Genomic DNA, 126,708 nt, shown 5'->3' with positions numbered 1-126,708 from the left:
CTGTTAATATATGTATTTGATATAGGGTATTTGTGGAAAAAGTACTCATAAGTATACTCAAGTGCAAATATTTACTTGATACAAGTGATAGTCCTGCATTTACAATTATCAGTATGGGTATATTATAATATATAATATAGCATTTATTCACAAAGTGGAGGCTGGGAACCCCCAGGTGTCCTTGTTTGGGTACCAGGGGTCCCCGGCAAAAAGGGGAATAATTTATTTTCACTGTAATTCCATAAATAACACAATAAGAGAATGTATTACTATTTTTGTCATGGATTTCATATACTTTCTGTAATAACACATCTAGAAGCAAAAGTCTCTTCAAGACAGGGGAAGCTAGGATAAAATCTTATCAAATGGGGGTCTGTGGTCTAATTTGTCATTTTAGGGGTCCTTGATGTGAAAAAGTTTGAGAACCACTACTTAAAAGTATCAAATCAAAAATTATGCAAAATGGCCCCTTTCAGAGTGTTGGATATATTATGTTGTTTGAATAATATTGATGATTTTAATTTTGGGTGAATGTGAATGGTTGTCTGTCTCTATGCTCACCCTGTGATTGACTGGTGATGGGTGTATCCTGCCCCTCACCCAGTGTCAGCCCAGATTGGCTTTAGCACCCCCGTAACTCTCTAAGCAATAGAGAAAATGGATAGATGGATATTTTAACTACTTAGCTGAATCAGTAACAATGCACCAAATTGTACCATTTGATCATGATTTGGATGTAAAATCTTAATATGAGAGGTAATTTGTAATTACAGCTGTTAGATACATGTAATGAAGTAACTCTGAAATATTGTGGAGTATAAAGTGAAAATAGGAAGAAGAAAAACTTAATTGTATAATTGTATTTAAAGGTACTTTCCACCACAGATAAGATGAATATTTGATTTGCTTTGATTCTGTAATAAAACAACATATGCATAATGTACTTGTCCAAATACTGACATGAAAAATTAAAACCAGATACAGTCCCCTTTAAGACATGGCCATGCAAAGACGAAAAAATAAAAATGGAAGAAAAAATGTAAGCATGAAACAGGATTAAAACATTAAAACTTTAAAAGCAGCATAGGTCATTTTCATCTCACAGTGGCAATAAAAGGTGCATTAAATGTTATTAAATGTTATAAATGTCACCATATAAACCATCTGTTAGCAATTTATTTCCTTATATGAATCATTCCAGCATTATTAATTATTCCAGTAAAAGCATACCATGCATTGATTCCTGGATTTTGAGGGATTACAGTATTATTGACTGCCATCTGGTGGCATACTTGCTGTAAAAGCCAGAGTGATTTATAATCTGCAGAGGTGCAAGACATCTCTGTGCATTCTGGAAGGAAGTGGGTTTCTGAGCTCACCTGGGAAATCAAAAGGTTTAGACACTGTAGATGAGCTAATATAACATTCAGGCATCTTAAAACTCTAAAAGCACTTTTAACTGTCAGAAGAGGAATAAAGCAATTTGAGGTATTATGGTAACATAATCTGAGTTTTATGTGATTTCCGAAACCAACTTCCCACAACTCCTGTATCTTATTAGTGGCACTCAGAAACGAAAACAGACTGGATGTCTAATTCTACCAGGGGAGGATACAGCTGTGTTGTTGTTTTTGTTGTTGTCTTTGTCAGCTGTTAGGCACAGAGCTCCAGATGCCACATGACAAAAATCAGATGAGGTATTTGCTCTACTGTAGACATGACAAAATGTAAGGCTGTCTCATGTGCAAGCTGGAGCCTTCCTGTAATACATAATAGCTGCCAGTAGAGTGCAATGTTCACACAATTCAAGTCAAAGTTAAACCAGTTTTTATCATTCAGTTTACAGGGATAGTACAGAAAATATTGGCTTTTCATGAAATAAACTTGATAACCATAACAGGCAATCCAGCACTTTTACTATAACTGGTTGTAATGTTGGCCATGAAAGTTACATTTCTGATTCACTCATGATCTGTCACTTCAAATTTGATCATCTGACAAAAACTTTGAGTGTGATTGAAAATTTAACAATGCAATCCTGCTGCTGGAAGAGAGCAAATATAAGTGCACTTTGGTCGCAGACAGCAATTTAGCTTGAAGTTACAAGACCTTGTGTCAGCACTAAATTGGCACAACGGAGCTTCCTATCTATGACTATGCAGCATCTTTGTGCTATTTGATTTCAGTGTCCCTTTTCTTCCACTCTGCTATCTTGAGGGTATACAAAGAGCAAAGTCAGATAATTGTCGCTCCTGATAGGCTGCTGGTGCAGGGAGCCTCTTCAGCCCTAATAGAGAGTCTCTATTTCAGGCTCTTCAATTAAGCTGCTCTGTTCAGCCTGCTGACTGACTGCTGTGGAAATCAGTGTCCTCAGTGTCTTTGTCCTGTGTCCTCATCTCCCTTTTCCAAACAATTTACCGTGCAAAGGTTTTCTATTTAGCTTGGTTTAGTCCTGAAAAAATGGGCACAGAGGTCAGTGGCTTAAAATTGGATGGTCCAGAAAGACTGGGCCTGCAAAACAAATTTGTAGTAGATGGGGGAATACAGAATTGGCAAAAACGTATCTGTTTTCTTTGAAAAATAAAGAATATCATACATTTCAGAGTTCAATTTTTTTTTGGCTATTGTTTCGTATGTTTCTCTTTCTTTCTTTCTAAACAACTTCCATTGTTAAATCATATTTATACCCCAAAGTCCTACATATCCTGTTGTAAAGAAAGATCTACAAATCAAAACTTCTTTGTGTCAGAGCGACTTTCTTGTTATCTCTGGTACTTTTTCTCTCCAACCTACACAACACCACTTTCTTTCTTACCTCAACTTACAAGATCACTGAGTGGTGTGGGGATTTTTTGTCCATCATTCAGTTTTTTAAGACACTCTGGCTTTCTGTGAGCCCCTGTATTTAAGTCTAAACAGAACATTGACATTTAGATCAGTACAGAAAGAACATCTTGAAAAAAAAGTTCAGTTTCAGAAGAGCTGTTTGAATGATAAAGAATATTTCCCGTAAAGGTTATAGTATGCTCAGATGGGGTCTGTGCAGCTGTAAAAGTGAAAGCTGTTCCATCAAAAGTAAAAATGCTTCAAAGGGTTTTTTTATAACTGGATGAAGCCATATTCAATCCCAACATCTGGGGCCCCAATCATGTTTGAGTGAATATACTGCAAAACTTCAGTCTCTCTTACTCCTGTTGTATCATTCCCTACTTAGGGGAAAGTGTTCTGGTATTCAAAATGATTATTTCATCTCTATTTCACACCTGCCGCTCCATTGTAGATGCCAGACATAATGTGGAGATGACACACCATAGTGGCACACATGATCAGAGGAGAGATAGAGAGAGGGAGGAGTAAATATAGCATCAGAGTCTTGGCGGGAGCTGACGACAATCTAGGACCTAATCTGAGGCAGTTATCAGCATCTGTTGCCTGGCACCCGGTTCTGTGGGGGTTTTAGTTATTCATCTATTGCTCCATATCTGTCACTTTTTTGCATCTGATTCCCCATATAGAGGATCCATCCCAGAGTGTGGGGGGATGTAACCTCTCAATACCCCCCAGTGAGTCAGTCTGTCAGTAATATACATGTGTCTTCTTTGCTCACCTCACCTGATTGCATATGGAGCTGTGAAAGAGACTGAGGTTGAAGAATTGATTTGTTTTGCCAATGGCCATGTTAAATGTAAATTGTCCGAGTACCTGACCTTGAAACAGTCCTGATTAATCATTTGCATATCTCCAGAGTGGTTATGTGTCTTGAAGCAATAGACTGTGTCACTGCCAATGTATTTGTTTTCTAATCATGTGGCAGCAGTTCACCATTGCTTTGTTATGCATTTATTCACTATAGGGGCAAGTTGCTTCTTTACAAAGTCTTGATGGAAAGGCATTGATTGTACCCTAAAAAGTGTGTGAAACTAAACAATAGTTGCTATCACCTATTGTGTTGAGTTCAACCACTAAAAGATCTCTGTAAGGATTCACTGAAAAATACATAATCAGTCTAATTTATGATTGAGACAACAAGAAGTTTCAAAGCTCAGACGAACTAGGGCCCACTTGGGTATGAGCTGACAAAAATGGTGCCTGCCACAAATCATGGGCTTACAAGAGACCACAGACAAATGGTGGTTTGGGATGTTAAATGTGATTTATCAGCACCCTGGGTGAGCAACTGTTTGGCAAAAGTCTCTTCTTCCAACTAAACAGACCAACCCCATCAATTTGGATGTCCACTACAGTCTTTGTTTTCAAGGCTTGTGAGTCATCCACCAAGAGCATGTTGATCAGCATGGGGCTTGGGGAGTTTTGTGACCCTGTCTGAGTTGAATACACTTCAGCTCATTTTTCTGAAGGTAAAGGTGTAAAATACGCAGGCAGAAATACATCAGTAGTGGTTGACAGCTATGAGGCACTGTAGGGCTGACAGAGTTTGATTTAATATGTCATTACAATATTAAATGATTGTCATCTTAAACCCAAATAGTCCTCAACTTAAGCAGCCCTGAAACCTTGATATGTGACTTACTGAGTCCTTAAAGCTGTATACAAAGAAATGAAAAGGGTCATTGCTCTTCCTTATCAAAACAGCTGAGCTGAACCAAGTTTGCTGAACTCAATACTACACTTCAATCCTTGACTCCATCTCTCTGACTCTAAGAAAAAGGTCAGTGGCATGACAAGAAAAATAGCTTCCCCATTGCAGCCAGCAAAAAAAAGGCAATAAAGGCAATAGGGCAATGTGACAGTCTGAACATATCATGTCTCCTTCCTGCTGATACTCAAAGTACTGTCAAAAAAACCTGCAATTTGAATAAATAATGGCAATGGCAATACAGAACACACATATCTCAGTTGGAAGAGGCGGCCTGTTTATGCAGGCAACCATCCAGGCTAAAAGCACCAGATAGCAAAATTATGAATCGTAATTTAATCACATAATGGCTCCTACACTCTCCAAAAGCTAATTCCTTGTGTCTGCTCCTCTGTAACAAGTATGCAGTGTGAATTTTAATGATGGGTATTGGGGACAATTGTTTTATTCCATCTTAGACAACTCTGTTCATGACTGATGGAAAATGATCTTCAGCAGATTCACTATAATTACTCAAAGGAGAGCGCATGGATGATATGAACACTGTCATAAAACTAAATTAGTTGATCTACTTCATAGGAAATATCTGAGCCATAAGAAAGGTTCTTTATCACTTCTTCTCCTGCTTTATAGTGCACATTTAAGCTATAGAGTATCCAAAGAGATGGATAAGTGTTATTGAGTGACTTTTTATATTAGGGGAGTCCATGCAGTATTTGTTATCGATAATAATAGGCTATAATTCAGTTGCTGTCTACACAGAAAAACCAAATGAACCCTTATATTCAATCCAATTGCCACACAAGAATGTTGATATAAATGCAGTTGTTCAATGATAAAGAGGCAGATAAACCAGTAACAATTCTTGGTAATTATTGGGACAAGAGGTCCTTGGTCAAAATCATGCCATATCAGCTGAAACTAATATTACTTGCATATTTTCTCAGCGGTAGCGAGCTAGCCAACTAACAGCCTGAGCTCCATGAGTTAGAGTTTTAAATATGCTGCGGTAAAAGACACAAAAGGTCAGGTCAGAATCCTCATTAGTTAATGATCCATGTAGAAGACAAAAATAAAGAAACAATATTGTTCTTGAAATGCAGGAAGTGTGTTAGTCCTAGTAGTGTTATGATGTATGATGTTATAAGTATGATGACGACAAAAAGCTATGACTAACTGGTCTAACTGGTACATGCAGAACAGAGCAGCTAACAGTATCCTAAAGTCAGACAGCATCTCTGGCTTCCAAACAGTGGGGAAATATAAGTATAATATAGAGTATTTGTGCTTGTCATGAAGACTACTGTTTTTATTGTAACCTGTAACTGCACTTTAAACTATTGTAAATTATATGCTAGGAAGTAGTCTTGGAAGTAATGAATGGTTACTACTGTAGGTTGATAGCTAGTTAGCCAGACAATATAGTAACAACTGCAGCCTATGTTAGCGCTTCTATTCTTGTATTTTTGGCCTCTGAAAAGCTTTAAAACAGACACGACCTTCCAAACCCTTTACACAGTGTATTGCTTGCAACCACATACACATTGCTTCAGCATACTGAGAAATTACTTATTTAGTTAATTAAAACTGCAAGCCAGCTGTGCCCATGGTTGCTAAGGTTTGAATGGACAATTACTGTTCAGAGGAGCGAATGGCCAATTCCTTTATTGGCACTGGACGTACATTGCAAGGCACAGAATGGTCTGATATGAAGGTAATTTTCTAGAGGATACTGAGCTGTTCCCATTATGGCACCATTAAGTCAGTAATATAATATAGTAATTACCTTTATCAGAATTTGGTTTAGCTGTTTCATGCAAGACAAACTGAAACGAAAAGAGGCTTGAATCAACAAACAATGCCAGTTTATATTTAGTATAAGTTCTTTCTAAATAGGATGTTCTCTTTAATGTGTATGTTTATCACTGTGGTGAACATAAAATACATTTAGTGTTCCCTCACTTCCCCCCTTAAAGATTTTGGCCGTAACTAATCAATAGTCAAAGGATAGATTGCTTTTTGAGCAGATGGAAGTGTCCCAGAGGACAAAGCATGGCAGGGTGTCATTCAGCAGGCGCAGTTCTCAGAGCCAGGCACTCTACTTTTATGTTGAAATGGTGGCACTATCGATTCAGAGACACAATCGGTGAGGGCTTTCAAAGTATCTCTCTACCCCCCTCTGTATCAAAGATCTGTGTGAGGGTATTTGTGGGTGTATGTCTGTAAGAGAACCAAAATCTGAGCAAATACTCCAAGAAATCAATGAAAAACCCAAAACATTTTTTCCAGTAATGGTTTAGAGGTAGATGAGCAGCAGGTAGGAAACACTGTCTGAATAGAGGAGTGGTATTTGAGGCAAAACAATATCAGCGGGTCCAAATGAATTGCATTTGTTAGTTTTGTGCCAGCCTCTTTCAGTGTCTTTACAAGACGTTCTGAACTCACTAAAGTCTGTTAGCCAAAGTAAATCAAGCTGATCTGTTGCTGGATTCAAGTAAACACCATTTGACTTTGTAGGTGAGTGAAGTAATTCTCTCTCAGATGTGGAATCACAGGCTGTGACTGCTCATATAGTGCAGTGTTTACCTCCAGCTTTGTCATTATTACTCACCAGACAGATTGATTCGAAGGCCCATCAGACCAGTTGAAGTAGATTGTTTTTTTTCATGTCTCTCTATGGATCAGATTTGTGCAATGCCCTCTTTCAGTCTTAGAAATAAGCCACAATTTCTCACCATAGCCAAGATCCTTAGAATAAGCACCATGTTCTCTTTTCATCAGTAAAAGAACATTGGAATCTCTTAGATGAATGAGAAATCGTAGAGTGCAGCATTTGTAACAGCTACTATGAGAAACTTGAAGAAAATGGGAAAAAGTTTTATAACAGATTTCAAGTTAAAATGGATTTAAGCAGAGGAGGGATAGACAAAGCTATTTTTAAAAAATCAAATATGAAACAGAAATCCAAAAATGGGTGGAGGTATTTAAGGAAAAGGTATTTCCCATATCACACATACCACACCAGAGAGGAAATTTGACAGCCAAAAATGTCTGAATCCTGCTGCCCAAAAATTTGACATAGTCCGTCATACTTCACTCTAATCTAATTGAGTTGGAAATTAAAGCCCCAGAATAAGGTTAGTGACAGAGCTTTTATAAATGAGGTATAATAATAGCCTAAGAAAATTGGATGTAATGATATCATCAAGTCAATTTTAGGATTGCCAAGTTCTATGTAAGGGTAAAATACCCTAGATGGAGTAATGTAAGTGTAAATAGTATTTTTTTGTCAGAGATGACAGATCAGTGTGAGAATATAATGATATATTATTTGTTTGCCTTATCTGCATACATTCACACTTAAATGTCAAAATAATATATTGTCTTTAAAAAAGAATTATGCATTATCATTAATGCCAGAACAGTCTTTTTTGTACCATTAATGTTATGAGTCTCTGACGTAATGGGGTCCATTGAAAAGAATGACTCCATTATTGGCTGGAAGGCAACCATTCATACTATACGTTGAATGAAGAAATATGTCAGAAACCCACACATCCTTCATCAAAGTACCTGATTTAAATTGACTTTTAAAGTCCATCAGGTTCAGAGCTGGCACATAGCTTTCAAGCTAAATTTAACTTTGTCCATGGAAATATCATCTAAATGTCATCACAACATCATACAGTGCCTTACATCTCTTTGTGTGTTTGTGGCTGCTGACCTGTGGCTGATTGGCCACAGTGTTTCACACACTGGTGCCTATACTGTTGCTTTGATTTTCATGTTCTTTGATTTTTGTGTCTCTCCATCTCCCTCACACACCTAAACACACTTTATATTTTGAATCTTCAGCATTCTTGACCATCCAAAGTGAAGATTTTCTATGAAAACATACTTTAAAAAAAAGTTAGTTTTTGTTTGTTTGGTACAAATTGCTCTCATTATATCTAAAATGGTTCTCCTGTTATTCTGCTCAGTTTCTGAATATAATATATTTTCATTGCATAAAGAAAATGTTTTCATTTAGAAACCGAGCATTCTTTTTCTTGTCATGGAGGCAGCAATACACTGGAATATGCACTAGCTCTACTTAATCACAAAATATAATATAACGGTTGCAACTAACAATTATACATATTACATTAATCAATATTACAATATTGATTAATCTGTTAATTATTTGTTCAATTAAAATATTAATTGTTTAGTGTATAACATGTCCGAAAAATTTGAATGCATCCCCTTGAATTTCTCAAAGCACCTGGTAACATATTCCATATTTCTAGTTTGTCACTACAAAACTCAAATACTTCCTAAATGTAAAACATGAAGAAAACCAACAATTTATCACATTGAAGAAGCTGAAATCATATAATTTTTTGACTCAAAATGTTAAACAATGGTCAAAATTGTTGCTGATAAGTTTTTCTGTTAATTGAGTTATTGTGTCAGTACTATATAATATTATTGTATATTTTTCTAAACTTGTTGTTTAGCTTGCCTCCCTACAAAAAAAATCTAGTGGCTGTCTTGCTTCTGCATAATGCTTTGATGTCTTTGAATAACTGTGTTGCAGTTAATGATGCAAACCATCATACAGTAACTAGGTCAAGACAGGAGAGACCAAGTTGGACTTTTACCTTCTCCTGTTGTTGTATCAGCACAGCATTACATGCATGTGTGTGGGGTTTGTAGTTTGTTTGCAGGAGCATAAATGCAAGTGTGTACAAAAACAAACAGAAAACACTGCTGGCTTCCACATAAGATCCAATCTAAGCTCTTAGAGGAACTTTGTCTAGTTTGAACCCACTGTGGCTCATGATTTTGTCAGCCAGGCCTTCTATAATTGAAAATATTCATTACTATATGTAATTTATTACTTTGTCACAAATCAGCCTTGGAGTCCTTGGACCATTCATGGCGCTCATTAGAGTTTTAATTAAAATACTGACCTATGCTAACGTTGCTATTTTCTGAAGGGCAATGAAATATAATGGGAAAAGTTCTATTATATTTTTTGTGTGTTGTACAGTACACAGTGTCAACACAATTTACAATGAAGTACAATCAGCACTTAAGGGCCACTCCACTATGTTTGAATATGCTTTTATGTACATCTTTACACATTTACCTCTTCATTTTCCAAATCGCAAATTTTGACTTGAAATCATTTAAAGCCCCATGTAATATTGCAGGTCAATTACATTCATTCATATTCTGAGGAGCTTTTTTTGTAAGGTTAGTAATTTGTGTATGCTACAGTAAGTACTAAGTACTTTAAAAGCACATGTTTACCTATTCAATTTTAAAAGCAAAGTGTAACTGTGCACTAAATGCAAAACACTTTCTGAGAATATCATTTATATCAACATTACAGTGTAGGAAAAGCACAATTTAATGTATAATTGGTTGAATGCCCCATAACTTTAATACACCTGTGTTTTCTGGATCAATTTGCTGTAGAAAAATGAATGTTGAAATGCTGCCTCACTAAAGTCTCACTAAAATGATGAATGGAAAGCATTACGGCAAAGTATATATATATGCTAATTCATCCTTCTTTCCCTGCATTTTGTGTGCTTTTGGCTGTTATGAAGTACACACAGAATTTTTGTGTGGTGTTTATTTGCTGTGCTGCTCAAAGCTTAAGAGGTGCCCAGAGTCAAAATCATTTCTCTCTAAGTGGTGTGCTACCATGAGCAGCTGCTTTACACAAAAACACAGCCATTGACCATGATGTTGGCCAACACTGCAATCCATTAAAATTTTCTCTCTGCATCTCTGCAGTGGATCAACAGGATTCACATGACTGTCACTTTGTAGCATGCTTTGTGTTTTGGATAATGAAGGATGGGCTTGGATCTCTTATAAGTGAGTCACATAATAAGTGCTCAAACACAATCAATGCTGCCGGCTTTTATCTGAACTAATTTATCCACACCCACACTTTCTCCTTGGGTTTATAGTCTGTCAGACGGAGGGTCTGGCTTGCTTTTCCCTTTTTAAGGTACACTCTTATGATGTTTCATTTTACATACAAAGATTCAGGCTCCATCATCTTTCTATTAGTTCTTTCCTTTGTTATTTTCTTGAAGCCAGCTCATGCCCACTTCTCTTGCTGTTGATGCTCTCTAATTGTCCAGAGGACACCTGTGGCCCATGTACTTCTCTTCCTTTACAGTCATGTCTCTTTCTTTTCTTTTTCTCTCTCTCTCTTTTCTATCTTGCCATCTAATTCTCCATCTATTCTTCTGTTTATTAAAATGTTAAAATGAGATACATTATATTCTGATTTAACAATAGAGTGGCATCTGCCTTCATTATCAACTGAATCTCCACCATATCTATCTGATGACTTTCAGTGTTATATCATGTTTTATTGATAAATGGATAGTGGCTGTAGGCTTGGACAAAGATGATATGAAAACCTCTATATTTACAGCACTCTTGCTCATTATAAATATTCATTGGCAGAAATATTTCAGGATACTAAATCATTTGCAATTGTCATGGGTCACAGAATGAGGGATGTTTTATATGTATGCTATGAAATGTGAGATGTTCTCTGAGTAAATTATGAAAGATGTTTTTTGATTTTCATCTTGGCATGGAGGAGGTTATGTGTTATTAAAAGCTACTTGCACATACATCTAGGGGTGAAGTTCTAAGCCTTCAAATAACAAGACATTACTCATTTTAGAAGCTGCATTGTTGTCATTATTGTTTTAAATGGACAAATGGATGAGTGAATGTTTGTCCAGTAAATAACAACACGGTTGCTCTGAGGTAGATGGACGCAAGTATTTGCAGTGTTTGAATAACTACGATTTATCTAGACATCAACCAACATTCATTTATCTATATACTTGAAATGTCAAACCTGTGCCATATGAGACCAACACAAAAAGGTGTACACACAGCATATAACCATAAAGTTCATATAAAAAACATATTAACAAACAGTTGCTTATTTCCCTCAGACATGTCAAATCTGACAAATCCACTATTCACTGTTCCTTTTAAGCTCTGTTTTTCCACCAACCTCTGAGGGAAATACTGTATCTGTCTTTTTAGTTGCTAAATGCTCTTCTGTATTCACAAGCTTTTGTCTTACAGTACTTTTCTATTTGGTGTTTGGTAGAAACTATACTGTACTGTACCTGCTGGGGCTGAAAACAGGGCTTATGACCAAAGTGAACCAAAATGTTCTTTTTTTTTGGTGGTCAGTTACTTGAATTTCAAAAGAAGGACATACAAAAAGAAACATGTATACAAAGACAAAATGACATTACTGTGAGTGGTGAGGCCAACATAATGATCTGAAAGACCATAAAATGCTTTGTAGAGCTGAGGAAAACTGAGAAAAAGGGTGATTATTCTCTCACCAAAAGGTGAGTCCACTTCACATTTCCTCACTAACCTCTGCTAGCAGCATCAACACTGTGCATAAGTAAAAAACAGCCTTTATTCTGTTACTTATGTCATTAGTGATGAAGTCTGGGATTGTGCTGCTAACAACACTTGGCAGTACCATCACTGTTGTTAATTTGCACCTAAACCATCACTTTGTGCTTTTAAGACTTGGCAGACATTGTGTTTTCCCTGTGGACTGAGTGCCACAACTGACTCACACAAGAAAATGTTTGCTTACAAGTCCATGAAAACCATAAAGGATGGGGGGCTGAACAGAGAAATAACCCCTACATAACAGTTACTATAATTCATCAAATCTGGCTTTCATCCAATCAATCCAATCAGCAAGTAGCAGCCTCAGGTGCAGGGCAGCCAAATGAAAAACACCTTAAAGTCTCAGCTCAACTCTCAGGTTAACTACTCTATAAGACTTAAATATAGTACAGAATAATGAGCAGTGATTGCAGATGCATTTCTAAATGTCAAAGCACTGCAGAGATTAATTTAAGCTCATCGGTACATATCTAGATGATGTATGTCAAAACCTAAACCTTTATTTATCCATGTATGCTTTTTATATCACAACAATTGAAGTTATTCAAAAAGTATCCAAACAAGAATTCATTGTAGATGAGCACCAACTAATGTCTTGTTTTTCTTCACACTTAAAGAAATATGGTCAAATAAAGGTACTGTGAAAAAAACCCCTGATGGATAAGCAAGATTTAAGAAAATACGCTATAATAAACAAAACTGCATTGTAAAAGACATTGTATTCATATAATGGCTGACATTTATTTGGTTGCTGTGTTATTTGCATATCAGTTTCCTTCCTTGGGAAAGACTTTAATTCTCTCTCTCTTTTTTTGTGCATTTATTCTCCAAAATATTCTCCTTTTTCTGAAAGCCTCTACTGTCACTGTCTCATGCAAAGCGCTGTGAAAAATCACACGTAAGTGTTCTTCTCTAAAGTTCAACTGCCACCCCAGAGGTTTAAGCATGTCACAAAAAGGAGTAAGAGTGGGAAAAATGATCCCCAGCACAGGATTATAGTGGCATTTGGCAGATTGAGGTGATACGTTAAAAAATGAATAAATAAATCTATAAAATGAATCTGCCAGAGACGACGGTGATGTCAAAAATTTAAACTTTATCACTTCATCTCACCCTTTTTTAGCCGCATGTGCTAATATTTCTCTCAAATGGGAAAGGCAGGAAAAGGAGCAATGTAAGGAAAGCTGTCGGTATAGTGTGAATTTGTGATTTCTTCATTATATGATATCAGAGTTGGTATGGCATCACTGAAAAAGAGGTGCACTTTACAGAAAAGACAGGGGAAAAAGACAGGAAAACATACCGAAAATATTTTCATTCATACTCTGTCGCTCTATAGGACCACAGATAAAACAAAGGCAAGTCTCTTTGTGTCAAAAACGCTGAAACTTAAAAAATGTTCAAAGACTCAATTCATGAATTTTTTACATGATGTGCCAGAACTTCATTTGAACATCTGAATGCACTGGAGTCCATCAATAGCCTATCTGTCTTAACACCCAGGCCACACAGTGTCTCTTTCCTTTTGCCTCGCTCCTCTAACGGTCACACACAAGGCCATCCATTCAAAGGCCCTCCTCATCCAGCCGCAGCGGTCCCCTGAGGTGCCTATATGTACAGACCATGGTGCCTGGGATTGAAGTGAGAGATGGAAGGCAAAGCCAGTGGGACTTGTTCTATCTTCCTCTCTGATGACGAGGCTCTATAGGGTTTCCTTTGACACCCACTCTCGGCTTCGCTAAGTGTTTGATGATAAAGGCTTGTTTAAGGAAAATATGGCAAATGAAGTTTTTAGTTGTCATTTAACGCTAATTCTTAGCAGTAGTATGAGAGACAGTGTGGCCAGTTGTTCATACCAAGAAGTTTTATAAAGTAGTTCTTTTCACAATCACAATAAGACCATATACCTCACATTCTTTTTTCCAGATTGGCTGTAAAAGATGTTATGTCACATTATGTGTAAGGAAAGTATGGTTAAACAAGAAAGTGAAAAAAGTAAATTAGTTTTTCTAATAAAGTGCCTCCCATAGCCAGTCAATACTCAACACATATTATATCATGTTCTAATTTGATTGAAAATTTGTTGAAGAATATGCACCAATAAATATGATAAATGATTCAAGATGGGTAAGACTGTAATTACTAATTTTGTACTTCCAGATTGCATATTAATAATAATAATAATATAAGATAAAGGTTTTTTCTGGATAGTTTGTTTTATGAGAAAGTGGGGGTTGGGTTTGAGGCATATCAGAGGCAAAGCAACCAGCTGTTTTTCACAACAACAGAATGGAGTAAATTCTTGTCCCTGTTTTACAAAATGGGCCTTTTACATTACATATTGCATGTGTTGTGTTGTTTGTAGCCTTAAAATTGCTATTTTCAAGAGAATATCAGTCGAAAGCATGTAATGGAAGTATTTCATCTTTCACTGTTAGGAGAGAAAAGCCTAGGCTTCAAGGGTGCAGATTTTCTTATCCTTGGACTAATAATATCTCAGGGACATTTTCCCAACATGGAGTAATAAAAGGATTTTTTTTGTCCCAAATATTTTCCAAAAAGAGGTGTTAGAAAAAGGCTGGTTGCTTTATTGGGTCGTTTTATAATTGGGCCACATTGTGTTGTGATGGCGTGTCATCACAACACATCTATGTGTTCACACTCTCTCCTTTACCTGAGGAAGACCATTAGTCATTGCAATGTTATCATATCCATTTAGAATTAAAGGATAAGGCTTGTGATTTTTTAATATTTGTCTTATTGTCAACAAATCTCACATGCAGATCCAAACCAACAAAGAATGTATCTACTTAAAAGTAGCCTGTTCTTATTCCTCTCTGCTGTAAACCTCCATTGTGACATGTTCCTTCCTCCCCAAAGAGTGTGAATTTGGTAGTTGATTTAGAAATGGCTTCAAAGGTTAATAATGGTGGTCACATTTTCACTCTCAGCAGATTATTTCTTTGAGAAGCAGATGCCTTTGTGCAAACGTGGGTGACATGACTCCATTTATGATGCTTCGCTAGCTTTATGTGCTATTGTTATGGTGCAGGCCCGTGCCCTCTAGAGAGTAACAACCACTGATGACTAGACTCACTGGCCCTTGGCTAGCAGGTTGAACCTTTGGCTGAGGGGTTAGTTGTCTGTGCTTGACTGGGCTCAGAGACCCAGTGTAGGCATACTCCTTCGCTAAAGCTACATGTTTACAAATGCTTGACTTTGTGTCAAAACAAACCTGCATTCCCATGTATATGCAGTGGTGTCTGCCTCACAAGCACAAGGTTTTGGACAATAACAGATCTATGGCACAGATGAATATGATATATTACACTTATAAAACACACTCAAGTCATGCAGCACCTGAAAAAATGTATGTGTGTGCATGTGCCGCCTGATGATTGCCCAACACAGTATCTGCCATTAAAAAATACAAATAAAATACACTGCAATTGAGAGGAATGGGGCACAGTAGCTCACTTTTACCCTAAATCCTCCTAGAGGTTTAATCCAGCCATGTTAAAATTCCTCACGAAAAATAAGAATGGGCTAATATATTTTGTGAGGGAGGATATGTTCACTTGGTACTTAACTCAATATTCTTGTGATATCCTTGTGCTCCATAGAGAGTTTACTGCACTGCAGTGAATATTGTTTTTTAAATCTCCTGTACCACTATCATATCCTTACCATTACCAGACTATGCTGTGTTCTGCTCTACTAAGCAGTGCAGTAATTGAAATTAGTATAAGTGACAGGGTGAGTCTGTCACATATGATGGTGAAGTGAGGCAGAGGGAAGGAGGGATGATGACAGAGCTGGCACAGTGAGGAGAGAGACGCACATTTTACTTTGAGCTGGAGGAAAGGAAGCGCGCACTGCTCCTCACCATCACGTCTTACTTTCCAAACACTAACGGGAAAACAAAGAAATCAGGATGTAGGATCCGTCCCCGAGACAGCTCCATCTGAGTCTTGAAGTCACTGGTCCCAGAGAGGCTGATATATTCTGCTCCATCAGCCGCGTTTTGGCGGTCTGTTCGGTACAGGAGTCTGTCGACCGACGGAGGAGGTGCTGCGCGCTGCTTCATCTCGCTGGATGGATCCGGGCTCTTCCTCTAGCACTTGTAACTGAGGATTCGGTCTTCACAGAAATACTGAACATTTGGGATTTTGTTCCCGCTTCACTTTTATCGGTGAGTTTGTTTGTGTTTTGCCAACAAAGGCACGCCTGTGTTGGAACATGTCAAAACCCGTTTTAAAATGCTGTTTCGAACAGAAAAACTTAGATTTTGTCAACTAATGTACGTGAATAGAAAAAGTATTTTCAGACAGCCACCTTTTGCCACAAGTGAAATATTTTGCAAGGATATGAGTGTAGGACATAAGCTATTTACTGTTCTTATCACAAACGAACTAACCAGGTGATAATTTCTAGGTCACTGATTTAATTTACAATCTTTCAATAAAACAACTGAACTACTTGGATAAAACCGGAGCAGTTACCTCTATATTCCGATTCAACAGGTTTCACTTAATGACAGATCACCGCTACTCACTGTCGATCAGTCTAATGATGCGCTTCAGGAGAGATTGATGTTAAAGTTTAACTGATTTACTCGGTTTATTGTATTTATACTTGTAGAAATGTGAGCTTTGATCCCAGGTAGAAGTAAATTGGTTCACACATTGAACTACACACTGGTACGAGTCACTGTGTGAAAGCAGGCTTTAGAATAAATTATAAACTATGATGAGATATCGTAAAATAAATGAAATACACTGAATAAAACTGAACAATTGAAAACGGCACCATAGGTCATAAATGCAGTCATCAAAAATGACCTATAGTTACATTTGAGTGACAAACGCCATCTATCTGCTATTGTAATAATGACAAAAGGCAGATGACGTCAATATAATGTGACTTCCTAGTGACTAGGAGGTGGGTTGGGTTGATGGCCAGGTTAGTTGGCTAGTAAAAGCTGCTGGAGACCACTGTTGTCTTTCCTTTTCCACTTGCTAGTTGGGACATTTAAAATTAAAAAAACGTAACATAGTGTTTAGTGTTTCCATTCAGTTGCCACTTTAACCAAATCTTTTCCTAACCCTAACGACATGTTTCGTGGTTGTTGTTTTTTGGGGCTTTTTTTTGCTTAAACCTAACCAGACCTTAATCAAAGCGTTGTCCGCCATAAAACATTATTTTTTAAACAGTGATTTGTAATGGTTTTGTAAAGTGGCATATTATGCTCCAATGGGTTGTCCAATGGGTTGTTGAGTGCAGGTACAAGTGACCTATGTAGTTGTTTAATTTGGAGGACTTGTTACATTTTGAGTAAATTCTGTTGGATTTGGATTGAAAGCCTCAGAGAGTGACTGGAAATTTAAAAGAGTGAAAAACATTTTAAACTCCAAATTTCACAAGCTGCATGCTTCGTTTACAGTGATGACAATTTGATTGATCTTTTAGCGTGCTGCTGTTAATTGTCAGCTTTGTTTCCTCTCTCTTCTTGCCATATGTTCTTCAGATGTCAGTTGATTTTGAAGAAAGGCGAGTCTGAAGGTGAGGAGGACTTCTTCTAAGACTCTTCTTCACAATGGCGACAGGAGTAGCAGCATGGCTCCCTTTTGCAAGGGCAGCAGCGATTGGTTGGATGCCCGTTGCCAACTGCCCCATGCCTGTTGCACCAAGAGACAACAGTAAGAAACAAGATGAGCTGATCATCCTCAATGTCAGCGGCCGTCGTTTTCAAACCTGGAGAACCACTCTGGACCGCTACCCAGACACCCTGCTGGGCAGCACTGAAAAGGACTTCTTTTACAATGAGGAAACCAAGGAGTACTTCTTTGACCGGGACCCTGATGCCTTCAGAAGCATCCTCAACTTCTACCGGACAGGGAAGCTCCACTATCCTCGTCATGAGTGCATCTCGGCCTACGATGAGGAGCTGACCTTCTTCGGCATCATCCCTGAGATCATTGGTGATTGCTGCTATGAAGAGTACAAGGACAGAAAGAGAGAGAATTTAGAAAGACTCCAAGATGATCAGGAGGAAAACAAGGACATGAAGCTACCCAATATGAACTTCAGGGAGACTATGTGGCGGGCTTTTGAGAACCCCCACACCTCCACCATGGCCCTGGTCTTCTACTATGTCACTGGTTTCTTCATTGCCATCTCAGTCATCACTAATGTGGTGGAGACGGTGCCCTGTGGAACCACCGCCAACCAGAAAGACATGCCATGTGGTGAACGCTACACAGTGGCTTTCTTCTGCATGGACACCGCCTGCGTTATGATATTCACAGTGGAGTACCTGATGCGTTTGTTCGCAGCACCTAGCCGTTACCGTTTCATGCGCTCAGTGATGAGCATCATTGATGTAGTGGCCATCTTGCCATATTACATTGGCCTAGTTATGACAAACAACGAGGACGTGAGTGGCGCCTTTGTAACACTACGTGTGTTTAGAGTGTTTCGCATCTTCAAGTTCTCCCGTCACTCACAGGGCCTGCGCATCCTGGGTTATACACTCAAGAGTTGTGCTTCAGAGCTGGGCTTCCTCCTCTTCTCACTCACCATGGCCATCATCATCTTCGCCACGGTCATGTTCTACGCAGAGAAGGGCTCAAGCTCTAGCAAGTTCACCAGCATCCCAGCTTCCTTCTGGTACACAATTGTCACCATGACTACACTTGGGTGAGTAATATACATGCAACCCCCCCGCCCCCTACCTGTTTATGATGTTAATAGATAATCTTGATGTAATTTCTTTGTGGATTTTTAGATAAATTGAATAATTTATGAAAACCGCTTTGAATTTCAAATGAGTATTTCAACAGCCTGCCCCCATACTTCAGTACAGCTACAGCTTATTTGAGACTGTCAGTGTGAGTAATGGTGGGCACTGTAGCATTTATCTCCCAGCACAAACATTCATGGCATTTTGTTTGCCTCACTTAGTGCTTGCCAAATAAGAGATAGAAGTTGAAAATACAATACAATGAAAAGATGTCCAGATGCTCCAAAGGTTTGCGTGTCCACTAAAGACTTGATTGATGTTGAACTTAATTTTCTTTTCTTTTTAACTTTGTTTCCAATGTTTTCATTACATTTCCAGCCTTTTGAGAAACAGATGCACAACTGATATTCTGACATAAGACATAACAGTGTGGCTCAACCAGTACAGCTAAAATCATATTGATACTGATGATGAAAACAAAAAATTATAGCAGCATAATCAGCCAATTATCAATTACTAAATTAACTAACAAATGTTTTTAATGTTTTCACTGTTGCATCCATGATACCTCAATACACTTGGATGAACAGTGGTTCTGTTTGATCATTTTGCAAAGAAAAAAGCAGAATTTACTGTCTTAATTTAACACATCCTCCCTCACAAAATACATTATCCCATTCATATTTTCAATAAGTGAATTTAACATGGCCAGATTAAACCTCTAAGCGGACCTGGGGTAAAAATGAGCTGCTGGGCCCCTAATAACACCCCATTCTTCTTGATTTCAGTGTAACGTGAATTGTAAGTTACATTTTTCTTATTTATTTCTGACTTATTTCTCTTCCACTAATTGGTGCCCCACCAGAAGCACCATATTAATGACCTAGGCCCTCAATGTAAAAATGCCTTTTGAAGAATTTAACTGCATTATAAAGTCAGATCTCTCTGAGCCTGGAGGCAAGGTCTCCCATGAGAGATCCTCTGTCACCTTTATTCAGATTCTACTCTACTCTTAAACTTTCTCATAAGCTCTTTGAGATTCAGTGGTATGAACGGCAGCGTCAACTAAAAAGTGTTCCTCGAGTGTGACAAAGTCAAATACTGTATTATGAAGGCACAGTGGATGAATAATTATGAGTTCCTGAAATTTTTTCCTGACTCTCTTTGTACATAATTTTAAATATGTGAATGCAAAATTGCTTTTTCGGAATAAAATGGCAACAAAACAATAATTCACTAAAAATTAGTCTTAAAACAAAACTCACATGCCCATATCTACAATAATGGAGATGATTACATTGTCAATGTAAATATGTAGTAGACACAAATTCACCTATAGGGCTGCACAAATTTATGCAAATATGTAGTAGTTGAAAATATGTACAGTGGTCATACATGTGCATTTTTTTTCTTTTTTACAGACTTACCATTCTTAATAGAGATATACAGTATATTTTTATACATATTGTGTTAAAAGTGCTGCATATTTGCAGTGAACATTACTGAGAGTGATCTGGTGGAAGACTGGATAGGAGAATGTGTGGGCCATCATGCTGCACCTCCTTTGACCCTTAACAAGATAGCTGATGATGTACACTTGTGGCAAAGTATGTTTGGGTTCCCCGTTGAGGAGTGAAATGTCTGGCCAGCAGGCTTGAACCTTTCTGTCCTTTCTAAAGTGGCATTAAAGTGGTAACATGACCTGTGGAAAAGTAGTAGAGTAGGTAAGTAATAGTAGTAGAAAAGTCTGTTCTTTATTCTTCTGGTGCCAGATGCCTAAAACTATGTGTAGATTCATGCCTAAAACTGTACGCATGGTTCTGTTTTATAAATCTCAGTCATCAAGGAACTGGATGTACATACATAAGCCTTATTTCCACTTTGACTTTAAATAAAAATAAAATGTTGACTCCTATGCAAATTAAAAGAATGATAGAGTTAATCACACAAAAATATCCATCTAATCTAACTAATGTTTATAAAAATGTGCCTTTAACTAATTACAAATATTTGTGTAAATGCAGAAAATCATACAGTATAAGCTGGTTATTAACCAAAACAACGAAAAGATTCTGTCTCTTCCCTTATTATCTTTGCCTCATCACATCACCCTCAGATGGCAATGTGTACACATGGTCTAAAAAGTGTGAGGTGTGCATGTTCTGACTACACATTGTGTCTTTATAAATACCAGTTCATGTGCGAGAAATGGCATATGCATGGCTTTTGTGCATATGCATCATTTATGCATCTGAACTCTGGGCCTTTCACAAATAAAGAAATGGAAACCAAATGCAAAGTCAAACAAGGATATTCAGACCATGATAGCACTAATAGTATCTCCACTGCGTAGGGGCTGAAAAGGCTGCCTGACCTTACCTGTGCCACAATATTTGTGTGTGCGTATATGAGTGTGTTTATTGTAAGTGTTACGAGAGAGTCTTTTGTATGGCACATACAAAAGGATAGAAATGCCAAGGTGAAAGCATTATGTAAATTGTGAACCCTGAACAACTGGTGCGGAGCTATTATGTCCAACACACAATAAGCAGCACCACTGAGAGTCTATCAACAGCTCTAACAATAGTGATCCTCATCGCTAACCAAGGACAGGCATTTGCAATCAGGAAAACTAACAACTGATGAACGTTCAAGGATCAGTTTGTGACAACAACATATTTTCTCTTTAAAGCCACACAGAATATTTTTGTAACAAACATGCAATTTCTAAATTATAACAGTGAATGACAATACTTTTGGGGCTTTTCTGGGTTCAAAATGTGTTTATTTTCCACGCTTCTCCAAACTGATCTGACCACATTTATTTGAGTTGAGTGTAAATACTGATAAACAAGAGGAAAGTTTAATTTATTTTATTTTGTTGGATTTAAAACATTAAAAAAATCAATAACTTTGCATCTGCACTGCCAACACACATTTCTCAGTATTTAGCTGTTTGGAGCACAATGATCCATAACTCATTTGATCAAAACAACAAAATATGGGATTCTTTTCCCCACAAACTTACAAAAGCAGATACAGTACAATGTTTGTTTTTTGTAGAACTCCCCATACTAATAAAACAAAATGTAGTGTTTATTTCTTAATTTGATTTTACTTTGATTTTATTTTCTCAGATTGTGTATTGATGTAAACAACCATACACTGTAGTTGTTTCAGTTTTCATTTTCATTTTAAACTCTAGCTCATACATGACTAAGCTTAAAACTTACCCTAACTTTAGCCAAAAATATACTTACGGGTTATTCCAGAGATATGGCATTACTGTTTGATGAAGTTTGGAGGCTTGTGAGAGGTAGATAAAGTGATGCAACGGAAGCTGATATATCCAGATTAGATCCCAAACCCCAGGCTGACTCAAGCTTCAAAAACCCTGTATCCTCTTCCCATAATAGAACTCAATAGCATATTTTGTTAGACCCTAAATACCCCACATCTTCCAAACTCCACATCCCCAGTTTGTACAACATGCTCTCCATGAATAATTTCAAGTCAAAGCCCAATAATAACTGGAGACATCATAATGGGGTTATTTTCTAAGACATTGCCTCCAGAGAGCCAAGAAGTTCAACAGGTTGTGTTCCCATGATGAGTACACTGATCATCAGTGTTTTTTTAAAGCGCTGTGACAATTTAATTGTTGTGAACCAAATTCCAGTAAAATTAAATTCCAGTGTTGTCCCCGGTTATAAAATATATGAAACCCTCCCCATTAAACCAGTGTGAAGTCAAACATTTGTGTCTAAATGTGGCCTGTGGCTGAAACACTCTCATACACAAACTAGCAAACAGACACACTGATAACTCTGGGTTAATAGGTTATAAACATAAATAGGGGGAATTATACCAGATTAGCCACAAAAAATATAAATACATTTGAACCTGTAGAGTGCTTGATCAGGTGCATTTTGGGTTATAATCGCAAAGAGCACACACATACACACATTAATATGCTGATTCACATACTTATTGCCTTTGATCTTGTCTCGTCTTTATGACCTGCCTCCCTGTGTCCTCTCCGTGTCTGCATGAGCTCAGACAGAGCAGCAGTTCTGGGTAATGGGTTTGAGCTGAAGGAGACAAGGGGGAAGAGAGAAACTGACTGGCTGTATAATCAGTCGCTTTCACTGTCCAGGAACAGGGGTGTTAAATCAACCTCAGGTGGCTGATAAAAGGATCTGGATTGAATCTCAGCAAGGTCCGCTCCCCACGGCTGCCTGCCGGCACTGCCACTGTCGGAGCTGGCTGGATATCCAGTCATTGGCATCAGTGGGACAGAATCTAAAAGATTGATGAGGAAGGAGAAAGCCCTCTCTCCCCCGCTCTCTCTCCCTAACTCTCTTGCTCTCCCCCCTTCCTCCCTCGTCCCCCATGAGTCTCCCAGGGGAACAGCTATTTTGAGAACACAGGCTGTGCATGTGAAAGGGAGTTATCTGTTTCAACTATAATCTGATACACGATACAGGCACAATGGATGAGAGCAGTCGTTTTTACCTGCATGACAGGTGCACTGAAAGCAAAGGTTCACTGGCACGCCAGCGGCTCTTCCAAGTCTCCCACGCCTCTAAAAACATTATTAACCCAATAATGAGAGAAATATTAATGAGGTGTGCATTGAAATCTGACTCTGGTGTTATAATTAGAGTGATTCTCCCAGTTGTGGAGTCCTGGTCCTGGACGGAGGCTTGTTCTGTAGCAGAAAGTGAGAGAAAATGTTGTTATGCATGTAGGTCATGTTCCCATCTCTGCCTTAATCAGTAGCTATATATAATCTGCTTCTTTCTTCGGAAAGACTTTTTGCTCACCCCCCTCTGTGTTCTCTGCTCAACATCTCTATTAGACAAAGTGGACTGGGCCTAGGGGCCAAAGGCAGGAAGAGAGATGTCAGATGAGTCGTGCTTTGGGTTCACAAGAACTCAACTGTAGAGTTGATTGAAACCAGAAAGAAGTAGTTGAGAAAGTCCAAATAAAACTTACTTGCAGTCTTAGACTGTTGCTTCAGTTTTGTTACAGTGTCCATATGCGTAAACCATATTGTGCTTATGCACATACCAGAACTAATGATAATTTTCATTATCAATTAATCTTGCAGTTCATTTTCCTGTGAATCCATGACGCTCAAATTATACTTTCTATGTCTGCGTAGCATCCGCATGATGTGAATTCTGTCCTGTGCACATCTGCAAAGGTTTGCATCGACTGTATGAGCCAACACATTTGTGCTAACACGTCTGTGTATGCAAACACCCAGTGTAGTATAAACAGAAGACGCTCTCCATCCATCTACAGTACAGCATCAGTCATTTCAGCTATTTTCCAAAAATGGCATGTTCATGTTCAACTGACAAAGCCGTCTAGCAGCCATAGAAATTGTGAGTCTTGCCCATCTGGAGCAAAAGAGGAAGCAGTATGACGTTATTATACTGTCATAAAGTCAGCAGAGGGAGGAGGTCGGTTGGATGTTTGGGTTTAATAAAAAGAGAAAATGCTTTAAATTTTGACTGATTTGTAACTGACAAATGTCAGTATGGGGCGTCTTTCTGAAACGCAATAAACTATGTATTTCTCATTTAATTCAAAGGGCTTGTCTGCATTCATGTATATCTGGCACTTCAATCATTGATCAATTGTGTCAAAAACAGTAAAACAAAGGTCCATCACAAGTCCCCAGGACTTAAGGTGACTGAATAAATAACTTGTTTTATCCAAGCAACTGTCCAAGACCCAAAAGCTATTCAGTGATTACAGCAATATGAAACAGAGACTTCTCAAAAACTATACTTTTGAAGACTTTTCACCTTTTAACTTGCATCTCATCTATCAACCATGTTCGGTATTTTAGAAAGTGGCGTGTTTGAACAACTAATGGGAATGTGTTGTTCTGTTCTTTGTCTATCCCCCTGCATAATTTACAACATGTAAATGAGGTTAATTGTCCAACTTGACCAATGATCCCTGTGGCTGTGAAACTACAATAAGCAAGTCTGGAGTCGTGAGTTTGGTGACAATAAAGAAAGCAATAATCTCAGGCCTGGTTTTGATGAAAGGTATTCTTAACTGCATTCTCAGCTCGGCACCAGCCTCTGTGTAAAGGGATTAATTAACACTGGGTTGAACAAAGCCTCTCATGTTGGATGAATTAATAGTCTGCTCAAGTATTTCAGGTTTTAAAGCATACTTGTAATATCTAAATTAAGTTCCATATGTTTGTCCTTTTACCTCTTTTGAGCAGCCTCTGGTATCTTGTGTTTGTTTAGTTTGTGTCATATAAATAAAATAATATTTGTGTACTGCATGTATTCATTTATGTGTTGATAATGGATCATTTGTAACAGAATTGTGGAGTTTGGATGGCGTTCGAAGAAGTTAAAATGCCAATTAATTCTGGAATGACATACATTGTTTTGTTAATAATTCACGATCTCTGCGCCAAGCAGTGAAACAGAACTGGGACGTAGTACTGCATGGTTTGTAAGCAGGCATGTTCTTCCACATAATCATCAGAGGCTTCATATTGTGGTGGTTTTCAATGGCAGCCTGCTTTCAAATACAATTAATGGGCTATTTTGTTGCCTTGCTGAACCCCTGGGGTCAAAACGAGTGCAGCTTGTAGGAAATTAGAAATATTCCTGCCTTTATCGGGCCAAGATGCTCTTGGAGCCAATTTCCCAGCACAAGGCTCTTTAATAGAAATCTTTCTAATGATAGCTGTGGAATTTAATTTAGCTCCAACATGGTTTCATTTAACACCTAAACTCATTTAAAAAGAATTAAACTTGCAAAGGATAGTGGTGTCTGGAAAGCTTAATGACTTCTGCTCTATGCTCTCTCTCTCTCTCTCTCTCTCTCTCTCTCTCTCTCTCTCTCTCTCTCTCTACTTCTTTTCTTGAATAAAAATGCCATTTTAGTTCTTAGGCTGACACGTTCATCATTAGATTAGCGTTACTGTCCTGAGCTATGTAGGGGAGGAACTGAGATGACCAAGTAGCCTATGTACAACTTTTATTAAAGGAAAATAAAATGATGTTCCATCATAAAATCTAAACTTACTTTTTTTTGTTCAACCAGTGTCCTAACAATAGCTTTAAACTTTTTTTTCTGTTTTTCAAAAGTAGACAATAAACTGTTGTCAGAAGATAAGAGGAACTTATTGATTCAACACAGGGAAAATTAAGTTTTACAGAAACCAAAAGGAAGTTTAAGAACAAATGCATAGTAAAAAACTAGAGAAATACACTAGCATCTACTATATTTTTTCCTTGAACCTACTAGCATGTTATAGATGTAAATGGTATTAAATAAAGAATATAAATGCATGTGCTTTTTCTTGCAGCTCAAATTTAAAATAAATTGGCTTTCCTCTGAATCTTCCCTGAAAGATCCAATGTTTTTAACGGTTCCTTGAATGTTCATTGACATTGTGCACTACTTCTGATTTTTTTTTCTTCCTTAATTTAGTTTATTCTCTTGCTCCTGTTCATCTGAAAACAATCAGTTTTGGCATCATTCAACAGCCATTCATTCATCTTCAAGGCGTTCCATCTTTAAAAGGCTGAACTGTTCATTCTCATTTTCTGCCGTCACTGGACTCAATTTTTTTTCTTTCATCTTCTTGACTTTCATCTCTTTTCTAGGAGCCTACTTTTGCCAGCAAGCTATAATGATTATTTTTCATTTTTTTATTTGTGATAACAGAAAACTGAACACACTTGAGACTGCAGAGTAAACACCAGCAGCTTTAACTGGTGGGCGAAAAACGTTCTCTCCACATTGTCTGAATACGGCTGTGAACCTGGCAGCTTTCAGACAGTGGGACCAGTTGTGGTGTTTTTTTTCCTTTTTTTGCTCTAAATCACTTTATTGTGATAACCTTTTTATTAAAAAAAAAATACAGAGGCAACAAAACTCAGGAACACTTGAGGGATTTTGTTATTTGGCAGCTTACCTCAACAGATAGTCTTCCTGCTATAATCAGGGGCAGTTAATGACTGACTTTTATTGCTCTGCACTTCAAACACACAGAGCTGGATGTTGCTGTGTGTATTTGTCAGGGGATGAGAACTGTCCTGTCACAGAACAATGGGTAATTTCATTCTGGAGATCATGATGTATACTATCTTACTTTCATTGGTAAATGTTTGGTTACCTGCTTTTCAAATTTTTGAAATTGACAATGACATGTTCCCTGAACCCCCTGCACACAGAACATCTGGTTAATGAAGGAGGATTGTTGTGCTGGGCAGAATGGCCTTGGAGTGCTGGCACGGTGATTCAGATGAATGTATGTGTGTGTGTGTGTGTGTGTGTGTGTGTGTGTGTGTGTGTGTGTGTGTGTGTGTGTGAGTGTGATTGAATTTGGCTAAGGTCAAAAAAGAAAGGATCTGAGGCTGCAACAAATGATTATTTTCATTATCAATTCATCTGTCAGTTATTTTTCATTTATCAATTATTCATTTGGTCTACAAAATGTTAGAAAATGTTATAATTGCCCAGAGTCAACCTGGGCAACCCTAACCCTGAAATCAGATGTCAGAACCCAAATATATTAAATGTACTATCTATACTGTATATAGACAAAGAAAAGCATTACATCATTACATAAAAAGAAGTGATAAAACTATTATTTCTATTACTCGTTATTGATCTTCTGTCAAACGATTAATTGATTAATCGACAAATTGTTGCAGCTCTAAAATGACAGGAACACCAGGTATCAAGTATGTGATAGTTAGGGGAAAAAAGGGTGGAAATGGATGAGAGAAAGTAGGAGAGTATTGAGAGCAGCAAGGAAGAGAGAGGACATGATGATATCTAGTACAGGTCCCAACATGCTATCTCAAGTTGTTTGTATCAGGGCACAAAGAAGAACCTTGAATGAAATGGCATGCTCGCTACCTGGAATGAGTGGGTTATTTTTAGATGCTTGGCCCTTATCTCACTACACAGCTGTGAAGGGTTTGGCTCAGACAAAGGTAAAGAAAATGTACTAATAACCTTCAATGTGCTAAAGGATGATACTGAAGGAAACAGTTGTGAGAAGACAGTCGAGATTGATTAAGCATACAGTAGAAATAAAATGTAAATATGTAAAACAAAGAAAGAGACATAGAAACTTTTGATTGTCCTTTTCTGGAAATCATATATGTCATTGTCTGTGTGTGTGTGTGTGTGCTGTCTACCTTAGCCTGGGGTGCATATCCTTGACATTATAAATAACACAAGCATGTTTATTTATGTTCTCCAATACAGTCCCTAATGCGGCTCTAATATACAGTCTAGTGCTTCCCTTGCCACCTCACCTTTAAATATCAATTTATATTCAGTTATATTCAGTTCAATAGATGTAACAAAAATATGCAAAGAATAGATTTTCTTACATTCATTGGATTTTTTTTTTTCTCCAAAAGCTGAATTGAAAGTGATGATGTGGTTACGTTCCAATCAAACAATCATAAAGCAAGGTATGACATCCATTAACCAAAATGAGCTTTCTGACTGGGCTGCAAAAACAATCCACATTTGAGTTTATTTTGATATTGTACATTCATATTCAAGAAAGAAGGCACATTTATATTGTCGTCCTCAGTGGACACTGTGATTGTTTAACCGACTTGAACAGCAAATATAGTGATAATGATTATTTGTATTAATTTTGTAATACAGTGAACCCTCGCTATAACACGGTTCACCTTTCGCGGCTTCGCTGTTTCACGGATTTTTTTAGTGCAGTTTTTTAATGCTTTTTTTTTTACAGTGCATTGTGTTCTGCATCCTGATTGGCTAAGGGACTGTAGACCAATGTCATTAGTCTCCGTGCCTCGTCTCTGTACAGCTTGCCAAATTTACGTTTGCAAATTTTTGACAAAACCCACAATGTCGACGAGGGTGGCATGTCTGTTTATAAGTGTCTTCTTGCCAAGAAGAAAAAAGAGCGCCAACAACTACCCATAACTAAAAAAGACACCTGCACCACAGCCTTCAGTAGAAAAAGACGCTACAGCGGAGCGGAGTCAGGACGAAGAGGCACAGTCAGAGGAACTGTGAAATACGCGTCAGTCACAATGTGTCCAACCTCGTATTGATTATTAAAATGATTATTTTACAGTATTTCTAAAAACTATCATAGTTATTTGTAAGAAAACTTTTATATTTTTATTTCTTAAACAAATGCTTGGACCTGAAAACAGGTTTTGATCTTCGGTTTCATTCTATAGTACAGTATTGTATTGTATAACAATTGTAAAAAATAAAGCTGACTACTTCACGGATTTCGCCAATCGCGGGTTCTTTTTGGAACGTAACCCCCGCGATAAACGAGGGTTCACTGTATACTAGCATCACAAAACCGAAAATATTTTGTATTAATAATATTTTTTAAATTATAGCCATCTAATTTTCCCCTATTTGTGGCTCAGTAAAAAGGGTCTAACACTAAAACAAGAAGTATACAGTATCTATATTCATCTGCATACTACCCAAGTCGTTTTGTACGCACAAGCAAATTAAATATATTATATTGCTATGAAAAGCCCTCCTCAGTATGAATTGTGATCACTGATGATCACTGCCATCAGGTTAAAATTTCAGTTTATGATTAATACCTGCTAAACAGATGACATTCCCATTAGCCTCAGTTGTTCTTTGTGGGATATTTTGTTTGTTTGTTTTTGCCCGCTTTGGGTGCAGCAGAAACACTACTACTATTTACACATCCAGTCATGTTTCTGTCCATCTGTTGAATATAAGTTATATGTTCACTCTCATTTTAGCTCTCTTTTTGGTCTCTATCAACTCTTGATGGAAACATCTGACTCATCAGCTGCTAAATGCTATGCTAGTCGCTAGCTGTGCCATTGCTGTATGATGTGGTAACACGCCAATCTTAAAGTCATTTTTCAATTACATTTACAATGGCTCCTTATTCATTCTGGAGCTCAACACAATGGCTACCAATTATGTTACCTGGAAAATATCCCAAGCTAAAGATGTGAGTGTTGTTATATGACAGAGAAGTGGTGTAATGACTGTTTCTAGAGCTAGAAAGACACATACACACCTTCTACACTCATTAGACCACAATCATGAGAAAGGATTTATCTACAAACTCAGAAAATAACTAAATCTACCATTGATGGTCCATGGCACTGTGCTGATGTAACAGCTAACATGGTCATAAGCATGCTACTCCATACAAAAGCCACAATCATTTACTGTTACCATAAAAGGTATCTAAAATAACTGACCTTTGATGCCCCCAGCTGTGCTGTGTGGAAAAAAAGAACAACAGTCTGTAAGCCAAAAGTGGAATGAACAATGACGCTGCTTTCTCTTTTTTGAAGAGCATTGAAAAGTGAAAAGGTACTGAAGAATGAACCAGATGTGACTTGGATTTCTGCTGAATGTGATGATTACATAAACAGTCAACAGTAGTTAACTTTATAAAAATGCTGGCCCCTCGAATAAATAAAAAATAAATAGATTGTTTGATAAATTGCAAAGAGCTAATGTTGTAGCGTTAGTGTAGCATTGAGCAGCTGCTGTGGCCTGTGTTTGGTTTGGCTGAGTGTTTGGTTATGGCTGTTGACTGTAACACAGTAATACTATCATTAAACAGTTACAAACTAGAGACAGCAGAAGATAACAAATCTCTAACAGTCATTTACCTCCATATAATATTTATCTTAGAAGAAGAATGTGATTGCAATTCTAAAATGTGTACTACTGTATAACACTTTTAAGGTGTGCAGTGGAATATGAGTAACAGTAAAAGTCAGTATTTATTTATTAAATGTGTCAGTATTTATTTATTTTTTAAAATTAAGAATCAAACAAAGTATTTTAATTAGAACATATCCATCTGCAGTGAAAACACTTTGTAGTTACAATATTTATTGTTTTATTTTTTTCTGTTCTTTTTTTCTTAATTACCTCAGTGGACTCTGGCGCATGATAAGAAGCTTATTTGTGCTATCTCATTTGCAATTCTTCTCCCGTTTTTCTTTCACAAGAAGCATTTTATGTGTTTTTTTTACAGCTGGATGTTGTTTATTATAAAAAAAAAAAGGACTGGACACTATCTTCTTTCAGCAGGCAACAACTTTTGGATGCATGAGCACACTAATTCTAAGTGAAAATCAGTGTAAACCAATTTGTTCCCTTTTAGAAGTGTTTGATTTCTGGGGGTAAAAATCTGTAAAAGCTTAAAACAATGAGCCGTCAATTTGTTAGGCTTCGTAAGACAACAGTTTGAATTGCCATTGTTTTCAAAAGGTGCCAAAAATACAATTTATTCACATAGTGCAGACATTAATGTAGGAATAGTTTCATTTGTGAAACAGCCCATTATTACATATATTTAGAGTTCTCATGTGGCAATAATAAAATTCAAAGCGAAAATGAATAAACAATCACAAGGATCTCACTATTCTAAGAGACTAAAGGCGCTCATGATAGGCTCCATTCAAACTCCTTATCCTCCATCAAACAGACATGCAGCTCTATTCTCGGCCAAGTTAACATGGCACGTCTCTCTTGAAGTGAATCAACAGCTCTGGATGCCAATTATGTTGACATCTCAAGGCTACGTTGACCCTCCGTGTCCTCACAGAATAAGAAGCCTCTGCAAGCCTTGTTATCGTCTCATGAGCGCAGTTGCTTTCCTCCCGAATGCTTTTGTGTTCTGGGTTTAGGCGCTGTCGAAGCGAAGTTGCAAAACCATTGTTACCGAATAGAAAAACAGTGAGAGAAGAACTGTCTCTTTAGATATGTGATAGATAGATAGTTAGTTTCTTTTCAGCCTCAGTCAGACTTTAAGTGTGTTTTCCTCTTTTCATTTCAGTTATCATAAAGATGAAGATTTGCTGAGAATATAGTATATACAAATCAGTATGAAGTGCACTTCATGATTTTGCCATAATCTTGATGTATTTCTGCTGCTGTTAATGCAGTTTCATCAGGAGGCTGTTCTTGTAAAATATGCTTTCATTGCAGAAGCCTGGTCAAAGAACAGTTCATCTGTAGGACAACATAATAAAATAATCCTAAATGCTGTTATGAGAATGATGGAGGAAAACCCCTGTCATAATATGGATATACTGTGTGCATGTTTATTAGAAGAATACTGTACTTGCACTTGTAATTGTAGGTATCTTTTACTCATCTAATGTCAGTCACCTAATAACTTGAGTTTGTTGTTGGCCATTATGATGTCCAGAAATTAATAGCAATGGGCACATCCTTTGAATTCCTCTGATGATCAAACTTTTGACATTGCATCTATTGAATTCAGCCTAGCAATTTAATCTTGACAGGTTAAAAACCTGGGAAGAAAAATGTAGCCAGAGGGATATAAAATCCCCCACAGGTAGTCAGAGTTATGCCCTAGCATGGACAACAGATGAAACCAAATAGCACATCTTCACAGCAGTGCCAGGCACCTCTGTTTTCAACAGTGCACCTCATGAAAGTGTGATTCATCCTGCACTGTAAGACATGTTCATTCCGTGTCTCAGTTCAATTCCCACACTGGGTTTACAGTAACTTGTCTTGTGAATGCCAAAACCTAGCTGGAAAAAAGGAGTCATGAAACTCAGTGAAATGAAATGCAGTGAAATGGAGAACATAGAGAGCACCTGTTTGGGGCAATTGCTGTGTATTTGAACAACATTGTTACGTATTACCATTGATCTGTCAATAAGATTCAGCCTTTGATTCAGTGAAAATCTAAAAGTGCTATCCCATGACAGTTGTTCACTTCTATATTCCCATACTCTTTTAGCTTTTCGACTCTTTTCTAAAGCCTTAAGCAGAGTAAAGAAGTTTTATCCCAGCAGTACTTCAAGCTTACTTCAGGTTACCTATAAAAAGAACCCTGTTTTTTAATAGTTTTGTTTTGCCTTTTTACAAATAAAACTATAAATAAAACAACATTAACATTGGGAAAACAAATGGATGGATCATAAGACAACCCATAACCCAAAACACCTCTTTCATAACCATTGAAGTGTGATTGAGCAGTCAATGAGAGACAATGGCCAGCCAGACTGGAGGAGTATACTGTATCCAGCAAGTGCATTACATCAACTTTGGAAATCAAAGGCTCTCTCTACTTCGAAGAAGTCCGTAATAAATAGCAGCTTGGACCAGCAGATTGGTTGTCCTATGAGCAACAGAATAATAATGTGCCATGACTGTCCAGTACATTTATTTGAATATTAGAAACAATCCAGTACAACAGGTTTTTACACGTCACATAACACCAACAGACTTCTGTTTGGCTGCAAAACGCTTGACAGTGGATTTTTAATGGAACATCTGAAACATTAATCATTTACTGCACAATGAAAGCATCCAATTTTAACGTTGATAGACTTTATATTGTTGTGAGCTACTTGAAGATGAATCTGTTTGGTTTAAATTTAAGTTGATATTGGACCTTTGCCATCATTTTTTGCTTCTTCATGGCAAAGAAAAGAAATCTGTGTCCCATTTAATACAATAAAAAGATACAATCAAATACTATCCTTTGTTAATATTTTATTTTATTCATTTACAATATAAAAATATGTTTTATATTGTAATTTATATTAATAGTATTTAAATCAGATTTTACTACATCTCAGATATTCAACTCATATTTAACATATTTTGATTGAGTTTGTTTTATTTGCCTTGATCTAGATTTATTGTTAAAGTTGTTTTTATTTGTTTTCTTTTAATATTAATGTATTATATTTTATATTAGAGTTTATATTTTCAACAATGAAGTGAGATTTCCAACATTGGATACTAGATATGTTCTCCTCTTCTTTTTCTGCTTGACTGTTTTTTGATGCTGGTGATGATGTCAGGTCAGTTATTCATCTTCACAGGCTGAAATTACAAAATCCCCTTTCACTTTTATCATATCCACTTCAGTAGTTCTGTATATTCTTTATCACGTTTTGGTTGTGGAGTACCTTTAAGTCTTATCTTTGGCTCTTTCTATTCCACCTTATGTGGTCACACAACACTTCAAACTGATTTATTTTGTTGTGCCAGTGATCAGTAGATGTATTCACCACTAAAATCCAGCAATAAAATAGCCATGCCACTGCCAAAGTCACAATGAGAAATAGCTTGCTTGCTTATTCAGTGTGTAATTACATACACACATTTAACTATATTAGCTTCCTGTTTTTAATATTTATTCTCTATTCTATCTCAGTGTGCCAGTAGGCATACATGTAAATTCACAACAGTAAAACTTTTTTCTTTTTTTTATTAAATCCACTTATCTTTGTTAGAGTAAAATCACAGTTTTGTCTCACTGCAGCTACATCAGAATGCTGAAGTTCAGCACTGAACTGGAATTTTGTGGAGAGATGATATGAGTCCCATATCTTAAGGGCCATTAAACGTCTTAATCGTCTCATTATATTACAGTGTATCTTATTTGCTTGTTTGGACACCACTGTGGTTTCAGAATTTTTCTAAGTGGCCCATAACATGGCCCACTGTCAGTTGTACTTTTTGTTTGCTTAATTCAATGTCACCTCTTTGCCACAAAGGGTTCCAATATGAAGAGTGCTGCTGCAGGCTCATGGCATTGTGTATACCACACCGACCCCTTTTACTACTATTTATTGTACACATCCGAACCACTGTTGTCAATTCTTAAAGGAACTCTTCAGGAGATTGCATAGATTTGTTTTCCACGCAGATGTCACCTCACATCTAACAGTGATTGCAACTATTGATTTTAAGCCTCGGGAGATCTCATCCCTGCTTGTGTCATCTGAACCTTTTGTTGTTTCAATAACTTATGATTTGAGTCAGAAGATGTAACTGAGGTTTACTGAGGATCAATAATGGTAGTTTCCTGGCAGATGTCACTCAATCATATGAAAGAGGATCAAATAAGTTTTGAATTGAAAAAGCTTGTTTGTCTTTGTTGTCCTTCACATTAAATTTATAATTCTTTAAATTTCAGTCTTTCTAGTCTATCAATCCTTTCCTGGTGCTGCTTCTCGAAAAAAGCCACCCTGTGGTTTGCGAGTTGTACACAATTAATAAGAAAGCAGCAGGAGGAAGAGATTTGGTTTGGTTTGCATGAGCAGTAAGTTAATATAGCTCTAGGCAATCAGGTAAACAGTACATGCATGCTTTGCTTCTTGTTAATCCATGCATATCCCTCTCGCTGTTAGGTTTCTGTACATTATTTCTAAAAGGGACTCTGACAGTGCCAATGAAAGCCACTACACAGGGAAATAAGTACAGAATACATTGAATGGCTATTGCAATCAGATATCTGCTCTTGACCTCTTTTCACCAAACACTTGCTCATTACTGAATATGAATAATTAGCATGCTAATAGCCATGGACCTGCACCAAATGGTCATGGTCAAAACATACAAGAGTGTAATTTTATACATAAAGGCATAATCTGTTTGTGTTATTTCATACCTACGTATTTCTTTACCTTCATGCAAGAATTAAATGTAACCGAAAGTGTTTTTAAACTATTATCCTCTATAAAAAAGAATAACTGTGCAACAATCATAGTAATTATTCTTTTTTTCTTTGTTCCCAAGAACGCAATATGCTTTTCATTTGTCTGCTGTCACTATAGAATACAGATTCAATTGATTTCTATTCTTCCACCAAAAACTTCCTTTGTTCAAGATTCAAGGTTTTAGAAAAACTTAATTGTCTATCACATAATAATAGAAATGTGTCTCAAGTTAGGGGCTCACAAAAGAACATCCATGAAAACATATACGCATGAAAGACCCACATAAATTCACAATAAAACAACCAATTCCATAAATAAATAAGAGTGGCATTATAAAGAAGTGACCGTCTATTTGGCCTTGTTCAAAAAGGATATTGCAGTGAGAATGAAAGACTTTCTCTTTTTCCCTTTTTGGCTATAGGTGCTCTAAAGCAGCTGCCTGGTGGGAGAAGCTGAAAGGAGTAGTGAAGGGGTTCTGAAGGGTCCTTAGTGATGGAGTCTGCCTTTCTTTTAACTGTGTGACTGTGAAGGTTTGAGATTTGGGTTTGAGTGGGCTGCTGATTTTGGTTGTATGCTTGATGATTCTTGTGAGTTTTTTTCTTGCTGTTCTCTGAGGAAGTTGTACCAGGATGCAATGTTAAATGTGAGGACTGATTCAAGGAGTGAGCAGTGTGCTGCTGTTAAAATGTCCTGTCTGATAGTTAAAACCTTTTAGTCTCCTCAGGACAAACATGTGCTATTGAGCCTTTTTATAGACTCTTGTCCTCACGTAGTGTAGAGGACAGGTGGTGGTCAATGTCAGTGTTGTTTTGACTTGGAGTCCTTCAAGGTGGTGCGGAAGTGTGTTTGTGTTTACTGTGTTAAAAGCAGATGAAAATTCCATGAATTGGAAAAATCCCGATATATGAGTTTGGAGAGGTGCCTAGCCACTGTATCCAGAAGAGTTAGGCTGGCATCCTCAACTCCCTCTTTCACCTTGTAGGCAAACTGGCAAAGCTGGCAAGCTCCCCAGCAACCACCATCTTCATGCATTGGCAGAGTACTGATATGAGTGCCATAGGCCTGAAATTGTTCATGGCTGTGTCATGGAAGTTTTTGGGATCAGGGATGATGGTTGTCTTCCATGCTCTGGGGATGAAGATGGTGTTCAAGAAGAGCTGGAAAAGCTGTGCCACAGCACCATCCAGCTGAGCCGTGCACTTTTTCAGTACATGGCCTTGAGCCTGTCCAATCCAGGATCTTTCCTCAGGTGTAGCTTGGAGAGAATGGAAACAACATTCCACTCCTCCACACTGATTAGTGAAGGGGTGGTGCTGGTGTTGGTTGTGGTCCAGTCCTCCACAGAGTCTGTCCCATTGAACCTGGCATACAGTAGATGGTGTTCAGCTGCTCTGTGAAGGATGCGGGATCTGGAAAGATCAGGAATGGTTTCTGAGCTTTGCCAATCATGGTGTTGATGCCCTGCTATTTCCCCTGGTGAAGCTGTCCTCCATCTTATTTTTGTAGAGCTTGGCCAGATTGATTTTGTGCTTCAGCTCCCTTTTCAATTCACTGACACGTTTTTTGTCTCCCTGTATGAATGCCTTTTTTTTTTTTTTAGATTGAGACAGTGTTTTATCTCTCTAGTGACTCAGTGTTTGTCATTAGGACAGAGTCTGACCTGTTTAGTTGGATACCACTACCAGTACAGAATGACATGTCATTGAGCTCAAAACACCCCCTCAACATTTCCTCTGAATTATTATTCCAAACCCAGATGGTTTATGAATGGATCTTATGTGCTTTCAATTGTTGTCTGTATTTTGGCAGCAGTAATATCACATTATGGTCTGAAAAACAAAAGGGAAGGCTTAGAGACATAGGTGCCAGGTATATTTCCAAAACACTAGTCCTTTGTTCTGTCCAGTTGTGCTGGAGATGTGATATACTGCTCCAGCTGTGGGTGTAGTGTCGTGACATCACAACTATTGAAATCCCCCGAGCAGAAAGACCGATTGATCAGTTGCTCATTGTTGTAGCTTTCTGTCAGGCCATTGTTAAAGGCAAGAGTCACTCTCAATTGTTTGAACTCACAAGGTAGATTGTGAGGACATACACATAATTTCATAATTTTGCCCATTTGTCATTTGCACAGCCTGTCCCTAATAGATTTTTTCTATTATGCTAGTGTCACGGTTAAAACGTATTATGTAAATCTAACTTCACTCTAATGTCCTCAGACAACCTTGTTTCAGTGAAACAAAATATGCTTGAATTCCAGTGGTCAAAGTCAAATTCGATCAATGTGCAGAGTTCATCCATTTTGTTTTGTAGTGAATGCACATTTGACATATTAAAAACGGGTAATAGAAGCTTACTTCCTCATCTCTGCAACCTGTTCTTAATTCCTCCTCTTGATCCCATTTTCCTCTGAATGCGTTTCAGTAACAGATAGTCTGGGATTAGATTCCAGATTGGCAATGCTGGTATTTTCCATTCAGTGTGTTGTAGCTCCAAAAGGTCAGTGTGCATAGGTGAGTGTACACGGGTTGGTCATGTGTAGGTCTGCTGGTGAAATCCAACACACTCAAGCCAGTTATAGAAAACATAGCAAAGTCCACAGAAGTGATGTCCAGTGTTTCATATCTGAGCACATAATTGACAAACTGCACATCAAACTCACTCAAACACCTCTTCACAAATGTTTATACCTTCATAAGCTTTTGCTTACTTTCCAGAGATGGGGCGCTGAACTCGGCAAACTGTGTGAACATTTAGTAAATCTAGAGGAATGTCTAATCGGCGACACTAAAGATAGCTGCTCCTGTTATTTGTACAACCTACAACCAAAATGCATATGCATAAAGGAGAACTTCACTGATAGCACAAAAATCACGCCTCAGATGTCGGGCCAACTGCGCTTCCAGGCTAGTGTGTCTGTTTGATAAGTGACTCACGCAGAAGGAGGAGAATGCATCTGAAATAAGGAGCAAACGTCTCAGTAAATCTGCTCCGTATTAGTCAAATAAAGTAAGTACCACTAACTACAGTCTCAGTTAGGATGAGTAGAGGATGCTTTATGATGGAATTATAATTCAGATGTGCAATGGCGATTATCCAAACAACCAATAAACATTCCTCATATAGATCACTGCTGATAGTATAACAACTAATATTGCGATCTTTCAAATGCCCAATCAGGAAAATTATTCTACAGCATGCTGTAATAATAATGGCCTGATTTACACAGCTTATAAAGCAAACCCCACAAAGACCATGCACTAATTTGTCATTCGGGGGGAAAAAACCCTACTTTTGCCAAAAAATTGTAGGCCAGTTAGGTCATGCATTCATGAACAATCTGCTTGATATAGTGCACTTTCACATAATGTTCATTGTGGTCAGTAGAAATTCTGGGTAGCATGTATGGTTTAAAGCATTCCACCTGTTCCACCAGTGACCTGTGGAGATTTCTTTTTCTCCTTTCTGGAAATATATATCCCCTCCTTGTCCTCTACTCCTCAGCGGCTTTGCTATTTCATCCTGGAAATCCTTGACATCCTTTTTATGAGGTTAGATGAGAGCTTCACTTACCTCTATATTTAGCAGATTCTATAATGACAAATCTGTTGGGCTTCAATTACATAAACATAGCATTTTCAGTGGCACTGCAATCTCCAGAGTGGTTTCTCCAGCTGTGGGGACATATATTTCTAACTACTGACAAATAAAGACCCTTGGTGTAGAAAGTTTTTTCTGCTAACAATCTGTAGAAACCATTTAAAGCATTATATGTTCCTCAAAGACTAGTCTGCACTTTTCCTGGAATGCCATCTATTGTCCTTACTGAAACATTTATTTTAAAACCTTGTACCTTGCATTTGTTGCTTCAATTAAAACACTCTCTAGGGTCATGTTTTGTTTACCACTGATGTCCACAAATTATTTCATCTAAGTAGTAGATATTTTGGATAACAGATCACGTGTTTTTGGTGCTTTTTATGTCTTTATTATAGCTGACAAAAGAGAAATGACAGGAAATGATGGAAGCTAGAGAGACATCTGACAAAGGTCCACAGCTGGATTCAAAAGGGGGACGGTGTGGTCCTGGGTCAGTACCACTGAGTAGAGGGTGTGGTGACTATATTGAGTCCATTGACAAAGACAAAGGCTTCAAAGGCTTTTATCTCCCAAAACTGTGTCTTTGACAAAACAGTATGAAGATCTATTGGAAACAAAAGGACAGGCAGAGAAACAGAGTATATGTAAGAGTATAATCATGATCATGGCTGGAATGATAAGCCAGTTATATCTGATCTTTTGGATACAATAGATAAGAAACAAACTGTAAATACAACACTGACAAAATATGATTTGCTTCTCCGTCAAATATAGAACAACAGTAGCATTAGTTGTGATTGTGGCAACCTGGAGAATGTAGTGATATTAATATCCAGTCTCCTTTTAGCTCTGTTATCATCTTCATTAAATCCTGCGGAAAATATCTGGTTCTCTAGCTAGCTAGATTCTTCACTGTGATCACCAGCTAGTTGCTAACATTCTCTGTCTGCAGCTTGAAAGTTAGCACAGGAAATTGCATTAGTCCTTAATTGACCAAAGAACAGCAGCAGTGGCAAGTTTTGCAATAGATACATACTGTAGAAGAAAGGCAGCAATATATATTTTAAGACATTCCTCTTTAGAGGCACAAAATATGGGAGGACAGAAAAGAAATTCATACAAATAGCCATTGTGCTGGATTTGTCATTGCAGACTGATCACGGCAGTAGAGGAAATTGCATGTGAAATTTAACAGGATTCATTCACTTGGGACCTTGAATGTTTACAAATTCCAATAATCCATCCAATATTTGGAGTTGACATATATGTGGACAGACTAACAGACCAACTGACATTACCATGCCTCAGCAAGATACCAAGACTCAGCAGTCTACTTAAATCTAAGGGATAGGAGATACTTCTTTGAGAAACGCAATGTAGACACTTTGTACATGCAGTAAAAAAAAACTTGGGAGAAGTCATAGAGTGCACAACTTTTGAAGAGATGAATACTCATGTCTGATGTTTTGAATGCTCATCTCTGATATTCTGATAATGTGTTCCTTTTTTATTCCACTAGCCCACTTGTAAAGTCAATTGCCTCCTCTCAACATGCCCTGCTGTCGAATCATGAAAAGAGCACGATGAAAGTTCAGCATTCTTTTAAGCCTTTGTCATATCCAGTTGCTATGAAAACCTATACAGAAACTGATGCCGTTGTGTTTGTCAGAACTGCCATAATCATAGAGAGAAAAATCACTTCAAACTTTCAAAGAATTCAATAAGAACATTCTTTTACGGTCACTTCTCTCATGTTTCAATTTGAGATGGGGCTGAGGCTGAAATCACTATGCAACTTGGCTGAGTGCACTTTCATGTTTTGTATGCTATTATTTTCACTCTTCTGTTGTCTACCTCTTTGGAAATTGTTTCCACGACTGTATTTCCACCACTGACCGCAAACACAGCATTGCTATTTCTGCCTACAGTATGAAAAGCATCTGAATAAAAGCTCACTGTCAAGCCAGAGATAATCTCTTCCTATTTTGTTTACTATAATTTATATAATAAAATGATTTTGATGTAACTGTAAGCAAAACTGGCTAAAAGAATATATTGTAGAAGTTTATAAATAGAATATGAGCTCATTTTAGTAAAATGGAGTAAAGCAAAATATGCTGCTTTGATCAACAACAGAGACTTCCCAACATGTCTACCCTTTAAAGATGAAGACTAATAATAAATGCTGATTTATCTCAATATTGCCACTGAGAATGGACAGATGTCTCTCTTTACTTTATTCTGGTTAATAAGACTACTGCTTATGATGTGTTCACGTCATGTGGTGTGGGATGTGGTGATGGGAAAGATTCACATTCTAACAATTTGCAAGTAATCATGTCTCCAGTTAACTAGAGATGGTTATTAGTACATGATTAGTTTTGTGAGGGGTACAAATGGTGTGAATTGTTGTGTCTTTTTATTACCTTTACAAAACCAAAAATACAAGAAGAAAATTGTAAGGAACGAATTAAACAATATGTTTGTCTGTTCTGACAAAGGTAGACAATCTTAGCATGCCTCACTAACTCATCAGTGGATACAGTAGTAACCTAGCATTACTTCTGAGGCCAACACTTAACATATCATTAGCTGAACTACCTTACATCCTTTGTTAATGTAAAAGTGAAGTAGCTATAATCAATATTTTTACTAATGACAGTGTATAATGAGGTGTATCATGAATGAATGTTAAAGCCTACCCTACAGAGGTTCTGCGGTTCCCCTCAGCTTTACAGAGCTTAATAACAAGTTTCAGCTCATTGTTTAACTACCTGGCTGCAACTTTACTATTTTGGTTCACTCTCCTTGCTCTCATAGTATCATAGAACAAGAAAGCAGTCATTTTGCAATTACTTATAGTCTATCCCGAGTATAATCCGCATGTCAAAGAATCATGACAATCATTTTAGATTACTTCTTCCCTTAAAAACTATTGGTCTAGAGTATTTAAAATTGATGGCTGCATGATTGAACAGCAGCTAGTAGTGCTGAAATCTCATAATCACAATTTTATTTGTTCGGCATCAAGTAATGTAACCTGTAACATGTTTTACACATTGCAGATTAAAAAAAATTAGTCAAAAGATTTTTCCCCTCTGCCTCTTCCCCTTTGCCATCCCTGTAGTTGAAGCTGGTGAACATAGTGGAACAATTAGCAGCTAAAGAGTCAGATATATTCCTCAAGAGTTGATACAGACCAAAATCACAGCTAAAAGAGATGGAATATTGAACTTAAATTCACAAAGTGGCCAGAAATATGACTCCATATGAATGATATTGTTGCTCTGTAACAACTGGATGTGAAAATAAGCAATTTTGCCAACATGCTCATCAACTTAAAATGTGACAAGTCATTGCCTGCAAAGTCAGTTATTAAAGGCGAGAAGCCTGCTGTTATTTACCTTTGTCTGAAATCAATGACCTTTTGTTTAAAAAGAATTACCACAAATTTCGAGTAAATCTGCCACCTTTGTCACTGCGTATATGCAGTGCTACATTGGACAGGTTGACAGGCTTAACAACAATTAATGGGTACCTTGCTCAGTGAAGGGACAGTTGCATAATTAAGCCTGTACACACTCACAAACTGCTGACAAGAGGTCTAAATAGCCAAATTAAGTGAATTCACCTTCGGGGCTGTACCGTTGTGTTATGCAGTGAAAGTAATTCCCCAGGATTAACAGTTAAACAGTTCCAATAACTCATCTATTGATCCAAATAAGACTCAATCAGTTTGAAGTGTTGTCTATGTTTAGACATTGTTAGAAATGTCTTGTTAGTGCTAGGTCACACTGGAAAAAGTGACAAAGTGAACCATGTCACCATGGAGATGCACTGACTCACTCTAAATTGTCTCCAATGGTCTTTTCACTTCTGTCATTGTCTCTTCAGATGAAGCGACGGCACAATGCTTCATTCCCCTGAGCTGTCAGCAATGTGTTCCTCCACTGTCCTCAACACAATAGACAGGCTGTCTTGTTTGGTGCTTGCCCTGGAAAGCCTTATGACTGTGGGAGGTTTAGCTGAGATCCAGTATTACTGTTGCCATAAGAAATAATCTATGTGATGTCCATATTTAACAAAAATCTGGCAACTACCTGGTAAATGGTAAATGGACTGTACTTATATAGCGCCTTTCTAGTCTGTGCGACCACTCAAAGCGCTTTACATGACATGTCAATCTGATGACAAGTAAGTCATCCAAACTTGTAAAGTCTATTTTTTATCAGCTCAGGGCTAACAATTTAGGAAACCACTTCTTGTGATCTGTGATTTTGTCAGAGCTGTACTGACAAAATCACTGGCTTGATACACGAGCAGGATTAAGCCAGTGATTTTGTCAGTACATCTCCAAGACTAAACTGGGGCTTCACACCTGTCCACTATTAATTACACCAAGAAGATTCATAAGGGTATCTCCTTGTGCAGTTTTGTTTTGTTCCTAGTCATCCATGAGACTTAGGCAGACATTTACTAATCCTGACACAAATTACTGTCAGTGGTGAAAATCTTGATATCAACTTTTTCAATTTAGTGCTACAATTACTGCTAAAAAAGAGATGAGCAGAAGTTAATCTGATTTAGAGTGCAGCTAAATAAAATCTAATACTGGGCAGTTTTGAGAGGATGGCTATGTGTGAGGAAAGCAGTTTTATTATGTGACTTTTTATTTGCTGCAGCGTTCTTCACTGTTTTCAAGTGCTTTAATTGTCTGACAGTCTCTCTCTCTCTCTCTCTCTCTCTCTCTCTCTCTCTCTCTCTCTCTCTCTCTCTCTCTCTCTCTCTCTCTCTCTCTCTCTCTCTCTCTCTCTCTCTCTCTCTCTCTCTCTCTCTCTCTCTCTCTCTCTCTCTCTCTCTCTCTCTCTCTCTCTCTCTCTCTCTCTCTCTCTCTCTCTCTCTCTCTCTCTCTCTCTCTCTCTCTCTCTCTCTCTCTCTCTCTCTCTCTCACACACACTGCTTTGACCGTGCAATAGTCTCTCATCCTCCCTATTCCAATAAAACAGCAGCAACCTAAAAAACACAGTTTAGCACAGAAGGGCTGGAAATATCTTCTTTAGTGTGATCACTACAATTCTTTACAGTATATATTCAGAGTCCTAGATGGTTTGGGTTTTCAGCTTTAAGCCCACTTCAGTAGGACGACATGGATTTTTTGTTAAAAGAATAACGCTCAAATGTCTGACTCATTGTGCTGACCTCTGTAGTACAGTAAACCCAACTTACAGTAGCTGGTGCTTATGTGAGCAAAACAAACCTTTTTCTTTGTTGTTTTTCTAAACATGCCTAATTCATGCACTGTGAAGTATCAGCACCCAGAGATGAAAGACACGGGGAGTTTATGGTGTTCATGGTTTAATGGTTGATGGTGATGGCTCAGTCCCTTTTATAAAGGGAGCTACCAGATGACCAGTCAAGAGCAATGAATGTGGCAGGCTTTCAAATGATCTCATTGAGCCCACCAACTCCAACTCTACATACATCTTAGGCTCTCTTTCTTTGTGATTTACTCTTTCAAATTATCACTATTATCATCTCTTAGGAAATACATGTAGCATGATGAGTCAGTGGTACAACAAATTTACATAGAACACAGACAGAAGAGATAAAGCGACTGATGTTCAGAAATACCATTAAGAAATTGAAGAAGACCAGTTTCAAACAAGCAAACAACAGTAATGCTAACTCCTGGGACCCCATACGGTTTGGTTTGCATGCAGCACAATTTGAAGCTGACACTTGCTGCTTATGGTCAGCGACATGTTTTCTGTTTGGAGCCAGGATCTTCGAAATAAAGGGTATGGATGTTTCCTTTCTTAGTCAAAACATATGCTACCTTGGACTGAAGTGAATGTTAACTTACAGGTAACACAGATTGGTGCATAGTTGTGAATGTCAGCTATTTTTGCTAAATTGTGCTACAAAGGCAGGTATCATAACCAAATAATATTAAACTACCAAAATATTGTGACTCAGTGCATGTAGAGAGTAGCAGGTTAGTGAACTGTCAGTCACAGAAGTCAGTCAATGACCACACAGCAGATATCAGAGCCTACTAGACATCTTCAGATGAATTGAGCAATAATCTCCAAAAAGACCACCAGCACACTTAATAAAAGGCAAAAACCACACTGACTTAGTATTTGTAGAGAGAAGATTATGCTGTCTGAATGGGGACTTTTTTTGGAGCCATTATCTAGTGGCTGTCAGTGGCATTGCACTTAATGTTATGAAATGCTGATGTAAATCTACTTTAAATAGAGTAAAACTTGGCAACATCTGATGTTATTTCATTAAATCAGTTTTCCACAGGAGGATTCTGATGATACTAATGCTGATGTCAACATCAGTAATGGATGTTCACTTACATCCAAACAGTTGGATCCTACAGGCACAGCAAACGCAACCTCATTAATAACATGTTTGCTCGCTAATACTCTGTTTGCATTGTATGATGTAAAAGTTATTTGAAAAAGACATTACTATAGTAGACAGATCCATATATAAGCCTTACAACACATTAGCATCACAGTCAGGCATCACCATGTTTGAGATCTTTGAGAACCTCAGATGTCATTAATGCTAAAGAACAAATTAATTATGTGACCTTTAGGCAATTCTGTGGTACACTGAGATAATTCAGGGCTTAGATAAATTAGTGTGCTTTCCTCTTTGTTCATTGATCATTGTTACATTTATATGTTTATGTCACATTTAATTAATTACTTATTTTGAGTATAGAATATACAGTAGTGGTTGTGGCCTCAGCGTTCACATTTCTGTAGTCATCAAGGTCCACAGGCAAACTCAACACCCATTTAATTTTATTTCCAATAATGAAAGAAAACACAAATGCAGTGCAATTGGGGCTTAAAACCTAATGAAATAAAACAAGAAATAAAGTGCAATCAGGACTTAAAAGTAATGACAGTAAAATCCCTCAGACAGCAATTTGAACTAATTCAGTGTTATTCATGCTTTGAGAATGCAGTCTGTTTTACAGCACAATGGGTTAATAGGCCTAATAATAACAATAAAAAGGCAAATAAAACAGTTGCTTTGCTGAGAAGGATAAAAAAGAAGGACAAGTTGTTTTTAAGCCATGGATTGTTAGTTAGCTTCTGTCACTATTATTATGAGGCTGAAAAACATGGTTGATCCCAAACAATCAGTTTACAGTCAATCAATAGTTTTTTTTGTTTGTTGTTTTAATAACAATCTTTTATTTAGCTATTTTTGTCTCTTCTGTACTCGTGATATCTATTGCATGTCCATACTGTCCATACTGGGAAATGATCCCTCCTCTGTTCATACGCATGTGGTTCCTTCCATTTTTACTTCTCATTTAAAAAAGGATTTTATTGGGGAGTTTTTCCTTATCCAAATTTAGGTCTAAGTATAGAAGATACTGTGTACTGTATAAAATGTAAAGCCCTTTGAGGCAAATTTATGATTTGTGAAATTGGTTTATTTGAATAAAATGAACTTGACTATTTATTCCAGGTTATACTTTCCTTTGGTGTTTATGGAGCTAACTAGCCCATGTGTGTCTGTGCTACCAGCAAACACCTGCTAGGAAGAGTATGGCTAGACGAAATATGGAGAGACGTGTTGTGTCTTATAGAAAACACATGACAGGTGGTGGGTCTGCCCAGCCTTCTGGACTCAACATATAACTGTTGTTTTCACACAAAAAAATCACTTGCTATTCACATAGAGAGTGGGCCCGCCAGCTGAGAACTTCTTGTATAGTATATACACATGAAAGCAGAAATTACCAGCTAAAAGATGGAGCATTTAACTGTACTTGGATGCATGGATGGACATTGTGTGTTCCAGAGGCTGTAGCCACTGGGCCCACAGTGTTTCAAGTGACTGTATTAAAAAGATGAATCACTGACAGTGTGGTTACTCTGTAGTGCAGATTAGCCACAATCCTGTTGACAGAAGACTCAGACTGTTGCCTTTATTGTTAAGTTGAGTTAAATAAATGGAGAGACCTTCCAAAGATTTATATATTTTGTTTTTGTTTAAGATATCCTCTTGAGAGAGAGGAATTAAACTTTCCAATTGCCTCTCCACTCTGAGGGTCTCGCCCATCCAGTTCAGCACCGTGGACAGCGTTGCTGTGTTACTGTCCCAGCGGCGTACTGAAACAGAAATGAACGGGAACCTGTTGCAGAGAAACCCTAATTAAGGCATTCAGCTTATGTAAAGACATATACCTATTTAAACTAGATATTTGCTTGCCACAGAACAATTCTGTGAACTGACAGGGATTACTAAGCTTTGTTGGTGAAATGTCCCTCAAAAAGTGAAAACTAAAAGATTTCTATTATGATTGATGTTATGTTTCCTATAAAAAGTCATTGTGCCTCCCTGAGAAAATTGAATGCCCATCTACGAATTTGTTCCTCCCGCCGGATGCAGCCAAGGTGAGCAGTCCTTTGCACTTGGTGGAAGATTTATGCTAATTTAATTGTAAGAGCTAAAAATAGCCACCTGGGAATGTTTATGAGATAGCAGGAGATGGATGAACCTGGTGTGTTTTACTCTTTCCCTCCACGCAGAGAGAAAGTCAGATATATTTCATAACTATCACCACATGAATTGGCCCTTTGTGATTATGGAGACTTTGTTATCAGTTTGATTGCTTGATACACAGTTTAAGAATGTCTGCAGCAATGTTGAATATCTAATGCTTTGGAAATCAGTGAGTGGCTGAAGAACATCGATAAGACTGCTGACAGGTAAAATACATTACCTAGTTTATGGATAATATTGCAAATACAATAAAAATGCAGTGATTATAATCTAATAGGGATTTTGCAGAGGTGTGTTTGCAGACAAAATGAGCAGCTCTTTTGGTTTATTTCTGATTTGTTTGTGATTACACAATACAAACTATAAGAGGGTGCATACATTTTTTTAAATACAATTTGAACAATAATGTTCTATATTTATGTAGATACAGTTGATATTGAAACAAGGATACCATGCAAAGTGTTGTAGATAATAAGCATATTGCACTGATTTTCTCTACTTTTAGGTATGCAACAGTTTTCTACCCTGTTTCACATAAATACAGATTATATCAAAAATGCCATATGTGGCCTAAATTTTTGTTTGTAATGACTGTGCAGTTGCTAAAGCAGCCAATCAAAATGTATTTTGAATTCCATCAGATATTTCAAAGAGAGAAATACAGTCTCAGGGGCCAGATTTCGAACTAGCCATAAGCAGCTGCAAAATAAACTTCCATATGACAACAAAACACACAAAACTAGACTTCATGGAGTTTATAGCACGTAAATGGAAACTGAAGCCTTGTTGGTATTAATTAAAGTCCTGCTGCCAGATAGGCCATCTGTCAATGTGAGTTTAAGTCTGTGATGGTGGAGTGTTCATATGCTATCATGACGTTAACACAAGGCTTTGGTTCTATGGGCTACACGCAGAGGTTGAGCTAGATGAGTGTGTGATCACATTGCTCATTGGTCCTCCCAGGACCTTCGTGAACACTGAGTTTAATGTGGTCGAGTTTCAGTGTGCAGTCGTCCTTGACAACTTAGACTGATTGCCTCAACTCTTTATAAGGGCCTCATGATTCCTTAATGACACACTAGACATGGTGTTCAACAACTCAAGAAATTAGGTTTATAATCATATGTTCTCATTCTTGCAGTTAATATCACATCACAGCTGCACATCCCTCTGGCAAAAGAGACAAATGTATTAAATCCTATGAAATACATCCACATACTAAACCCAACAGAAAAGGCTTCTGTCTGTTCTGAAAATTAAAGAGATACTATAGCAGTCACAGATGGACTGTGTAGTCTGACATAGAATATACTATATGCTGTAGGCTATTGGAAGTTATTCCCAATTTTTGAATAATGAATATGCCAGGAACCCCAGAATTTAGGAGCTGTGTTATGTGTGTGTATTACAGGTGGGATGCATTATAAATGGTGCAGGTGCATAAATTAGAGGGCGTATAAAAAGTGTTTGAGAGAAACCATTGAACATTAAAAGACAGTATTCTCCTTGACCCCAGCCAATTGGCAACTTGGTCAATCTCACAATGTTCTGTATTTTTTGCTTTTATTAATCACAAAAGGAGAAATATCAGGCTAGGTGCATTCACTTTTCATTACCTATCAGCCTTGATTGACTACACGGAATCATTCAAACCCTTCTTTCTCTGGAATTTGTGATAGTACGATAGAGTACCTGGTTTAAAGTTTCTTGAAAAAGTGCAGAGTAGATCGATCCTTGAAGAGAACTTGGTGAACAGAAACACATGGCCAGTAGAGAATATAACTCTTGTTAGCTCTTATGAAACAGAAAATAATCTAAAACATATCGCTTGCCGTTTGATAAGTGATAAAAACATATACAGAACAAACACGGATATTGTGCAACAATCCCTAATTCTTGACCAAGTGTTGAGTAAGGACATTGGCTCTCGGGATGGAAATGTCAGCTTGGTCCATCCAGACTGAAGTATCTCAACAACTATTGGATGGGCTGCATCAAACTTTAGTACTGGCATTTGTGGTCCATTGAAGATGAATCATAATGACTTTGGCGATCCCATGATTTTTCCTCAAGCATCACTAGCAGGTCAACGTTACATCCATTTAAGCTACTTCTATTTTAAGCTACAACACACACTAACAAACAGCACAAGATTATATTATGTGGATAGTAGCAGCCTGTGGTGTACAGGCTGGTAGGTTGGGAGCCAGGGTGATGGCATTGCAATCTCTGCTGCTGCCTTTTCAAAATGCAGAGCATTGTTGTTGCAACTATTCACTGTCTGAAAGCACTTTTCGTGTGCAGTTCCTTTTTAAAATGAGAAATAAAAAGGATTCTGTCTCTTGGCCTTGATTGCCATTATTTTTCTAAAAAGACTGTTTTATATTTAGTTTGCAAGGGCATGTGGAAGTTTGCACACATACAGTGTACACTCTAAACACTGGAAAATAGAGCTTTTAGAGAGAGAGAACAGTTTCTGTGCAATGGTTAATAATGTTGACCACCAAATTCCACAGGGCACATCTTGTATTAAAATAAAAAATCAATTAAATTCTGAGAAGAGATAGGCGGGTGAAAAAAAGAGAAATATTATTTCCCCTATGACAATACCTCCTCTGTGCTGCCTGTGCAGAGATACATTTCTGCTTGCCTGTTTATACAACAAAAAGTAAGTTATTCATTTCTCATCCTCTGCATCCACTAGAGCCTTGATCTCAGTGTGCTGCATTGCTTGCTGGGTTTTTCACCTGCCCAATGGGGAGAGAGTGAGGTGCAGCTAAGTGGCTGAATGTAATTTGTTCAATCTGTAGTGCTTCTGCTCACTCCATTTGATTACGGTAAACAAACGTCTCTTTCAGTCACTGACAGCTGGACGCCAAAGATTCCCCCAGACAGCAAAACAAAGGTGATTTGTAAATTACAGGGCCTTGTTCTGTTCTGTTGTTCTAGGAGAATTGCACTCAGTGCCTGTGAGTGGTGGCAAAGGTTGAATGAGTTATTTGATTTCAGCAGTAACCACTTGCCTCTCAATAGAGCAGAAGAGAACAATCTTAAAGTTCAAAGACTTTCATTCAATGTCATTGCCTGTGTTTCATCTGTGCCCTTTGTATTGTGTGACCACTATTGGCTGAAAGAGGGTCTCTGATTTTTGTGTCTTTGTAAAACATGTTCTGCATATGAAGCCCCTCATATAACAGGTCACATAATAGCTCAATTAGTTGCTCTAGTTGCATAGCTCTATGGATGATAATGTCAGTTGTTTGTTTTGTTTTTCTTTTTTTCTTAGTAAGACATTTTGCTACCTATTTGATTGCCATGAAATATACAGATATTCTTGGTGCCAAGAGGATAAATCCTAATGACTTTGGTGATCCCCTGACTTGTCATTTAGCTTTACCATCATTGTCAAAGTTTTCACTCATCCAGTGAATTGACATCTTCTTCATGGATTGGCAGATTATTTTGGTAATCATCTTTTCCTAGTATCACCACAAAGTAAACATTTGTGATTCAGGGTAAAATGTATTGACAAATATTTAGTGGAGTGCTATAAAATTTGGTACAGACATTTATGTCCACGTCAGGATGAACTGCAATCAGATCAAAATGTGTTTCTTGCTATTTAGAAATAGTTCAAATATTGAACTATATGCAGACTAAACATTTCCCCATGCTGACATTATTTACCTCAGAGTGTATCTCTGTCAAAATGTAGCCTCACAGAGTCACTAGCAAGGCTGTAGACTCTTAGTTTTGTTTAACCTGCTACTGCAATCAGAATATAAAGTACATTCAGACAAGGACTGACCCTTCATTGACTGCAATAAAAGATGAAAGATGCTTTGAGAAAAGAGAAATGTAGAGATAGGGGGTTAGTCTGATTGAGCTTTTCTGCTGGCCGCTAAAGGTCTAGGGATGGGTTAGAGACTTATCTTGGGCCAGTTTGTAATTCATCTTCAAAAAAAGGCAGCGGTTGCAAGCATTTTTTAAATTAAATTACTAAATAATTACCTTTGCTAGATGAACATGAAGTATACTGTGAACTGTCTGTGCTGTCACTCAGAGACTGATGTCAGCAGAGCAGCGATCAGCTGTAAGAAACGAGACAGGCTGACTAACACACACTGCAGTATTAAACGACTTAAACCAACTCTGAGGTGAAGAAAATAACTTGGTGGTTACTCTGTTTCACCTCAAAAAGCCTGCGCTCACTCAGCTTCTTGGACAACAATGACTTTTCCCAGAGCTAACGACACAGCAGAGAGGCTGCTCTCCACTGCTGGAGACATGATGTTAACAACAACACAGCGGAGCACTCCACCTCCCCCGTATTTTGTTACTCATAAAGACAGGTGTATAAACTATGCTTTCAAATAACTTAATTCATTAATAAATGCAGTTAATATTTGGTTGTGGAACATTTATCTTACCTACCAATTGATTTTCATATATTCAGAGGCATGTAAAATGATTGATAAATAGTGGAGATGGAGTTGCATTGACAATGAAACTCTATGTAGCCCTACTTTTTTCTACACAGATAATTGATCAGAAATTGATTAGGCAATCAATGAAGAGACCGATAATAAGAAATGATAATGGCGTTGGTATGAATAAAATCTTAACAATCCCCATCCCTATAAAGGATGAGGTCAGTTTGAAAGGACATGAGGTGACTCCTCAAAGCCTGAGTGGGGTGGTCAGGGGAGTGAGGCTGTAGACTCTCCTGCTGAGGACCACAGTGGGTGTAGAGCCCTGAATAGCACAAACATGTTCTGTTCTCCCCAGCTTCTACGAGATGAAAGCAGGGGTTTGATGGAAGAGACATGGTGTGAGGGGGAGTATGGAGCTTCAGAAGAATCGATACAGTATATTTCTGACTGTTGTGCTGAAATGTGTGTGATTTTATCGCCCTTTGCTTTATTTTTGGCAGTTGGGCAGGGCTATGCATACACTCGTGCAACAATTTCTTTTTTCAGTTACACAATGACGTAGATTTTTTCCTAGCGGTCATGTCATATTGCCTATCATTGCTATCATTTGATCTCCTCATGCCTCCACCATATTAAGGAAAAGACTTTTATCAAATCCAGTCTCACAGTGACATTTTTATTTCCGCCCCATTCCTTCATTAAGTGTCACTAGCATGGCCTTCCAACTCCCACCTTGTCAGAGAGTTGGGACTAATCTCAAGAGATGAAAACGGACATCTTGTTCCCTGTGATACTCCAAGATAAGAGCCTGGCAGGATGCTAAATTAAAGGTTTTTTTCCGTTCACTTGTCAAGTGCCTCTCAACTATAGAGCGAGACTGTGGGCTGTCTTCTGGAGGTTCATCTGTAGTTGAATGACTTCATGAAAACTATTAAGCATGTCAGTTTTCATTTAATCTTGACCCAGGGATCATCCTCACATGACCGATGCTCTGTGAGTAAAGATTATACAATTGTTGACTTACTGTGGATGAAGTAAGTAGAAAAATACTGCAATTAAGTATATAACCTAATCAACAGACTGGAAAACTTCAGACATACCTTCATATATGTATGCATGCAAATGTGCTTAATCTGCTTTCTTACTGCGAGTGATTGCATCCTATATACACACTCAGCTGCCCTATAGTTTTGTGTATTTGTGTTTGGTTCATAGACTGGACATATCATGCACAGTTCCAGGTCCATATTATATTCTTATCTTATCTTTACATGATTTCCATTAAAAAAACAACTCCTGCTTTATCCTATACTGGCTCTTTATAAGTCCCCTCAGTTTAGCCTCTGTCTGAAACAGGCATCTCCCAATGAGCCCACTCTGTTCTGAATGGTTTGCTTCCTGGAGCTGCCCGGCGGCGGCTCCGGAGGCTACGTAAACAAACAGGAGCAGTAGGATTTTACTTCTTTCTCTTATTCTGTACTCAATATATAATATATATATATACATGTGTGTGTTAGAGCTCAACTCAGATCTGCCATATGTGAGTGAAAAATGTGAACAATGCACGAACAATGTGACATCATCACAAGGAGGAAGTAGAGGTAACATTGCAAACAGTGTGTTCAAAGCAGGCTGATTTTGACTTGAAGGAAGCATTTTACATTAGTGTATGTTAAGTTTTGGAACTTTGACTTCATGTACTCATGAATTATTTACAGTGTCATTCAAACAATCTCACATTGTGGCTCAGAAAAGCATACATTACTCACCCTAGGACTCAGGACTTAAACAACACATACTTGTGCATTAGACCCTTATAGGCTTGTACATCCTTCCTTCACTCTTTTCTCATATTTTTAATGGTTTAATGGTATTTGGCAGGTCTGGTCCATCCTCATGTCCTTCATCGTTTATGGACCTCACCATGATTTGTGACTCTCCTTTCCTGCATTCCTTCAGGTGTCCAAACCTTTTACAGCAGACAAACACATCATGATTCATCATGTGTTACCCTTACACAGTGACAGTATTGGGTATAATCAGTGTGAGGCTCTGTGAGCATGACTCTCACTTGCACAGGTACATGGACGTGTGTACGCACACATATATAAACAGTATCTGTTTAGCTTTAAGGTTACAACGTTGACTGATGAGTGTCATTTATGCAACAGCAGCTTCATGGCGCTCTTTGCTTGTCTTTCTAAGTAAATATGTCACAGTAAATGGTTTGTCCCCACGGGAATAGTAGACACATGATTTGATTCTTTGCACAATACCACTGCAGTGATGATTTTTTTGTTGGTGTGCCTAATCTGAATGGAACTGCACAGAAACATTTACATTTGCTTTGCTTTTGAACAGAGTAAGAGGATGGTTCAATGAGCAGGTCTGACTTTGTTCCACTCAGATGGGATATTTTAATGGCTCTAGTAATTACATGGAGGACAAAATACTTTATTATTAAGAGAAAAATGTCAAGTTTTTCTTTGATCTGACCCATAGTAACAGCTAATGCCAATTATCAAACATGACATATTTCTGTGTTGCTTTTTTCATAATTACAAGTTCATTTAAGCAACTTAACATTTTTGTTCTGTAAATTATATATTTTTCATAAGAACTGGTTAATCTACTATCAGTCTTAGCTCTTCTACAATCTGTGCTAATGTCATCATGGCACAACTTTTCAATATTAACATGCCATTTTCTAATTTTGAGAAAGAACTGATGGCACACATAGTGGGGATAAATACATTTTTACATTTTAACATGCATACAGTTACAGCCTAACAGTCTAACATTTAGCTTGTAATATTTAGGATTATAGCTTGTTACCATGTCATACAGACACATATATATGCATAAACAGTAAAACCAGCGAAGCCATCTTTATTCTATGCATGCTAAAGCTCTACACATTATTTCCATGTTAGATAGCTTACATTTCGATGCTGTTACTGCTCACACTTCTGCCTGCAGCTGGAGGGACTTATAGGGAGAGAGTGACTGGGAGATGATGAGAATGAAATGAAATACAGAATGAGTGACTGAGTCAAGAGATAAGGTGAAAATCACAGACACACCAACAAGACTGTTTACATTTAGTGTCCTTTCATTCATGACTACATTGTAAGATGCTCACATTGAGGAAAAAAGGGGAGTCTGCTAGTATGTAAATAACACAAGGAATTAAACAGTGTTTCCCAGTTGCGCAGAATCCCTGCATTATCACCCCCATGGAAAATGTCAACTATAATTTGTTCTGCAACTGCCAGGTAGCTGGGGGAAGCTTTGCTGCCTGATATTTAAAACCTATCACAGCTGAGCAGATGTTTGCCCTGGGAAACAGCAGAGAAAATATTATTTGTTTTAAAGGCCTAGTGAACGAAGATACAAGCACAAACAGATGGTAATAGGTCTGGAATTGCTGAAATGTACGTCTAAAACTGACATCATAGCAAAATCATTGTCTCGGGTGCAGTTGTTCTGTCTCACATTTAGCTGGATAATACCTTTCTTACTGATTTGACCTGTCTGCTGCTATCAATGCCAGCTGACCTAAGCACAGGTTCATCTGTGCTATTCAAGTGCAACATTCACCTCATAAGACCCTCCATCCCTCTGACTCTGACAAAACTGACTAACAGCTCATTGTAGCTTTTCTGAAATAGTTAAGTTTCCAAAGACAACGTTTTGGAAAAAGATTTTGCTAGAATTATCATAATAAAAATTACTCTTTATGATTTATTCCCTCTGAGATCAGGCATGTCAGTATTCATTCAAATGTGTTAACTGTTTTGTTATGGTTAAAGTATTATGGCTCAAATAGCAAAAAAAATGGATTTGAAATTTTCTGCAGTCCAATCTACAGTATATGACTGACTGACTAGTTACACACACACACACACACACACACACACACACACACACACACACACACTTACACTGATAGTAGTAGTAGTGTTTTTCCACTACTGAATGATCAAGGTAACAAGATTAGGGATGTATCCTCACCATTTAAAGGTCCAGTGTGTAAGATGTAGTGGCATGTAGTGGTAAAGTGGCAGATTGTAACCAAATGAATACCCTCTGTCCTTCCCCTTTCCTTGAAGTGTGTAGGCAAACTTTACAGTTGAAACTTGCACAAAATCAGTCCGTTCTGGTATGTCTGTTCTTTGCTACTGTTGAAAAATGAGGGGGCAACATGACTGGCTCTATGGAAGGGGTCCCGCTCCCTATTTAGACACAACGATTCATGATATAGGAAAACATACCTATGAATATCGGACTCCATTTCTGCCAAGTCTGTTCTCCTAGATGCCAGTAAATTCTGACACTAAAATGCTGCCAACTAACCGTAGCATGTCAGTGAGAGCCCACAGATGAAGCGTGACATGAAAGGTGCTCTAAAGATCTAAAGAGAGAAAACTAGACAGCGAAAACAGTGTTCCTAATCAAGAAAGTACACTCTGACCCTGTGTCTAGAGTAAGCGTAGCGTTTGGAGCAAGTTTAGCAGCAGCAGCAATTGACTACACAGGGTGTTCAGGTACATTGTTGAGTGTTGGTCACATTTTTGTTTTGGAAGCACTCAGAGCCAAATACACAATAACTGTAGTTATATGCCTAAAATGAAAGCTTCACATTTGCAGTTCAAATACAGTTTGCCTCATTTGCTCCAAGACTTGCTCCAGAAAATAGGAACAATCTAAGAGCCCGATAATTAATTTTAAGGTGCACATAATTTTTAAATGCCCTTATTCTAGGCTATTAGAAATGAGAAGATGACATTTATTTACTATTAAAGTACATATTACTACATCTGTGTATAATAGAATATTGTTGCCTTTCATGTTGTTGGTGTATATACACTATAATATACTCAGTCACACTTCACATAAACTGTGTTGAAGTAAGAGGTCAAGCAATCAGCCCATTCTGAACAGGCACTGGTAATACTTGTTTTTGTTATCAATATATTTGTGTTAACCTCTTCCACTAGAACCTGATCACATTTCATTTTGCGCTTGCAGCTTTCTGCTCGTCCAAACTCTAAATTTAGACACGCAAAACCCTCATTTAAATACTGCTGTCTCCATCCTGTTGCACCTGTTTTCTTTTACACAGTTATTCTTAGTAGATCACCCGCAAAACGCACACAAACAAAATGTGCAATCTATTGCACTGTGCACGCAATTCAGTACCCTCTATTTGGGATCTCAGTAAATCAGGCCCTTAGTATTCTGCCGAACCCTGTCTGCCCGCCATGTGCCCCCATGGCTAGACTTAAGCCACATATGATCACATTCACCCTTAAACCCCAAGTATGAGAGTTAGTAAGCCACCCTGATCTAAGCCCTTACCCTCAGACCACCTTGAAACTAAAGGGCTTCACCTCAAATGGACAGGAGAACCTCTCATACACCGACAAGATGGTCCAGACATTTGTTGTATAACCCTGCGATCCTCACGTAACAAATGTAATAAGTCAACAGCGTAGCCTTGATGACCCTGATCAGTCTGGATGAAGCCGAGACTGGTGTGAACTCAAATAATCCATATGACTCTGTATGTGGTCATAAATATAAATGTATGGCTCTGAATTTCAATTGGGAAGATAAAACTGAGTTTTTTGCCTACCAGAAACTCTCAGCATTGTTATATCCTCCCTAAAAGTCTACACTAGCTTTTGGAAGGAGGAAAAACAAAGCTAGGATTTGTGTTTTATTCACAGACCATCTATTAAACTATTAGACTGCATACATTTCTCTTTAACATTTCTCTTTAATTAATGACATTAGAAAGTGTAATGAATTACGTACTGTAATGATATAATAAAATAAAAATAAAACACACACATAAGTAGAAGTGTAAAACATATAGCGTTCCCAATCTTTGGGAAGGAAAATTATATAAACCGTGCCTGATTTATTTTTTACTTTTTTATATTACATCAAATATTGTTACATTTTTAAAATACATTTTTGTTATTCATTTCCTGTAGACAATCATTTTAACATGAATATTTAACAGGCCAGTCACTGCCAGAGCCAGAGGTAACTTTTCCCTCAGTTATTCCATCATGCTGTTTTGATCATTACAGCTTCATAGAGCCATTAGTTTGGAAAATAGAACTTCAGTCATGTTAATTAAAGCTGAGGATGTGTTTCTATGATAAAGCCTTCACTGACACCTGCGGAAGAGACAAATTTGTCAACAGACGCAGCTGTTGCAATAATGAAATGATAAAAGAAGTGTATTAATAGAGAAAATGTAAGGTTTATGTGGAGGTACGTGAGAAATACATTAGAGTGATTCATCTGGGGGAAATGTTTCAATAGCACTATTAAAAAGAGAGTTATATCCCAACTATAAACCAGTGCTTGTACTGTACATTTATGTGGGTAAACATAAAATGACATAGATACAGGAGCATACTGCATATCAACATGTTTTTTTCATTACATTGGATACACTGCTACAGAAAATCAATATCCACAAATATTAGTATCTGCAAAAAATGTATGTGATAAATAAATATAATTTAGTTTGTGAAGCTGGTGAAACATTTGATTGAAGGTATTTAAATGAAGGCTTTATTTCACCATGTATACCTCACAGAATACATTTTAAGAGAAATCAATTACAGACAACAGCTATTTATTTTTTTATCACATGTAGTGTCTCAGAAATACTTATATATTAGTAATTGCTGGTAGTGAATCTGTGAAACATTTTTCCTATCTGTTAAAAACATAAAAAAATGTATATATACAGAGGGAAGGCCCTATGTTTGTTTTTTTTCTCATCTTGGTATGAACTCAATCAGCCCGAGGGCACGGTTTACTGAACCAACAAGGGAAAACAAAGTGCCTGTAGCTCAGATGCCTTAATTAGGAACATCAGAGCAGAGAAAGTCATTGCTGTTGAGAATGAGCTGTATGGATGCCCGTGGGTGGAGTATACATCTTTATTAAGTCGCTGCGATGGAAAAAGAGAATTTGTTCCATACTCATCAGACATGATTGTGTTCATATTCTGGCTAATTACAAAGAGTATGCATGGCCCAAACGTGTCATTCTCATTAAGCCATCCATATCTCTGAATCACGTACAGCGTTCATGAATCACTTTAACAGAAAATGTTTTGACACTCCTTTTCTTCGTAGTGTTTGATGTAGTGAAAAAATCACTGAAATACAACATATCTTGGAGAGTATGCTCAAGGTTGACTTGATGATGAAATTTCTAGCAACATTTTTTCCCATGCATTCTTGGCCCCTGTGGAAGATACTTACTTACTGTAGTGATATTTTGTGTTCATGTTGGATAAAGCGATACATTTTCTTTGCTTTTCTCACAGCATTAGTGGACCCAAAGGCCAGGTGCTTTTTTAACAAATATTTTGAGGATGTTCGGGTGCCTTTCAATTTCCTTAAATTCCTATGAAACAGTGTTTGAAGAAGAATTTCAAAGTACAAATTAATGTATTTTTATGTATAAAACTATCATTGTTTGTGCTGTTCAAGCATAATTTCTTCGTATATATGTAGGTCTGTTCTCTCATTAGTTTTGTCCCCAATGAAAAAACAACTAAACAACTTGTACTGTTCATTTAATTAGATTCTGTCTTGGTCTCAAGACTTTAATTAAGATATCCTATTAAGGGCCCTGTTCTGTTTTGCTGAGTTTTGTTTGGGCAGCTTCTGAAGTGAAATAGAAGTACCCTAAACAGCCCTGTTGATAAGTGTAGGCACTTCTGTCTTATCTGGATTAATGGGTCTCCAAGCTTTTCTCTTAACTGGTAATTTGTTCAAAGTGATAAACTATCTCCTGACACTTTTACTAGAGCTTTATTTATGCTCGGTCACTCAACACTCAACAGTTGTCTCTCAACAAGAAAATGACTTGTCATACCTCGTCCCACATTTATACCGTAGAGATCAAGCAATGATGAAAAGAGTGATCACACAGTATAGCCTTCCTGCTGGGCTTCTTCTGGTTTTAGTCATGTACAGTATGAGTAAGAACCAAAACTATATATATATATATATATATATGTCTGTATCTTTTGAATGAGTCAGAATGAATCATAGTGTTTTTTTCTACAGTTGTGTTATCAGTATCGCTTTAAGAAGAAATGTGTGTTACCCTGGCAACAAATTGTTAATTTATGTGGTTCAAAGGTTTTTGATGATGTTCCAACTTTCCAACGCAACAGCAACAAATATGCCCTTTGTGATTTTTTTTTTTTTTTTGGCTCAAAAGTGCTGAATTTACTTTTAACATACCCAGAGATTTTATTTACTGTTCTCACTATATTTGTACTATTCATTTCTTTTAATGTCAATTATTATTGGTTTGAAGTCAACTCATCAAATGCTAATACCCTTATTGAAGAGACTGTAGATATGGTTGTTGAACTTTTCCAGAGTTAATGGCTTACTGGCTTTCGAGTTGTTACAGTTGATGCATTGTGCAAGTTAAAGGTTAGGTTCAGAATTTTGTAAGCCTGTCCTAAAACAATAATAAGGTGTCCAAATGAATACACCTTAAAAACACATGTTTCTTGCTGTAGTCATTCCTCTTGGTCATCCTGGCCATGAAAAGATTAATTCATAATTCACTTCCAGTGTAAGTGATGGGGAACAGGAGGAATAATTACAGTGAGGAAAACTTGTTTCAGTCTTTATATAGTCAGCTGACTATTGTTTTAAGACAGACTTGAAAATTGCAAATATATCCTTTAGTGTTACGGCTGACCGATAACACACATTAGTTTTATATCCAGTGGCCGATTGGAGGCAGTGAAATGCTGAAAAATACTTGGAGGGAAACAGGATGTGGAAACTATTTAGAGCCACCAGTGATACACTGGCAGTATTTTTTTAGCGCATCAAATCTCCTCCCAAACCCAAACGAAAAACTGCTTTCCTTTTCTGAAGAAGCAGTCAAGCCGGTCCAGCTGTTCAATTCAAACATAATACGACTGATCGCAGACACAGCACAAGTATGCATTTTTGTAAGATATAAGAATTATAAGCAGATGAATGTCACTATAATTGCACATGGTGCGTATGGAGATTATAGTGATACAGAATATAAAAAAGCAGGATTTATTATTTAGGATTACTGCAAGTCTCTATAAAAATGTCTTCTCTACATCCTGGTTGGCTGCTGTTCAAATAATGGGAGTTCTGCAATTAAGGTTATGGGTTACTGATGGCGAGTGAAATTCCATTTTTCATGCAATCTTGCTACATAATAGCATGCATCTGCTGCTACACACAGGAATATAATTATCTATTACAAATTGCATGCTTAATTATAATTCAATTAGTATGGATTATTTCTTGTTTTACAGCGAGGAAATTAAATTGGTTAGATGAGCCACTGCAGAAATGAAATGCTGTAAATTTAAAGGTTGTTGTTGTTTTTTAAGATACAAGAAGGACAGAAGAGAAAAGACGGAGGGATTCATCTGTTAAAGGCAATGACCTCTCTCACTTGTCAGAACCGGTAAAAATAAATAGTCTTAAATATTGCTCTAAAGTATGAAGAGACGATAATTATATTTTGATGTATCCTTACTATGTTATGAGATAATCTACTTGAATTTTAAAAAACACACAGAACAGGTGGTGTTTAGGGTTTCATTAACATGTCTGCATGTGGATGGTCTATAAGTGTCATTTAAGGATTTATATAACAACACTCTAAATGTGCTACAGGATACATTTGAGGGCAATCATGCTCTATACCTTCTTCAACATAAATACCACATCTCTCCTATCCCATCCTCTCTTCATGTGGACTCCTGAAGTGGGATGCCACTCCTCTTGAGTGATACAACAGTAGCTCCTTGGGTCTCCTGAGCTTTTCTGGCAGCCTACTTTTTCCTGTAACCTACTTAGGAGGCTTTTTAAAAAGATCCCAAAGAAAGCTTTTTCATTTCTGTTCCCATCTCACACTCTCTAATGGAACCGGATGGAGAGACAGCTGATTGGAAGTTGGATGTGGGGGGGATATACTATACTATAATTGAAGGTAAAATGACAACACGAAGAAAATAAGAGTACTTATGCAGTACTGCAGGTTTTGATCAGCCAACATATGCACAGTTGTTTCTGTCACCTTCCAGTTATATACTATTATGGCTAATAAACAAGGATTGTTATATTTCTTTCTTTAATTAATCCTCTGTTTAGGTTTGATAAAACAGTCCACTGATGTGCCTGGTTGTGTTCAGAATCATGTATTTTGAGGATGAAACGTACTCAAGCAGCTGGTTTGAGAGTCTTGTCCAGAAGGTCGGCTTTAATTCAGTAAACCGCTCAGCATACTTCTTACTCACTAGTGATCAGCCTCTTCTGGTTGACCATCTGTGGTGGATAATAGGTCTCTACTCTGTGACTGGCATCATCTCTTATATTTTAGTTTTTCCTGCCAATACTTTTTTTCCTGTGAGTAGTATAACACTTCAGCCATCCCGTTTTTTTCTGTCTTGTATTAATGCAGCTACAGTTACTGTCTGGCAGTAATCTGGGAGTGGAGCAAAAACATTTCTTGGAAACAGAACTGTGATCAATCAAAAACTAGGGCTGCAACTGACACTTATTTTCCTTATCATTCAATATGCTGATTTTCTGGGATTATCAATTATTTTTGAGTCTGTAAAATGTTGAAAATGTTGAAAATATTGAAGAATGTCCTTAATAATTTACAAATTCCTTGTTTATTCCAACCAACAGCCCAAAGTACTAAACTTAAATTATGAATCAAAGAAAGATAGATAATAGGATGTCTTTTATCATAGTGGAAGGTTGCTGGTTTGAATCCTCTACAGTTTATTATAAGTATGAAGTTAAGACACTGAAATGACCTTGAGTAAAGTGCTGAACTCATTGGATAATGAAAGGAAAAGTTCAACATTTTAGGAAATATGTTAATTTGCTTTCTTGCCTAAAGTTAGAGGAGAAGACTGAGTTGAAAGGGAGCACCTTCGACTTCATTTTTCAGGTGGACAGAGACAAAGTCTAAATGAATTCTAACATTGTTTCATAACTGCTGGATGTGTAAATAAGCAACTGTTTGTGAAAAAGTTCGCCATATGTCAATAATGTGTCCACTACTTGTTTTCACTGCCCCCCAAGTCAGTCAGAAAATGAGTAAATGCAGGTTTAATTGGATGCCTGTCAGGGTCAAATTAAGTTCAGCTAGCAACAAAGTGATAGTTATTTTCATTTTATTTAAATGCAGTTTCAGTGTCAGGTTATGAGCACCACTGTAAACTCGCTGTTGGAGGGTTTTTATTGTCCACTTCCACCATGAACTACCCGGTCTGTGATGAGTATGCAAGCACACAGGGACTGAGTTGATAGATTGAATATGTAGGAAGCCAAAATAACATTGAGCCAATGTGATATGCACCAGCACTAAACACCTGTTTCATAAATTTGCCCAGTGTAAATGCTTGTGGCTGGCATTAAGTTGTCCTTACAATGCAAAATACTTTCATATCAAAGTAATTTGTAAGACAGGGTTGGGATGTTCTATCCAGCTGTCCTTAGATATTACACCAATTCAGTGTGATTCCTGCACAGTCAGTGCAGAGTTTGTTATTGCTCCAGTGATGGAGCTCAATCACAGAATTACCAGATTGGCCCATTAGGGAAGGAATGACAGGGCAGCACTTCCTCCTTATTAATTGCCACATTTTAATTTCCTTGCCCCTGATGCGACACAGGAGGCAAGTTCCCCAGATCCACCGCTAATTGTGTAGCATTCCATCACATCATGGTGGAGGAAATTTGAGTACCATTGATCAAGAACTACAGCTGCTTCCATTGGATACACCCCTGGTGACTGAGATTAAGGCCAGGAGAAAGAGAAGCAGAACGCAAGCAGAGATGAGAAAATATAATTGGTTGTGGGTTAAATCATTGGCTGCAATTATGGCTCCTCTTGTCCAACATTAGACTCACCAGATGTCACATATTCTCACATTGGAAAGTTTACAATGAACATCAATTAGAAGATAGAGTTCACAATAACTTGGCAGTGTTAATATCTCCTGGCTGAAGGAACTATATATAAGTCGAGAGGTCACCTGTGTGTATGTACAGTATACAGAAACAATCATTTGGCCCAACCTTTTTTTTTCTATTCTATCTTCAGTTCAGATTTTTTTTTTAAATGCAAGACCAAACAGGACAATTTGTTTCACAGTGATAAGTACAATCTACACTCATACCTGCCTTAACATAAATAATAGTCAAGTTTTCACAAAGATACAACACACACCCAGTATATTGTATTAATTCCGCAATGATGGAGCCTAATGAGTTTGGTCATTCATATGCTGGAGTGTGTCTTTGAATGGAGTGGAAGACCACGAAGAAACCACTAATAGGTCTGATTCATCAAGCAAGGTGAGCACTTTTTGTGTAGAAAAGATTTCAAGTATTTTCAATCAAATGCGTCAGTTCCAGATTAAAACATTTACTGAGTCTTTGCCTTGTATTTCATCATGTTGAAACATTCCAAACATGCAGACATGTTAATTATTTAGGCCTGATAAATCTATTCACTGCAGTCATACAGTGCAACTCTGTGAATCCTCAATTCATGAAAGAGAATTACAATGCGTCTAGAATGAACAGAATGCCGTATTTATAGCTGCTTATAAATTATTTTAATTGATTTGGCATCCATTGAAATTCAGGGTTTAGCAGGCTTAATATTGTTTCATGTACTCTTTTTAGCACAATAAAAACAGAGTCAATACAAACTCTGTTGACTCAGAACTGATAGAAAGTTGTTCCTGAATGTTCTGCTGCCACAGCACTTCTCTGGACAGCAAATGCTGCTACATCTCTGCAGTAGAGCAGAACACACAAGACAAATATGCATTCCTTGTCATATCCTGGAGACATCATGCTTCATTACCTCTGATGATTGTGTAGCTGAAATTGTCAATGAAACCTGTCTGACAGCCTACAGAGAAATGACATGAAGAAGTCTGTGTGGCGTTGACAAACAGGCGAAGAGCCAGAGAGCATACAGAGTGATAATTCATACAGTTTAAGGGGAGCTAGAAATACATGCAAGCATTGATTTAAAGTTTTCTAATAGCATACTGTAATTATCATCACGATCCTGAAAGACTCTGTTAAATTATTTTTACAATGGAGAGTCTTTCACTTTTCACGCACTGTTCATAAAGATTATTTAGCAGTGTTAACATTAAGCTAAGCAATCTGCATAACTGCAAATGTGTTTAGGTTGAAAATGGGCTTTGAAAAAAGGATGAAATCAAGACAACAGCAACACTAGCCACTCAATGATGCTGTGTTTAAGTAATGCTAACATGAACATAATGACAATGTTAAGTTGCTGGCATTTAGTAGGTACGAAGTCTACCATGTTTACTATCTGAGTTTATCAATGTTTCCAGGATAGCATTCACTAATTAGCATCAAACACAAAGCACAACTGAGAATGATGTGAATGAAGAAAGCACCTGAGCAGAGAAGGAGAACATTTAAAAAGACAGCTGCAATATGATAGGCTGACAATGAAGGCGTGTAATAGTGTCACCGTCACTGATGGGCAGTAACGCGTTAGAAGTAACATGTTACTGTAATCCGATTACTTTTTCAAGTAACAAGTAAAGTAAGGGATTACAATTGCAAAAACAGTAATTAGATTACTGTTACTTTCCCGCAAGCAGGCTGCGTTACTGGGTTACTAAACCATGATTTTGTTTGTGAGACAATCACGTATGAGCGATGTCAGTGGTAAACAACAGACACGTGTACAGATCAACAAGAGATAACATGGAGTGCAGGAGAGAGCAAGAGAGCAGGACCATGCAGTGTTTAATGCTCGGAAGCAGGGGTGCATTAATGAACGGGCTAACCTGGGCTACAGCCCCAGGGCCTCCACCATGGGGGGACCTCTAAAAGTTGAGAATAATTATGTAGGCTAATGAACACTCGACCGTAACGCACATGACGCTGCACTACAGTGACATCTGGTGGTAAAAGTGATGGGGCTGGTGCGACACCGAGAGGCCCCCCTCCCCTCCTCCCATATCTTTCATTTCGATACAATGTAACAAAATCACACCATATATATCCAACACACAGCTTAGTAGACCGCACACAAAGCGACAGCCAAGACGACACATAGCCTAATAGTTAGCAACAATGAAGCGTTCACACCCAAGTGGCGTTGTAATTGTTGTGATGTAATTGTGTGTGTGTGTGTGTGAGTGCATGTTGGCTCATTTGCAAAAATGAAATGTACATAGTTAATGTTAGGCCTACATACATTAAATAAATAAATGGCACAGAGATGAATCAGTTATTTGCTTGCAATATGTTTGATTTGTTGCATAGCCTATGGAACAGTTATTATTAGCCTAAGTGAAGTATTGTGCTGATGTAATTGTGTGTGTGGGTGAGTATATGTTGGCTCATTTTCAAAAATGGTACATACATTGGTACATACAATTGTACAAATAAATGGTACAGAGATGACCTATTGAGTTTTTATAGGCAAAATATAGTGTGTCAACCACTTAGGAATGGGGGGGTCCTGTAGCGGGGGTGCAGGGTGGGGGGGTGGGGGGTCATAAAGTTCTTTAGCCCAGGGGCCTCCAGTGATGTTAATGGGCCCCTGCTCGGAAGTACCGACATTACTTTGAGTTTGACTTGGTAAAAAGCGTCCGCTGTACACTCTGTGTGGGAAGAAAACTTTTATCTACAGCTAATTCCACTATTTCCAAGTAACTTTCCCAACACTAGTCACCGTACTATTGGTTAGACTTGATCAGGTGATGTGAACAGCTGATATGTCAATTGATGCTCCAGAAATAACAGTAAGGAAAATATGAGCTTTGACAGAGATCAGTATGAGCTGTGAGAAGGATGGATGACTAAAGAATGAGAAATAAAACTATGATGTGAGCATACAAAAAGATGGTGTTCCTGTCTGAACTTTTGCTAAGCTTCATTACAATTGATCCTGTGAGAAACATGAACGTTGCACCACATTTTACTGTAGTCCATTCAAGAGTTAGTTATGTTTCACTGTGAACTGAAAATGATGATGAAAATGATCATGAGGAAACATCTTCTGGGGACCACGAATGTCCTGCCAAACCATCCAGTATATGATTGAAGATTTTGTCAGTGGATAAATGAAAGCTTTGATCAGGTCATGGCACAACATCAGAAAGTTAAGGGATCACCAAAGTCATAAGGATTTATACCTTGGAGACCATTGCTCTGTATATAATATTTGTAGAAATACAGCAAAAATCTGAGGTCAGAGCCAGGTGACTACAGTGGCTGAAAATGATCAATGGATTGTGGTTTCACAGGGCAGCATGCATACATAGTACAGTAGGTGTATGAATATTAATTAGTAGTTGAAAAGGACAATTGATGCTTGGGGAATTCTCCCTGGGTAAATAAATGTTAAGAAAAATTGCCTAATTCACTTATTTTTATTCTCAGCTATTGTAAAAGTGTTGGTCTCATACATCATCCTTTGCCCAACAATGAACCTCAGTTGAACCTGCTTTTAAATAAACTCAGTATTGTTTAGGTTATTTTCTTGAGCTCTCTGTGGCAGGTTATTTTGCCCTTGATGTTAACTCTCAGTTGAGATAGACCAGCCTATAATTTAACCAAGAGCTCACATATGTCATGATGGATGGTGCTTTCCCTCCAGTGGCAGTGGTCACACAAACTAATATCCCTCATCCCTCACATGTCTGTGTGTGTAATAACAGACAAAAGGTTGTTTCTTTTCCTCTTGTTAAATCCCATCATTCTTCTCTTCCTCTTGTTTCCTTCTTGTTATCTCCCCACTCCTGTTTTCCTCCAGCAGAGAACAGAAAGGTGTGATTGTGTGTGAATATCAATACAGCAGGTTGTGTACCCTGCAGTCCCCCTAGATAGATGGTCAGGTCAGCCATTGCTCATGTTGACTTTTCTTGAGGTTGAGTAGATCAGATTGGTTTCTGTGTTGGCTCTCCACTGATGAAAGGAAAAGTGAAGGTTGCAGTGTGAAAGAAAACAACAGACGAGAACCTGGTGTTGCTGCAGGGAGGTGCTGGATCAGTGAGTGCAGGTTTTCCCAAAGGGAAAGACAAGTCTATAAAGTTGTGCTTGTTTTACTCACATTCAGAACAAGGCAGTGGGTTTCACTGGTGTTTTAAACATGTTCAGTGCGTGCCTTGCACTTTGATCAATCAGGTTTAACAATTACAGTTGAACATTGAGAAAACACTGCTGAGGTTTATCACACAATTAGCTCATGCTGTGACCATTAAAGCACAATTTCAGTGTAGTACAACTTGGGTCATTTCTCTAGTATATTGCTACAAAGACACTTATTTCAGGTAATAGTTGAGATTCGGGAATCAGGTGAATTTCTACATAAAGTCAAGGCTAGCAAGAAACAGGAGCCGCCACACAAGTTTGAAACAAAACTAAAGGTTGACCAAACATATTGGAAGAGCAATCAAACAAAATATAATTATCTCCCAGTCTAGCACTGTTTACAAAACAACTTCTTGGTTTTCACTTTGACCTAAAATCAAATATTATTGACCTACCGTCCTTAACAACATACTTACAAACATATAGTTTTGCTGCATATTATTTTATTACCAATATTTTGGACATGCTCTTTTTTGGGGCGGGGGGGGGGGGGGGGGGTGCTTAGAATAATCTGGCTACTCTCTGGTTTATTTGCAACCTGTCTGATCATCTGACTGCTCAGTCTTTGCCCCATCAGATTGAGTTCTCAGGTCTCTGCAAATACTTTGGTCCACTAATTTCTAACTGATAGAAATTATGGTCAAAATTACTAAAATAAATTGTCATAAACTGAAATTATTCTTTAAAGTCTTGGGGAGGTCAACACTTAAATGACTGTATATGACCTTAAAGTCTAATGTGAGTTGTTTCCCTTTGTTCAACACAAGGTTCGATTATGATATTGAAAATGGTCATATATGGCTGCTTGTTGCGTCTTTGTTTGGGTGTTTGGTTGAGTACCTATCAGACAAAGCGGACTGACATTCTCCAAACTCTTGTACATCTACAGTAAAATGTTATTACACAGATTCTAATAGCATACTATTAGAGCCATTAAGATCCAAGGCAGATTATGTATACAACATGCAAAGAGATCTCCTGTTAACCTGTTGTGTCACACAGCAAATGTGTTTGTGACAGCAGGGCCGTGCATCTTCGCAAATATGCAGGAGATTAATATAAAACTGCTATAGTTAATCCTTTAAAGAAATGAAAAGATGATCCATCATTTAGTAAATGTTTAAAACTAACTTTTTATGTGCATATTCCATTTTAGAACAAAGCAAATCCCTTACCTGTAGCTTTCCCATTGCCTTGTCTTTTATGAATACAAGTAAATTAAATGAGCTTTTTTGATTAATGTACACCTCATTACTGGAAATATTTATTAGGTGGAAAGCACTTTCTGACACTGGTGTCACAAGAACTAAGCTGGCTCTCTTTATTCACCAGAAGCCCCCATGAGTCCTTGGTGACTTAAAGCAATATATCCATCATTTTTATTTATTAGCTTTAAATGAACTGGACCAGATGGACAGCAAAGGCATTTGACTCTTCAGAATGTGGAATAAGTAACACATTTAAAATTGGTGGAAAATGACTTTCACAGCTTTCAAACCCTTGCTTTGTACTTCAGACACAAGGTGACAATATTGTTTTTAAAAAGTAACTCTCATAATTAATACTTTGCAGCAGGTTTACTTTTTTTAATATAATTTCATGGGCAAAATGTGAGCATTTTGAAAATGGTCTATTCAATTTGAGTTTATATCCAAAGTTTTCAGTCTAAAGAAGTAAAGAAAAAAACGGGGGGAAAACGACCAGCTTTGGAGACATTTTGTAGTGAGGTGTGTGTGTTGATTGATGGCTTACATGTCCACTAACTAAGGTCATTTATGGGTTTCCAGGGTGTTTTCTGGTGCTCTCATACAGGTGATCAATCTTCACGAAATAAATAAAAATGACAAATTACAGTGTAAGCTCTTAACACCTGTCAAAACAAGACTAACATGGGCGCTTTGTGATTAAAAAGCCACTTTTGTTCCTGAGTTGTTCTTGTGATAACAGTTTTTAATGTTCCTCTCCACAGCAGTAACGAATTTGGTTTGACTCTGCTGCTTTCAATTCTGTCTCCCGTAAGCAGAAATCATTCAGCTAGATTGATTGCTTTGGTTTCATTGTGCCTTTTTAATGCAGCACGTCCTGTCCAATTCTGTTTTATTTGATGCCCATCAGAGATCTATCAGGAGCACACTGGTCCTCCCACATGTCGTAGAAGCAAAAGCAAAGGATTTTTTAATGAAGAGCAAAACAAGAGATTGGGAAGGATAAAAGACGACTGAATGAATTCCCTCACAATTGATTTTTCCATTTGCTTAGGTATGCTTTAAACTGCAGTAGATGGAAAAAAGCAAAGTAATGAATGCCTGCAGAAGACCATTTACCAGAGAAATAGCTCTACTGCTGTGTTTTGTACCTTGTATCGCCGTTTAACTACCCTTTCAGGCTTTCCCTGAACAAATTCATTGTTTGCTTAATATGCTCTATACTGACCTGCTTATCATGGTCTGTCTGGTTTGTACATACATTGATTTGAAAAGGTTAAGAGCTGCCATCTGTCTTAAAGGCAAATCATGTACTCACCACATGTGTTTATTTGGGAGACAAGCGTCTTCCTTACCTGCAGTGTTTTGCATTACTCCTACATAAGCATTTATTTTCAGACAGAAAGCTTTATGAATATTTATGGTTGCTTATAACTATATTTATACAGTGCTATAAGCAGATTATAACACATTTAAAGTATGTTTATAAGGCATTATAGACATGGGCATCACAGAAAGCATTCTCAAATAGGTATATTTCTCAATCAGACTGTCATTGATTCATTGACTCCATAATTAATCATAGTTATTTGAACAAGAGGAGGTTTCTAACTTTTGACATGTCACAGCTGTCATACTCCCCTCACCCAATTGCCTGTTTGCTCGTCTGCTTCTGTGTGGAAGTGATGCAAATTTCTATACTGTTTATGCAAAATACTGTACAGCCATGGGATTAGCCAATGTGCCACACAAAACACTATGTAATGCACCAAATAAGTAAAAGATATATTGATTTCATAAGTGATGGTATTTGACAGAACTTTCCAATTGCAAATATACTGTTTACACTGTATATACACACAGAATTCATCGTTAATCTTTTTTTTCATCTGAGGATTTCAGGGCCTTACCCTTGAAGGTTCTGATGGTTCACTACAGGTGCTAGCAGTCTGTGAATGTTCTGCATGTATGGCATTTAATCAGTCTCAAAACTGCACATAAAAGCCAGGTGTGTGCACATGATGTCAGTGCACAGGACAGTATCTGTGAGCAGAAAAGCATCCTTGCGAGGCAGCATTTCTGTTCTACATGCATAGATGCAGTCCCATGAGCATGAGCATGAGCCATGACCTCTTAGCTGTTTGGTTTGATCACTGACAGTACACACCCTTACGAAAAAGTGTTAGACATTGTAGCAGAAGCCTTAACACTGTTTAAACCCCTTTTCAGATCTGCCAGCTGTAATTGAGAGTCCTGCTTTATCTGTGGGAAGACCCACTGATTAAAAAAAAAGAAAAGAATTTAGAGTGGTGCATCCACAACAGATCATTGTAAAGTGCATTTGCTTATGTGCTGTTGAAGAAAAGAAAGCTTGGTGTGTAGCAACAGTAAGACAGGCAGTGCTCAGAGAATGGTAAATTATGGTGGATTCAGAGTTATTCATCTTGTTCAATCAATATATTTTTCACAAACTCAAACTATTTGTTTGAGTAAAACTTTTTCTTGTGATGAACAAGAGCTCATGGCCGGCAGACTGATGTTTACTGCATTCACAGAAGGCAGAGAGTCAGAAATCTGGAGGATTATTATGGAGATTTGACCATGGGGCTTGCCATTATTGTTGCCGAGTCCTGCCAGACAATCAGAAAAATTATTTCACAGTTCGCTCCCCTTTCTGTCAGCCTATGAGAGATTACATTCTCCTGGCTGTGTATATGACTGCTTTGTTGTAATAATTGACACTTCATTCCCATTATGTTTTGTCAAACATGATTACAACAGTGAAACTGTTGAACATATAAAACTCTGTTCTTTGCAGTGTGTGTTAGCTCTCAGCAGCATTTAAAGGAGATGGATGCCAAAACAATAAAATGATGAATAGTGAGTTATGATGACTTTAGGTCAAATTTCCTCTTTTATTCTGAAGTAGCTATTTTATTCAGAGTAATGAGCTGCTGGGAGAAACCATTTTCTCTCATAAAATAATCAAATTTACGGTGTATAATCAATAAATGAGCTGACACAGACCACACTGTCTCTCCCTTTACAATCAAATGTTTTTTCTAACCTTTTAAAGACTTAATGAGTTTCTGTTGTTTGATTTCATGATTCTTGTGATAAAAGTTTATCTGCCATTTGAACCTACTCTAAACTATCCTAATAAAAATAATACTACAAACTCTATACAGTGCATTTGTTGAAATGTTTACAGTAAGAACTGCTTCAAAATCTGTCTTGTTTTTTTTTTTTGTTTTTTTTTTTTTTATTCACTCCTAAGGGCATGCTAACATCAGACAAACACTATGTTTAATACATTATTTACACTTTCTTTATAATTTTGTCCACTCAGAACATTATTTTTATAAACAAAATCATGCTAGCTTCTAGCATCACTGTTGCCATATTCAGGCTGGGTACATTTAAAAAATTTAGATATTTAGTTACTGGTCCTATGCCTGGTGGACCTGTCTTAGCTCAGTCTTGATCTCAATACAATGAGGATAAATTATTCATCTAATGATATATTTCATTATTATTATTACAATTATTATGAATATAGATTTTTTTGTTGACTTGTTCTTGCCATTCACTGATTTAATACTACATTTGTGTGTATGTGTGAGTAGGTATGTAAGCATGAGTGTGTGTATTATTATGTATTACATTAGCTGTGTGGATATATGTGGTTGTTTGTGTGTAATGTATATGTGTGTGTGTTATGATATATATTTTGGGGTAATTAGATCTTCTTTAATCATGACATTAATCAAGTGAAATCGAGTGCTTGCTCATGTTGGAATCTTGAGTATATATGTTATTATGTCTCAGTTACAAAAAAAACTCAGTGACCGTGGTTTGCAGCATGTGCGTGTTTCGACTTTATAAAAAGAAAATTAGAGAAAAAGTAATTTTCAAAGAGGATTTTTGCAACATTGCATCTTTCCCTCTTGCACATATTTATTCAGTCAGAACAGAAGGCTGGTTTGTGATAATCCCTCAGCTCCTCAGTCTGTGGGTAGTAAGCAGGAGGTAGGTAAGTCTAGTGATTAGAACTCTTTTCAAGATGGAGAGTGGGAGCTGTGGGCCAAAAAAAAAAAAAAAAAAAACAACAGTCAGAAAAGTGGAGAGCCAGCACCCACCCATGTTTGCACAGAGAGCAGCCCTCAAGAGGCACAGTGGTTAACAGTGCATGGGGCACAGTACCTGTCAAAAGTCTCAGTGTGTCAAGAATGCAGTAGAGAGGAAAGTCAGAGGAGCCGAAGAGGCCAAACAGTCAGAGAGAAAGAGAAAAAAAAGGGGGTCTTTTGACAAGTGCAAGTGTGAAACTGAGGATCAAAATCAAAGCCTGGTACCCAATCATTTTTGCAGATTGGCACATGAGGTATTAAAGAAAATTAGTTGATGACTTAAACATAAGAACGGTTCCATTGCAGAGTATGCACATGTCACTATGAAGACAGAACTTTCCTCCCACTTGTTGTCTCCCGCTTTTTTAATTTCTTAGTTTGTCTCTCAAAATGGTAGATATCGTGCAACAGCAAGCATTGATTCGCATCACACAACTTAAAGATCCCCTCAAGACAAGTTTTAAGATGTATAAAAATGCTCTGCTTGGCATAATAAGTCTTAAATGTTTCCACAGAATAGTCAGTAAACTAGTTCCTCATTAAAAACTTAAGAATCGATGTAAATTCAAATGTTTTTCCTTTCAAAAGTTTTGACACAAGATGTTTCCTGCGCCTCTTAAAAATCGAAACACATTGTAATATAGTATATAGGACCAGAATTGGCTTCAGAACTAGTTGTGATGTCACAAATCATGTCCACAGGTGGTGCATGCATTATTTTCAGTGAGCACAGCCAGGTACAAAGTTGTCCTAGTCTGTGTTTTTAAATCAATTAGTTCCACTACACGCCATTATGGCCTGCAGCTTTCTCCAGCAAGTCAAACCAGGAGTCTTCCTGGCCCTGCATCCTACTGGCATGGCTTTGTTATAACCCATCTGAGCCACATAGAGAGCAGTAGCCATATCTCTGCCTCTGACCACCTGTTACAGCGGGCATTCACCTGTGTAATCGAATTATCAGAAGCCAACAGGAAGCAGTAAACAGAAACAGGCACCACAATGGGGAACAGCAGGAGTTGGTGGAGAGCAAAACAGAGATTAAAGGAGAGTGAATGTTTGGTTTTGACATTTGTCAGGTGGTCAAACTAATCCTGATGTTGCTCCATAACTGCTAGATGTGTCACCATATATATATACATATAAACTGTGTTGTGCAGGTTTAACTTAAGAGTGAGCAGTTCATATGCTGTAAAGATGAACTACTTTGCATAGCCTTTGACAGTTGTAATAGATCAATAATGTTCAGATTCATTAAATGCAATGCATTACGTTGTGAGATTGTTGGCAAAAAGTAGTCTATTGGTTTGGACACTGCTTTGTTTGTTTTATTGTGAGAATTCTCAAGAACATTACATTACAGATGTAATAATACACTTTAGACATTCAATTAAAATGGCATGAAGTAAATTATATTTTAAAAAGATAACGTATAGTGCACTAAAATAGGGAGTGCCAGAGTCAGATGAAGGAAATGTTTCTGAGACTTGCAGGAATAATTCAACCTTGGGGCTTGTATATAGTAATGTAGAGCCAGCTGTTTCCATTATAAAATAGCATATTTCAAAAGAATTTATGAAATGTTGGTCAAATTAAATCGTAAAAGCTCTGATACGTGATGATATTTCACTGCTGTTTCACACTTAAAGTGGAATTTGTTGGGTTTTCAATTTGTTTGTTTATTCTTATCCATAGGGACCATGTGGAGTTTTTATCAGCTACTATAAAGTGGTGATAAGCAACAATAGCCCCTGTCTGGACTTCATGCTGTTACTGCAGCTGTTTTTATTCTTTACTATTGGGCCTTTCTAATGAGGACAGGGCAGCATAAAATGAATATGTTGTTTTCAGTAGTAAAAAGTAGACGCCTCTCTTTTTTGATACAGTGTGGAATATTTTCTACCTCATCTAAGTGCTTTTTTAATTTGTTTTGTGGCATTCCCACTTAGGTTACTCCGTACATAAATTGAAATTGTAAAAGTGAAAGTGTTTAAAAACAGATGGTTGGAAATGTGTATCCTTGACACTGTCTAACCTCTTCTAATCTTTTTCATCTGTAGATACGGAGACATGGTGCCAAAGACAATTGCTGGAAAGATCTTTGGCTCCATCTGCTCCCTCAGTGGCGTGCTGGTGATCGCTCTACCTGTCCCTGTCATCGTCTCCAATTTCAGCCGCATCTACCACCAGAACCAGAGAGCAGACAAACGACGCGCTCAGAAGGTAAAGGTCAAAATCTTTTAACCATCCTGTCAGTCCCTACAGGGAAAGTCTGGGGTTATGTGTGGGTTGAATAAGTGCGTTTGTGTTAGAGCGTGTGCACACACGTATTACCTGGCAATTAGGGGTGCATGCTCTTGATTTTACAAAGGCCGAAGTGCCAAAGGATTATTAGATATCATTAAGTTGATGAAAGTGAACTGGAGGTTGAAGTGTAGAGTAAAAGTGCTGGGTGGGTGCATATTAATGGTTATGCCTGAAAACCTTTCAAAGATCTTTTTGTTTAAATCAGATCATTAAAATAATGACATTATAACACACTTTCAGCTTGAAAGGACTGTTATAAAAACTGCAGCTCCCTCATCAATATTTCTATTTACTCTCCTCTACATCAAAACCCAGACCTGAACAAATACCAAAAGTCAATCAATATTCGTAATTGGGCAAATCTTGAGATAACACAATTCATAGATTTATTTTCTAGAACCAGGCAACTAAAATCATTTGAGGATTTAAGAATGGAGGATGGTATCAATGGTACAGGTATGAAGTGTAATTTGTACACTCATCAAGGAAGGTACTTTGAGTTTTGTTACATGTGAAATGGAAGACCTATTAATAACATCAATCACAATAAAGAGAAAAATCAGCTAATTCTATGATGTGCTGTCTAAAGGAGGTCATTCATCTTTTTCAAACCTAAGGATTTGGGAAGATGACCTAAGCATGGAGATAGATGAAAACACTTGGCTTAACATTTGTGATAGAATACATTTTCCATTGACAAGTAATAAGAACAAAGAAACACATTTTAAATGTATCCGCAAATTCTACCTCACTCCAATAAAAATGCATAAAATCTCCAAAAACAATTCTTTTGTAAAATAGCCCTAGTTGTAAAATAGAACAAGGAACATTTATGCAATTATTTTGGTATTGTGAATCATTAAAACAGTTTTGGATTTTAGTTCATCTTTTTACCGATCTATCTGTTTTAGAGTTAGAATTTGATTTAAATCCATGCTGCTATTTACTCCATGATATGCCTGGCTTCCATATAGATAATAAAAAATGCAGATTTCTAATAGTTATATCATACTATGCTAAAAAAAATGTACACTTATTTTATGGAAAGATGAATCAACTCTTTTGTTTAAGATGTTTGTAAACCACCTTAGAATTTTTAAAATTTCGTTATGTAACGATAAACCCGATTGGCATAAACCCGTCCCTGCTGCTGTAGCGGTATATATACATTCAGCGCACACTACTACTACTACTACAGTCTACAGTTAGCCAGTTAGCTGAGTTAGCCGCCGAGCTAGCAGCTGAGTTAGCAGCAGAAAACTCAGAAGTAGCGTCCATGTTTTGAGTAGAGGTGGTGACTTTGATTGACAGGTGACACTTTGTAGGGGACAGGGTTTCAACTTTGAAGCCTAATTTCATATATTTGGCGATTTTTTTTTTAACCACCTTAGAATTTTTAAAATTTCGTTATGTAACGATAAACCCGATTGGCATAAACCCGTCCCTGCTGCTGTCGCAGTATAAATACATTCAGCGCACACTACTACTACTACTACAGTCTACAGTTAGCCAGTTAGCTGAGTTAGCCGCCGAGCTAGCAGCTGAGTTAGCAGCAGAAAACTCAGAAGTAGCGTCCATGTTTTGGGTAGAGGTGGTGACTTTGATTGACAGGTGACACTTTGTAGGGGGCGGGGTTTCAACTTTGAAGCCTAATTTCATATATTTGGCGATTTTTTTTAATCATTCAAATTTGGCAGGGTGGTTAACAACACATTTTTCTGTGGTATGTCAAACTCAGAACACATATTTATTCTTACTTTACGTGGACTTTAAGTAAAGGTGATGGTCTAAATCTTGACCCCAATTAAGAAAGGTACGCCCGCACTGCAAATCGCTGCTCTTCAACCTACAGTGTCCCACATTTTTCAATATCAGAGATACCCACATGCAGGAAATCTGTTGACCTTCAGACCCACATTATTCAATGTCCTTACATACACATACACGCACACACACACACACACAGTCCCTCTATCTCTCTTTCTCATACACACTCTTGAGATCCAAGTATGAAATGTTGTCTACTTACTACACTCACTCAGTGGGCTTGACCTCTCTGTGGAGTGAGATAAGAGTGCTATTAAGTTAGAGAGCAGTTGCTGATAGCTAATTGAGGAGGGAAATGTCTAGATTAAATTCTAAATGATATAGGTGACTAGTTTTCTAATTAATGTATTGTTTTAAATCAGCTGAAGTAAAATTTTAATCCATTACAAATATATTGGAGTGAGCATATTTATACTTTCATGTGGTCCAATTTGGTTCTTGTCAGTTTAAATTCTGAATCCATTTAAATGGTAATCTGTGAAGTCATTGAGAAAAATATGGCCAAATAATCTTGTCAAATCATCATCAAAACAGTTACAGTTGTCAGGCACAGGCCAGCTTCTTTATAGGACTAAGCATGGCAATGTCTATTGTCAACGAATGTGAAAACGTGCAGAGCCAAAACAACAATGAATTGATCCTACAAGCATGTGACAGACACAGTGATGAAATTGAGGGGAAAAGCATTGAGAACACCATTTTCCTTTGTTGTTTCCCTCTAATGAAGTGATGTATCATTATATGTGAAATTTCTATACAACTTTTCAATTATACTTGTAAAACTGTTAATGCTAAACCATTTTGAAACTATTGAGCATTGTTTTGATATCAATGTTGCCATATTGATATTATGCTGGCATGAATGAGCTGTTGCCTAGCAACAGGTACAGTACTGACAGCAGGAGAGACCAAAAGTCTTGAAAGAACAGACAGGCCAGGGAGAATATTTAAAGAAAATTGTGCTTTTGGGGTGCTTATTAAATAGTAAAGATAATAGGTAATAATAATTTGTGTTTTATGTCACTGTATTTTTGTGTGTATGTGTTATCACTACAAACTGCAAAACATTGCACTTTAAAGAAAGCAATTAGTAATAAAACACTGATTACGAGTAACTATCCAAACACTGATTCTAAGGTCAGGTTGTAATATAATCCTCTGTAGTTTGGCTGCATTATTTGTAATTTAGAAAACTGCACTGCCTGGAGTTCAGGCTGTTAATATTACATCCAATATTGCTGTTGATAATTACAAAATATCACAAACTGCCTAGAATATTATTTAATTGCTAACTGGAAGACTTTCTTTATGTTTGTTGGCAGGTTCATCGTATACTGTAGTACCATTGTGCTGGTTTCTGTTTGCATTTATTTCTCTGCACTTGGATAAACTGCCTTTTATGTGGATCCTGAGGATCCCCAGAAGAATTTTTTTAAATTTTCCTGATTCTTTGCACTGCTTGTAAAACATATTTGAGACCACAACAGGATGATAAAACTCTTCAGTAAAACTCAACTAATTAAGTTCTTTCAGAATTAGGGGCTCCTCAGGCTCACCCATGCTAATAAATCAGTGGAAGGAGAGACTCCAGGATACATCTTCCACATTTAATGAGGATTTAATTTACTAAACATTATTGAGCAGTTAAATGAAAATATATCAAAGCTATAATATTTAAATAAAGTTTATTTTTTCTTCTTTTTTTGGTAAGGGTGGAAGAGAAATGCATCACACCAACAGACTGAATTGGTCATGTGATTATTTAAATAGAGTGAAGTGAACCAAAACAGGAATGCTGTGGACTGTAAGCCCAAAACAATGACCTGAAAGTTAATAAGAAGTTCAGGTTACTTGTAGGTTTTTCACTGTGACCCCTGATAGCCATATGCTCCATTTTTCATTCTCTCTTAGCTCTGTTTTTAGTCTCCATCATTTCTTGAGGGAAATACCTGGCTCTTTATAGTGTGTAAATGCTCCATACAAGATAAAGAAATGTATTGTCATATTCATGGTAAAAACACGGAGGTTCAGACAATGCAATGAAATTCTCACTTTACTGCTCTCTTTACACACAACGGTAACACATACACACAACAAACACATCAAACACATAACAAAAGATGCATACAACAATAATATATTAAAATACAAAAAAGGTTAAAAAAAATAAGATTAAGTAAGATCAAGAAATTGTATGTTTAAGATACACAAAAACCCCAACAAACACACAAAGTTAAGTTGATGTCGAGAGCGAAACAAAGATGTCAGCCATGGTGGGCGCCATCAGCACACCTGGGCAGTCACTGTGCAAAGTGAAGCTAGACCCTTTCTCTCTGATTTAGTGTTGAGCAGGTAGTGTACAGTGCGATCTTTGAGCTTTTTCTTTGAAAACAGCTGCCTGCTGTGGCTGAAAACAATGCAGCAAGAGCACCAAGACTGAACTAAAACAGTAAAGTTGCAGCCAGACATCCAAACAATAAATTGAAACTTGTTATGGAGCTCCATTGAGCCAAAGGGAAGCTGCAGAGTTAGGTTATCATTTTATGTACGTTCTAGGAGTGACTCCTCTGACATTTTACTTGGTCATGTTATACATTGTTATAATAAATCAATTACAGCCACTTTGTAGCGCTAAGAAAAAAAAATGACTGTAATTCTGTAATTGTGATTAAAGCTTCAGAAATAGACCTTGCCATTCCCAAGGTCAAGAAATAACTTGTATTGTCAAAACTTAAGTATCATGCTTTTATAATACAGATAGATAAGAAAAGATTTCTTATACCAAATGAAAGAATACATATACATACAAAGGGATGTACAAAGTAGAAATAAGCTCAGAACATGAATGAAAATGAAGGGTATACCACTTTCTATACAGTACTATGTACTGGATAATAAGCAATATAAAAAAATTGTACAGAATGGTGGATCTATGGTTCGATTGGACCAATTACAGTTTGTAACATCTCTAATTTACACAGTATAAATAATTTGCACACCTAAGAAACCTAACCCTAACCCAATATTCACCAATGCACAGAAATGCACACATGTGAGTCAAATTTTCAATACAATAGGACTTACTGTAGAAAGCAGACAGACAACAAAGCGGAAAAAATGCATGTTTTTATATTAACCCCAGTTCATTCGTTCTCCCTTGTTCTCTTACTCAGTTTCTCTTGGCCTTTCCTTCTTCCTCAGGTCTCATTCGACTTCATTCGTCTCTAACAACAGGCTGCTCCAGGCTCCCATTACAATTATGTAGTCATCTGGGGATTTGACTTTTCAAAAAGGTCCTCTCATGTACCCATCGTAGCTTCACAGTCAGAAAATAGAAAGTAGAGAATCTAAATTGGATTTAATGACAGTCGTTGCCTTCTAACTACTTAAGTGCGTGAGTGTGTGTGCGTTTAGAGTGCCGTGTCTCCTTTTTATGTTCCATCACCCACAGACGGCGTCACTAGCCCTGATACTAATGTACCTAATTACCTGATAAGTCAAAAAGAAAACTTCCCTGGAAGAAGACAGGTTTCTTTTCTTCTTTTGCACAAATCAGTGGTGCAGTGTATTCACCATCAGAGTGTCAGTGAGTGTCGAGGCAAGTAAATGGACTTAGGTCACACCGGTTACGGGACAGCAATGTCAATTGGAGAAACATTGAAGGATGAGAGGTTGTCTAGGAGGGAGGAGAAAAAAAACCCAAGACAGTAGACGTGAGGGCAAAACAAGATAGAGGGAACAAGAAAGGACAGAAAGGAGGAGGGTGGACAAAAGGAAAAAGAAAAGAAAGAACAGAAATGGTCAGAGTGAGCAGAGGGAGGAAGTTTGAAGGAGAGAGGCTGATTAGGGTAAAAGAAAGAAGAAAGAAAGAAAGAAGGATCTCTTTGTATAGTAGTTTCAAGGCTCACTTGTCTTAGAGGTGAACATTTTGTGCCTCTTTTCTGGACTGCTGCAGTCTGGCTGTCTGACTGTGAGTGGTAAGGTTGAGGCATATAAGGCTTGATTTGCTCGATCAACCAAGACCACAGATGAAAACAAAAAAAAGGAAAATCATGAGAATCTATCATCACACGGCTCTGGATAGAGTGTTGAAGAGGCCCAATAAAAGTGCTCTGACTGACTTAACAGACTGTAACTTTAGAGTAATTTACCTCAAAGACATTCTCCAGGCATGAAATACATCCTCATCGCCTTTTGGGAGGAATTCACTTTTAGAGATGAGTTTTATGAACCAGTATTGGTTTTCAGGTGACTGATTTGGGAGGTTTTAAACTATAAAATTGGGGAGATTTTTTGCTGACAATCAGCAGCCTTACACTGGAGAGGTTTTTTCACTCTAATCTTTTTTTTTTGTCAGAAAAATATGGCAAGTTTCACAACGTCAATGATAAAAATGAAAGTACAAGCATTTCCCTGTTTACAACAATATAGTAGTATTGGACATATAGATATATATATATATCACGTCTACTGTCTCTCTCTATATATATACATATATATAGGACATATAGGACACCAAATCTCTACACTGTTGCACAGTTTGAAGCAAATGATAACAAAAAACTATCAGTGACTTGACTTGAAATCTAAACTTATTTGAGTCAAAATTCTTCAATTCTTAACAGTTTTTCTTACTGTCAACAAATCCCATTAAAAAAGTATTGCTCGTATAGCCAAAGCCTGATACATCTTATTCCTCTGTGCCATAGACCTCTTCTGTTGTCCATAAACTATTGAAAACTAAAAACATATCAATGAGCCACATCGTTGCACTGGGCACTGCAGTTAATTTTGAATCCATCCCACATACACAGTCCTGCAGTTGTAAATACTCACAAGAACACCAAATGTGTTTTAATCCATGAGTGAAAATTGGCCAAAAACTACTGTCCTCAGCTGCTTTAGGATAAGCCACTGTTAAAAACTAAATACTGTATACATGTGACTGTGACCTGTTGTTAAAGATGTATTTCTTCTGTAGGTATCGATGGGCTTAGGTCTGAATAACACAGACAGGGTAGGGAAGTATTGAGTAGCAAACCAAAATTGTTGGTTTTAGTCTTTTTTGGTTATTGCCAGCCTTTTCCTTTAAATCTAAAAAAAGTTTGCTTATTTCTTGTTTCCACTCTGTCTGTAAAATATGGAGAAGTTTCAGAAGTATTTGTGAGGTGGATTTTATCATCATTTGACAGAGCCAGGCTAGCTGTTTCCAGTATTTATGCTAAGCGAAATGCCTGCTACTGTATCTCCAGCTTCACATTGAATGGCAAATAAGCGTATTTTCTACAGGCTGACTTTGAATTTGACCAAACTTGACTTGGGTACGCCTTTAGATGAGGATTTCATCAGTTCAGGATGAGCTCAGAGTAAAAGTTTCCTAGACAACCATTTGGGCTCAATAGACCATCAGAGAAGACAGATGCTCATCAGCACAACCAATTGCAGTGCTCTTGCAGTCACAGTAGGATCAGAGTTAGTAATTCTTTCATGTGTTCCTTCCCTGTGTCAAGTAGAGTCTTTGATCAATAAGAAAAGGAGCACAAGATGGGTCTTTCACTGTCTAATTCATTCATTCTTTAAGTGAAGCTACGTAGTAAAGAGTTAGCAGCTGCTCACATTCACTCATACATGTTCTCTTCTCACTATATTTCTCATCTTTCACTCCATTTCACATACTGTGCACGTACATACAAAATCATTATTATTATATCTCTGTCTCCGCCGTTCCTCGCACCTTCACAGGTATCTACAGTCTGACGGACAATTTCTGAAGCACCCAAACTAATTCCATTACTTTTCGATTCACGTCGGGGAAGCAGATATTGCTCTGTCTATCTCCTGTTTCTGAAATGCATTTATGTGGGAGAGAGAGAAAGCAGCAGGACAAGGTTACAGAAATCTTGCACGTTATGTGTCCAGAAGCACTTGAGGCAGCTGCATATCCTATGGAGTCGTCCTAATATCGTCTTCATTTTAAGAAATTCCCCAGATTATATCTCTTTCATTTTCCATCTCTCTCTCTCTCTCTCTCTCTCTCTCGCCCTCTCTCTCTCTCTGTGTGTCTCCCTCACTCTGTTCAGTTTTGAAATCTATATTTTAGAGGAGTAATCTCATTAATCTTGCTGCTCCTCACTGTGGACACAGAGGAGGATGTAAAAAGTTTAAGAGAATGATTTTTCATCCTTTTAATGGTGAGAGTGGAATAAATGATAAATCTTTGCATACAGGCTTTGAAATGGAAGTCATTTTATATTCAGCAGACAGGTGCATTGTTGTAAACTCCTCAGCCTTCACGGGCAGAATCTGCACTAATGCAGTAAACCGTCCATTATCTGTGTGTCTCAGTCGCTGAAAGCCTTCATGTTACATTTATATTTTTCATTCTTTCAGCATTCTTAGTCTTTAATTGGAGTTTTTGTCCAGTGATTTAAGTGTATATATGATGGTTATATTCATTGGAGGGTTTATAGGATGGCTGGAATCTTCAGAAAGGATCGATTTTAATTGGATAAGTCAGACCAACCCTGCAAAAAATTGGAGGTTGAAAGGGGCATTCTTTAGTGTTTTTGTAGCCTCATTAGCTTCCACAAAATGGTTGCTAGTCTTCATTCTCGCATAAAACACTAATAAATCAGCAACTTAAAAATCATACAGTATCAATGAAACTAGAAAAGACTAAACAAATCATAAACATCAGAAAATTGGTTTTCTGACTTCACCATTTAATGGGTGAATACATTTTAAAAATGCTGCCTAAAGCTTCTTACTGTGCAGACTGCAACCAGTACAGTGTGCGCTGACTCTGCCTGTGAAACAAAAGTGCTGACTTTCTTTGACAATGCTTCTCATCTCTTGCACCAATGTATTATATTCCCCATCATAAGCGGTCACACACATCATTTTCTTTTTTTTATGTTTTCTTGCTGCTCAGCCAAATACAACAAACAAATGAGCCCTTGTTCTTACAGTTGTGTGGTTACCATCCTGTTTTCTAGTTATTATCAACTGTAGTATGCATTGAATTGCATTATAGAATATGGTCAAAATGTGGACACCACTGTCCTCATGCTCTGTATTTTTGGTCCAGGGCTGATCTAGTTCCATTTAAGGAAAATCCTAAGGCTACAGCACACATGTTTTTTTTCCTTAGAAAATAGTTTTTCCAACTTTCTGGCAACAAGAAAGTATTTTTTGTTGACTAGTCTGCACAGAGCCCTGATCTCAGCTCCATCCAACACCTTTGGGATGGATTGAACACCAACTGTGGACCAGGCTTTATCACTCAAAATTAGAACCTGACCTTCGAAATGCTCAGGTAGCTGAACTGGAGTAAATCCCTGCAGCCAGGTTTCGCAATCTTGTGGAAAGCCTTTCCAGAGCAATGTAAGCTGTTACAGCAACATATTAATGCCCATAGTTTTAAAATGAAATATTAAGCAGTCACGAATGTAATATTTGGGGGTTCACACTAGACTTGAAACAACTAATTGATTAATCAATTGATGGAAGATTAATCATCAACAATTTTTCAATTTAAGTCATTAATTTAAAAAAATTAAAATCCAAACATTCATTTTTTTCACCATATTAATTGTATTGATTTCCTGTTTTCTTTATCTTACATAGTAGTAAACTGAATATATTTGTTTTAAAAAATAAGTAAGACATTTAGACCAAACAATTAATCAGTGAATCAAGAAAATATTCAACAGACTCATCAATAATTAAAATAAAATTAGTCCACGTATTTTTTGGCATGCAGTGTGTTGGCAAGCAATATATTCTAGGCATAAGAAGCTCTATAGAGAACACTTCTTATCATACATCCTGAAGTACATCCTGTGTGAGGGATAAAATTTGAAATAGTTGACTAAAATCAGTACAGTAGTAGCTGTAAAGATTACTACAGAGCTTGGCTGATGAGTTGGCAGATTCTCACCATTAAATAAGGCATTTGTCATCTTCTGTGACCTCCCGCCCACCCTGTCTGATGCTGTGCCCTCTTCTTCTTCCCACGCCCAGAAAGCCAGACTCGCCAGGATAAAAATAGCCAAGTCCGGCAACGCCAACGCCTTCCTCCAGAGTAAACACAACGGACTGCTCAACGAACTGCTGGAGCTGACGGTGAGAAAAACCTCTGACCCTCCGAACACTTGAGCAACACCAACAGCAAAGTGGGCATGATGATTACCAAAGGAAGTCATTTCAAATGTGTTTAACAATGACATGAACAGTCAGCAGATTGAAATTCAGTATGAGAGCTTAATTATGTTGTTCCTTGTCAAATACCCCTCTGGTAATTATTTCAGTTCACAGCAACTCAATATTTTGGAAGCTGTAATTTTACATCCATGGTGCACGCAAACATCTACACACCCATAAAATGACAATTACTGCCATAATTAACCAAAGAACAATTTAAAAGTCATTTGGAGGCTATAAAAGAGCAGCAGAAGTTGGAGTCATTATATTCCCGTGGTTATACAGGGCAGGGGTGATAGCAGAGGAGTTGTGCCAATAATCCTCCATGAGGGTGTTATCAGTATTATCACACAGAGTACTTTTCTCAGTTGTTTTTCAGTCCTAGACTTGATTGAATCCATGTTTATGAAACTGGCAAGCTCAGGCAGCAGAGGTTATTTTTTACTTTTGTTGCATGTTGTATTATTCTTAGTGATAATTAAATGTCCAGTGCATTAAAAATAATATATGTAGCTCAAACTGCACCAGTTAGCAATAAGACAGTAGAGGACACACACATACACAAAAACAAACTCATCCAGGCTCATGGCCTTAAAGAGGAAGATTCTCTTTATTCCTCTTTATAGTTATAGACAGCTGCAGTCTATGCATATATATATATATATATATTATACACTTTAAAGAGGGACATATGATGTTTTTAGTGTTTTTCTATTACTGTATTTATATACTGTTACGATGTCAACACACACAAAACAAACAACACAATCAAAGTTCCAAAACCTGAGGTTAACGTATGTCGAAATTGAGAAAAAGTAGTATAATCCTATTACTATCATTTGTTGACCTAGGTTCCAGGGCTGGTGGAAGTCCCCCGAGGGGCAGCCTCTGAGCTGGCCAAACAGAACTGGCCAGAACTGGGTTAGGGTTAGGGCGCATTAAAGGGACTGGAGCTAAAACAGTGTTCTTTAGACAGAGTCTGAACTAGGGGCCTGCGTAAAGGATCAGTACGAGTTTAATAAGGAATTTACACATCTCTACGCCAAAACAGACAATCTGTCATTCACACAATGACCCCCCCCCCAAGTGTAGCCATTTGTAACAGCTATAAACTTTTGTCATTCAACATAGTTATATGATGTGTCATACAAAGTAGTCCTTTTCAAGCATTACTCAGCACTTAGTATTTAACATATTATATCTTGCTTGTTTAATCAGTACACAAACCGACATATAAAAAGTTATGGTTTTAAAGGGAATTATTAGCTGTAACTACTTCTTGGAAACCAACTGCCTGTGTTGCTACAATTAAAAAGTACTCCACCAATTTAGCTTTGCTCTTCTATAATATTGTTGGACTCTTTGAGCAGCTCTGTCTGCAGCCACAAAAGGCTTTAGACACATTTTCACAAAAATCAGCGTTTATCTCAGTCAAAATCCTATTACATGTCCTCTTTATGTCCACCTGCAGAAATCAGCTGACCTTCTACTTTTTAACCATGCACCTACCTCACCATGTTTCTCCCCTTTCACTCATCCTTTTTTTTTTTTTTTACTTGTCATCACCATGGAAAAATATGTTTGGTAATGCATGAGCAAATTGCCTATATCCTCCCCACCCAGTCCATCACTCTTGCTTTCGGTTACACACTCCCTCCTTGCAGATGGTTACTAAAATCCATTTGGATCTAATCGAGTCCAGTGTGAAAGCTGATGGGTGTCTGGAAGTGGTTAGAATTATCATATAAATGCCATCTGTGAGTGCAGAGCGACCCCCATCCCTCTCTGTGTCTGTGATGAGGCTGCCAGAGTCCTGGCGCATCAAATTACGGTGGTGTCACTGCTGTCAGTCAGTCAGTAGTGCAGCATGGATCTGGGGTGGGAGTGAGTGGGGATATATGAAAAAATTACTGGTTCTCTTATAAACTGTAGTTAGAGTAGACGTTCACTGCTGGCATTTTCAGTTGTCCCTGAAGGCCTTTATGGTTTTTCATGGTTATTTATTGGTTACCCATATCACATGCTCATCATTGCTGGTGGTGATTTATCAATAATCCTGTCAAGTTTTATGATAACCTTGTAGAAAAAGCAAATGTTAGTGCTCTATAGCTTATAATGGGAGGATTTCCTCTCAATATCCTTTAAAGGAATTGAGCATTTGCTCAGCTTCTGAATTTAAGTCATGTGTTGTGCTCACTGACTATTTCCCTGGTTGGAAAAACAACCAAGCTAATCAGACCTCTGTAAGAGAGGTCTGAACACAGCTGGGGGGCGGGGTATGCCCTTTAAAATAAAAAGGTACATAGCATGTATTCACTAGAATTATGTTCTCAAGACTGTGGTGCGGGCTTTTTAAAAAGCCTCAGATCATCTCTTAGAAAGATATAATATACAGGAACCAGCAAAACGATCTGCTGTGAGTGAGAAAGTAGCTATTAGTTTCAAATCCACTTTCTACTTTTAAGTAGCTGACGGCAGCTCAGCTGATGTTCACCTTGTGTTTTTTGTGTGTCCCTAGCTTCAGCTCATTCTCCCCTTCAGATATTTAAATATTTGGCATCTAATCACCTTTTTACTTTACAGTAAAAGATCCCCGAGCCTTGAATCTTGATACAGGCCTCAGTCTATAGCTGCACAGTATAATGACTTTGAAAAGGCGTCTCCCAGAGGGTAAATCCGAACATTGAGACATCAGAAGGTGTATAGTGTTCTCCTGCCCACATCATCACTCTTTTGTTGATGTGTCTAGAATCTGAATGAGAGCCCTTGGGTTGGATCGCCTCCTACCCAAATCTTTTGAGTAAGCGTGTGTGCTGTGGGGAGAGAATTAATTTTGTTTTCAGTTTCCATGTTATTTGGCAATTGTGATTACTTTGAGACTAAGCTATGTTGGAGCCTCAGCTTTGAAACCAAGTCCCATTTGGAGAAGTACCAAAAATTGGTTCCATAAGTTTCTGTTTCTGTTTTCTCAACTCTGCTGTTTTTCCTCTTTATGAACCAACACACATCAATAACTGCTCAGCTGCCTGGAGCATCAAATAATGCTCCATGGCACCTTAGTTAGAGTAATTATTGTAAGTAAGAGAGCTGGCAACAACACAGCTGTCGAATTTATGTTAATAGTTCAATAAACTGAAAGTAAAATTGTTTTGCAGAGTGCTCACAAATATCACAAGGACCAAAACTAATATGCAGTATTAATGACACAAAAGATGAACAATGGAGAAAATAAATTACAAACAAACCACTTGCCCAGGCAGACCTGAGGCTGAAGGATCAATTCACACCAAATAGAGAAGTGGTCCATTATGTAACTAATTGACTAGTAAATAATTTGAAAGCAAAGAGCATGCGTTGTTAGCTACCTGCTCATAATGGAAATGAGAATGAAATCAACAAGCATGAACCAACATGGTTCAGTTGAAAATGGGTAACATGAAGCAGAACAAAAGCATCATAAAGCTGACTTTTCATTACTGATGACAAAGTTTATTTTCAGACTTTGATGACCAAGTTCATTTTCAGACTAGGTAGTAAAAAAGTCATTTTAGCACCAGACTCACTTTGAACAGTCTTCAGTGAATGATGGGATACAATAATACAACAGTGTCATATGAGAAATGTGATAACACCTACTAACTACATGTTTGTGTGTGTGTGTTATTGCTCAGGGCACAGAAGAAGATGAGCAGAAGATGACAAAGACCACCTCTCTGATAGAGAGCCAACACCACCACCTACTGCACTGTCTGGAGAAAACCACTGTGGGTACACATGATGAACAGCAACACTTTAAAGGCATAACATGCAGGCAATGTTTTCCAATATTCATTCTGCAGGGGTGATTTATGAGCGCCAATGCAAAAAATTCACACAATCAATAATATCAGTGGACTTCTAGTGATTTTCCCCTGCATACTGCTCGAGCATAACACACTACGTTATTGTGGAATTGTTTTGAGTCATCGACTTAAGCATCAAATCCCAGAATCCTCCCTCTCCTCATTCTTTAAAGGATGTCTATGAGAAATGTACTGTTATAAGAATAGTGTAGCTCCTTTAGGCCAGTGCATAATATATGTGTGTAGTGAGTGTGTTGTTAAGTGAGTAGAGCAGCAGAAAAGTGGTGTGAATGCGAGCAGAGCAGAGGAAAAGGTTGGCAGTAAGTTGTCGGCCTGACTGTAAATGTATAGTCCAGGCTATAGTTTGTCAGTTAGTAAATGCTGCAGACCTAGAAAAGTCTCATTTGTTGTTTCCTCAAGATGGTGACAAAGTGATGGGGGTTAGCTCCAAAGTTAGCAACAGACGATAACATCGTCATCCCCATACTCAGAGATTGGGTACCAAGCCCTTACAACATAAAATTATAGTGTTTCCCATAACACAAGGAACACTGACCTGAGACTGAAAATCATGACCAAGCTGGGTGTTTTCTTTTTCGTGTGTTGTTTTTATTTGACAAATTTTAATTTTTGCATCCGTAGGCTACCATACAAACTTAGATGCCCTAAGTTCCTCCACTCCTCCTACCTACAGCTTTCAGTGAAGAGATCTGAGGTCAACCTACCACAGCCCCTCTCCCCAATTCCTACATCTGACTGTGACATCTTGTCAGCAGGCAGAAGCTGCAGTTCACAAACTAGAACAAGGGCGCCTACTGCACACACGGTGACATTATATAATTGATGCGGCGCACAAATGAGTGATTGCCCCCAGCAAGATGATGCCCTGGGCAACTGCTCATATCACCCCTATCTAAATCCGCCATTGCTTCAGGGGGACTGACATTTAAGGTGGACCAGCTATTCTCATTTCAATGTCAATCGAAACCCCTGCTAGAGAACAGAGAAATGTCTAGCTTCTGAGTCTCTCCCGACTTTTGGTCGAGTTGACAGTGACTTAGTCTGTAGCTCCCAAATCCTCCAAAGCACATCTAAAAAGGAGTTTTATTTCTGTCTAAGATGTCTATCACAGTGACAGTGATGTCTGCCCCCACGTCAAATCTCTGTTCAAAACCACTTAGAAGCAAGAAACAATTCGCAACAAAAAAGTTTCCTGTTGTTCATATTCTATTTTGGTACTTCACTGACTAGACAGTGACCTCATGCAAGAATCACTCATATGCATGGATTAATTCGAGTGTTTTATGAAAATATATGGAAATCATCAATATATATATATCATAATTAGAATTGAAGATTAGAAATGTACAAGTGGTCCAGATCTGTCATACAAGTCATGAACAGACTTTTATGTTGAGTCTTTCTTTTTTGATTTAGAATTATAATGTTTTAATCTGAATGAACTTGAAGCTGATTTCTGGAGCAGTGCATTAACTCTTATCTGTCAATTTTAGTGGCATTGATTACATTAAAAATAAACCTACTCATGAACAGGTGGTATTCATCAGGCTAAAACAAGCAGTTATTGACAGGTTTGAGAAAATGTGTTGAGTCTGACTTGGAACACTTGTACGATCAAAAATCACAGGAAACAAAAGTTTTAGGATAAGAATACAAATGTTCTTGCATGAGGCCTAATGTGTGTACAGTAAGAAGAGGTAATAGCGGTCTGCAATCAGTATTTTTGATTTGTGTTTTGTACTCATCAGTGTGTAGAGGTGTGTTTTGGGCATTTCTGTTTTTGGTGTCAAAAACAACACATTAGTATGAAACAGTGACAGTTTGTTCAACTATTAGTTGATTATAATCACTATTAATTATTTAATTGCGGTATTTATTTCTAAAATTAGAGATGATATATCACTTCAGGCTTCATGTCTCCTGAGTTTGTCTTTTGTTTACTTACATCTTTTCTGTTTCCCCTCTTCTTTCCTGCTTCCTCGCAGTTTGTTTTTACGTATTATCCTGTCTCTGCTCTCCAGGCTCACGAGTTTGTGGACGAGCAGATGTATGAGCAGAACTGTTTAGAAACTGCACTGCAGAGCTTCCCCTCCCGCAGCCCCTCTATATCAAGCCATGACAGCTCCATGAGTACCTGCTGTGGCCGCAGAGTAAAGAGGAACAGTCCTCTGCCTAATGCCATCGTGACACCCTCACACCAAGGTCCCCTGCAGGAGCTCAGTGCCATCCACATACAGTGTGGTGACGCACCATCACAGACCGCCAGGTGAAAGATACAGACACGCCAGCAGCATCAGAGAAGAGACGGACGCTCAGTATCCACGATGTTACCTGAGCTGTGGCGACTTTGTGAAGGGGAAATATTTACAACTGCTTACAATATTCCCACTTTGCTGTTTGAGTTGGTTTCAAATATAATAAAACATGTTCTAGTGTTGAAAGGCTATGCTGAATGTTTCAGAGCCAAGATTTTAAAATCTTCTCTCTCATTAGAAACTACTTTAAACAAAATAACAAATTCTCTGAGGCAACAACTGTGTTATAATGAGTTTATATAATGTGTGTTAGAAGATGGTGGTTGGGGAAAAGACGAATACTTATAGTCATATTATCTCAACAGACTATGTCACAGATGGCTTATGATGCATCATGATGTAAGGTACATTTAATTCAACAGAACAAAATGTGTAGAACACAGTGCACAAAAACATTTTTGTGGCTCCAGATTGGCTGCAACATTCAGACGAAAAAATAGATTTTCTCCCACAAATAACAGTAAGGTCTGTGGATTATTCTAAGTCACCACGACATTGATTATTGAAAGATGACTTGGTGTGGAGTTTTCAAATGTCATATTACAGTGCAGCAACACAAACAATATACCATTCACCGTCATTGTATTGGGTTGCAAGCAGAAGTGTCTGAGATGGATATCACTAGATCTCTACAGATAAAAAAGAAAATATATGAATAGATACAACTGGATGTAGAGGAAATGGAAGAATATATCTTTTGTAAATTAGGGCAAGCTGACCCTTTTGGATATCATACAATTTATTGTCCATACACTTTGTTTGCACAAATGACAAATCGTATGATATCCAACAAAGTCAGGAGTCAGCCGGAACATTGCAAAACAAAATCTGTTATCTTTTTGATGAGAGTCTCTGTCTGTTTCTCTGATCTTCTCCTTTCACATTCAGCCAGATTTATTGACGCAGTTACACGTTGTCTGGACTTGTATAAATGAAAATTAGACAACGCAGGTTTCATTATCTGTTATTGTGTTTGTTGAGTCTGTGGAAAAATATGTTCAATATGTCTGGACTTCATCTTGTGGACAGAATTATCACAACCACAGTTCCAGACAAGATAAACTAATTAATGGATTTTCATGGCCTTTTTTTAAAGAAATTGTTCACTGAATCTGTACATTGATAAATGGTCTTTATTTATTCAAGGGGAAGCTTCTTTTCACAGCCTAACATATACACATGGTCCCTTCTTTATTCATGCCAAAAACTATTAAAACTCCCACCAAAGCAGGCTGCCCTCTATTTCAAAGTTCTGTACTTGCAACAAGATCAAGGGGTCGTCCTTTTCATTTTGCTATTATGAGTGCAATGTATGCAATGGATCTACTGTTAAAGGATAGGTTCAAGTTTGTCTCAAAACAACATGCCCCTATGTCTACTGAAATTGGTAATAACTTAATATAATTCTTCCTGTTCATACTGACCACTCAAAGATTCTTTCCTAATGTCCAAAAATCCACTCTAAACTCTTTCAGTGTTCAACTGTTGTTTTCAGACTTTGACTTTTTAAGATCTTTCCTTTAAGGTCTAAGTGGTTAAAGGGAAGTTGGTCATTTTTTTGTGGTTGGAACCTGTTGGTACGGTCAAGAAGCAGTCTGTTTAGATTTCATTGTACATAATCATAGATATTCTCCCTCTTGTTCTGTTTCCTTTCATAGTCGTTCAAACCTCAACCTGAAAACTGATGACAGCAGCAGGATCAACTGCAAAGGTGGCCGGATCACCACAGCAATCATCAGCCTTCCGACGCCACCTGCTTTGACCCCTGATGGGGATGGCCTCCATGGGCCGCCGCAGCGGAGGCCGCCCCCACCGCCAGCTCACCCTCCACCCCCGAGCATCCAGACCACAACAAGCTCAGCTGGCACCAATATCATCAAAGTCTCAGCTCTGTGACTCTCTGGCTGACGGAAGTAACTCAGCTCAGCAGGAAAGAAAGAAAAGAGCAAGAGGAGGAAGAAAGGAAGTTATGTTACCTTGATGGATGCACCGAGTCACATCTCACAGGAACAACAGGAGGAGCGCTGTACTCCAGAGGAGTCACCGGTTGAGGTTTTAGAGGGGACAGACGATCTGGAGACATTACTGAGGTAGAAGATTGTAGATATGTGAGTGGAAATCATGCACTCACCATGTTGTGTATGTACTGTAGATATGGACAAAATTGCTGCATTTCTAATAGTTTCAAACAGCAGTACAGATGTTTTACCCTGGAAAAGATTGAAAGACATTGTGCAATTAGCATTTCCATCAGAGGATGCTGCTGACTACCACAAATTCACAGTAAATTTTAAAATGAACAGTGAAAAGGTTTCTTGACTTTAAATGTATTTGAAGAAAGATGAAGTGTTGACTGTGGTTACTTGAATTTGATTTGTCTTGTTCGTGTTACATGTTGTTTGTCTCAAGTATTTTGAGAAGAAAATTAAAACCATTTTCTTTTCCTTACAGCATCATTATGAATCACTGTACCTGATGCTGCTAATATCATAACATTGAAATGTGAGTTTGATGTATTTGCGATTGAATTTTGAAAGAGTGTTTTTTTCTGTTTGGAAAATTATACTTGTTCATTGTGTCAAAGACTGAAGCCAAATTGTGCTTTTAGTTACTTTTTCCCATTATCTGCTTCATGTTTGAACTCCTGAGTGATTTTAACTGCAGGGAGAGAGGCTGACCCAACACCGACAACATGACTTTCATACTGAGACGAGAAAAGGCTGTGGTTCTCAACCTGATGGTTAAAACACTCACAACTGATCACAAAAGTACTTTCCAGTGAAGGGTTCATACTTTTACCTTCATTAGTCAGAGAATCAAATGAAAACATCAAAACCAATAATGCTTCCTCACCCCCTCATCTGTTCTTGACACACATTTTTAAAAAGCCTTGCAGAAACGTGTCCTTTTCCAAAAAACACAAAAAGCTGTCAAGTTTCCTAAAAGACCTGGGCACTGTAGTTTTTAACATAACTCATACAGGAATAAGTAGCACATTGATTTGGGACTATTTTCACAAGTGGATGAATACATATTCAGAGCACAGCACCGTGAGGTATATACAGTGTCCATGTTCATCCTTTACAGTGTGTCTCACTAATGTGTTTTTGGAGCATAATGGAGGTCTATGGCAAAGAGGAATGCACTTTATCATGTTTTGGTGTACAGGAAATGTATTTGGCTAGTTTACATCTATTTGTATTTGGTGTTTTTAAATGTGAAAGAAAAATGAATAAAAACAATGATAAGCTGCAGCTGTTATGCTGCCTCCACTAGCCAAGTGTTGTAGGCTGAGAAGGGAAATAAAATAGAGAATAATAATATCTGCACAGTCTTTTGTGTATTCATCGTGGACACGAGAGGGCACTTTAGCTATTGATTGCCCAAAAGGTTGACCACTGTGATATCAAACGAAGATCTTGAGCATTGTAAGAAAGGGGCCAATTAATGTTTAATTCAGCTTTTTGGACTGTAGTTAAAATGCTGCATTATTATTCTTAAAAATGGATCAAAGAATGGTAAAATATAAAAATGGTTTTGTGTCTGGGGTATCAAGTCACTCTCTTGTATCATCGTCTCTCTGTCCTGTTTTTCTTTGGATCATTTGTGATGGAGTAGAGAAACATGTAAGACATCTGTAAGCCTGTGTGTCACTGAATTTTCTGCATTGTCATACACATCTACTGTATTGCTGTTGTGTTTGGCTGTATTAGGTTGTACCATTTTGTGTCTCCAGTTAAACTTACTGTCATTGAAAATGTATTATTTTATTGCAGACTGCAGTGTGTTCATGAGGTGACATGGAAAACTGAAAATATGCTTTTCCCTTTGAAATAATTAGAGCTTTTCATAAAAAAGCGATAGATCCTACCCTCGGAGCTGAAAATGAGCTTTAATTGCATTTTAAAATTTTAAAATCGACATATTTAAAGAATGAAGTGAATACAAGCAAGTAAAGAACAAGAAATAAATATAGGCCTAGGTAAGCTTGAAAGAATAATCCCAACTCAAGATCTTTGCTGGAGCTTTAACACATATCAAATGGTCTTCATCAACTTGTCGTAGAGATGACTTTGTTGACTTGAAACAAATTTGATTAAAATGTAAGCCTAAACCGATGAGAAGTCCTAAAAGTGCTTCAGATGAAATCACAGCTCCTGCGTTCAAATGTTAACAGATCCATCTCCATGACAACTGAGCAAAATGCAGATGGTGTGATACAGTTGAAAGCTCTGTAAATAGAGTGGAGTGGATCTTGAGTGCATATTGTTTTATCAAACTATTATCAGTGCTTTGATGATAGGCTTAAAATAAAGAAGCTGAATTATTTTCACAGCTAGCAAAAATGGCCACAAGATGGCAGCAAAACACCTTCTGAATGTTCAAAACAAATGAAAAATGAATTAAACCCAGGTGTAGTTTATGGCCGTACTCCTCTGTGAATATATTATTTATATAAAACCTGCAGCACATCTTCGCTCATTTGAAGTTGATAGACGCCTGGTGTTTTGGAATAGTTTGTGACTACTTACCAAGTGTTCAATGGTTATCTGTATCAAATAAGCAACGTGTTTATTTGTCTTATGGTTTATTTGGTTTTGCTGAAGTTGAGACTATAATTTAACTTCATGTAGCCTATTTTTCAATCATGAAGTACAAAGTGAAGTTGTTTTGGCTGTATTCGTATACTCTGTGTTGCATTTCTGTATTTTGTCATGTTTTAACCCGAGGTGAAAGTATTGTGCCAAAATGGTCACTTTTTTCCATCTTCTGTAAGAACAACAGAGTAGTGGTACTTTTTATGCTGCTATTAAAAAAACTAAAACCCTTTAGATAATTTTTATTCTCACTGTTATTGCTGAACATAACGAGCGTCCACTCAGTCGTGGTGTTCATAACATGGATATTGGTTACCACTAATGCAGTATCTACACATTAGGGCTATTTGCAGTATCATAGAACACCATCATGCTTCAACTGTTTTTAGAGAAAGCACCTCTCTCAAGTTCACACAAGTGTGACTAATGTACAATGATTGCTATTTGTCATTATATGATGGACTTGACTTTACAGGCATTGTGGGGGTCACTTTTTTAAAAGTCTTGGCATTGCTGTTTGTGTTGTTTCTTATATTTGTATCCTTTTGAATTGAGCTTTTCTGTCTGTTTGCTGTGTACGCAGTATTCTGTCAGTTTGTTTGTTATAACAACAATGAAGTGTCAGATGAAAATTAAAATCTGCCACAACAACCACGTGTCGTCTTTCTTCTCTGTCTAGAGAAACATTTCAGGTGTTGATCTCCTCAATTAAAGTATGCACCCTAAAACTGTATATACAAATGTGCTTTTCAATATATATGCCTGTAATTTTGCAAAGTTAATTTTGTCCAACATTATGTCACACATTTGGAAACAAAATCATTAAAAAGTTACACCCTTCAAACTATCATAGTTATGAAAGCCCTATTTGCACTTATGCTTCACTAGAGGGCAGTATAATTCATCTTTTGTTGTTTTTGTGTGGGGAAATCTACTAACTAAACACACCCCTTACTCTATGCACCCTCAATTACTTTATCATCACTGCTGATTTTAAACATCTAACAAATCCAATATTGACTTAAGTGGAAGACTTATTCAGCGATCCAACACTGATGTGTCTCAGTAGTAGACCTACTTGTATGTGCTCATCACTTTACAGCACTGCGTTTTACTTAGCATTTCCCCTCTTCTTACCCAGAGAACAATTAATTGTTAATGATTAATGGCACATCTTTGCTGACTCATATGTTACATATGAATAAATTACCAGAGGATCTACATTGTGCTCCAACTCTGACTGCCTTTAAGAGCAGTCAGAGCAGTTAAAACTCTATTATTCTCTTCTGCCCTCTAATGTTGTCTTTATTAAGTGAATTTAATTAAGTCAAGACAATTTACATTTTTATAGCCCAATATCACAAATTTGCCTCAGTTGGCTTTACAATCTGTACAATACTAAAACATCCTCTATCCTTAGACCCTAGATACAAATATTCAAAATACTTTCTAGAAAAATCATCGAACAGGGACAAAAGTGAAGAAATAAAACCTCTGAAAGCGTAAAGGAGGAGGGATCCCTCCTCTAGGATGGACACACATGCAATAGATGTTTGTACAGACCAAAGATAGCAATATTAAATAAATACAGCATAGACAAACAGGATGATAAAATCATAGATCAAGGTGTATGATTTCTGCTGAACTTATCTTGATTTAATTGTTTTTATGTATGTACAAGTTCCACAGCAAATAATGCAGTTTATCACAACAGTTTCTTTGACATACACACAGATTAAAAAGATCACTTTATCCTGACATATCCTGACCCTTGTGTCCCAAAGCACAATCCTAACTTTTGATTATTATGTTCAATTTGAAAATCCTAAACATAGCCACAAAGTGAAGCAACATTATATGACTGAACTGGTTCTGATATGTAAATCTAAAGCATTGTAGAGGCAGGAATGAAGATAACTCAGCACCAAGCTAAACCAATACTTACCTAAATACTGTAACATAATATGAAGCACAATGTTGACGACAGGTTTGTTTCTGACACGCTTCTTTAACACCTCTTTCATGTATTAAACCAGCTGTTTCCCTGTCAGCCCATGCTCAGCCACATGACTGATTCTGACGATCTTTCACAGCTTGTAACCCGTCATTAGTGGTCATCTGGCTAATGACATCACACAGAGGAATGAGATGACTCAGTGACAGGGGGTTGGTGATATAACAAACTTTGGAGATAAACATGCTCAGATCATCTGACGTCACAAATCAGCTTAATAGAGAAATTATCCAAGCAGAACATTAAAATCAAGATTAGATTTTTCCAACTTTTTATCTCCGAAGCAAAATTCTGCAGTTCTCCATGAAACTTAAATATCAGATCAAATGTATATGTTTAACCTTCATTATTTGCAGTAAAGCAAAAGTTAGACCTGTGTTTTTGAAGTGGTTGATCAGGCACTGAGTTTGACACAAAACCTGATGTCTCTTTTCCCATTACATATGAAAATGTATCACAAATAAAGGCATCTTTTAACTATTGGTTTCTCTTCTTCACTAATCTGGTACTTCACTTTCCCAATGCATTGAAAAAGTTTTTGTCTTAATCTATTGTCCCAATACTGTGTATACCTATATATGTGCCTACTGTATATATGTGTGCATCACTTAAGAACATCAAATATGGGTGTGTTGCACATTTTCTTTTTGAGAATAACCAGAAATATTTAAAAACATAAGAACTATCTGATATGAAAATGTCCATTACTTAAACTTACTTATACTTATTATTGACTTGAATTATGTTACTTAGGATCACCTTGAGAAAATGCATTACAAAATGCTTTACTATAATTCCAAAGGTGTCGATGACGACAGCTCATTTTACAACAGAAACCCAACTGATCAGTTAAATATTTGAAGTTGTGTGGTGAAACTGACAAGAATGGGCTCTCAACAGCATTAATCAATTAATTAAAAAAACAAACATTGAAAAGGTACAACAACAAACATTTACTCAAAGCAAATTTTAGACCATTTCAGACCATGCCACTGACCTTTCAAAATTAGTACTTGGAACAATCATAATGCAATTGGTTAAATTAAGTATCATCACCAATAAATAACACAAACAACCATTCAGTGAACTCCTTACAGCCCATTTCCCCATTTAGAAGAATGAGAAACAACCAGACTTTATTGGGCACATGTCACTTGGCTGACCATAACTACTTACAAGTAAGGGTTAATTGTGATAATAATTGTGATAGCTCCTGTCACTCAGAAGGACCTGGGCTATCGATGTGTTGACAGACAGCGAGATAGTCAGTTCTACAATTCCTGTAGTGACACATCCTGAACTTTAGATGGCAGTGTACTAACATATTTGGTAGCTAAAGACTATGAATCTGCTTCTAGGGGACAAACTGTAAAAAGATATGTTTGTACCAAAAGCCAATAATTAACTTTTAATAGCAACATACAGGTACACATAAGTCCTACTTTAGAGTAAGTATAGTCCAGAAAATGAAATCACTGTGTTTATCTTGTAGCAACTGGAGATGTAATCATTTCTATACTTGATTTACAACATTACTTATATGCTCTTACTAGGATTATAACTCCTAATTTATCATATTCTAATAAGTACAACAGTGTAAACTCTATAAACAGAAAATATCTAAAAGAAGGAAAGGAACAGAGAGGAAAATTATGCTCCAACACTTTGATGATGCAGAAAGATATACATATACAGTATAGTATATAATATATTTCATCAGTGTCTTCAAAGCACACACATGTTTTTTATGTATCTCAATGCAAATTACCTTTGTTTGAGCACTATTAATCACTATTTGCCTATATTCTGTCATTCTCTCTATAATGTAATAATTGCTAGTTATTTTAATACCTTCTAAAAATGCAATTGAGGGAATGAATGCAATATAAGATAAATTACTTTATCTCTGGCCATAATAGCAATTGCCATGATTTGATAAAAATAATTATTGTTTATGACATTACCTGGCAGCTGCAGTATATTGATTGGTTTCTATTACACATTTAATAGATTAGGAATGAGAGTTATTACATCTCTACGAATGATTACATTAACTGTCAGACATTGCATCATTACAGTGCCTTATCTTGTTTCCTCTAAATCTAAAATATGAAAGTGTGTCATCTCATTCAATTACTCTCACTACTACAGTGCAGATAAATGACATAACATAATGAGTTAAATGCTTTCACTTGTACAGAAAGACCATTAATAGACCAGATGCATAATTAATATGAACTTTGGGGGTTGACTAGTCCTGCAGTCACGATTACCTCTTGGTTCACTACTCATATATTGCTCTGTGAAAGCTCTGAGTTTCTACTTAGCACAGCCTTTCTTTGCTATTCAGTTGATTATTTTGAGATCATTCTGAATGAGTTAATTGATTGATCCCTACACATAATGACAGACTAATTAAAGAAGTGATGCTCAGGATTGTCTTTTAGGTTCATAGTTCAGTTTTTAATCTCTTCTGGCAGAGTGTATGTGGGAGACATCTATGTTTTGTTTTTTTAAGTCATAACACTTTGATCAGAGTGCTTTCATTGCGAGGAAAACGGTTTTGTCTTTGCTTGGTGGTTTAATTCATTTTTTGTTCTGAACATCCAAAAGTCAGCGTAACTAAAGAAGTCGTAACACTGAGCCACATAAAAGATGATAATACTTTCCGTCTGCAGTGATGTACAGTTACTGCTGCTGCTGCATGTGCTGCCTGTGTTTCAGTGCTGAGTGATCTGAGGAGACATTTCCTTAACCAGTGTGTTCATGCTGTCAGCTGAGAGGAAGCGGACGAATGCACAAGAAAGCAGCTGCAGGTCAGGGTCACATTTGGAATCGTGATGGGGCCTCCCTGTTCAGTGTAGCTAAATGTTTAATAGATCCAAATGTCATCATCGCTGCGTCGTATGATATAGATGTACAACACATTCACGCTCAGATGGGCCAGTTTAAATGTAGACTTATTTAAGATCCTGTCTGCCAGCATCTACTGTGCATTTCATTTCTGAGTGTGATTCTGCCCACTTTTGCACTAGTTGTAAAAACTGATTAAATTGTTTAATTAATTTATCAAGCAAGAATATCAACATTTGTTGGTTTCAAGATTTGCTGCTTCTCATATAATAACAAATTGAATATCTTTGGGTTATGGTCAGCTAGTCTTACAAGGAAGGAAATGTGCAGATGTAACCATAGGCTGAGTAACTGTGACAAGCATTTTATTTAATTGTGACATTGTATTGACTAAACAACTTATAGAGCAGAAATTCAACAGATAAATAATAATGCAAACAACTGTTAGTTGCAGGCTTACTTTGGTGCTTTAGTTATTTCTTTGCACAAACAAAGAAGACTCACTAAAAACTGAGCAAAAATGTTAAGATTATGAAACTGAGTTGACTTGAATATTACCTGCAGAAGTGAGTTAAGTTTCACTAAGATCCACTGCATGAAGAGAGGTGCCCGTCCATCATACAATATTAGCTCCTTTAATATTTACTGTATAAAGTGTAACAGAATTAGACACACAAGTCAGTTAAAGCTCTTGCTCTCTCTTGGAAGTTAAGTTATGCTAAGATGATTTATTCATTTGCCCCATTTCATTGCTTTTGAAATCTGAGTTAAATCTACTTCCTTCTTTTTCTCTCTCCGCATCCGTCCATCCATCTGGGATGAATCACTGACATCAGCCCTGATATTAAAACTTCCAGATGATAGCTCTCAGCATGAGGAGGCAGGTCAGAGGGTCGAAAGCAGCAGGGGACCAAGTTTGTGGACTGACAACTAAAGGTCTTCCCTGTAGGGAACCGGATGACCTGACAGAAAAAGTACAGTACCAGTCATAAGTTTGGACATGCCTTCCCATTCACTTAAATAAGAAAGTGTGGCCAAACTTTTGACTGGTACCATTTATCGGATTTGGATTTTATCATTTAAGTCCCCCTCATCTATTTTTTACACTAAGGATTGGTATCTTTTCAAATTGTTCGAAAATAGTGATATGAGTGTCTGTGCCAATACAAAATCAATACATGATTTAGTTAAAGAAATTGAAACTCCCAAACATTAAATGTTGTCTAAACACAAGATTAACACAAAACATTATCTGAAATTGCCAATATTTTAAGAAGTAATCAAAATACCAAATCTGGGTAGACTTTCAATGCCAGCTTTCTATATCTGAAGGAAGAAGGGACAGGGAAGGGAAAGATCCTTTTATATATGAGTGTTTTGGTCAAAGGCCTTCTTCAGTTATACATTAAAGGATCTTTATTGAGCAAGTAAAGACGTGTGTGGGTGTACATTATGTGTATACTGAACCAATGCTCCTGTCACATTTCAGTTGTGCAAGACATTTTTTGATGGAGCCTTCTGTACTTACAGTATGTGTTTCCAAGACACAATATGTTCTATGTAAACAGACCTCATGTAGTTTCTTTGACTTCTCCAGATTGGAGCAGAACATGCAATATGCTCTGCAACCTTTCAAATATATATATATGGTAATTGAGGGAGTGATAAACAACTTCCAGATTGGCTGTCTTGCATATGCAACTCTTCCTTCCCCTTGCTAATAAAGCATTGTATCCGGGTCACACAACAAAAGCCTGTGGCTCAGGTGCTTCCTCTGTGACTGCAGTGAAGGTGGCCAGGAAACTGTCCCTATGGCCCATTTCATGACACATATGGTTTCTTTTACAAACATCCTCCTTAAACTTCCTCTTACACTCCAATGCACTGCAAAAGTGGATGCATAACTAATTCTGTAAATAAGTCAATGCTGTATAAAAGACATGTTGCTTTAATTTTTATGCTCTATCAATTATCTCATCTTCCTTCCTTGATTCAAATATTTCCAGATGTTTTAGCTTTCTCTTTATATTTATGAAATTTGCTGCGATGGACAAATATAGTCCTCCATAATACATCATCTACTCCATAATACATCTCGTAGCCGGAATGAGAGTAAGTCTGTCCTGGGAGGCTCATTCATTGGAGGAAATTGGATGGGCAACGTAAGCGCTCCTCTTGAATGGGAAAATAGCAGAGAGGGTTGAGCAACACACATACACACACGCGCGCGCGCCACACCACACACAGGCTGACAGTAGACGAGCGGAGGCCACTGAGACACACACACACGGACTGAGTCTCTTGCTGCAGAAACGAGAAGGACCTCATTATCATTTTTTGGAGTAAACACGTTTTCGTCATCGGGAGTAGTTGTTTTTTTATTTTTTTTATTAGAGGATTCGCGTCATTACGAGTCGCGCGCATTCCTCAGCAGGATTTGCGCATCTCCAAATTGCAAATTGTCTTGTGCTCTTCAGGAGAGCGCTGTTTTCATTCCTCTGCTCAGGAAAGCTTTCACAGTCATGCTCGAGCGGCGACTGACGGAGCGTTTCATCTGAAATTCTTGTAACCTAAAAATAAAAAAACAAAAATGGAACAACAGCTCTCCAAACCAGAAAGCAAAAACATGGATGCGTGTCTGAGACGGCTGAAGCAAGAACTGGTATGTACTGTTCTATCTACTTCTATCAGCTATTATCACTGTAGGATGTTGTTATGTTTTAATAGTGTGCATTTTGAACATGTAGCATTTGCATTGCGGTCGTTTGGCACGCTAAAGGACGCGCAAACTAAAAATATAACACATTTACACATAGAAAATATTCAAAATAACAACAAATGTGGCGCTTCCTTTGCACGCGTCCTGCCAGATTTCTATATTCCTGACTTTTATCTGGTGTATAATTTAAATTGGGGATGCATTTGTATTCCTTTAAATCGTATTAATCTCTGTAGGCTTAAAGCTTTAGGCACACTAGAGGCATGTGTACATATCCCTCCCCTCTCTGTCCACGCAGCTGGGACAGATGTTTTAAGCTTAATGAGCTCAAGACAGCTCTCTCTCCTTGCAGGACTGTCGTTGGTCTGTGGTGAGATGCAAGTTCAGAAAAGAAAAAGATACAAGATTCAATGTGTGTTTTGAGCTGCTGTGGTAAATTTAAATGTGTCCATGTGTTGCAATAGATTAGATCTGCAGTGATTGGTCAATTAATCAATGAGCTGATCAAAACAGAATTGACTGATGATTGATTCGTCATTCAAGTTATTTTCCAAGCAAAATTCCAAATACTTGATTGGTTGATTTTCGTAGTTAGTTTATGGTAAAGTGAATATTTTGGGGTCAGTCAGACAAAAGAAGATATTTGATGATACTGTGATGAGCATTTTTCACAGTTTTTTGAGGTTTTACTGCTCAAATTATAAAATAATCAAGAAAATAATTTTATTAGTTGCAGCCCTACAACAGACTGCCAGTTTCACTTACTAGACTAGACCAGTCAGCAGTCACTGTGAGTTTCATCACATTATTATGCTCTAAATGAATGTGTCAGTCTCCCTCATTTAACATGTCCACATCTCCTCTCCTCTAATAAACACATTTGTTTGATGGTATCAAATTTAGAGTGCCATTTCTTACCCCCGTCTTTGAAATGTATAAACTAAACCTGTAAGCTCACCCTCACACCCAAATCATTTGGCAACGACATGCCGTGTGGACCCATTTTCAAAGGAGCCTTAACTGGCACAGATTTCATTTGGAATTATCTTCAAAGCAGGCTTTTTTTTCTTTCTACCTAGCCACTGGCCCACAGAAAAGCCTTGCATGGCTGCGTGTTTTGCAACACGATCTGCTCTGTGACTTCTTGATTCGCTGCTCCAAATTAGCCACACGTCTGTGAAGTGGCACTTGGGATTTTAGGGGAGTAGACCTGATGCCAGGAGGACATGTTGTGTTATAACTGCCATAGCGCTGTTTGGTAACATAATAGAAAAAGTGTTGTGCCATGCTGGGGATCAAATAGAGAACAGAGAACAGGGAGCAGATGCCGGTTAAAAAGCTGAGGCAGCCTCCCCTGCACAGGACCATGTGGGTTGCAATCTGTTGTTCAGAAGACGAAGGCCATCTCTGCCAAGGTTGTCACTTTTCTTTCCACTGTGACTGATTTTCATCCAGTGCTCAGTGGAGAGTGGCTCCATCTGCAACACAGAGATCACAAACATCCAACAACCGACTTACAGCCGCGATGTCGAGTCGAGTATCTCTTCAGAATCGCTCGTGGTTCAAAGACTGATTTTAACTGACTGAGTTTAAAGGGAGCCTGCCACTTGTTTTTCATGTTTTAGTCCATTTACTGCAAATCACATCACAGCTTCCCATTTTCCAAACTGTGTTGTAGGAATGTGGGTGTATTTTTGTCAGGCAGCCATTGGTTTTCATTCATTCTATACTGTATTAGGTTAAATTAAGAGATTCTTGAAAATTCATCACACACAATGCAGTTTAATTGCAGATTGATTTACTGCACTTCATTACTAAGGCATGAAACTGAAAAAAATGCAGACTTGATGCTCGAGGGGCATATTATGCAACTCCAGCAAATTTCAAGTAGCCTGATAATCAGACTGAATTGTGACATAGTTTACTTTATCATTCAGTCCAACTTTGTGTCAATGCTAGCTTGTTTCTGTCTGGGTTGTGGGTTTTTATTTTACCAATGAGTAGTGAGAGACGTATCCATCCCACGACATTTTCAGTTGACATGCTAAGCAAAGTTCCCATTCTTGAACCTGTCTGCAAAGTGTGCAAACAGCTGAAAATGAACACAACACCTGTCCAATTTGAAATGCTGACAGAAGTGTGACATGTGGGCAGTGATTCAGACGTTTTGAACCAGAAAATGTTTTAGCAGTTTATTAATTGACTATTGTACTGTATGGAAATAAATTGTGGAAATGGAAGGTAATGTTGCCACAAACAGGTGAGCATAAATGCATCATAAGTGTAGGTGTAAGACAACATGAATTTGAAAGTAGTTTTCAACATTTTAAGTATACATGATGTTTCGCTAATAAGCTAAAACTTTCAAAAATACTATTATGGTCCTTTGAAACTTCACCCAAGTACCAACTGAAGGTCTCTCTAAATGATGGGAATGTACTGTATGTAGTTTAGTTTGCAGTGCCTGTAGCATTATGGAAATGTGAAAGTGGTATTCAAAGCCTGTGTAAAAGTCACGTAAATTTACAACTTTGAACCCAGTGCTCCACAGTAGACAGTCTGAAACCCAAGATCTGGTGTTCCATCAGCTCTAAAAGAAGAAGAGTGTCACGCAAAAGTGTGAACACTGTGTCAGGGGTCAGGAAGGTCAGTCTGTGTGGGGTAGTGTCAAGTCACACTTGAACATTTGAACCTTGACCTAACAAGCTCTAGGGCTATGTCTTTTGACTACAGACCACATCCAGTACAACCATCCATTAACACAAAAACTCAGACCTGACACATACGTTTTCACATCAGCAACGAATCATCATTTTTCGTTGTTGTACTTGTGTTACTCTGACTGAAAACAGAGTTTGTCAACATGCTGCCAGCCTCTATTTTTGTTCCTTAAAAAAAGCACAACAAGGCTTCACAGAAATCCTGTACACATCATGGTAACAATGGAATATTTTTAAGCTTGTGCATGACTCATTCTTCAGACAAGAGACGTAAGCCTTTCCTGCCTACTTAAGACTCGAAGATACAAACACTGACATGCCTTTGAGTCATCTTGTCTAAATGTTGGGTTCACACCTGCTTAGCAACGCCACTTCAGACACTTTAGCATGAATCAAAGCTTTTGATATCGTCACCGGATAAGCTGATTTTATGTGCATCATGCTCCCTCATCCCTGTCATACCTGAGGCAAATTTCAAACAAGAAGATCACCTAGGAATTTAACACCAAAGCCAATGATCATGAGGTCATGAAATCTGAGAAAAGCATACACAAGTTTGAAACCTGCAGTCTTATGGAAAGCTTGTGTGCTTTCACAAATTCTTTGTTACCTTTAGGGCGTGGGATCAGAAAACTGTGCACAACACAGAGCAGTGTAGCGGTTTAACTTTGAGCTTATTTGTTTTGTGCCTCCCTCATGGCTCCCGTTCTCCAACCTGCCCTTCCTTCCCCTCGGCTAAAATTGTCCCAACTCATGGTAGCAGCTGTGGGGTTTGCGTGGGTGATTATTGTGTTTTAGGTGGACCTTTCACAAAGCCTGTTTATCATTATGCACCACACACACAACCTGCTTTACCATGGTACACAGCATGAAAAATGAAATCATTACCCAAGACGTCAAAGTACAGATTTTTTGAGGATTTATTGTTTCTGGAGGCAATTGGGTAGTTAAATCTGCTATAACCAGTAATGTGACCACACTAGTTTATTGTATTGATCATTTTTCTATCGATTAATCATTTTAGTCATTATTCAAGAAAAAAAGTGCAAATTCTCTGGTTCCATGGTAGTAAACTGAATATCTTTCAGTTGTGGACTGTTGGCCATTGGGAAACAGCAATCAAGAGTTTTCATAAATTTCTTTTTACAAGCAGAAAGATGGTAAAAATGTCCTGCAGAGATGTGAGAATCTACAAATTTGGGTGTTCATCATGATGAGCAACCCACACATAATCATTTGATCCACTGTTAATACAAAAGTACTGATGAATGCAACTTTAAAGTCTATGGACCCATTTACTCCTGACTAACTGTTTATAAAATAATATGCATACAGTACAAACTACTGTAAATGAGTTGCAAGTTTGAAAATGTAATGCATAAAAATGTAGGTTGAATCCTCATAATGCTGCACAAAAATCAAGGCCATCATCATGACAGCTTATAGCAATCACACATTTATTTTAGCTCCTGTTTTTTAGTCTTTTTTTATGATGTTAGACTAAGAGGGGGCAAGAGTCTCTGCAAAATTAACGTCACACTTGATGTTACCACTGTGGGCTGGGGATTTGCCTGTGCACTTTCACTGCCCACACGCAAGCTGCTGACGTCAACTGCTGAGCTATCAAGCATCTATCTAACGACTACTGCTTCCAGTTACAATTTACAGCAAGGAAGACAACAGATTGGGTCCCAGACTGTCTCCAAATTTCTTCTGCCAAAAGATAGTGATACGGACCCTAACCATCCTGTGTCTCCCAAAGCAACGTCATTTTTGTAACGGCGTGAATGAGTTCTAGGAGGAAACAAGCTATTAAACCACATCCCATCTCTGAAAAGGCCGTCAGGGATTGAATTGCTGAGCAGCAGGACACAGAAACAGTGATAGATTTGTGTTTAATAGATGTTATTTTAAAGAGTTGTTTCAGCTAGTTTATACTGAACATAATCACTCTCTCCAGATAGTTTGTTGTCCAGGTTTTAGACAGTCTCTAAAGTTTCTGCTGCAACCGCAATATGATGGAGGTATATAGAATAGCCTTGATTGTGCTCACAGCATTGAAGAGTTATATTTTAAAAGTGCAATAACAAGATGGCTTTCCATAAATGTTGCCATTGTTCTCTATAGTCCACAAAAAGTGCTGTCAGGAGCTTTCACAAGAACATTTTCTGGTAGGAAGACGTTCCAATAAAAACTTCACAGTGAGGTCTGTGGATTATCCAGAGTAATCAGTACATTGTCTCTGAACAGATGTAGAGTTGAAACTTTTTTTCTTCCATATAGGCTTTCCAACCCTGTCGCCAGACAGGAATGTTGATATTGATTGATTCTGCCAAACCTTGGAAATATTAAGGTTACAGAAAAATGTGGTTACAGTTGATAATAAGGTCAACGTTAAATGTTGGTTTGTAATGGGACACAAACTCTGGTCTCCTTCATGAAACTCAAATGTGTAACATGGCCATCCACCACCCCAAATGTTGCTATTGGACAAAAATTGTGGTATAAAGAATCATCAAATGTGGATGAAGGGATACTGTGCTCAGTTTTCCAAAGCTGTGAGCACCACAAACTTCACTTTACCTTCACTGTACTGAGGCAGCAGTAAAACCTCAGAGACAGATGTCCCAACATCTGGGAAAATAAAAACAAATTATCTGCGTGCCACTAGAGGAAAGAGAGAAAGTATGGGGATTTTTTTTTTTTTTGTAATTTGGATGAAGCAACCCTTATATTTTTTCTGTGAGGATTCATTAAGAGAAGCATATCAACACAACACATATCAACACATTGAATATTATAAGTATAAAATTTGAATGTCAAATCAAAAAAACAATTAGTCTTGACATTATACAGAAGGCACTTGTCCACTGTCCCACATAATTTTGTTGAACATTATTCACACTTTTCCCCTCCTGATCATGACCCTGAGGACATTTGGACCAAACAGAGTCACCATATAACCTTATCAAAGAGGCATTCATTGCTGTGTGCACAGTGATTTATTTCTTTTTGCTGAACGCTGCACAGCTTTATTGCCCTCTTGATCATGACCTCGGGGCTGTCCACGGCAGTCTGTGGCATGTCCACCAGTTAAGTCACAGAGGCCCTCTCTGTATCCACTGGACAGAAACCCCATTCCTGTCCTTGACCCACACAGCCCACCATTCATTTTTAATTAGGGGTGGGGGTAGGGTGGAGTACACTAGCTGTTGCTGTTGGCCAGCTCCTTCTAAACAGGAAGACCTTTAGGGTCTGATAACCTTGGCCTCACCATTTCCTCCCTTCCAGCCAATAACAAATAAACAACAACAGTGAATGGCCTGGTTTTTATAGACAGAAGAGAGCAGCAGTATGTGTTTTGATTTCTCATTGGTGTATTTATTTCTCACCTAATAACCCAGTGAGATTTTTTTTTAGCACAACATGCAAGCACACACGTACATGCCTTAAGAAATAGACAATTACCTCATTCAAACGAGGCATGTCTGGACATGTGTGGGTGTGTGTTTGCACAGTGAATTTATGTTTCCCTCCATAACTGACAGAGGCAATATCAGGGCCACAATGAAAGCAAAGAGCTAAATCTCTAAAGACAGCACTGATTTATTTATACTGCGCTTAGTGGTATTTAATTCACTTGCGTGCATATTGAATGGTTTCTGGATGCATCTTCACATTAGGTGGATCTTGACACAAGGATAAAAAATCACCAAGCAATCTTTTTTTTTAATTAAAATGGTCAGAACTTTTTTATCAAGCGTCCATTCAACATTAATTCAAGACTGCCAGCCATTGTTCATAAACTTTGAAGCATTCAACCCTTAATTAGCAATTATGTCTGGTTGGCTGGCATCACTGCAGCCAGAAGAAGAAGAAGAAGGGGGAGGGGGGTAGTAGGGGAAGAATCTGGACAGTCCCTGTTTGTCTTTCTTTCATTCATTCAGCAGATTTGCACTTGGCTTACCTTTTTTAAATGATCTTTTTATGGGAATACACGCTTGATGGATTAACCGGCTGGAAATAGAAGGTGGCGTTGGCTCAAAAAGAAGATTTAACTAAACTTCACAGGATTGGGTTAATGATGCCAATGTTTCTGGGCAGTACAATTATTCCCTGCAGCTCCAGTTTCATCCCAGATCTCTTTAGTTTTTTATTAAATTACACTAGACATTTTTTTCCTCATCTCCATTTTATTCTGGTACAGACCTCAAGGTGCTTCTGTAGGTCGTGTCAGGTCTGCGTCATCTGTGTCCTAATGAGGCCCTCAGCTGATTCACACATTTCTAAAGTGAGACATCTCAGGATTTACAACATCTGTGCCTTAACGAGAAACTGCCAGGGGTTATTATTTAAAGTTGTTGTTAGTATCCCAAGCAGACGTCAGGATGAAGGTTGAAAAGGCTGACATATTTGGGCCACAAAGTTCTACCTCGAAATGGCAGTGGTGGAGTGCCTCGAGTTAGTTGGCATAGTAAAGGTGGAATAATGGGGTTTAGTTTACTACTGTTCCTCTGTTTGTTCCCGGGGGCACAATATGAATTATTAATGTTGCCTCAGAATAGAAATGCCAGTAAACAACTCAGTGCGTTTTAAATAACCAGGGCCACGTCTGCGATTTGGGGGATAATGGGAAAGTTGCATGTGAGTGTAAAATTAGGGTGCTTTTGGTTAGCATGTGCAAACAGGTGTGGCCCTTTCAGAATGCATGAGCATGGTTTGCTTAGGGAGATAATATTTCAAAAACAAATTTAATACAGTAGTACATGTATCACCAGTAGCTCAAAGTGCAGTGATCCCTCCACTGATCCCTGCATAAACTTCACTGAAGCCAAATGTCTGAGTCTGAAGATGTTACTACAATAACATAACTCTGCACGTTATCCTGTCATAAGACTTGTTGACCTTTGAAGTGAAGGAAAGTAAACCATAATTACGGGCTCATTCACCGCCTCTCCCAGGACGCAGGCAATTACTAGCTAATGAAGTCAGCCATATGTGTAAGGCAAGAAGACAAGAGACAACCTGATTGTGCTAATTACACGTACCTTCGCTGCCTAATTTAGCGAGCCAACGAGAACCTCTGAGGCTTTTGTTCTCCAGCATGTGCATTGATAGGCTTATTATCTGATCTCAGAGGCTATTCACGCCCCTATGCACCTACTCAGCCATATGTTACTGATGAGGAAAGTGTTTTAACCCACAGCTTAAATGTTTATGGTGCAGGATACTGGATGAATGTCTTTGAGTGTATATTATAGTGCTGAAACAGTCAGTGGTCTGGTCAAAAAAGGGTATTTGTATGCATCACCTGAGGTTAAAGTAATAGGTAGATTAATCTGTAATGAAAATAATTGTTAGTTGCTGCTGTAATATGTAAAATATGAGAATAGGTGGCACTGTTCTGGAAATTTAAGTTTAGGTGCTTTAAGGATAAAGTCTTGTGATTTTCTATTTTTTTCTAATTGTAAACAAAACCACTGCAAGGACCAACACCCACAACAGATTGATCCTGATAACGCCAAAGCCGGACTATTCCTCAATGACATAAAAAAAACATTGTTGTCCAAAAACTATTAAAAACACATCAGTGAGTTGAATTGGGTCTGTCTGTCATTATAAGAAACACTGTAGTTTATTCTAAGTCAGTACCACATACACCATCTTGCTTTGCTGCCATAAATATTCGCTGGCTCACCAAATCCACAGCTGAAAACAGTCCGCAAGAAATGAACTGTTTGCTCCTGTTTGATTAATATATGCTCAAAACTACAGTGACCAGTTATTTGGACATTTTTCAAAATTGAAAGTACATATTAATAAGTTGTTTTTAAAGATTTATGTCTTCAGTAAGAACAAATGTGCTTGGGAGACACAAACAGGCGAGGCAAAACAGAGGTCTTAATATATATAAGTATTAACACATTATTGTTTTTTTTTCATTACATTTGTTGACAGTAAAAAATAAAATATCACCATCCTTACCTTTTAATGTGGTTTGAGTTGAGTGGAAGAGTTGAGTTGAGCAAAATAATGATCACAAGATAAGTATTGTTAGTTTTTAGGCATTTTTGGATATCTGCTCATTTTCTCGTGTTCAGACAGAACTTTGTTTTTAATGTAATGTTTCATTGGAGAATGTTTGTTATGGGTTACATTTGTCCATATTCCCACAAAACCCAGAGTCTGCAACATTTCCCTCTCTCACGGTGCTTAAAGATTGGTTTGTTTATGATGCTGTAATGTCAGTTGTTTCATGCAGCTACTTTTCCCACCCTGGGGGTCTACACAATCACTGCTCCCCCCAGATTACGCATCACAGGCTGGTGTTGTTACACCTACAACCAAATCCTCCCTCCCTCCTCTCCATTTTCTCATCTATACGCATCTACAACCCCCCTTCCTATGTTCTTATGGTGTCATCTATAATTGAAACCATCAACATATCTCTCATCGACATCTCAACATATGGCGAGGGATCCCCCCCCCCCCCCCCGACATAACACACACAACCCTCTCCCCCCCCTTCTCCCCCTCCATCCCTACTCATCCGGCTGACTCTCACCGCCCCTTAACTCCCTGTCACTCACTGTCTCCCCTCTCGCCCATCTCATTGTCGGGCTGTTTCCGCCTGAGTGAACCTAACTCCCCGCCGTTTGAGGATTATAGTCTAGACGGGTAGCGCTGATTGGCTCCCATACCCGCTGGTGTCCCCCCATTGGGGAGAGATACATATAGGGGCAGTCAGACTGATCCATTTGAAAGGTGAGAGACAGTGACAGGCTGGCAAACGTGCAGACAAACAAGACCAGAGAGACACTCAGGGATATCTATACCTCCTACTTTGTTACAGAAGGTGAGCTGTGGGTTTTTATTTCTTAAGATGCATAATATTTGGCTCTTACAATGAGCTATTGAGGATATTTAACTTCAAAGTACTGGAATAAAGTAGCTGCTTTTCATTGTTAGAGGCTTGATTTATGTTCAGTAAATTACATTTATGATTATCTGACAAATGATACTATAATTTAACTGATTTACATTTGGCTTACTAGTTACTGATCAGTGTATTCTGCTGCTGTAGGTATGCCTTTATAAGTTTCTCACACACATTTTCCCACAGACACTGGCACATTTTTCAAAATTCCTTGCATGCTTCCTTTCTCCTCTTCCCACAGACATTTTTTTAAAAAGGGAGGGCTCCTGGCAGGTTTCCATCAGTTTCTACTTTTGCTAACATGTGCATGTGCTTAGAAGTTAAACCTGTTGTTTTATCGAAAGAGAACGATTCAAAGTCTGGGTCAAAGTGTGCAATGATTCAGGGTTGCAAGTTAAAACATAGGTCAGGTTGTTGCCTCTGGGCTTTCTGTCTGCCTTTAGGGGAAGACGGTTAGCCCAGGTCACATGGCACAGGCTCTTGAACAGATGAGAGCAGAAAGTGAGGAAGAGGTGGTGGGGGAAGATGAAAGTAGAGTGTATGATTACAGCAGCACAGAGGAAAGTAAGAATGAAGACAAAAAGGGCTTGTAGGAGAAAGCAAATATGGATAAATGCAAAAAGGGAAATACAGATATGAAGAGTGGATTAGAGTGAAGGAAAAAAATGGCAGGCTAGTCTGTTTTACAGCTGTCATGGATTGGATCCTCTCTTGTACGCAGGCCATATGGGATCCTGGCCCACCACCTAAAACTAGGTCACATGACCAATAATTAAACAAGGTGCACAGCCTGGAAAACACAAGAGAGGAGCATAGTCTAACTGACAAAAAATAAAAAAGCTTGCCTGTTACTATTGTCTGTTTTTATTAATTATTATGTGTATTTAATGCCTATGACACTGTTGGTTAATGGTGTGTAATTAGATTTGTGCTGGTGCTGTGATAAATGATGAACATGAAGGGGGGCAGTGAGGAAATAAGTCTTTGATGGATGAGATGGGTCCTGCAGGAGGCTGGAAATCAAATGCTTGAATTGATGAGCTCTGCTTTCGCTGTAAAGGACATTTGCTAAGTTGTTTGGTCTCATCTTTGTCTCTCTACTGCTCTCTCTCTCTCCCTGCAGCTGTCGATGAAAGAAGCCGGAGATGGCCTCCACGCTCAGATGAATTCAATGATGGGAGCCCTTCAGGAACTCAAGCTCCTCCAGGTTCAGACCGCGCTAGAAAACCTTGATATTTCGGGTCGGCCCATCAACCGGGGAATCCCCCATCCTGCTCCACCTGCGTGTTCTGACGAATCAGCTGCAGCAGCTTCAGCATCAAGCACAAATCACATGTTGTGCTCAAGCAACACCATGCCTGAGGAGGCCAGCCCAAGTCCAAGACCAAGTCCAAGGCCATCTTTGAAGAGCAGAGACACCTTCAGCCGAGATGACCACAGCCCATCCCGAAACAGAAGCAGCCTGGGAACCTCATCTTCCTTGGCATCTAGCCTAGAGAGCGAGAGTGAGTCAAGTGAGAGAAGTGAAAGAAGCGCAAGAAGCGAGAATGACCTTGAGTCTATTCCCAGGAGGTGGTCAGGATACATGGCCCCACAAGTGGACTTCTATGGACCAATGGTGGGAAATCCTCCACCAGAGCCCTACCCTCAGCCACAGCCTCCCCGCCGTGCTCAGGTGGTAGACCTCCCTGGGATCCTGTACAGCCTCTCTCGAGAGGGTCCTTCATTGGACAGCGACTACTCCCAGGAAAGCACCGACGATGGTAGTGACTGGACTTCTTCACTCATGAGCCGTAGCCGCAACCGTCAGCCCTTGGTACTGGGTGACAATGTCTTTGCCGACCTCGTGGGCAACTGGCTGGACCTACCCGAGGTAGAGAGGGAGGAACTGGAAGAAGAGGAGAAGAGAAAGAGGAGAGAGGAGAGGACAGCAGAAGGTGGAGCAGACAGACCAGACACTCCAGCTCACCCTCTCCGCCTCACCCGCTCACAGGAGATCTGCAGGAAGTTCTCACTCACCACAAATATCTTCAAGAAGTTTCTGCGTAGCGTTCGGCCTGATAGGGACAAGTTGCTCAAAGAGAGGCCTGGCTGGATGGCACCTGAGCTGCCGGAGGGCGACCTCTTCAAAAGGCCAAAGAAAATGGTCCCAAAAAGTTCAAAAGGCAGCTTCTATCTGCCGTTCTGGGCAAATGGACAGCAGGGCAAAGGCAGGCCATGTCCGCATCTAACTGAAGCAGAGAGGAACCAACACCACTTCAACCAGTTCCACCAGCTTCACCAGCAGCCATTTGCAGGGATTTATTTAGACAGGAGACAGCCAGAGACTGGTCTAGAGAAAATGCAGCCCTTGTTTGACTACAACACAGCTGTGTGGGTCTGACAGTCAGTTTCAAGCCAACAGACTGCCAGTGATGCCAGACTGAGTGAGTGACAGGTGCTGGATTTAGCCTTGCTGGAAGGGAATGAATGAATGAATGCATGAGAGGCTTGGATACACTTATCTTCCAAAAATGAACTTTACACCCACAACATGTTCTCCTGCGACTGAGAGATTATCAGGGCATCATTTTGTCTGACAATCCTAAAACTTAAACCTCGTTTGCTGTGTGTGTGTGTGTGTGTGTGTGTGTGTGTATCAGAGGCATTTTATGCCAGCACACTATACTAAAATGCGTGTGCAGCGCCTACACGATGAAATCAAACCTCTAACGTGCACATATAAATTCCATTCACTTTCAATGGACAGACGAGCGGCACGTAGATGCTGTGCACTCGTTGTTGCACATACGAGTGAATAGAGCCTCAAATACATGACATGAAGACAACACGTGACTGTTAAGTACAATTCTACACGAGCGTACAGGCACACGCTTTGTAATGTTTGTTGAAATCAAATAGCGAGGGGTTATTTGTGCCGTGCCACATGCGAACACAGCAGACAGTGTGTATTATTTGTATATTGAGACAAGCGTGCACACAGGCGTCCGCTGTGTTCACACGCAGCATGACACTTATCACCTGTCACCCTTCATTATTTGCTATTCTCACCTAGCACGTGCCACGCGTAGTTATCAGTCTTTATCCAGGCGTAGGTGATGTGGCACCAAGTATTTGCTGCGCTGGCATAAAATGCCCCTGATAGTGGGTGTGTGTGTGTTTGTGTGTTTGTGTGTGTGTGTGTGTGTGTGTGTGTGTCTGAGACAGAGTTAGAGAGAGACATTTTTGAGGATTTATGCTGCAAGTTTTGTATTATTCACATTTCTCATGTGTGCGCATGTGTGACTGTGTTCTCTGGATATCTTAAAAGACGGTACTTAGAAATGGACATTTGCTTCTATCATTATAATTCATTATAAAAACACCCACAAACTTCTTCACTTCTGTGCTACAAGACTCACTCTCATATATCTTGTTTCTTTGCATCTATTAATAGAACGCCAACTGTTGGATTGCATGGTTACCATTTTATAAATGATGCTAACAAACAGCTGTTACTGAACGCACTGCCACTGAAAACACAGTCATATGCTCCCTTTTGTTTCCAACAGGCTATGGAGCCTTGGAAACTCAGGTTTAACTGAACCCATCAGTCTCATTCACCTTGCTCAGGGACTGGATGTTACACAGGAGGAAACTATGAGACACTGCCACATTTAAAAGGGTTAAATTGAGAGTTTAGAGAAGTCTAGTCTCATTTCATTTTGTCTATTAGGACATAACAGCAATACAGTGCATGACTAGATCACACCATCAAGGATTGCACATTAAACTCAGAGATCTGTCCCTCGTAATCGGTGATGTGCTTACTGTCATGTTAGAAATTCTCATTTTTATTCTCTGCTGTGTATACACAACACATGTTAAGTCAACTATCATTCCTCTTGGGTTGTTACACCAAGAGAGGAGGGGGAAAAGATGGCACAGCCAACCAAGAGTACTGACTGACTGACTGCCATCTGGTACCCAAACGTTATGTAAAGCTTGTTCACTACAGGCTCAGCAAAGATGCGAAATGGACATATTTAATCCCAAAGCTTTGTAGATGAACTGAATTATGATGACATTGTCAGATACTGTATATAAACAGGTGGATACATTATGGGGATGTAACAGTAATGAGACAGTTGAGAGTAAAGTTAGCTTAATCAGACAGGATTCAAGTTGCAAACTAAATGTACAGAACATTGTACATATTTGTCATCAACCAAGAAGCAATAACAAGCATTTACTGTAATATGCCATTGCATGATTTTCATTAATCTGCACATAAATACTTCACAGTTACTCTACAGTTCTCATCAGAGCATGTCAATAATGCCACTACATGTGCTGAAACCACAAACTAATGAGTTAATCTACAATATATGTTCTCTTATCTCAATATCCGTATCATATAAACTGTTTCAGAGTTTTGCCATTTCAAGATGTATTATGACAGTTAAAAAAAAAAAACTACAGTTTCCCTCACAAATTCCCTCAGGATTTCAGATGACACTGCCCACTCTGACACAAAACACTTTTTATAGAGGACCACTGTTATGCAAGGACAATCTGATGCTCTTAACTTATTACTATGGAAAAACAGTTAGTTTCACTCAGTTTCAAACATGATACCAGAACCATCAATTTAGCCAGCAGGGATTAGGTCTTCAGTCTTTTGAGAGTCTTGGCCAGTCGATCCATATGGTGTTGTCTCAGTATTCAGGTCAATATATACTGCACGTTCAGAGGCTCCGGTATACACACAGAGACAGTTTCTGCTGACAGCTGTGCCATAAGGCACAAATCTGAGATGTCATATCACACAGTCTGTGTATGTAAATGTAATGTTCATTTCTTCCTCTTTACAGTTCTCTTAAGTGTCATTTTCAGCACTGTTGTTGATATTTTTCATCAGGGTTCTGCGAACCCTCAGTAGTGATTCTGTGTCATGTGCACTGTAAAATTGTCACTGACTCTTTGTAAATTAAATCTGTTTTCAGAAAGAAATGTCACTCTGTGTCTTGACTTTATTGTATTGTGCATCAGTTTATAAACATCTGTTGATTTGTGGAAAACCTTCACAATTGTTCTTGTGTGGAGCTGAAACATTACAGCAAGTTGTAATCAATATTACAATATTCATTACTATTGTATATTTTTCAAATATGGCAAATTAAGAGCAACATAACATAACATTGATTTTCAACATAATTACTGTAACTGTGTTTTAATGGCCTTTGCATCGCGGAAAACTTCCAACAACTGATTTGACTGACTGTTTTTAATTACTATTCAACTGGAATATCTAATTCGGGCAGCAGAATTTAATAAAACAAAACCCTATCAATAAGCTCAAACAAGCACACATTTTCAGTGCAGCAGCATGAGTTATTAAATAAAGTAATTATAACTGCAGGAGATGTCCTGGTTAAGATGCATACCACATAACTACAACATCTTCAGTGCAATTACTAACGCAGACCTTTGTTGCATGTCACATTGTTCTCTCTACCTGTGCTTACAGTCTCTCTGCACTGTCAACAATCAAATAAAGGCCGAAATGCCAAAAATCAATCTTTTAAAAACTGCTACTGATGCCATAAAGATATTTATGTCCCAGTTTCACAAAACAGTACCAGGGAAGACTGTATTTGGCACATAACATTATGATATGATATACTATATAAAAATGTATGCATGTATTCATTTCTTCTAGATCTCTCTCAATCTCACCAAGGAGGTACAGGAGGAAAACATCAGGCCATAGCGTCAAGCTTTTGCTTTCAGCTGCAGCTCTTAGTGTGATTTGTTTCTGCTCTGCAACAGCAAAGTGCTGCTGCATGACTAGCAGGTTCATTGAGGGCAAAGCCAGCAAGTCACTCACTGCCTGTGCATTAACTGTGCACTAAATTGATTCTAAATCTGTAGCACAACTCCATCAATGTCTTCAATAAATAAACAACAAGAACACAAGCTGTACGGCCCTGCGGTTCATCACAAGCACTTCATGACACTCAATTCCTGAGATGCTTTTTGTGAGATACACATCAGACTACATCAATCACTTCATCTTTTTGTCCCCCAAGGAAGCCAAGTAATACTGCAGCAATACAGTGGTTTTGTGAAATATGTCTGGTTTACGGTATAGAAATAACTGGCAAACATGATATTCTGTGATGTTTAATATGTTTTTGTTTTTCATGTTGCTGCATTGCATTGTTTTTCATATGTGACTGACAGGCTTTTCTTCAAGACATGCTTTTTATAAACAGCTATGAAATGAATTTGAACTTGAAATAAGGTGGTTTTCAATCAAAGATGCTTTTAAGATGAAGCAGAACATGATGTAACTGTGGCCTCACTATAATGATAATCTTTTTAAGTAAGACTGACATACATCTTTAGTTGATTCATCAGCTTGTCAATCAACAGAAAAACTATTCTGAGACTCAATTAATCAAGTCATTTATATGTTTAAAAAAAAACTTTCACAAGGTTACAAATATGTTGATTTGCTGTTTTCATTTCATTGTAAATATCTTGATTTTTCCAGTTGAGCAATTTTACAGACTAAATGATTTATTGGGTAATTAAAAAAACAAAACAATCAACACATTAAACAAGACTGGGAAATAATCAAACATAGTCCTTTTGTCCAGGAGGGAAAAACCACAACTTGTCACTGATGTCAGTGTCTCATGTACAGAAACCTGTGAGAATGAATAACTTTTTCCCCCACAGTAAAATGCAGATTATGCTGCCGAATGTGATTTGATTAATATTCTCTCGGCTTTATCTCCATCTCCCAGGAACATGTTAGAACTTTACATAACAAACTCCCAACAGGTCAGTGAGCATCCTAGATTAAAAGAGACGCTGGGCTCATTTAGAGAGGGGCTAAGAATAATCTGTGTGTGTGTGTGTGTGTGTGTGTGTGTGTGTGTGTGTGTGTGTGTGCGTAGGAAGGTAGAGGGGTTTAAATGGTGCACAAATGCAGATCACACACAGTGTCCACACAACATAGGGTAAAAACTAAGAGAGAGAGAGCAACAACAGCTGCAACTGTACTGCCTTCTCTTCTGGCTCAATTTCCCCCGGGATCCCAGCAGTGGACGCTGACTTGTCTGACCACCACCTCCCCCTCCTTTTCTCTAGTCTCGGCTAGTCAGCTGTCGCTCTCTCACAGCCTCACAACACTACTCCCACCCCAAATCTAGGGCACGCAATGCTTGAGAGCGGAACAGTTGTACAACTTTATCAGTCATAGATTCTGCAGAGCTTAGAGTCATACCACAAGACACTGGGTCATGTTAAGATTCAGCAGTCAGTTTACTGCTTGAACATAATGATGGGAATAAAAAAGGGATCATTTCATGAGTCTGAAGAGGTGCATATGGGAAAAAGGAGACATGCATTAATGTGTGCACATGCATGTTTCTGTGACCCCTCGGGATGCTACTAAGGCTAATTTCCTGCTAAGCACTCATCTTTCAATGAGCCCTCAGCTGTGCAGCCACACAGCTCTACCTTGACCCTGAGGAATGCGCTCACGTTTCACTTTTTATAACTATCAGCAACTAAAAATCCAGAATCACCACTCAGTGTGGCTTCCTGCAAGAAGTTCCCACAAGAAACATGAGACCTCTTCACGTACACACACTTACATATTCCAAAGCAAGCTGAACCATAGGTCATTTGTAGTAGCACATAAACACCCCCACTTTTTGGAAATGAAAGACTACATCTTAAAGCCACAAAGCAGAGCCTGATTTGGCAAAGAGATAAATGCAAGAGTTAAATCTAGGGCGAATTATTTGGGATTTAACATCTGGCCGCTTTGCAGTGCAATGCTTATCGTACCTCTCTTGTTCTACTAATGCATGCAAAGTGGAACTTCATAGACAATGTTGCATTAAACATTATTAACCTGGCTTGTATTGAGGTGAAAGGGGCACAGTATTATACAATTAAATTCTTAAAAAGCTGCAGTGCTCATGTCCCATTATGCTTATGACCACATGCTCAAATGTTTCTAAAATTCTAGTGTAAGAAAGTACAAAATGAAAATAGTTATATACAGGGATGTTGTATATACATGCATGAGATAAACAGATGTACAGTGACAATTTGTAGGAGGAAAAGTAATTTTAAAATTACACAGAACAGAGAAAATACTAAACATCTATTTATATTGTGCAAATGTTTATGAATGTACTCTTGCCCCATACGGTAGGTTATATAAAATTGTTGAGGCATTAACTGCAAATAACTATTTTTTCTGATATCAATAGAAATCATCCCATATGGATGCAACATTTCCAATTAAATAATGAATTGATGTTCCATGCAGTTTACTTTTCTCCACTGTTGCATATTGCATCCTACAAAACATTCACAGATGTAAAATAAAAACCTTAACTGCTTTTGATTGATTTTTAAATTACAATTTACTCTAAATCATTCATGTCAGTGTCATACTTTGGTAAATCTATATGATCAAGGACTATTAATAATGGGGATTAAAGGGATTAATAAAGTTCTTTATTATTTTAACATTCCCCTGAAAGATGATATACAATAACACTGAATTATTGCCCAGCCTTGATTGTGCATAGAAGCTGTACACTGTACGTAGACAGTAATCTGAGTAGTAGTGCAGTAGATCCATATCACGCTAGACTGCCAGTTGAGAGCCAAATGTTAACCCTTTCATTTATGATAAAATGCATGACTGGAAAAAAGTTTCTGAACATAGAACGTGTGTTAAAAGATTGATCCCAGCGGTGCTGAATGTTTCTAACTGACATAAAGCAGGACCAATTTTTCTCCACTGCAGTGAAGACGTCGGCCAGACTGCAACAAAAAGCTCCCTGTAGACCACCCTCCTCTGAAGCTATGATTGATGCCTTTAGATGCTCTGACAGGTGAACCTAATACACAGGAATGTTTCCACGCTTTGATCTCCTCCCCGTCTGCCCATCTTTTGTAAATCTCAGGAATTCAATGCGTATTTGTACAAATGTAGTCTAGATGTTGCTCTAACTCTACCACAGACTGGCAGAAATGCTGTCGGTGCTGTTGTTTCAGGGTGGTTGGCTCGCTGACTCCTACTGTGTCTGTCTCATGTTAACTTCTTGGGGGGTAAAATCTGAAATGGTGATGGTTTGATCTCATTTGCTGTTGGGTTTTATTCTAGAGCACAAATTTAACTGTTGATCAGCGTAAATGAATTGACAACTTTTTTAGAACCTAATATTCTTTACAGTAATTTATTAAAAAATACTATCAATCACTGGATTCAGCCTCTCAAATGTGAGGATTTGCCAAACTTCTGTCTGTTTGATGTAATTGCACATCAAATATATCTTTGCACTTTGCTGTGTGTGTCAGACAAAACAAGTAATCTGAAGGCATCAACATGACGGTGTGTTTCACTTTTTTCTGATGTTTTAAGCTTAATGGTTGTCAATAAAAGCACAAGAAGAAAAACCTATTAAAATAATGGTACGACTCTAATGTAAAGCTGGGTATTATTTGTATGTAGTACTTAAGAGTATTTGGAAATTATAACTACTTTTAGGTTGTGGGTAAATTTAAAAGCTCATGGAAAGCTTCCTCAGTCCAACTTTGTCTACTTTAATGACTCACCACAAAACTATAACACAAACCTGACAGCAGCTGTAATACATCACTTCAGTGTCCGCCTTCTTAAGGCTTATCACTCCAGCTAAACAGATACTTACAGATAGAGGCGATGTGCATGGTGTTATGTAGTTCCCATAAAAACATAAATATAAGTGCATTTTTTTACTATTCACTATATACAGTATAGATACAAAAAGATGAATACCACACTCATATCTGATCCATCTCAAGCCGGAGCCAGGAGATTTTTAGCTTAGCTTAGCACAATGACTGGAAATAGGGAGAAACAATTATCTTGGCTGCTTCCAAAGCCAGTCAAATCCTACCAGCACCTCTAGAGCACACTAATTGACATGTTACATCTTGTTTGTGTAATCGGTTCAAAAACAACAAATTGCTGAACACCATTTCTTGGCCTGGAGCAGTGACTTCCAGCTGTCTCAACTGGTTTGTGGCTTCCTCATGAAGACAACAAAACTCACTGCTTCTGGCCAAAAAATGAAATATTAGAGTTGAGACAATTAATTGGCTGATTTGTCAATCAGCAGAAAACTCCTTAGGAAAAATAATGAATTGTTTACATTCTCACTGTTTCAGCTTGTCAGATGTGAGGATTTGTTTTTCATTTTCTTCTGTAATAGTGAACTGAATAATTTTGGGGGTTTTGGACTGTTTGAATCAACTTGGGATTGGAAATTGTCCACTATTTTCTGATATTTCTATAGGCCAAACAATTAATCTAAGAAATAATCATTACATGAATCAATAATGTAAATAACCTTGAGTTGCGAACCACACATTCCATATAACTTCAGACTGACCAAAGAAAAAATGTAGAAAAAAGACGGCAACTAATTTGCTTCTGTTTATTTCATTTCTGTCAACACAAGCAGCATGAAGCCTCCCACAACTTCACAACATATCATTAAGTCCTGTTTCCATTTACTGCTTCTCAGCAATAATTTAAGAGATCATCTCGTCACAGCAGATTCAGATCTGAGTGCCAGCAGAGCCACAGCATGGAGCTTTTTTCCTTCAAGAGCGTCAGATCGTTCGTCATCATTAAACAGGAGCTTGTTTCCTCCTGCCAATCATGGCAGCCGCCCCAGTCAGAGGCGAAGAGTCTTCAACCGCCAACATGGCCAACATACACTCAGATCAGAGGTGACCCCCGCTAATGGCTCAGCAGCCATCGTTTAAACTGCACCACCCCCTCGCCAACAAAAGCATCAATTTTCATAAAGTCCCTCCAATCTCCTCCAATTCTCTTAAATCCTTCAAATAGTGAATAATTGAGCCTTGTACTTAGCTAGTCTTATCTCTGCAGGGTGTTGCTCTCAAACTCTTTTAAAACACCACTGGACACACACACACAGACACACACACACACACACACACACAAATGTACATGTATGTACCCACTTCTTCCCTCCTCCACTCTTTGCTCTATTAATTTCTCCCTCTATTTCTTTTCCTGCGCACACACATCGCCCCAGGGGGTCTGCCTCTTCCCCGCTTTCATTAAATCATAAACTGCGGGCCAATGGGGGCTCTTCGTCATTATTAATCCAGATTAAACACAAATCTCCAGTTCTGACTCACACCCACAGAGAGTTATTTAACGCTGCCTCCTGTTACTCAACGCAACTCATCATCGACAACTATTTTGTATGCGCGGTGTTATTGAGACATCTCTTAAAAGTCAACAAAGATCAGATTTTCCACAGTCTGAGTCTTGGCCCAGCTGTCTGTTATAGAGTTGATTTCTGGTATCTGGCATTCTGACAGTATCTTCAAAACCGACTAACCAGACTGTCCCTGCTGTCTCCCCACATTTTCCTCCACATCTGTCTCAATGCCAGAATAGATTTTTCAAGACAGGAATGTACAGTGTATGAGAGAGCGAGGCCTGTACTGAAGTTGACTAACTCTGCAGTTACTGTATTTACAGGTTGAAGCTGAATACTGCAAAGGGAAGAGGATCTGCTGTTACTTCTGGTCTATCAACACCAACAATCTGCTACACAGATTTTATACAAGGTTGTTAATTTGAGTTTACTTTCAACAGGAAACAGAGAAATTTGAAACGGGTAAACAAATAGACCTTATCTCACTCCCAATGTGAAGCCATTCCCTCACAAACTACTTCCAACCGCTGTAAGGAGTATACTCTACTCAATTAAGAGGGATACATCTTGACCCCAAACTATACCCAATACAAGGCAGCAAGGTATGAAACCTAAGCTTTCCAGCAGAGGATATGGCTAGTCATTTTCTATATTTTTCTTATTGTCAACAAATCTCAAAACAAACAATACACTGATCCGACAAGAATTGTGTGTATATCCAAAGCCTGATAGGATATGTTAATTTTGTCCAAAAATTATATTAAAAAAACAAAACAAAAAAAAAAACATGTCAATGATCCACACTGCTGCACTGGGTAACTTGTTTTTTTTGTTTGTTAAGATTATGGTCTTGATAGATTGTATAGAAACAGATAAGAGAGAGAACAAAGAAACATGTCACACAGCACAGAGGAATAACATATATCAGGCTTTGGATACACACGCAATACTTGTAAGTGGAGGAATTAAAATTACATTTTTATTGATAGTAAGTAAATATAGGAAATCACCAACCTTATAATTTAACTTTAAAGGTCAAAGTATTATTTACTGACTTTCCATCCACATACAGACCATAGAGTGGAACAATATTTCATCACAGAAATACACAGTGTAGATACAAAAAAACAGAAGATACTATAAAAACAGTAGATAATAAGTATGTACTGGTGGTACCATTCCTAGTTTTAATTTCTTACAGTGAGTCATTTCATATGTATTTGTAACCATAAGCATTAGAGAACCAGCAGAAAAATGGATATAATTGCACCTGAGTGTAACAACAGAATGAACTGTGGGTGGAAAAGGAGCTCCACAGTTCATATGCATTATGAAAGGAAGCTGCCATGAGCACATATTGCTGTTGAGTTAAAATGTCTCTCTCTTCCACATAGCTGAATATGAAGAGTACAGATAAAGTGTAAATGTGCATGGCAAAACCATAGTGAGTGTCCCATCATGCCAGCATTACAGTTAGATTGTGTTGTGAATAAAGTGCGTACAAGACGAAAGTTTGTGGTACAGCCATAGACTGTAGGGTACAGCCATATCTAGTGCAAGCCTGGATTACAATTGCACAATAGAAAAAAAACCCAAAATAGCTAAACAACAGTAATTCAGTCTTCAACATTCAT

General features: G+C 38.0%; 2 protein-coding genes across 2 annotated transcripts; both read left to right on the top strand.

Annotated features, from left to right (window-relative positions):
* The first annotated feature begins 17,601 nt into the window (after positions 1 to 17,601).
* On the top strand, positions 17,602 to 93,871 carry LOC128354917 (potassium voltage-gated channel subfamily D member 3-like). Its single transcript, XM_053315025.1, has 6 exons — positions 17,602 to 18,766; positions 75,522 to 75,684; positions 85,618 to 85,719; positions 89,469 to 89,561; positions 91,682 to 91,926; positions 93,634 to 93,871. Exons 1-6 carry the CDS (start codon positions 17,664 to 17,666, stop codon positions 93,869 to 93,871), a joined length of 1,944 nt encoding a protein of 647 aa, XP_053171000.1. The 5' UTR covers positions 17,602 to 17,663.
* A 10,159-nt stretch (positions 93,872 to 104,030) lies between these two features.
* On the top strand, positions 104,031 to 116,303 carry inka2 (inka box actin regulator 2). The gene is made up of 2 exons (XM_053315026.1): positions 104,031 to 104,102; positions 114,940 to 116,303. Exons 1-2 carry the CDS (start codon positions 104,031 to 104,033, stop codon positions 116,197 to 116,199), a joined length of 1,332 nt encoding a protein of 443 aa, XP_053171001.1. The 3' UTR covers positions 116,200 to 116,303.
* The last annotated feature ends 10,405 nt before the right edge of the window (positions 116,304 to 126,708 follow it).

Source organism: Scomber japonicus, chromosome 3 (assembly GCF_027409825.1).
Source record: "Scomber japonicus isolate fScoJap1 chromosome 3, fScoJap1.pri, whole genome shotgun sequence".
Classification (NCBI taxonomy): domain Eukaryota; kingdom Metazoa; phylum Chordata; class Actinopteri; order Scombriformes; family Scombridae; genus Scomber; species Scomber japonicus.
Note: the sequence above shows the minus strand (reverse complement) of the source record. Positions and strands in the feature narration are given on the sequence as shown.

Excerpts from the sequence above, each read along its gene's own strand:
- inka2 (XM_053315026.1), top strand. The coding sequence starts at position 104,031 with ATGGAACAACAGCTCTCCAAACCAGAAAGCAAAAACATGGATGCGTGT. Across the intron at positions 104,103-114,939 it reads GACGGCTGAAGCAAGAACTG|CTGTCGATGAAAGAAGCCGG; the intron begins GTATGTACTGTT and ends CTCTCCCTGCAG.
- LOC128354917 (XM_053315025.1), top strand. The coding sequence starts at position 17,664 with ATGGCGACAGGAGTAGCAGCATGGCTCCCTTTTGCAAGGGCAGCAGCG. Across the intron at positions 18,767-75,521 it reads GTCACCATGACTACACTTGG|ATACGGAGACATGGTGCCAA; the intron begins GTGAGTAATATA and ends TTTCATCTGTAG. Across the intron at positions 75,685-85,617 it reads ACAAACGACGCGCTCAGAAG|AAAGCCAGACTCGCCAGGAT; the intron begins GTAAAGGTCAAA and ends TCCCACGCCCAG.